This window comes from Mauremys reevesii, linkage group 3, assembly GCF_016161935.1.
Source record: "Mauremys reevesii isolate NIE-2019 linkage group 3, ASM1616193v1, whole genome shotgun sequence".
NCBI lineage: Eukaryota > Metazoa > Chordata > Testudines > Geoemydidae > Mauremys > Mauremys reevesii.
Genome location: NC_052625.1, coordinates 188,065,585 through 188,187,480, shown reverse-complemented (window position 1 = coordinate 188,187,480; position 121,896 = coordinate 188,065,585). Strand labels below are relative to the sequence as shown.

The 121,896-nt window shown below is 44.3% G+C and overlaps 1 protein-coding gene, 1 long non-coding RNA gene and 1 other non-coding gene across 4 annotated transcripts; 2 read left to right on the top strand and 1 right to left on the bottom strand.

The window, feature by feature from the left end:
- Nucleotides 1-10,783: 10,783 nt before the first annotated feature.
- TRNAS-AGA lies at nt 10,784-10,865 on the top strand. Its single transcript has one exon. It is a non-coding gene; the product is annotated as a tRNA-Ser (tRNA).
- A 71-nt stretch (nt 10,866-10,936) lies between these two features.
- Nucleotides 10,937-89,907, top strand: HS1BP3 (HCLS1 binding protein 3). 2 transcript variants are annotated; one of them, XM_039532679.1, is made up of 7 exons: nt 10,937-11,078; nt 19,566-19,731; nt 33,105-33,312; nt 35,293-35,497; nt 65,799-65,956; nt 66,431-66,566; nt 88,329-89,907. In XM_039532679.1, exons 1-7 carry the CDS (start codon nt 11,038-11,040, stop codon nt 88,558-88,560), a joined length of 1,146 nt encoding a protein of 381 aa, XP_039388613.1. In that variant the 5' UTR covers nt 10,937-11,037; the 3' UTR covers nt 88,561-89,907. The 2 variants fall into 2 exon arrangements, with proteins under 2 accessions (XP_039388613.1, XP_039388614.1); XM_039532680.1 differs by lacking the exon at nt 10,937-11,078 and adding an exon at nt 12,420-12,459.
- A 19,621-nt stretch (nt 89,908-109,528) lies between these two features.
- LOC120400742 lies at nt 109,529-113,580 on the bottom strand. The gene is made up of 3 exons (XR_005596034.1): nt 113,452-113,580; nt 109,948-110,101; nt 109,529-109,647 (listed from the first exon to the last, which is right to left on the bottom strand). It is a non-coding gene; the product is annotated as an uncharacterized LOC120400742 (long non-coding RNA).
- Between the last annotated feature and the right edge of the window lie 8,316 nt (nt 113,581-121,896).

The following is a 121,896-nucleotide window of genomic DNA, read 5'->3' as shown; positions in this document are numbered from 1 at the left end:
GTTGCCTGGCCAACAGTATGTAGATGACACAGTTCCCACCTCTCGTGCCTGTGTGACACAAGTGGTGTATTTACTTTGCCCTCCCAGTATCTACCCACCTTACTCACAGGAATAGTCCCACTGGAGTCAATAGGATTACTTGTGTGGGTAAGGTCAGAATCATTTGGCACACAGTTACAAACTGGGAATTGCTAAGGTAATGAGGAGGGAAAACGAATACTCTAAACTGAACATTGGTCTATGCTAAAAAAGCACTTGCTCTCTTTGGAAAAAAACCCTGATCATTAGCTCTTCAAGTTTGCAGTGTGTTGTGAGTTATCGCGGGTCCACTAATGCAAAGATCTAACAAACTAGGTGGGAAATAAAATAATGCATTTAAAGTTCCACACTCCATGAATGTTAGCCAAGTGAAACACGGAGAATAACTGATCTGATCAGTCCGTATATAAAACTCAGCGATTGACTGGAAATTAGTTGCCACTGGAGGTCCCTTCCAGCCCAACATTTCTATGATTTTAATTTGTTAACAAATGCTTTACACTTCTTGGAGAAGGGACGTATACTGCCTCTATTAATGGGTCAGACCCTAACACTGCAGTCCGGATTTAGACTCTCCTGTCTCTGGGTTTCCAGTTTTAATAATAACAACTGAAAGGAATAGTCGGACACCAAAGCCAATTAAAACCCTGCCTGCAGGCCAGATTCAGCCCTGCTGGTTTAGGGAGGTGCAAACTGCAAGTGAATCTGACTCTGTGTCTCCTGGACACTGCAGTAGGCAGTGTTTCCTTAAGAAAAGACCCCTTTACTCTATTCCTGCACAGTAACTCTCCAGCTGGTATGAATTCAATCCAAACCAAAGTATTTTAATGCCATTTGCCAACACAAATGCTGTGGTGTTGACCTAAAACAGGCCTTAGATTTCCAACATTCATCCGTGCAATTAAAATGGTATTCCATCCGTTCCTTTAGAAGCTTATTCTAAAGGTTGGCCTTGAGTCTGAGATGCCCGGTGAGCAAGGGCGTGTGTCCTGGGGGAGAAAACCAGCCTGCGTGGCTGGATGCACATGGGCGAGGTTCAGAGAGGACTTTCAAGATGCAGCAGTGATGTGTGCTACTCCCAGGAGCTCAGTATTTGGCCCAACATGTTGAATACAAAACAAGGTACCTAGGAGAAAGTTTTCCAGTAAATAACGTGAACTTTCGGAAAAGCGGCGCAGCCAAATATTTCACATTCGTAAGGCTCAGTCCAAAAATCTGTTCTGAAAAACTGAGCGGATCAGGCTTTGTTGCCTTCAAATCAGGACAGTTCTACATTAGTGAATAATTCAGCAGGACATCAGGGTTACTTATCAATAGGTTCCCTAGTTCTGAGCAGGGGTGGAAAGGAGGAGACATATCCCACGCTGGGACATTGGTTCAGTACTGATGTAAGTCTCAACTAGAGGGACAGTGTATAACTGTGCTGCCTCAGGGCTGACCGGGAACTCTGAGAGTCATAGAGTTGCCCTCGTTGCTCCAGGAAAGAGGGGGGAACACAGAAGTAATCTATCAACCTAGTATCTGCTACTGATTTCTTCCTCTCGTGACCAGGGCTGGCTGGTGCATGGGCAGAGGCCTGTCTACTCTCCACCCACAGGAGTCACTACCGTTGCTCTCCCCCATGCTTCTCCCCACAGTAAAGGTGTAAGGGACTGTCTTATACAGCCCTTGTACAGGTGCATAAGCTGATTCACTGTTGCATTCTTACAGGGAAGAGCACCTTCTGAACCACCAATTTTTCTCTGGGTCTTTCTTCGAGATCCCCCATCTAAAAGCAGATGAGGGCCAATCCATCTTAATGTGCAGGATGTAGGTAGCCACCATGATTTTGTTTTCTATATACCTACACCTATAACAGCCTAGAAGGCTGCTGTCATGTTGGGAGGGCGGGGGCAGAACAGTCCCAGCCTATTACAGACCCAGGACAAACAATGTGCTGCCTTGTGAAGACTTGTTTTTGTTCTTTCTTCTTTTGTTGTTTCCGTAACCTCAAATAACATTGAGATGTGTAAGTTTGCTTTTTGTGCGGGGAAAGCTTGCCACAACCTGACGAGATCAATGCCCATCGTGTCTGTGATGCCATATACATTTTACTGTCTTTGGTTGATCTCTTTCCCTCTAGAGAGACATGCAAGGACGGATCTATATTTGTCTCTGGGGATGCCACTGTGGGAGACCACAGGATGATGTCGGGTGTGTTGCCATCGGTACGTAGATGATGTGTATTTCTACCTCTCCTTTGACAGTCATGTATAACTGATGGGTAATTCTAGCCCTGGCTGGCAGTCTCTGCGAAATGAGATGATGATTGTGATCTAGTTCAAGTATCCACCCAGCACCACCATAATTAGAGCGCTTCAGAAAAGTAAGGCAAAATATTTCACATTTTTGAAAATTTCACCTTCCCCATATTCAAAATTTTGGATTTTTTCAGATTTCAATTTCAATCAGCTCAAGAATCAGTTAAAAGACAGGGGAGGAGGGGAGGATTCCTCCCAAATGTCATTGAAAATGTTCCTGATTAAAAAAACAACCCCTCAACAAGTGAAAAATGGGGGCGGATTGCAACCCCAATCGGCATTAAATCACTCTCTGATGGGTGGCGCAGCAGAGAAGTCCAGTGTTTAGTGGGCTCGGACTGCATGTGCCTCTCACTCCCAGAGGCGCTCTCCCTAGGAGTGTGCTTGTGTCATAACTATAAAGGGAAGGGAACACCCCTCCTGCATACAATACTATAAAATCCCTCCTGGCCAGAGACACCAAAATCCTTTTACCTGTAAAGGGTTAAGAAGCTCAGATAACCTGGCTGACACCTGACCCAAAGGACCAATAAGGGGACAAGATACTTTCAAATCTTGGTGGGGGGAAGGCTTTTGTTTTTGTGCTCTTTGTTTTGGGGGTTGTTCGCTCTTGGGACTAAGAGGGACCAAACATCAATCCAGGCTCTCCAAATCTTTCTGAACAAGTCTCTCATATTTCAAACTTGTAAGTAACAGCCAGGCAAGGTGTGCTAGTTTTATCTTTGTTGCCTCAACTTGTAAATGTTCCTTTTGCTAGAGGGTTTACCTCTGTTTGCTGTAACTTTGAACCTAAGGCTAGAGCGGGTTCCTCTGGGCTCTTTGAATCTGATTACCCTGTAAAGTTATTTTCCATCCTGATTTTACAGAGATGATTGTTACCTTTCTTTCTTTAATTAAAAGCCTTCTTTTTAAGAACCTGATTGAATGTTCCTTGTTTTAAGATCCAAGGGGGTTGGATCTGGACTCACCAGGAATTGGTGGGGGGGAAAGGAGGGGGAATGGTTAATTTCTCCCTGTTTTAAGATCCAAGAGTTTGGATTGGTGTTCACCAGGAAATTGGTGGAGAAGTCTCTCAAGGCTAGCCAGGGAAGGGTTATAGTACTTGGGAGGGAGATATTCTGAGGGGGAGGTAGACAACGTTTCCCAAATGACTCATAAATAATTTGGGTGGTGGCAGCAAAACCAGATCTAAGCTGGTAGTTAAGCTTAGAGGATATCATGCAGGTCCCCGCATCTGTACCCTAGAGTTCAGAGTGGGGAAGGAACCTTAACAACTTGTGAAGCTTCCATAGCTGCTGACTGTTCTTTCACCTTTCATTGAATTGAGGAATTCACCTTTCACTGCATTAGTTTAAAGAATTAATCACCCCAGACCCATCGAATAGCCTTTTTCTTCACCTTTTATTTTTTCACAAAAAAAGTTCCATCAAACACAGCTGCTGTTGAAAGTAATATAAATAATTTGCTGCATTGTAAAAGCTGGCTTTATTAAACTAGGGCAAACCATGAAATGTGATATCTTCTACTTTGCTGGATACTATGAAATTTGTCCATGATTTACATAGGACCCCAATGCTTAGCAGAGACATGGAGTTTTAATTCCCGAACTATAGCAGGGCAAGTGGCAGGTTTATCTTTCAACAGGGATTACTTAGGGTTTCCCCATGATTGTTCCTGACATGTCACTCATCATATTACAAGCTAATTGTCTGAAGGGGAAAAAAATTCCAGGGTTAGTGGAGAACGTGATATAATTCTCCTCTCTTCTCCCCTGAATAAATCTATCCTACGTTTAGAAGGTGTGTAGGTTAAAAGGCTGCCTTGACAGGCTATCAACAGCCTTACCACATCATATAACAACAGTGAACTTTAAATCTGCCAATTCAGCTACCTTTGAAACTCACAGAGAACCCCAATCCTAATATAAAATCTCCGACAGGTTCACATCTGGGTTCTGTAATTGTCATCTGAAAACAAACAGAGGTATAAATGATAGAGTGACTGGTCATCTCATTGGAATCCTATTACCCCAGCACAGCCTTTTCCAATAATTAAATAATATTGTATTTCTCTCAATATGAGCTAGGCCTAAAAAACGTTTATGTTCAGCTTTAAAATTGTATTTTCATAGCCAATTTATTTTGTTTTTAAATATGCTCCTGTGTTCTTGGTTTTTTCCATTTTATTTACAACACCCTGAGTAGGGCTCTGATTTCTCCACGTCCCACCATGATTATGAGCAGAGCTGTTTGCCAGGGATTTGAAATTTGGCGGACTATTCCCCCTGGGCTTATGAACTCACTGTTGTTCGCCTGTTAGTTTGGGGGAGATTAAAAGCAAACTTGAAAGCTGCCAAGAATCACACCCAGCTGCTGATGAACTCTGGAATTCCAACTGCTGTGAGCACGGTAACTAAGCAGAGCTATTCCCTGCATTGCAGAAGAGAGAGAAATGTAATGCTCGGAATGAGATCACCAGGTCAAAATCGTGCTCTGATGGAGTTTCTCCCCCTGCTGCCCTACACTGTCTGTCTGAGGAACAGAGGAGGATTAAGCAGTGGGGCTGCAGTCGTTTATACTGAACTGAGCAAACAGAACCGGCTGCAAATCACTGAATGTTTTTAAGGGACTTGGAGAGGGTTTTTTTTCCTCTCTTTACACATTTGCGTGGATTCAGTGCTTGCGTATAGCAGCAGGTTGACAGGCCTGGAGATTGCTGGCTGCTAGCAGGAATGGCAATAGCAGTTTCCATACAAGCTTCCCCCTTATGTACCTCAACTATCTATTGAGGCAGGGATAGTCACCACAGTCTATTTGGCCCTTGCTCCTCTGTGCTGGGTGCCACCAATGTGCTAATTATGATGGTTGGTGGCTTTTGTAATGCAGACACTGGCTCACCAAGCAGGCATCTGATGGTGCCAGCTTCTGGTCTTGCTGGATTAGGACTGTAAAGCTTATAATTTACTGCCACTCCTTGGAGCCATCTGATACCCCCCACCCCCAAGCTCTGTCACAATTTGAAAAACTTTTAAAGTGTCCTTAGACAACCTGAATCTTGAGTTCAAGTAGAAAGGGAAAGACTAAGTGGGGTCCTAGCCTGTTTGTGCCATTCTGGGAGGCAGAAGGCGTGTTATCCAGGATTCCTCCATTGACTTCCTTCTCTTTGTGGTGACCTTTGCTGTGCCTCAGGGTGGATGTTACTCTGCCGCTTGTGAACCCAGCTTCAAGTGCTGCTTGGAGAGTGGTGATGGTGAGGACGGCGATTATGTTAACTGCGCCTTTAGATCTGGGTGCTGATATTTCTGCAACGTTCCCACTCTGGGAGCTAGTGAGAGAGGAAGATCCCTCCCCACCAAACACCCCGGTCCACCTTCTTGCTTGTGAGGAGAGAGGGTGAGAGAACTTGGCTGGGTTGCGTTACATTTAAATGATTTTAGGTTAGCTGCTCAGGGATAGATTGTAAATGTCAAGCAAGCACATAGTTCACTCTGCAGGCCAAACACAGCCGAATTGCTGTGTGATTTCTGCAGTGCGGAAAAACCAGAATCAGTCTTTGAATGTTAACTAAGGATGAGACTGAAGTCAGTGGAATTACTTCCGTGAGTAAATGCTCACTGACATGAGGGAGGGTTGCTCAACCTACTCCGAAAAGGTTAGCTGCAAGGATGGCATTGAAATATCTTCAGTTCCTTCTGGAGTATGTGTCCCTCATATAGGCTGTATTTGGGTGCTCTCTAGTGGACAGTAAAAGTAATCAAGTGGAAAGCTTTGTTAATGTCCATTTTCTCTAAGCCAACTGATCCACTATCTTAGCTGCCAACTCTTGCCAAATGCTTTTGTTGCTCTGCGCATACTTCTAACACTTCCTGTAACAGTTGCCAGTGGAGAATGCAGCTTCTCGAAGCTGAAGTTAATAAAAACTCATCTACGCTCCACAATGACACAGGAGAGGCTGGTTGGCCTTGCAACCATCTCAATAGCTGGTGATTGGCATAAGGAAAGGCAGTACTGCAGTGTGAGTTAAGAAATGTAATTATTTTGTTGTTTTTTTTAAAGAAGCTCTCAGGCCAAACCTATGGCCTACCCTGTAAATAAACCAATGTGAAATGTTAAATCTCTGGAGTGGGATTGATTTATCCCAGAACCCCTCAATGTCAGGGGGAGAAACACTGAGCCCTGATGTGACAAAAGAGATGTGTTGTCACACTGCTTATTGGGAAGTCTAGTGTATGAATGTATTGTGGTTTAGTTTAATAGGTGGGTGTAAGGAAAAACAAGCAGGAAAGCAAAAGAATGGCTTGAGGTTAGCCATATCTCAGCAAACACTTGAGGGTCATTAAGAGACAACGCCAGGACAGGAAAAGTCCTGGGAATGCAGAACAACAAAAGGACTACAGTACAGTAACTCCTTGCTTAAAGTTGTAGTTATGTTCCTGAAAAATGTGACTTTAAGTGAAACGATGTTAAGCGAATCCAATTTCCCTATAAGAATTAATGTAAACAGAGGGGGTTAGGTTCCAGGGAAATTTTTTTCACCAAACAAAAAACTATACACAGTATAAGTTTTAAACAAACAATTTAATACTGTTCACAGCTGTGATGATTGTGAAGCTTGGTTGAGGTGATGAAGTTAGAGGGTGGAAGAGGGTGGGATATTTCCCAGGGAATGCCTTGCTGCTAAATGATGAACTAGCACTCGGCTGAGCCCTCAAAGGTTAACACATTGTTGTTAATGTAGCCTCTCACACAAGGCAGCACAAACACGAGGGAGGGGAGACAGCATAGCAGACAGAGACAGACACACACCTTGTGTGTGTGGGAGAGAGAGAGATGCGCACTGCCTCTTTAAGTAAGCTGAGCCACTCTTAACTGCATTGTCTTTTTAAGTGGATCAGGAAGTTGAGACAGCAGCTGCTGCCCCAAGCTCTCTCTGTCTCTCTCCATCCGTGTCCCCACCCTGCTCTATATGGAGAAGGGGTAAGCAGGGTGTAGGAGCAGGGAGAGGGGGACACTCTGACATTAGCTTCTCCCTCCCGCCCCCTCCTGCAGGAGGCTCGGGGAGCAGCTCCAAGGCAGAGGGCAGGAGCAGCACATGGCAGTGCGGGGAGGGACAGCTGAACTGCCTGGCAATTGATAGCCTGCGGGCAGCTGCTGCACAGTGAACTTAGGGGAGTGGGGAGCTGATGGGGGGGCTTCTGGTCCACCCTGGTTACAAGCCTCCACAAGCTAGCTCCAATGGGCTGCTCTTCCTGCAAGCAGTGGACAAAGCAGGTGGCTGCCAAACGACTTAGAAGAGAGCATTGCACAACTTTAAACGAGCATGTTCCCTATTGATCAGCAACGTAACAACGAAACAACGTTAACTAGGACGACTTTAAGTGAGGAGTTACTGTAGTTTCAAAAGGGACACTGTCTCTCTCAATGCGGGTAGTTGTTTAGGGGAACCAGACTAAGATGGGAACCAGACTTCATATACACCTGCTGGGGTATATGAAGACGTGAGGCCTGTTTAGGTTACTACCAGGAAGACTGTAGGTAATATGTAATGCTGTTGTGCAAAAAAAAAAAAAAAAAAAAAAGGCAAATATCATTCTGGAATGTTTGTAAGCAAGACATGAGAAGTAATTCTTCCACTCTTCTCAGCACTGATAAGGCCTCAGATGGAGTACTGTGACCAGTTCTGAGCACTGCACTTTGGGAAAGATGTGGAGAAACTGGAGAATGTCCGAAGGAGAGCAACAAAAATGATCATAGGTCTGGAAAACATGATCTATGAGGAAAGATTGAAAAAAATGGGTTTTGTTTAATCTGGAGAAGAGAAGACTGAGGGGGGACAGGATAACATTATTCAGATATGTAAAAGGGTGCTATAAACAGGAGGATACTATGGGGTGCTGGAACAATTTTTATAGTGGGGGCACTGAAAGCGATTGAACCAAACTATAAACCTTATATATAATGGAAACCACTTCAAGCCAGGCGGTGTGGCAGCACCCATACCTCCAGCACCAATGGGATGACACTGTTTTCTTTAACAACTGTGGCTAGGACAAGAAGAAATTAGCTTAAATTGTGGCAAGGGAGATTTAGGTTAGACATGAGGAAAAACGTCTTAGCTATAAAGGTAGTAAAGCACTAGAACAAATTACCTGGAATCTCTATCACTGGATGTTTTTAAGAACCAGTTAGTCAAACACCTGTCAGGGATGGTCTTGATAATATGTAATGTTACCTCAGTGCAGGAGACTGGACTAGATGACCTATCAAGGTCCCTTCCAGTCCTACATTTCTAAAGCCATGTGTGTGGTCTTGTTTTACAATTCTTGTTTCTCTAGATGCTTTGCACTGATAAACAAACAATACCTGGTTTAAGAAGACGGTTTGGTTATTATATGCACCACTGGTCACAGACTCCCGAAGTGAAGAATCACAGTCGGACCTGCTGGGTAAGAACAGTTCATACCACAGGGTATTGTAACCCAGGGTCCAGTTCAGGAGTGGGTGAAGCACAGAATTCCACCTCAGAGAGGTAAAGGCAAGAAGCCAAGAGGGGGTGCACCCACAAAGGTGCAACTAGCCCTGTACCCATGATGCTAATCTGCATATTTGTATAGAATCATAAACCTCAATTTAAAAAACCAGAAGCTGCGGTTGGATTTAGTGCTGGTGAAAGGTATCAGATTGACAGGCAGTGGGAGGGAACAATGTCACTTGCAGGACAGCAGCCTGCTAACCTTTCCACACACATTGCTCTACCAGTATGTCTCCAACCTGACTGGTAGGGACTCAGCCTCTTGGGGCAGCAGGGAGATTTCAAGGCAGATCAACACTAAAAATGCTGCATTGGTGCAGCTGCATGGATGCAGACGTGCTGCTGTAGGCTTAAATGAAGTTGCTCCTATGCTGACAGGAAAGCTTCTACCATCAAGGTGGTTAATCCACCTCCCGGAGAGCTGGTAGCTATGCTGACAGGAGAAGATCTCCCGTCAACATAGCATTATCTACACAGGACGTTAGGTCAGTATAACTATATTGTTCACGCGTGTGGATTTTTCACACCCCTGAGCAGGAGAGAGGTTTGGGGTGAGGTGGGGAATAGGGGGTGGACGGGGAGCTTGGGGTGTGCAGGGCTGCCATGATGGGGAGAGGTGCCTCTCCCCTGGCCCCAGACCTGGAGCTGCTGCGGTGGGGAAAGATGCTCTTCCTCAGCCCCAGGGCTGCTGCGGGGAGAGAGGGTTGGGGGGAGTCCTCTCTCCCTACCGCAGCCCCGGGGCAGCTGCACCCTAAACACCTCATCTTCAGCCCCACCTCAGAGCCCATACCCCCAGATGGAGCCCTCACCCCTCCGCACCCCAACCCTCTGCTCCAGTCCTGAGCCTCCTTCTGCACCCTCATCCCTGGCCCCACCCCAAGACCACACCCCCAGCTCGAGCCCTCACCCCCTAACTACAACCCTCTGCCTCAGCCCTGAGCCTCCTCCCTCATGCTGAACCCCTCATCCCTGGCCCCTCCCCAAGCCCGCAAACCCAGTTGGAGTCCTCACCCCCCAACTCCAACCCTCTGCCCAATCCTGAGCCCCCTCCCACACTCCGAACCCCTTGGCCCACCCTCGCCACACATCACCTCCATACTGGTGCACATAACAAAATTAATTCTGCAGATGGATGGAAAAAAATAGAGGAAACATTGCCTGGGAACAGGGGCGGCTCTAACTTTTTTGCCACTCCAAGCACAGCAGTCAGGCAGCCTTTGGCGGCTTGCCTGCGGGAGGTCCCCAGTCCCGCGGCTTCGGCTTATCCGCCACCGAATTGCTCCCGAATCCGTGGGACCAGTGGACCTCCTGCAGGTGCACCGCTGAAGGCTGCTTGACTGCTGCCCTTGCAGGGACCAGCAGGGCGCCCCCTCCCCCGTGGCTTGCAAAATCAGGCCTCAAGTTTTAATAACATATTTTTGGGTTTATTTCATTTCTACAGAAGAACAAAGACTCACGGGACAGTTTGTATTCGCATGAGTTCAGCTACTAGTGGTGCCAAACAAAAGTGCATCTAGGTCAGGATCAAAGTGCTCCTTTTGTGCTGAATTGCAAATAGTTTCAACAGGGCTGAATCACCTGTGCTGGCAATATTCTGCAGCTCATCAGAGGGCAAAGGTGGGGGCATGAAGCCTTCAGTGACAAATCTATTGAGAACAATTCTGACACATTTTAGTTAGTGGATTCTTTTATTAAAGGTAATGACACTGGGTGGCACTATTACTAAGTTTTGTAAAGGCATGCGAGGCAACTAGTTAAAGTACACAGTGAACAGATGAGCAGCCTAGTTCAGCTTGTGACATGGGAATACTGACAGTTATCCCATTGTCTGGTGAATACTTCCAATATACCAAGAACAAACACAAGGGAGAGGAATTTGTAGAGTAATCCTTTGAAAAGCACAAAGCTAAGCTGTAGTCGTGGCCGAGTGGTTAAGGCGATGGACTAGAAATCCATTGGGGTCTCCCCGCGCAGGTTCGAATCCTGCCGACTACGCGTTTCTTTTGGCTCGTTTTCCCGCCTGTAATTTCAGCGAACGCCCCCGTGGGGCAGAGCAGCCGGAAAACAGGCCGGGGGAGCGGGGCCAGCCCAGCACGGAGTCTCTGCGCCGCCGCTGGCTCCTAGCAGGGGAGCGGTCTCGGGGCTCTGCCCGGGCCGGGGCGGCAGGATGCAGCAGGGCGCGGCGCCGGCCGTGCTGGTCACCAGCAGGTGAGGGGCCCGCGGGGCGGGGCACTGTCCCCGGGTCTGCAGCGCCTCGGGGCAGCGGCCGCTTCCTCTGCCGGGGCGCCTCGCTCCTGCGGCCGCAGCCCCCGCTGGGACACGGCCCCGGGGGGCTGCGGCCTGCGCGGGATCTGCCCCGGCTCCCACCCTGCCGGGGCTGCAGCGCCCCATGCTGGAGCCTCCCCCAGGGCACCCTCGGCAGGGCGCCCCGCCGGAGCCCTGCCAGGAGCCGCCTCTGTGCCGCCGCGCTGGGGCCTCGGCCGGGCCTGGCTGCCGGGCGCCTCCGGGCTTCGCGGGGAGCCGCGGGCGCCCTGCCGTGCGGGTGCGGGTGCGGGTGCGGGTGCGGGGGGGGGGGTTAGGCAGCACTAGCAGGAATCGGCTGGAGCCCTTTCCACAGCCGCCAAGGGGGCACTGGGGAGGTGGGGGATGAGCTGAAGGAGATCTGACCGCCAATAGGGCTGAATTACCTTCCTCCCCCTGGACATCTGCCAGGCCAGCTCCCTGCTCTTGAGCCTTCCCCTTTCCCAGAGAGAAGGGAGGTTGTTAGGCCCTTTGCTGGGATCCAAAGTTACGGGACAAACTCTTGAGCATCAGAGGTTTCCGCGCTGACACTTGGGTTTTGGGCTCTGCAAGTGGGAAACCCAGAACTGTGGCAACAATCCATCATTTTCTGTGCAGCAGGAGGGACTCCCTTTTCATTAGCCTGCCTCTGAATAGCTGTACAGCCAGGCGCAATTTTCTGCAAAAGCCTGTTATGATGCTGGATGGCAATGCCAGCACTGCCTTCTTAGTCAGTGTAAATTAAGCCATTTTAATTTCTGTCCTGCTAGAAATTCTGGATGTGAGATTACAAGTGAAAAATGTGTGGTTTCTCTGCAAGTGTTTGAGGTTCTCTGCGGCTATAGAGTAGTGTATAAATTCATCAACATTATTTATTTATAAGCATGGAGCTGGGAAGGGCACAGGCTGCTTTATGGTCGTCTTTGTGGCCGTAGGTAATGCACCTAAAACCATTCTACAAATGTGTGATTAGACAAATAATATTCTGAAAGTGAACATTGCCCACTCTTCAGTAAGAGCCTAATCCTGCCAGGTGCTGAGGGCATTTGGCTGCTTCTCAGTCAAGAGGATAATGATAATAATAATAATATAAATCTAATTTCTTGTTATAAGAAAAGTTTAGAATTTGTAGAATGCAGCAAAAATTGCTGAGTTCCTAAAATTGTGGGATTGGCATGTTTGTTTGCATGCTTGTTGGAGAATGAGTATGTTTCAAGGTACGAGTATGTACAAAGTACAGTAGAAATACCATCTTTTTGTTCTGCGTTTGGACAGCACCTCCCACAGTGTGATCCTGATCCATGAGCAGGTATCCTTGTTGCAACCATACAAATAATAAATAAATCTTGAAAATTATGTATAGGAAAAAATCTGCATGTGCTTTTGATAGTACTCATTATCAGATGTGCATAGAGTAGCCTTCATCTTTATTTCTGTTTATATTCTGCTGTAAGCTTGGTGATATTTAACTAGGCTGCATGCCTAGCAGCTTGAGCACTGGTCTGGGGGGAGGCCAGAGTTGTGTCAGTATGGAGAATATTATATGTGGTTATATCATATCCTACAAAGTCTGGGCAGGATAAAGTGGACGATATAGTGGCGCATATAGACCCCTGACAAGTCTGTGTGGGGGACCAAGGTCTGGTGGTAGGCAACTGCATCCCTTGTTCCATAACAAATGATGCCCCTGTTTACTACTCTGAGTAGTCCCACTGATGTCAATGGAATGACTCATGGTGACGTTTAAGCATTTCTTTAATGTTGCAGGTTCAGGGCCTTGGGATTGTAAACTCTTCTGGGCAGGGATCGTCTCTTACTCAGTGTAATCATAGAAGGCCGAGCATGGTGGGGCTTCTGGGGGCTACCAAAATTCAATTAATAACAATACTGATAGATCCAAAATGTCCTAGGGGCATTCATTTTGAACGTAGGCAATTCAAAAACTCTAAAAGTCGCTTCAGATAATGCATCTTCCTGAATTTCCCTGCCACTTCTTGTGGTTTTAGGACTACAATTTCCTAATTAAAAATAAATAAATAAATAAAATTCTCTCTCCTGTTACTGTGGGAGAGGTTTGCCCAAATAACAGGGAAACTGCACGTGGGAAACAATGACGATGAAACTGACCACACACAAAGTGCTGTCAAAGGCACAAAGTCAACAAACTGCAAACAAAAATATCATTTCCCTCTCTAAACTCTTTCAGTTATAGTAATCTTGGTTGTTAAAAAGCCCAAAAATCAGTGTGATTATTTTTTTTGGGTGGATAGCCCTTTAAGAACTCTGATTCAGTAACTCTTGTAGTTAAACTAGTGTTTTGAACCCAATACATTTGAAGTCAGTTGCTATCTTCATATACAAGAGTGTTGACAAGCTGCTAGATTTCATTCTAGACAAAAGAGTTGTTCCATGGACCGAGGAAGCTGGAATAATAGTGAATGGTTTGTCAGTACATTTTCCTTTTCTTATTGTTGGGGGTGGGGAGAGGGAGAACAGATTGCTTTATGAATCTGCAATATAGAGATGTGTGTAAGGATTTGCTACCAGAAACAGAACTTAGTCAAAACTACCAGCCTGCTGAAGTGTTGACTAATTCTTACTGCCGCAATCTGAGTGAGTAAGCATTTGGGGAGTGTTGTCTCTAACGTAAATCTATATTTAAAACAAAACAGATTTTACTGTCAGATGTCCCTTACTCAGCATTGTTGGCTGCCAGTGCTGGAGAAGACACTCCAAATAACAGCCGTAATTTATATGTGAGTGAAGCAATCTTTTGTGCAAACATATAAGCAGTATGGGCAAAATTCTGTTTTCTTACATCAGGACAACCCTGGTAAAGTCAATGAACCAGTGTAACTGAGAACAGAATTTGGCTTGATTTTAAAATGAGTCTCTACCAGTGTTCAGAGAAAGAAAAGGGAATTTGGACAAGACAGAATTCCACATAAAGCATATAACATTAGTTACCTAGGGTGAAATCCTGGCCTCAATGAAGTCAGTGAGGCTAGGATCATGTTCCTTTTCAACACAATCTGCAAAGAAGGGTGGGTGAGAAATTGGGCTAGTGTGCTTGTTTGTTTTTTTATGATTTATAAAGAAACCTCAGGTTTTTTTGTTTAAAAAAAATCAACTTGGTTTTTACATTAGAAATTATGTCTTGTCTTCTCGGTATCAGTATCTAAAGATACAGTATCTAACTCATCAGTATCTAAAGAACTAGTTCTATTATGACATCACATAAAAGCGCACAGGGAAACCTGACATGTTGAGAGGGGGAGGGATTTATGGTTAGATTATTTAAAACTATTTGCTTTCTGTTTTTTTTAAGCACATTTAAAACTGAAATACCTAAGTACTGTACACAACCTTACATTAAGAACATTTTGACACTAAAATATTGTTAAGTTTTTATATTAAACGTTCTTAATTTATTTTGGCAAACTGAGATAAAGCTGCTCATCGTCTCATTAACATAGCTTTCTTTTGCCTATGACATGATCCCTTGTTCATTAACTTTTAGGACAGTGGGTAATCTTTCACTGTACACTCTTATCTGAAATATCATTACTGCTGCCATCTGGGTCTTTGCCTACGTAGCATTTACTTGGTAAAATACTTCTCTGTATAATACCTATGCTTTTCTTTTGTTTTTTAAAGTTACATTGGAAAACTAATCATGCTATTTCTAGCATCAACTTTGGATGCTTACACTCATGGTATTGCTGGTTTCTGTACAGCACTTTGGCATAATTGAAAAGTGTTATCAAAATGATTTTCAAATGTAGGGCCAGATCCTCAGCTGATCTAAATTGGTATATCTCTATTGCAGTCAAAGAAGCTACAGCAATTTACACCAGCTGAGGATGTGCTCCATGTATTTTTTTTTATGCATTGTGCATACACTTAGTGATACAGCACGTACACATCTAGCCATTCTTTTTCTCCCTTCTGAATTACAGTGACTTACTTAGGGCTTGTTTAGATTTGAAAAACTACAGTAGCAGAGCTTAAGCACTTCAGTGTAGACACTCACTACAGCAGTGGTCCTCACACTTTTTCCATTGTGCCCCCTGATACCTATAACGGGTGCTTGTACGCCCCCATTCCCCCGAGCTGCAGCTGAGAGCAGGGCTAGAGCCATGGCCGGGAGCAGGGCCGGAGCTTGGGGCAGAGTGGGGCTGAGTGGTTCTCCCTCCCTGGCCTTTGTGGAGGCTGGCCCTGGCCCCGCCATCCTCCCCCCTCTCTCCCACCCAATGTTTCTCTGCACCCCGCTAGGGAGGTGCATGCCCCACAGTTTGGGGACCACTGCACTACAGTGATGGGAGGGATTCTCCCATTGGCATAGTTAATCCACTTCCCCAAGAGGCAGCAGCTAGGTCAACAGAAGAATTCTTCCATCGACCTAGCACTGTCTACACTAGGGGTTAGGTTGGCTTAACTGTGTCGCTGGGGCTGTGTGGATTTTTCACACTTCTGAGCAACGTAGCTGGGTTGACTTAACATTTGAGTGTAACCTGGCCTTAGAATTATTGCAAGTTGACCTACAAGTAGTTACAGCTTTTCTGGGGCTATCCAAACAGCCGGAACATAGCACCCTGGTGTATACTCTGGAATTTGTAATGTTAAGGAAAATACAGTACAGTACTGTACTGCACTATTTAGTGTACTACTTTTCCCCCCAAACCTCCCTCCATTAATCCTTAACCATACTCCACAACAAAACAATAAAGAAGGATCTCAAGAGCTCTAGCATATTCACATTAGAGAAAGGAAGCTCATTGGCTAGGGCACTTATCTGGGCTCAGGACATCCAAATTCAATTCCCTTCTCTGCCACAGACTTCATGTGTGACCTGGGCAAGTCACTTTGTCTCTCTGTGCCTCCCTAAGGATAAAATGGGGAGAATACCTCCTAGGGGTGTTGGGAGGGTATAGACTGAGAGGCACGCAGATACTACGTTAATGGGGCCATATAAGTACCTAAAGTAAATAACTGTCTGTTACTTAATCTGTCTAAAATATCTTACACTTGCCTTTCATCCTTATGGCTAGGAGATCAAAGTACACATTGGTATTGACCTACCACTGAAAGGTAGACACATCTGAGGTAGCAACTGTTTAACTAAGCACGGCAACAATGTACAATGATTAGAACAGGAAGAGGAACGATACTCTTATTGGAAAGTGAATTGGAACGTCTTTTATGTCAGGTGCATGCCTGGTATCCTCACTGCTCCTATTTGCATTTGAAATGGTGCTGTGGTAACTCAAGATGGTCACTGTGGTTCTATTTGGAAGGCAAGTTTCTTTTACCTGGGAATAAACAACTTATATTAATAATATCTAGCATCAGCCCAGCTGAAGTTTGAATCAGTTTCTGATTAGCTGGTAGTTCTCAATGCTCTTCTTCATCTCAGTTGCCTAGTTCACTTCATGAGCTACTGCACGATTCCAGTGATCTGAAGAAACCTCTGAAGCACGTAAATCGATCAGTGTAATAAGAGGGAGGGAGACACTTGGAAAGAAGCAAAAAGAACTATGAAATGTGACCTGTTTCCAAACACGTGGCCATACTTAAAACAGAGGCCAAGTTTGCAAGTCCCAGACACAGCTGTTGTTTTAAAACCTACCAAGCAATGTGTAATCCAGTTCTTCTGCAGGCCCAAGCTCGATCAAAACACTAACTTGTCAGTAGGTCTGGCTTTCTGATTTGTGGACCCCATGTAAAGACAGGGCCCCAAGCTGTCAGAAAGGGAATGGGCTGGCTGACGAACTGCACAGTTGAGGCTTCATCTTCATTGCTGAAAGGGAGGTGTGTGTGTGTCTGGTCTACACTAGAAAATTAGATCAACTCAGCGTGAAGAATCCATATAACCACATCCAAGCCAACCTAACCCTTGGTGTAGACAGTGCTAGGCTGATGGAAGAATTTTTCTGTTGACCTAATTACTGCCTTTCGGAGAGTGGATTAAATACAGTGAGGGGAAAATCCTTCCCATCACTGGAGTGAGTGTCTACACTGAAGCGGTACCGTGGTGCAGCTGCACAGTTTAAAGTATAGACATAGCCTGTGTGTGTGTTTTACAGTGAGATAGCTATTGTGCAATAGTTATGTCACTGAAAAATCTTAGTGGAGACAAGGCACAAGTTTGACTGCCAGGTAGCTAGGTGAGGTCAGCGCTGTACTCCCCACCCGTGGTTGACCTTCCCTAGTTGCCATGGTAAAACTACAGTGCTTTGCCTCCATAGCTGATGCACGTTAGTTATCCCATGATAACAACACACCTTTTTTTTATCTGTAAAGACAAAACCTTAGAATCTGATTCTCTCTTTGGCTCTCAAGCACATGTTCACATTGTGTCTCAGGCTTTCCCTGCTTTCAAGCAGATGCCTGTTTTTTCTTTCCGTGTTCCTTATTCCCTCCTTACTCAGGCAGAACTCTCCAGGTTAAATCCTGGCCCCTTGAAGTTAGTGGCAAAGCTCCCATCGACTTCAGTGAGGCCAGGATTTAACCTTCAGCTGTTACTGTGGACTTTGCCTGAGGACGGAGTGTTGCATAGGTCTTGTGAATTTTAGCCAGATGCAGCTCTGCTTATACCTCGAGGTGTAAAATCCAGGGCTCCTATTCTCCTGCCCCAGAATATGAGTAACTTTCACTGTAGTTGTAGAATAAATATAAAATTAGAGAATGAAAGTTAGCTCAAGTTGGTTAAAGGAATATGTGTTATAAAGAAAGGCCGTGGAAGTAATGAGTTATAAGGCGAGAAGGAATGAAGTAGGGAGGATGTCTGGTTCAAAGAATCACTGATGAAAAAAGGGGAAATTTCTAAAAAGAAGGGCTCTGACTGATAGGGATCACTGCAGAGGCTTTAAATAAGACAAAGAGAATTTGTTGTAAAAAGAGCCAAAGTGGGCTTTCCCACCCCACATACCAGTGTTATCTAAGAGCTGTTGGTGAGCAAGAAGGAGGGGAAGAAATAGGGAGGGAAGGGCTGAGGGAGAAACACTGTTGTAAATCTTACCTGGATTAAGACTGGAAATAAAAGTGAACTGTCTCAAATTGGTTTTTAGCTGAAGTCAGTAATTGGCAATGACATCGCCTGTTTGTTAAGGGGTATAAAAAGTAAACTCTTAAAAGGTTCATTACTACCACCTGCTTGACCATGTTGGGTCTAAGCACCACTGGGCTTAGCTCTTTTGTAAGTATCTTGATCAAATTCTTATAAATGTTTTGCTACTGTTTGGATGCAGTAAATTGCATATTAATTTTTGCTTATTATTTGGGCTTTTTAGGCATGTTTAGAGCAATTGGCCTTTGGATCCAATAAAGGAATTTATGGTTAAATTAGTGTCATGATAATATCCTGCATAAATAATAAATAATTTCAACAGTAGTCAGTGGAAGTTATGTGTATACCAGAGAGGAGGATCAGGCCTGGAGATCCACTCCTGTAATTCACTATGGCAACAAACAACCTTTGCAGCAATAATAATTTTGGTTGCTTTGGCCCCCGTGGTGTTTGTAAAGAAAAAGTGTTCTAAGATATCTGAGGGTTCAAAGCCGGCAATGACACTTTAGCCAAAGAGGCTGAGGCTGATGGTCCTTTCTCCATCTCATCTGTGAGTGGGGCATGCAGAAGGTGAGCAAATGGCAGGTAGTTCATTTGTGCACATTTAGGCAATGTGGCCATGAAAATCGGTAGACCTGTTTGTAGTGATTTGAATGCTATGAAAAGTGGTTTTGTTTGGTTAATAGGAGTTGCTGTTCCTTGCAAAGGGTGCATACATTTTAAATAAGAAACAGAATAATACAAGGTACAATAGAAGGAATTTCTCAGCAGAACAGAGGATGATTAACCTTTTTACAGATAACCTCAAATAGTATAAAGTAGAAATTTACATTTAATATATATTTAAATGGGACTTCGGTGCTTCTGAAATGGGAGTTAGATGCTGACCTGCATCTTTACGCACCTAAATACCTTTGAAAATATGACCCTTAGGCTAAAATCCTGTGGAGGTTCGCAACCTATTGGAGAAGTTTATTTTGGCTGCAGCAAATTTTAAAGTTTGCGATTAAAAATGAATGCAAAATACTTTTCAGTCTTGATGCTGAATTGTATAGGTTTTGCAGTCTATCTTGTTAAGCTTAGTATAGTCAGTGCTACTTTAAATACTTATATATTACATAAGCAACATTTGTTATTTCTTTCATAGCATAGTTGATGGTGTCATATTTTCACTAAATAGCAATGGTTTAAGGACCAAATTTAATTTTAGCTCCAAAGCCTATTAAAATGGAAGTCTTTTCATTGAATTCAATGGACCTTTGATCAAGTGTTCTTTGAGGCAATCAGTAAAGGTGTTCGTGTCAGTGCTGTCTATATTTGAACCGACTTTTTGTTTTTGTTCGTAGGCAAGTTCAGAATGCTCACACAGGGATAGATTTGTCAGTGCCAAAGTACCAGGAAATCCGTGGGAAGATGATGTCTGGCCACGTGGAATATCACATTGTAGCTGTTACCCGACTGGCTGCATTCAAATCACCAAAACACAAACCTGAAGATGTGGTTCAGTTTATGGTAAGTAGTTAATCAATGCTGTGTTTGATAAAGAAATCTTTTGGTTTTTTTTCCCCTCTGTCAGCGTTCATTATTCTTATACTGTTGTAACACTACATGTTTGATCATATTCATAATCTTTAGTATGACAGTACAGTCTGGGCTGTTACAGAAATAACAAAACTTTGCAATACTTTGCTAGATACGCTGGAGGGTAGGGATAGGATACAGAGGGACCTAGACAAATTAGAGGATTGGGCCAAAAGAAATCTAATGAGGTTCAGCAAGGACAAGTGGAGTCCTGCACTTAAGACGGAAGAATCCCATACACTGCTACAGACTAGGGACCGAATGGGTAGGCAGCAGTTCTGCAGAAAAGGACCTAGGGGTTACAGTGGACGAGAAGCTGAATATGAGTCAACAGTGTGCCCTTGTTATCAAGAAGGCTAATGGCATTTTGGGCTGTATAAGTAGGGGCATTGCCAGCAGATCGAGGGACGTGATCATTCCCCTCTATTTGGCATTGGTGAGGCCTCATCTGGAGTACTGTGTCCAGTTTTGGGCCCCACACTAAAAGAAGGATGTGGAAAAATTGGAAAGAGTCCAGCGGAGGGCAACAAAAATGATTAGGGGGCTGAAGCACATGACTTATGAAGAGAGGCTGAGGGAACTGGGATTGTTTAGTCTGCAGAAGAGAAGAATGAGGGGGGATTTGATAGCTGCTTTCAACTACCTGAAAGGGGGTTCCAAAGAGGATGGATCTAGACTGTTCTCAGTGGTAGCAGATGACAGAACAAGGAGTAATGGTCTCAAGTTGCAGTGGGGAAGGTTTAGGTTGGATATTAGGAAAAACTTTTTCACTAGGAGGGTGGTGAAGCACTGGACTGGGTTATCGAGGGAGGTGGTAGAATCTCCTTCCTTAGAGGTTTTTAAGGTCAGGCTTGATGAAGCCCTGGCTGGGATGATTTAGTTGGGGATTGGTCCTGCTTTGAGCAGAGGGTTGGACTAGATGACCTCCTGAGGTCCCTTCCAACCCTGATATTCTATGATTCTATGATCTATAATTGTGCTTTTCAGCCAAACATTTCAAAGCACTTTACAAAAGTAGATGAATATTATCTCCACATAAGTCATGGAGCACAGAGATTTCCCATCCTATCTTCAACATCTTCTGAGGCTACCTATGCTCCCCAAGCTGTTCTTGCTAAGTAATAATGTGATTTCTCGAATTTAATATGTACTCTACAGTGAGATTGGTCTAATTCCCTGTTTATTGTTAGTCATCCTGGCATTTCACCCTTCCTGGGGAAGTCATAAAGTAAACCTGATTTATAGGAATGGAATTTTATCCTATCAAATATATTTTCCTCAGTTGTCCCTGACTTTGTTGGAAAATAGTTTGAGCATGTGGAAGTAATTTTAAACCTTGAGTTTGTAGTGTGGTAGGGTATATGCTTCACATTGGTTTACTGTTGTTATTTGTATTACCATAGCACCTTGGACTTAGTTGTAGACTAGGACTCCATTGTGCTAGATACTGTACAGACACAGAACAAAAAGATGGTCCCTGCTCCACGGAGCTGACAATCTAAGTATAGGACAGGCAGAGGAGTAAGATGAAACATTATGGGTCAGCATGACAGGCAGTGGTCTCGGCACACCAGCAGTCTAACCATTGTCAAGTTTTTTTGTAGACATCATGGCAAAGAAGAGTTTTGAGAAGGTTTTGAAGAAGGATAATGAGGTGGCTTTGTACATGTTTGTGGGGAGCGCCTCCCAAACATCTGACCAGAGGGAAGGCGGAGAGAGTTGTAGGAGGGGATGGTGGAAAAGGAGTGAGCCAAAGGGCAGGAGAAGGTCACATTGTATATTGTCAGTTTTCTCTTGGCAGAAAATGTTAAGATCCCGTGAGAGGGAGAAGTAGAGGCTGGAGGAGGGAAGGGTTTGAGAAGTGAGTCAAAGGCGTGAACAGCAGCTGGGATTGCAGGTGTGATATTCAGTTGAGTTGGAGAAGTAGAGTTGCATAGTTCAGAAGATGGCAGAACTGAAAGAGACGAATGAATTAGTCATGGAGGAAGTCATCTGGTTTCAGGATTTCTGCCAGAGACGCTCTGCAGCACGAGAGCAGGAGCAGAGGAAAGAGATGTCGGGTTGGCAGGGAAAACCCTTGTGTAACGCTGACAGACCCTGGTTGTCGGCGGGCGGGATCGAACCTGGGATCTCTGGAGCTAAATGCATGAGCCTCTAATTCTATAATGAGATAACTGGCTCTGTGGATATGGGGAAAGCAGTGGATGTGACATATCTGTATTTTAGCAAAGCTTTTGATACGGTCTCCCACAGATTCTCGCCAGCAAGTTAAAAAAGTATGGATTGGATGAATGGACTATAAGGTGGATAGAAAGCTGGCTAGATTGTCGGGCTCAACAGGTAGTGATCAATGGCTCGATGTCTAGTTGGCAGCTGGTATCAAGCAGAGTACCCCAGGAGTTGGTCCTGGGGCTGGTTTTGTTCAACATATTTATTAATGATCTGGATAATGGGATAGATTGCACCCTCAGCAAGTTTGCAGATGACACTAGGCTGAGGGGAGAGGTAGCTATGCTGGAGGGTAGGGATAGGGTCCAGAGTGACCTAGACAAATTGGAGGATTGGGTCAAAAGAAATCTGATGAGGTTCAACAAGGACAAGTGCAGAGTCCTGCACTTAGGACGAAAGAATCCCATGCACTGCTACAGGCTGGGGACCGACTGGCTAAGCAGCAGTTCTGCAGAAAGTGACCTGGGGATTACAGAGGATGAGAAGGTGGATATGACTCAGCAGTGTGCCCTTGTGCCAAGAAGGCTAATGGTATATTGGGCTACATTAGTAGGAGCATTGCCAGTGGATTGAGGGAAGTGATTATTCCCCTCTATTCAGCACTGGTGAGGTCACATCTGGAGTATTGCATCCATCTTTGGGCTCCCCACTACAGAAAGGATATGGACAAATTGGAAAGTCCAACAGAGGGCAACAAAATTGATCAGGGGGCTGGGGCACATGATTTACGAGGAGAGGCTGAAGGAACTGGGCTTGTTTAATCTGCAGAAGAGAAGAGTGAGGGGGGATTTAATAGCAGCCTTCAACTACCTGAAGGAGGGTTCCAAAGAGGATGGAGCTCAGCTGTTCTCAGTGGTAGCAGATGACAGAACAAGGAGCAATGGTTTCAATTTGCAGTGGGGGAGTTCTAGGTTGGATATTAGGAAACACTATTTCATTGGAAGGGTGGTGAAGCACTGGAATGGGTTACCTAGGGAGGTGGCGCAATCTCCATCCTTAGAGGTTTTTAAAGTCTGGCTTGACAAAGCCCTGGCTGGGATGATTTCTTTGGGATTGGGTCTGCTTTGAACAGGGGGTTGGACTACATTGACCTCCTGAGGCCTCTTCCAATCCTAATCTTCTATGATTCTATGATTCTACTGCATGAGCTAAAAGTCATATAGCTGTTAGCTAAGGCTGTAGAGCAAACTCATTAATCGCTCTCTCTAAGTGGTCTTGGTGCCATTAGAGGGGACAGAACACCACACTCAGGAGGTGTGTGGGTTACACTTGCAATGGGAGAGAGAGGCAAAAGACTCAAGGGTGGAAGAGAGTGAAGCATGTAGAGAATCAATAACAATATCAGTGGAAGAGACTAGGGAGGGAGGGCTGAGAGCAAATGAGAAGTCATCAACATTGATAGACTGGAAGGCACAGAAAGGCTGAGTGGCAGGGCGTGAGGGAAAGGGCTGATGGGAGATGTTGAAAGAGATTAGGTGATGGTCAGAGAGGTGGACTTTAGCGAAAGAGAGCAGAGACTGGTAAAGACTATGTTGAGTGAAGAGCCCTTTTTGTGAGTGAGAGAGAGCTGAACAAGAACTACAGGTCAAATTAAGAGGTGTGGGCGAAGAAACATACAGCTAGGGGGTTGGATGGCTCATCAGCATGGGGTTGAAGTCACCAAGGATGAGTGTGGGAGATTGTGAGGAGAGGGTGAGAGCGAGAGCAAGGAATCAAAATCTGAGAAAAAGGCTGACGGGGAGGAGTTGGGCAATGGTAGATGACAGTGACATGGAGTGGGGAGGAACATTGAGAAAGGGGAAGAGGGAAGGTTTGGAAGCAGCAGGAACAGGAGAGGAGAAGCCCTACATTCCCACCACCATCTGATGTAAGGTGGGGCTGTGAGAGAAGAAGAGGCCTCTATAAGAGAGTGCAGCTGCAGTGTCAGATGGAGGGGTGCAGGTCTCTGTGAGAACCAGAAACTGGAGGGAGGGAGATATGAAGAGATAGTGGATGGTTGTGATTTTTTTAGCGATGGAATGGGCACGGGGTGGAGGTGGAGGTGGCAGCAGCATGCATAACAGAGATGTCAGTTTTCCGTCATATCCATGGGAGATCATATTGAATTAAGTTTAAATATCTTTGGGGTCCATTGTAGTAAATGAATGGCTTATGTATTATTGTGGGCCAGGATTGTATGTAACCTCTCAAAGGGAGAGATGTGAGACCTGGGGTTTTATATGGAACAATGTGCCAGACAAGAATGGACTTTTGGAACAAAAATTAAGTGGTTTTCCTGGGGAATATCTAGGGGGAGGTGAATGCAAATTCCCCACCTCCGATTATGCAAAACCCTGGCCTTTTGAAGCTACATCATGGGGAGGAGGCCGTTATCTTCTGATCACAGCTCCATGAGGGCAAGATCAAAGACCCAAGCTATATAAATGAAAGACTGAACTATTCATGGTAGTTCTGGTTCTGAATCTGAGACAGTTATGAACTTATCACCCAGTTGTGGGTTTTGAAGGAATGATATCTACCAGAGCCTGAGGCAGGAGTTGGGGTGACCTCTGATAAGCTTTTTAGCATGTTTGCAGGTTCTTTTATTGTTTTTAATATGTTTTCTCTGTAATGCTTTCACCTTAACAATAAATGTACTTGCTTAGAAAGAACTCTAACTGCAGGAAGTACACTGCTTTGAAGAGAAAGCAAAGCGCAGACACTGGCCTGTTTAGGCAGTCTGGCTTGCTGGGAATATCACATTGTAGGCAGGGAACTGCGCAACCTTGTAAAACCCCTGGTTGGGAGGGAGAGATATGCGGGTCTCTGCTCAAGACAGGAGCAGTCAGCCTGGAGTGGGTCCTTCAGAGGACCACAGAGGGGATTGGTGCAGATGCCGTGAACTGTGACAGTGGGATAACAGCTTTTTATTGACTTGTTCTACAAGATATACTGTGTGCGTATAATCAAAACTAGTTTAACAAGGAAGACCTATTTCACTTACAAATGTGAAATACTCTAGCCCTACCATTTCTTTGATTTGAACAATATAGCTTTACCTATTAACCTGCAGTTTGCATGTGTGTGTGTTTGCATAGCATTTGGTATCAGTACATTTAAAATGCAGTGTTCATATTGAGTATCAGCACGAGCAGTTCACTTCCAAGATGAGTCTTCAAATCAGAGTCTTTGTGAATCTGAAGTTATTTAAACACTTCCATTTGTAAAGCACTGCAGATTGTAGTGTTGGCTGTAGATAAGCATTAACCTTGGGGTCACACTTGCTAAACTAAAGAAAAACTCGGCTGTGTTTCCTTTTAAAGTTCAGAATGTTCTCAGTATATAGAAACAATGGAGTTGCTTTATTTTTAAAACTGAATCATAGCTGCCATTGAGAAGGTAAAGCTTAATTATTGCACACAAACTGCCATTTTCTGGGATGGTGATACACTGGCTTCTCTTATCTCAAATGCGTTTCTACTGCTCACACCTGGTCTTTTCAGAAGTAAGTCCTCCACTGCCCACTCTCTTTTTAGAACGCACCCAGCCATTGACGTTTTGTGTTATGTATCAGCCTAATACTCAGTGTAATTACTTATTAGTTCACAATTTAATTTGCTGATTAAGTTTATTAAATGCTAAAATAACCCTGCCCTTACTGTCTTGTTCTCTTACATACAAAATGCAGCTTTATTAGGTATGCACCACACACACACTAATACAGGGGTTGGCAACCTTTCAGAAGCGGTGGGACCAGTCTTCATTTATTCACTCTAATTTAAGGTTTTGCGTGCCAGTCATACATTTTAATGTTTTTAGATGGTCTCTTTCTATAACTCTATAACTAAACTATTGGTGTATGTAAAGTAAATAAGGTTTTTAAAATATTTAAGAAGCTTAATTTAAAATTAAATTAAAATGCAGAGCCCCCTGGACCGGTGGCCAGGACCTGAACAGTGTGAGTGCCACTGAAAATCAGCTCACGTGCTGCCTTCGGCACGCATGCCCCTGCACTAATCGTTCTCTGTCTCTCTCTCTGTATGTATATTTTATCTGTGCATGCATGCAAATTTTGGCCTAAAATCTCCTTGTGACTTGGTATCCTATCTGTGAATGGGGGATAATATTTCCCCACTTTAGAGGGATGTTATGAAGATAAGTTCATTGTTTGTGGAGCACTCAAATACTAGGTGATAAATGCAGCTGAAAAGCCCCTGGGGTAATAAAACAATTCCACACTCAGTGCAGCAGTTGGTTGGTGTGCAGTAAATAAGACATGGGGCCACATGTTGCTGAAAAGAAATATTGAGCCTCATCCTATTTGCACTTAATGAGGCAGGATGGAAAATATAGCATGTGATCATGTAACTGTATCATAATACTGAGGCACAAGATTGCAGGGACAACCTTAATTACATCTTAACTTCTTATCTTTTGAGTGCTTGATTTTGCAACCTGGGACTGAAATCTCTGTCAAAAGAGATTGTTTGTTTGTTTTCTCTTGTGTCCTTTCAAAGCCTGCAATTGTTTCAATTCAAAGGCCACAATGCCAGGCCTCCATTTCCCTGTAGTATGAAGAAGTGCTTTTTAAAAATGGAAAACACAGTTCAAATGTGCATACTGTAAAATACTATAAAATGAAGAGTAGTGCTCAGAAAGCTGTCGGGCAGTGAGCTAAGGATACACCATGTCTTCTGCACTCTGAAACCCTTGTGAACAAAAAGCACAAGAGCATGAGTTTGGGACAAGGGCTTTGTTGTGGTGTGTGCCTGTCCTCTAGTGCCCTCTGCTGACCTAATGAGGCCCTGCAGGCACTCCCTGCTTCAGGGCCCCTTAACAACTCCACACCCCCAAAGGCGGATGTAAGACAAAATTCCCCTGACTGGGGTACTACTTTATTAAAGCCAAATAACCTTGAAATAAGGTCTGTCCCCGTGGGATCGGGCTGCCCAGCCCTCCTCCTTCTTGGGGCTTGTAGTTTCAGTCCTGGGCTCTCTGGCCAGAAGTCTCTCCCTTTGGGCTCAGGGTTGCACAGCCCCCCTCCTTGTGGCCTGTGGTCTCTGGGAGTTCCTCTGTTTTGGAGAGGTGGTTTCTCTGAGAACAATTCCCTGAAACTGAGCCCTGAAGGCCTTTTATCAGGCCCAAATGCATCTTATTCAATTAACTGCCCACACAGGCTCTTTAAATTAGCTTCTCACAGTAGCGGGGACCGGGGGGCGGTACTTAACTTCACATACATCTTGATGATTTCACTGGGATTCCTCATGTGTATCACTTGTAGGGTTGGAGCCAAAGTTTCAGTCTCCACCTTGAACTTCCGGGCAGTTTTCTGACTCTTCCAGCTATTTCAGCATGTTTTTATTCCTGATAAATGTATTTATGTGTTTCTAGCAACAAAATCCTTCTTCCTAAAGTGCATGCTGTCTTTTCAGAATGAATGTTGTAAATAGGACCCCTGTCATGCAAATATGTTTTTGCTTAGTTTTATTTACGAGTAGTCTCTTTGAAGTTGATTAGCCAGAGTCTTAGATGGTGTGAATTAGTATAATTCTATTTAAGCCAGTTATGCCAGTTTACACCATCTGAGAATCTGGCCAAAGGATACTACTCACATGAGTAAAGTTAAGCACTTGTATAAGTGTTTGCAGAATCGGGGCCTAGAAGAATCATAGGTAATAGGAAAAAATCATTTGAACCACATATTACAGATTAATAGTATTGATTTTTATTTATTTGCTAGAATAAAAAAAGATATTTAATTCTGAGTTTGGTACATGATAGACTGTTCCAGCAGAGGGCACTTAAGCACTGTCTCAGATTATTTTGTATGGTGTAATAACGTGCAGACTTTCAGGTAGAAAATTAATATGCTTGGGATAGAGTATTTAGTACATTCTGTGTGCTGTATTGCACATTATAGTTGGTTGTTGTGGGAAGCCCACAGGGATTTTCAGTGGTTTAATTAGTAACATTGTACAAGGGTGCACATTTGCTTTAAATTCAATAGTGTAATTAAACACAAATTGAGATTTATGAAAAATGTGTACATTTGGTTTGCATAGGAAGATTGACATTGTCTGGAGTGAAAAGAAAAAAGTAATATTTAAGGTTTTTTTTGTCTCATCCCAATGCTCAGTTTTGAATTTGAGTATAATATTGGGGGGGGGGGCAGTTCTGTGAATTAGTTGCTCTTTCATATTAGTTTAATAAATTAACTTGCTACTCATTACAATTAATTCTACATTTGACATATTGTGCACGTCATTGAAGAGCAATATCTGTTCTTGTGGAGAAGAAACAAGGAAACTTCTGTCCCTACTCTGTCTATACTGCAGAACCTATGCCACAGCCCCCAGTGTAGATGCAACATATGCCAACAGAAGGAGGAGTTCTGCCGGTAAAGTGTAACCCTTCTACCAGCGGCCTTAGGCAGCAACAAGGGACAGGTCCTTATTTTAGGGGATTCTCTGCAGTTTCTTAATTTTTGGCTCGAATGTCCACCAAGTGATCACTACCTATAACCATTCTGAGTACCTTTGCTAGGCAAATCTGTACCCGCTTGTAAGCACAGATGTTTAAACAAACAAACTTCATTGCGGGGCAGGGTGTGGGGGAGGGGAGGGGAGGGTGTGGAGGAGAAAAGGGAAAGGCTAGGTTGACTGGGACAAATATTTACAATTTCTCACCTTCCACCACTATTTACCCCAGGGTGCATAAGTCACAGTCACAAACAATTGGACCCTGAATGACTGATGCAGTTTGTTCTGCCTTCCAGCCTCCCACTCTCAGTTCATGGTTCCCCAGCTTCCACACTTACCGTTTGTGATTCCAAGAGTTCAGGAAAATCAGAATCCCTGTTTTGTAGACAGCTCTGGGGCTCTACCAGCCCTCCTGCTTTATTGATTTCAGCACCTAGGACAGGCAGACCTCACCCGAGTCGCTAAGCTGACACAGACCTGTTGCTACAAATTCCTCTGCTCTTGCTTTAGTGCACTCTGTTGCTCTCACTCTGCTGCTAGAAGCTGTGACCTCTGGGTGAAACCAACTGCTGCTTTTCTTTGCCTACCGGGTGCTATGGCTGGGCCCAACTCCAACTTTGCTTTGCCTGCTTCTCAGATGACCAGAACTGCAGCTGGGCTCTGGCCTCTGCTTGCCACTGGTAGGAACCTTTGGTGGGCTCTGCTCACATAAGGCAATGATGGGTCTTAGCACAGCAATTTCAGATACAAGGGTTTCAGTGGTTTTAAGAATCCATCAGAGTCCCTACCACCTAACAAGGTGTTCCCAGCACAGCATGTCCAGCCTTTGTACTTCTATCCCCTGGGTCTGTCTGTCCCTGGCCTCTTACCCAACCCCGGAAAACATTAGTTTAATCAGGGTGATTCCTACCCAGTCATTGTCCAGGCTTCGTGCAGGTGGGGTCCCAACAGGGTAATCTCAAAAATTATGGGCCCCAAGTACAAAACTTGGATCAAATTATACCCCTGTGTCCACAAACGACCTGTTTATATGTAAATGAGATACTGTCTCAGTTGACACCCCTTGCTGTCCAGCAGATGAGGTATTGCCTTACTCAGTCTTCTTTTTCTGTCTGAAGTAAATGTAGAGCAACAACTATAGTTTTACATTAAGATGGTTAAGCCAGATAATGGTGTCTGCAGTAGCAGAGTGTATTGCTGTGATGCCTCCTTTGTATTTGTGGGCATTGAGTTGTTGTATGTTCCATGGTCTGTTCTGTGTGACCACAGTCGCATGCTGGAGAGTCTTTAATTTTCCATTTGTGCAGCAAGTATCTGCCATGGTTTGTGTGGATATGGTTTAGGGTTACCCAAGAGCTTCAAGGGAGACCAAAGCGAAGGATCTTCCACACCGGGTCTTTCACAAGGTGTTTATTTGTGACTTCCTGGGAACTTCATTCGGCTTTCCAGGCTTCATCAGGGTTGAAGTTGCATTGTTGAAGGTTAAATGCATGGGTCCAAAAGGGCTTACGTGACTTCAAGCGGTGGTGAGGGATATTGTTAAGGTCCCAGTGGATGGGAAGATGTTAGTTTTCTATGATCCACTGGAATTCCCAAAGGGTTGCGGCATTGCGGTGAATGGTTGGGGGAGCAATGTGTGACAGCACTGGCACCCATGGTGTTGGGTCGACTTGAGGGTTTCAGTGATGCACTACATTGCAGTGTTCAGTTGGACATCAACAGGTTGAGTATGGCTACTTTTGATCCATACTGGTGCACAGTACAAAGGACCATCGCTGATGTCGATGACATTGATGCTCCTCAGCTTGCGCTTGCCACTTTCTTGACCAGGTTGACCCTTGGTCTTCGTCACTCAGTGAGCTCCCCTTGCTCTTCAGCAGATGGCATCAGAGAGCTCACTCAATTACCTCCCTTCTCTCATAGGCTTCAGGCCACAGAGTTTACAATAGGAACACCACCTCCCCAAGCAGCTGATAGGCGCCCTCCCCTGTTGGTATAGCTGCATCTACTCTGGTAAGCTAGAGGGTGGGGTTTTCTGCATACCCTCTGACTGACATAACTATGCCGGTATAAATTTTAAGTGTAGACCAGGCCTCTCTCTCACACTCACATGATTTTGGAAGGGATTCTGGTATGAAACCCTCTCCTGCACGCTTGTGGCACTTACAGGGTGACCAGACACCAAGTGTGAAAAATTGAGATGGGGTGGGGGGTAATAGGAGCCTATATAAGAAAAAGACCCAAAAATCGGGACATTTGGTCACCCTAGGCACTTAGCTAAGGATTAATGTGTAGTGATTCCAGAATACCAGTGTGGCCATTCCTTCTTCCTTTCACTGCTCTGCTGATGCTATTTATTGAAAGGAGTATCCTTCTATCCTTGGTACCTCTAGTACCTGGGTGCTCTTGTGCATTTAGATCCCATCTGCAGACCTGCCCCTGCAGTGCTCATAGGAAGTGAGTCTAAAATCCTAGTCAATCACTCCTCTGGGTTTCCTGGTGTATTCTGTCAACTCTTCTTGTCTTGTTTAGAGTACATGTTCTTTGGGGTAGGACTAGTAGGGTTTCATTATTCAGCACCAAGCACACTGTGAGCACTATTCAAATAATAAATAATAATATAAAACTTTTTAAACTCACCATCCTGCTGGATGATTGTTCCAAGCTGCAGCATAATATTAACCTGAGGTTGTTATAAGTGTCCTTGGTAAATCTCAGTTTTGGTTCCTTTCTGCTTCTGTGCTTTGGTTCTGCGGACTTTCTTTTATCCTGGTGCCAGTTACAAATGTTTCATCCTCCTTCTTGTACCCTGAGGCATGGAGCCTGATTCTCCTCTCATTTATTCCAATGTAAATTGAGAGTCCGTCCTTTGAAGTCATTGGAGTTACATGGGTGTAGAACTAGTAATAAATTGCAGGAGAATGAGGTGCAAAGGGGTTGGACTGTAGAAGAGGAGCTGGTGAATAATTGCTAGACAAGTACAGCATTACTTTTTTTAGTTACTTCAAACTCTCTAATTGCATCTATTCACATAGATTCATAGATTTTTTTTTTAAGGCCAAAAGGGGCCATTATAACCATCTACCCTGACCTCTTGCATAACCATTCACCCATTCATTCTTGCATCAAGCCCATAATTTCTCTTTGAATTAGAGCATATATTTTAGAAAGAATTCTTGTCTTGAATTAAACACTTCAAGTGATGAAGAATCTATCAGATCACTAGATAAGTTGTTCCAGTCATTAATTACCATCGCTGTAAAAATATATGTTTTATTTCTAGTCCAGCTTCCAAGCATTGGCTCTTGTGATGCCTTTTCTGCTAAACTAAAGAGCCCTCTACCACCTGAGATCTTCTCCCTATGTAGGTACTTAACAGACTCATAGATTTTAAGGCCAAAATAGACCATGGTGATCATCTAGTCTGACCTCCCGTGTAGCACCGGCCATAGAACTTCCCTCAAATAATTCCTAGAGCAGATTTTTTAGAAAAACATCCAGTCTTGATTTAAAAATTGTCAGTGATGGAGAATCCACCACGACCCTTGGTAAATTGTTCCAATGGTCAGTTACTCCTACTGTTAAAAAATTACATCTTATTTCCAGTCAGAATTTGTCTGGCTTCAACTTCCAGTCCTTGGATCATGTTTAAACCTTTCTTTGCTAGATTGAGGAGCCCATTATTAAATATTTGTTCCTCATGTAGATACTTACAGACTGTAATCAAGGGACTCCTTAATCGTCTGTTTTGTTATGCTAAATCGATTGAGCTCTTTGAGTCTGTCACTATAAGACATGTTTTCTATTCCTTTTATTGTTCTTGTGGCTCTTCTTTGAACTCTCTCTAATTTATCAACATCCTTCTTGTATTGTGAGCACCAGAACTGGGCACAGTATTCCAGCAGCAGCGGTCACACCAGTGCCAAATATAGAGGTAAAGTAACCTCTCTGCTCCAACTTGTGATTCCTACTTACGTATTCCAGGATTGCATTAGCCATTTCGTCCATAGCGTCGTACTGGGAGCTCATGTTCACTTGATGACCCCCAAATCTTTTTTCAGAGTCATTGCTTCCCAAGAGAGGTAGTGACAAGTTCTGAGGTTCTGTGCTGGTTATCAGGTACATTAGCAAATGCGGAAGACACTCAGGCACCAACAGCGTAGAGCAGCTACCTACCAAATCTGCCTTAAAGAGAAGCAGCAATCTGGGGATAAGATCCCTGCAGCTTTTTCCATTAGAATGCTAGCCTGGAGAGGTTCCTACTTCCTGACCTCTCTCAGGGCAGGCAGCAAAGAGTCGGTTTGTAGCTGAATATTAGGGGCCTGTGCTTTCAAAGAAGAATATCTCGAGTTCTGATCCTCGATGTGTGCAACTAGCTGATGCCCATGCTGTCTGACTGAATACTGTGCTGGATTTTTATTTCATTACAGTAGGGGATCACAGTGATGCTGTGTGGTGAACTACAAAGATGACAAGCTGACACCAGGCCAGATGGAAAGCTTTTTGGTACTGCATATTTTACACTGAGGCATCCAGGGGAAATGTTTCATGGAGCAGAACTCCCTGCATGTTTGCGGTCTGTTCATAAACTAATCCAACATGCATATTTCATTACAGGTCTCTAAGAAGTACAGTGAGATTGACGAGTTTTACCAAAAGCTGATTGCCCACTACCCACAGGCATCTCTTCCACCATTACCCAGGAAAGCTCTGTTTGTCGGGGAATCTGATATCCGAGAACGAAGAGTGGTGTTCAATGACATCATGAGGCTCATCGCCAAAGATTTGGAACTAGCAACAAGTCCTGAATTACTGGAATTCTTAGGTAACTAAAATAATTATATTACGCGCACACAATACACACATACACACACAAACCTGTTAAAACGATATTAAGTCAAGCACTCAAAAGTTAGAAAATACTAGAATTAAGGTCTCCTGTGCAACCTTAATTCAGTCCCCCTTGTGCATATGCATTATGGTACAATCTTTAATGACATGATCACATGCTATTTTTTCCTTGCCTCATTGCACAGGATGGGCCTGCTCTGGAGATGAATGAGGGCTGTGTATCGAAGGAAGCTATTGTGTATAGATCTTGCTTTATTTGTTGCTGACGTTGGAAGATGTGTAGTGGAAGAAGCAGGGGACTGCAGGAAAAGAAAGGATGGTCTCATGATTCAGGCAGTTGAATGCTGTCCTGGAGAATTGGATTTTGCGCCTGCCCCTGCTGCAGGGTTCCTGTGTGATCGGGACAAGCCACTTAAAGCAGTCTTTTCACAAGTGGTCACTAATTGTGTGCTCCTCATTTTCTGGATGCCTGACTTGAGATACTGAGGTCTGATTTGCAGAAATGGAGAGCACTCACAGCTGCAACTGAAGTCAATGGGAGCTGTGCCATGAACATATAAAATGCTGTATAATGCTCTGAAAAACCGAGCCCTAGGCATCTCAGATTGGGCATCCAATATTAGTGAATGCTTTTGACTCTGATCTCTCTGTGCCTCAGTTCCCCATCTGTAAACGGAGGATAATACACCCACTTTCCTCGCAGAGGAGTTGTGAAAATCAATTAATTAATGTTTGTGAAGCACATGGATTCTACAGCAATAAATGCCATAGGAAAGCCCATGAGGAAATTAATAATTCTGTCTTCATGGTAGGATTTGAATAGTGTGCAATAAATAAGGTCTGGGAACACACACTGAACAATGAGGAGAAAAGACAATATTGAATAGCTGCTCACTAAATGAATGAAGCAGAGGGTCTTGTGGAAAAAATAGGATGTGACCAAATAATTAAAGCCTGTATCATAATGCATACTCATAAGGGGTTGCACAGGTAATCTTAATTCTGGCATTTGACATTGCAACCTTAATAATCTTATAACACAGTATTTTTGTGTGTAATTTTCTAGGTTTTTAAAAAAGCAAACTGGAAAAAATTAATTCCATCATGTGGCATCAGATTGACACCCAGCTGGATTATCGGAAGAGTTGGAACCTTTACATCCACTGCACAGACATTTTCCACTTGAGCTAACAGAGTAACTGATAGCAGTAGTAGGCCCTCTGGACCAGCACTAGAGGGGGATGCAACACTTTGGCAGAGGCGTTCACAGATATTTTCTGGCAGCAGAGGAATGATGAGACTTGGGAAGTTTGGGCTGTGTATGTCAGCGTCTCTGCGTATCTGTGTTTTCTCATTGGTACATCTTGAAGTAAATTAATTACCATATTATATATAACAAATTCCCACAGAGTTTTAAAACTGCATCTGAGTAGCCTATTGTGAAAATGCAATAAATAAAATAATTAATAAATAAAATCCACCATTATACTGTTTCTCCCACGTGCTCCCAGAGATGTCTTGCATACCCCCAGGGGTATGTGTACCACAGTTTGGGAACCTCTGTTCTAGTGGGCACAGTCTCTTCTACCCATTTTAGATTTTTGAATTGAAGAATTGGACCACATACTTATCTCAACTTCATTTTTCATGCAGTCCAGGATTGTACTTTTAGTTTTCACTCTCTGATGGGGTTTGACCTGAGAGCAGCCCAGATATGTTAAGTCAGTATCAAATATTTCAGATCTAGAGGTGCATAATGGCATGTGAGTGGATAGAGGGAACTAACTCTGCCGTCCAGATGGCTGGATATAGTTGACAATAGCTGATTGTAAAGCTAGGAACATATTCTCCAAGCCTAACTATTGGGAACAAGTGGAAGAAATTGACAAAGAAAAGTATGGCTGTGAGTTTAAATTGGCATGCTCAATTCTTAATGCATTGTTGTTTTTCGCAGGGACAAAATCTACTAGTGTCATTGACTTGAAAGGTAAAAATGTTCCTGAGGAGGAGGAGGAAGATGAAGAAAATGAAGAGTTAGATTTCTTCAAAGAGGAGAGGACATCCGACATAATCCCTCGGTTTGGGTTAGTAAAAGATCAAGATGCCAAAAAAGAGGAGGAAGAGGAGGAAGAAGATGTAGATCCTCTTGGCATAATCAGGTATGACTATTTTCTCTGTTTATGCCATTTTACGTAGCGTATATGGGCCAGGTTTCACTTACACTATTGAAGTGGGAGTTGCAACAGTATAAACCCAGTGTGGAAGCATTTTTATTATGGTGTCCACGTGTGGGCTTTTCCGTTCTTCTTCCTGACTCCGAAGAGCTCATATGCACCTGAGCATAAGCAACAGTATCTGGAGACTCTGAATAATTAAATCAAGACCTGCTTAGGTAAACAAACTTAGATACCTACTTATCTTGTAATTCTAAGACAATTATTTTCTTTATTTAAATCTGAAATCCCTCACTAATTCCCAAAACCACTTCTAAATTGCAACAGAAACCCTGCGGCTAAATTGGCTTACCTCTGTCGCCAGGATTGTCAGCAGTGCCCAACTTGAGATAATTTAAAGGATCTTGATATTCAGAAAATGCTAAGCACCCTCCTCTGAAAATCATGCTCTTTTAAGGCCTGGTCTACACTAGGAGTTTATGTCGAATTTTAACCGTGCACCCGTCCACACCAGGAAGCTAATTAGTTTGACCTAGAGGGCTCTTTAGTTCGAATTCTGTACTCCTCCCCAACGAGGGGAGTAGCGCTAAATTTGACATGGCTATGTCGAATTAGGCTAGGTGTGGACGGAAATCGGCCTTAGTAGCTCCGGGAGCTATCCCACAGTGCACCACTCTGTTGACGCTCTGGACAGCAGTCCGAGCTTGGATGTTCTGACCAGCCACACAGGAAATGCCCAGGGAAAATTTGACACGCTCCGGCACCTTGTGGATGTTCTGCAGGACTGCAGGCAGGAGGACAGAGCCCCCCTGCACTGTATCTGCAACCGCCCTCCCCTGCCACAAAGTCCTAAACCCCCCTCACCCAAAGTAACAAGAAGGAGGGGCGACAGGGGCCGTGAAAACTGTCACTGCACCCCTGCAGAGTGCACAAATACAAGAAGTCTCTCATTCCCTAAATGTTGAGAAGTCCTTCCCTTCCTGGCTCACCGAAGCCCCAATCCCAGTTTCATCCCCTAACCGTGTAGTTGATTATTAAAAGTAGTTTGCTGTTAATTACTATTTCTGTCAAGTTTTTCTACAGAAGACTGTCTGTGGGTGGGGGGAAGGGGGTTGTTAATTGCATAGGACAGTCACCTTTACCAGGGTACAGACACGGGGGCAGGATCAACAGCAGGTCACACACACAGTGCAGTCAGTAGGCACCCTGGTCGGTCTGGGAGGTGTTTTCCATGTTCTGTGTGGGTGGGGGGTACGTGACTTTGTGGCATGGGAGGGCGGTTACAGAACGTATGTAGCGGTCCTTGTCCTGGACCACAGAGCCACGCAGCAGGGGAATCTGTTACCGTCCTCCCCCGCCACAAGGTCACGTAGCCCCTGCACACAGAGTCCCGAAAAGGAGGGATGGCAGGCTCCGTTGAAACAACCAGTCCGGCACTGCAGACCGCTCTAGGAGCAGGAGCCTATCATTCCTCGAGTGTAGAAGCGGTGTTAACATCACTGCACACCCTACCCACCACAGTCTGCGTCCCTGTTTCAACCCTTTAACGCGAATTCATTAATAAAGAAAACGTTGTTAATTAACAAAGTTCCATTAACTTTATTTTTAAACGTGTGTTGGAAGGGGGGAAACGTGGTGAACGGGGTATGTAACCGCAGAAGAAAGTCAACAGTAACTGAAGCAGGGGCAGGTTCAGCTTCTCTGTAAAGAAACTGAACAGTCACAGGTTACCCTGCTCGCTGAGGAACCTCGCTTTCAAAGCCTCCCGGATGCACAGCGCTTCCCGCTGGGCTCTTCTAATTGCACGGCTGTCTGGCTGAGCGTAATCAGCAGCCAGGCGATTTGCCTCAACCTCCCATCCCGCCATAAAGGTCTCCCCCTTGCTCTCACAGAGATTGTGGAGCACACAGCAAGCTGCAATAACAATGGGGATATTGGTTTCGCTGAGATCCGAGCGAGTCAGTAAGCTCCTCCATCTCCCCTTGAGACGTCCGAAAGCACGTTGAATGATGACAGTTACCCAAGACCACCCTCGACACATATTTTTTCCCCCAGCATGCATTGTGGGGAAATCCCAAAATTCAAATGGGCAGCGGGGACTGCGGGAACTGTGGGATAGCTTCCCACAGTGCACCGCTTCCAATGTCGACGCTAGCCCCGTTAGTGTGGACTCACAGAGTCGAATTAGTGTCCTTAGAGTGGACACACAAATTCGACTTTGTAAGGTCGATTCCACAAATTCGAATTAAGTTAAATCGAACTAATCTGGTAGTGTAGACATACCCTAAGGTGCATCAAGTCAGACACCAGTTACTTCTGAAAATCTTGGCTTAGGACTGCAATACTGCTCTGAACTGGTTCCTCCCTAGGATGGCGACATGGTATGGATCGTTCCTTTTACTTCTCGCACTTAAATCTGAAAGTGATTTAACCTAAGGTCTCCCACGCTGCAGTCGGGCCAAGCAGAAATGTTTAATTCTGGAAGCATGTTTTAGAGCTCATTGCCACTATTAGAACAAGTTGCAATTACTAACTTTCAGACATTGTTCTTTTTACTTAATGTATTTCATTTCTTGCTTGTCATTAAAATATTTTAACTGTTACCCGGTTCTTTGCCAAGTATCCAAATTATTTCTTGTTTTTTCTTAAAGATGGATTTTTAAAAAATGGTTAAATTACTGTTTACAGTGAGACTCTAGGTATAGCAATACTTCCCACAAAATGATCCTCGGCTGGTGAACTTACAAAAGAAGCTGTCCTTTTTTGGATAGGAAAATGATCTTTTGAGTTAGAAAATGTATTGTTGGATTTCCCACTTATACCAAAGATAAGCTGCAAAGAATTCACAGTGCCAAAACAAACAAAAAGTTTGCTTTTCTGTTCTGCGGTGGTTTGACATGCATCTAAATGTCTGAATCTTTGGATCTCTTTAGTGTATTGAGAGATGACCAGATCTGGCACTTAATCCCCATTTAGCTTCCTGTTCAACACTTCCTAACAAAGTAACATTCTTGCTGAAATCAGTGGAGTTTTGTCTAAGTAAGAGCAAATAAGGCACTTAAAAATATGTACTCAGCTACAGTGGGAATCTCTGTATTGTTGATGAATTTTTTTAAAAATCAAATGCTTTGAACAGTAAACTCAAGTTTGACAGGTGGCTGTTCTGGCATCCAGCTAATCTTGTTCTTTTTCTTTTAAAATGTTGTGCACAAAGCACCAATATTAAGGGTGTTACAAAAGCCAGAAATTTAAAGTTGAAAAGATCCGCCTGAATCTGATCTTATGCTGCTGCTGCAGTGGTGTAAGTCCACCAGCTTCAGAGGAAGTAACTCCCATTTGACACCAAGGAAATGGAGATCAGAACCAGGCCTCATGTCTTGAGCAGCTCCTTTTGTGCCTGCACTACTGATCTTGTGCTATAGATCTTTCTTTATTATTTATTTGTATTACTGTGGTACTTAGAAACCCAGGACCCCATTGTGCGTAGCGCTGTACAAAAACATAAATGTTGAACCCTGGCTTCAGGCACTCTGCCATAATTAAATTTCACAGTAACATCTCAAGTAAAATGGCCTGGTTTTTACCACTATAAAATATATAAATACCAGCCAGTTACTCCCCTCCCCCACAGAAATGACATCTGTACATGTTGATAGCCTGTAGATACACCTTTTACAATCTCCCACTGTTCTGGGGCTCCTGTGAATGAACTATGTAAGGTCCAGAAAGAAAACCCAGTTCCTGAGATGAAGGCAGATCTTTAGCCTTAACTCTGGAGTTTTCTGCCCTTTGTCGGTTGTAATGTTTTATCTGCACATGTGAATGTAAAGGCCCAGTTGGCTCTGGAGCAGTTATGATCTATAGTGTAAATGTACAAGTTACTTTTTCAGAGGTGGATTTTGCAAACTTCCTAGATAACAGTGGCTTCTTCATATATTAGGGGAAATTATCAAAGAATCATAGAACTGGAAGGGACCTTGAAAACTGTTATCATGTCCCCTCTCAGTCTTCTCTTCTCCATACTAAACAAACACAGTTTTTTCAATCTTCACTCATAGGTCATGTTTTCTAGATCTTTAATCATTTTTGTTCCTCTTCTCTGGACTTTCTCCAATGTGTCCACATCTTTCCTGAAATGTGGCGCCCAGAACTGGACACAATACTCCAGTTGAGGCCTAATCAGCGCGGAGTAGAGTGGAAGAATTACGTCTCATGTCTTGCTTACAACACTCCTGCTAATACATCCCAGAATGATGTTTGCTTTTTTTGCAACAGTGTTACATTGTTGACTCATATTTAGCTTGTGATCCACTATGACCCCCCCAGATCCCTTTTTGCAGTATTCCTTCCTAGGCAGTCATTTCCCATTTTGTATGTGTGCAACTGATTGTTTCTTCATAAGAGGAGTACTTTGCATTTATTCTTATTGAATTTCATCCTATTTACTTCAGACCATTACTCCTGTTTGTCCAGATCATTTTGAATTTTAATCCTATCCTCCAAAGCACTTGCAACCCCTCCCAGCTTGGTATCGTCCACAGACTTTATAAGTGTACTCTCTATGCCATTATCTAAATCATTGAGGAAGATATTGAACAGAACCGGACCCAGAACTGATCTCTGCGGGACCCCACTCATTATGCCCTTTCAGCATGACTGTGAACCACTGTTAACTACTCTCTGGGAACAATTTTCTAACCAGTTATGCACCCACTTTATGGTAGCTCCATCTAGGTTGCATTTCCCTAGTTTGTTTATGAGAAAGTCATACAAGACAGTATCAAAAGCCTTACTAAAGTCAAGATATACCACATCTACTGCTTCCCCCCTATCTGCAAGGCTTGTTACCCTGTCAAAGAAAGCTGTCAGGTTGGTTTGACATGATATGTTCTTGACAAAACCATGCTGAGTGTTATTTATCACCTTATTATCTTCTAGATGTTTGCAAATTGATTGCTTAATTATTTGCTCGATTATCTTTCTGGGTAAAGAAGTTAAGCTGACTGGTCTGTAATTCCCCAGATTGTCCTTATTTCCCTTTTTATAGATGGACACTATATTTGCCCTTTTCCAGTTTTCTGGAATGTCTCCCATCTTCCATGACTTTTCAAAGATAATTGCTAATCACATCTTGTTTTTTATTTATTGTATAGAACAGAGGCTTGAGTACCATAAACTCTGTCAATATACCTGCCACGAAGGAGCAGAAAAAGCCTAGGTTACAAGCAAGCAGCTCAAACCATCTTAAAAGTGTTAAACTGTGTCTAGACCTCAGAAACACTCCCCCTTGCATTCTCCCCCCTCTCCGTCGCCCCGTGAATTCAGTTGTATTTGGTCCTATGTTAGCAGTTTGTTATGGGTCTTTGGTAGGGTGACCATATTTTCCCAAAGGGAAAATCGGACACCCCCAGGCTGGCCTAAGCCCTCCCTGAGGTCACCCAGCCCCAATGCTCTTGGCTTGGCTCGAGCCATCCCGCTGCCTCCATGTGAACCGCCCCCCATTTGACCCCCCCTACTTACCCACCTGCGACTCCCCAACCTGGTCCGAGCACCCAACTGCTTGCCTGCGACCCCCCTGTGATCCTCTCCGCCCCCCCTGGGGCTGGTTTGACCCCCCCCCACCCTTCTCCCCTGTGTATGAGGCTGGTCCTCCAAGCCCCTCCACCACATGCAGGGCTGGTGGTCCGAGCCCCGCCCGCCACCTGCCTGCAGGGCTGGTGGTCCGAGCCACTCCTCCCCGCCCCGCCCCCCCGCATTGCCTGCCTGCGCATGGGGCTGCCTGAGGACCCCTTGTCCCCCTGCCTGTGGGGCAGGCTGGCCAGCCCGATCCGCTCTTCCTAGCCCTCCCTCCAGTGCAGGGCTGGCATTGTCATGATCCCCCGTTCCTCCACTCCCCACTAGGGGTCCCACGTGTGAGGTGAAACGCTGCTCACAGCCTGCTCCCACTGCCCCCTCTGCCCGGGGGAGCAGGGAGCAGAGCAGGTGCATGGAGGAGGGAGGGCACGCCCGGCCCTGGCTTCTCCCCCATGCAAGGTGGGAGCTGATGGCAGCACAGCAGGTGCAGCAGCAGGAACAGGGGGAGTAGTGGAGTCTGGGCTGCTCTTGGCCGTGCTGTCACTGCCCATCCCTGGCACTGCCTCTGGAGAAGGCGGCAAGTGAGATTCCGTCATGGGTGTGAGCTGGCGAGAGCAAAGGGGGGCGTCAGGGCCGCTTGCTACCCCCCGCTGCTGGCTCCATGCTGCGATCCCAGCAAATACAGGACAATTGGCCCATATTTAACAAAAAGTCAGGCTATCTGGAAGAATGCTTAAATACGAGACTGTCCCATTAAAAACAGGACATCTGGTCACCCTCGTCTTTGGGCCGTGGATAGCAATGTGTATGATTTCTCCTCTGAATCCAGTTGAACTCTCCCACATTAGCAATGACCCTGCTGCTCTGTCCCATTCTCTTCTGCCAGGGCACTATCATTAGGAACTGGGGCCCAGGCAGCAAGGAAAGGGGAAGGCCCATGTTACAAGGTGGTTGTTTAAATGTACTTTGGACAAGAAAAACAAGCAAAGGAGAACGCCGTTCAAATGCTGTATTTTCCTAGCGTGCAGTTGTAGGGCAGCCTGTACATCCAGGCACACAGCTGTGAAGCCTTTAGAGTTCTAAACAGGCAGATCTTTATTTGCTGTCAGTTGTTGAGTCACCAGTGAAGGTCGCAAACCATGCTTGGACATCACTGCTGCCAAGTGACACAAATATTTGTGCTGTTTCCAATCCAGTTGCTGTCGGAACTGCAACTTACAAATCCCATTAAACAACCCTTCCGTTCCTCCTGTCCATTCCGTCCTCTTGTGAAACATTTTAGGGCAACAACCTGAAGAGATTTTCAAATTGGAGACAGTGGCTTGGTGCCATAGCTCTTTTTTTTTTTTAAACTGTGGCGTGTGTATTGCTGATCCGGAGAGGGGCTGAGCCACTCCCCTTTAAGCCAGCTTCCTTTGGCTTTATTTGGAGCCTCAGTTCTCAGCCTCATGAGATCAGTTCTAAAAAATCTTTGATTAAATGTTTTTTTGGATAGGCTCCCCTGCTGTTTTTAAACGTCGGGCATAGCATTTCTGATCCCTTTCAAACCTAGTAGATAGGAGGAGCATGGGAGAGGTGCTCTCATTCCTCTAGGAATTTTATTGCTGTAGTTTATCTGTATGTCTGTTGATACAGATTGAGCTGTATTTTAACTGTGTTCATTTCTTGGATATCCCCTTGATTCAGATCCCATCATGGGCTTCCCCTTTCCGTCTGCATCAAAACTGAGGACCTTAAAGGCTTTGCACAGCCTGACTCCCACCTGTTTCATCACCTTCTGTTCCTTGTTTGTCTTTCTTTGCTACATAACTTTTTGTCCCCATTATGGACTCCTCCCACTGTTTGTTTCCCTGTCGCCTCCTGGGCCTGGATCCCACTCCCTGACGCTGGCTGTCATTCTTGTACATTGTCCCTGCTTTAATACACTTTGTCCTAGAGACCGATAAACCCTCTGGGGAAGGATAGTGTAGATATTATAGAAGTATCTAAGTTGGAGTTTGTTGCAATAGGTATCTCTGCTTTTGAAAAGATTGCCATGAGATCTTCAGTGGAGCCTATTCCTTGTTTTTAATATTTGAAACAATAAAAATTGCCACACAGTTTCTGTGTGTATAAGGGTTGGGGGTGGGAAGATTATTTAAAAACAAACAAGCAAATCCTGCTTTAGAGCAAAATAGAGTTGAGCTAATAAGCCACATGCTAAACCCCATGGCGCCCTCACTCCACTTCTGGCACTGCTTCGTCACTCAATAATTGCTGCAAGAGTCAGAAAGGGATTTTTCCTGTCCAAGCAGAGCATGATGTAATTGGTGTGGAGTGCTATACAGGGGGACTGGATGGCTCAGGGAGTGGGTCATGGGTTATAGATAGGGCCCTACCAAATTTACGTCTCTGAACAATGCATCATAGACTGTGAAATCTGGTTTCCCCCATGAAAGCGGGTCTTTTGTGTGCTTTTACTCTGTACTCTACAGATTTCACAGGGGAGAGCAGTGTTTCTCAAATAAGGGGTGCTGACCCAAAAGGTGGGCGTGGGGTCACAAGGTTATTTTGGGGGGGGAGGTTGGTATTACCATCCTTACTTCTGTGCTGTCTTCAGAGCTGGGGGACTGGAGAGTGGCAGCTGCTGACTGAGGGCCCAGCTCTACAGGCTGCAGTGCAGAAGTAAAGGTGGCAATCCCATACCCTGCCATCCTTACTTCTGTGCTGCTCAGGGCCTTAGCGGGACCCGCCCGCCGGCAGTAATTTGGCGGAGGGGCCCCCCGCGCTGGGGGCCTTTCGGCGCGGGTCCCGGAAGGGAAGGGTCCCCCGCCACCGAATTACCGCTGAAGACCAAGCTGAACTTGGCGGCGGGTCCCGCTCCATCTTCGGCGGTAATTCACCAGCAGGGGTCGTCCGCCCGAGCGAAGGACCTGCGGAGAAGGGAGCAGAAGAAGCTTCTGCACCCGGCCCCGCAAGAGTTTTCCGGGCCCCCCGGAGCGAGTGAAGGACCCCGCTCCGGGGGCCCCGAAAAACTCTGGTGGGGGCCCCTTTGGGGCCCGGAGCCTGGGGCAAATTGCCCCTCTTCCCCCCCCTCTGGGCGGCCCTGGTGCTGCTGCTGGCGGTGGCTCTGCCTTCAGAGCTGGCAGTGCCGCCGCCAGCAGCAGCGCAGAAGTAAGGGTAGCAGTACCGGAACCCCGCCTACAATAACCTTGCGACCCTCCCCCCCCAACTCCTTTTTGGGTCAGGACCTCTACAATTACAACACCGTGACATTTCAGATTTAAATAGCTGAAATCACGACATTAACAATTTAAAAAATCCTATGACTGTGAAATTGACCAGAGGGGACCCTGAATTTGGTACGGCCCTAGTTATAGAACCTTTCCTCTGTGGGTCCTCTCAATCAGAAGAACCAACCATCACCTATAACTCATGCTCCCTGTAATGGTTTCTTCCTCAGTATAAATATGCTCCCTGAAGGTCACAGCTCACGTCTGGTTAGGCACTTGGATTTGAATTTGGGAGTTCCTGACTCCCACTCCCATGTTCCATCCACTGCTGCTCATTCAGGATATCAAATGTGGCAGCCAAATGCAAAAAGAAAAATAGTGAATAGGCATTCTGAATTGGATGCCAGAGTTCTCAAATTGGCATTGAGGTGCTAACCATGTAGCAAAATGTCTGCTTTAGGATAATTTAGGAACCTAAAATTGGTCTCTGTGTATTCCTTTTTTTTCTTTTCAGATATAATTAATGGCTTTCCTATTCCTGGGACAAATTTCAGTTTTTCCTCTGTCAGTGAGGTACCAATATCGGAGCAAGCTTTTAGTGAGGGCACATTCTGCTGCTGCATGTGCATCTCTTGATCTATTGTTAAATTTCTGTTTATAAAAAATCCTCTGGTCATTATTTCCCAGGCTCTGGGGAGAATTGCTGTTGTAGTCTTAAGCAGTTGCCATATTTTAGCACAGCGGTATGTGCATTTCATAGATGGATAGAGTTATTCCAAATTTATGTATATAATTAAAGTTTGTAAAGCACTTCAAGATCCTTTGGGAAGGAATTTAAGTAAATTATTTTAGTATGCTTCATTTTCCTTCTGATTAGACCCCAGAATATATTTGGTAGTGCTTATAAATAGGTTATATAAACACCAAAATTACTTTCTCATCCCAGAGGATTACAAAGAGCTATGCAAGTTTAAACGGCACTCTGTATAGTGTGATCTCTTCATCCAGAATAAAAATGCAGCTACTTCTGGGGTAAAACTCAGTGATTGTTTACTACTTTATAGCACCACCACACTGCAGCCTAGAAAAATTAGTGGAGAATACCTTATCCAAGGGAAATGCTGGGAGAATTGTAGGTAGATGTAATAGAAGTATCTAAGTTGGAATTTGCTGCAGTAGGTACCTCTGCTTTTGAAAAAATTGCCATGAGATCTTCAGTGGATCCTATTCCTTGTTTGTAATATTTTAATATATAAAACAATAAAATTTGCCACCCACTTTGTGTATAAAAGAATGGCAGAGAACCAAATACTACCAGTTAATAAAACTGCAATAATATTGCTACTAGTTTGAACAGACTGTTAAATAATTTCTATAATCCTTTTGGCAAACCTCTCTGTTGTTTTCCCTCATTCTATGGTTCTTTCTTCTTATTTAACAATAATATAGAGAGTCACCTGTAGCCATGTAGAACAAAACATAACATGAAAGTCAAGCAGAAGCTACAGAAAACAGCCTTGCAAGCATAGAGAACAAGTCTTAGGCTAAGTGATGTAAATATGTAGAAAGCAGCAGATTCCTTAAAAACTGTGCAGGGTAATTTCACAGCTAAACAAAATCCAAAGTCCCTTTATACTCCAGCTTTGTTATGAGAGCCAAGCATGATGTAATTGGGCAGCTTTTAGACATGCTTTGTCTCATGGGCTTTAGCATAATGGGTTGACTCAAGCCCTCAATTAGAATTAAAAAAAAAAAAAGCATTATCTCATTGATTAGCCTGATGTCTGTACTGAGCCACAGGAAATGTTTAATCAATAGATCTAGGGAACTGCTTTGTAGCTGAGACAAATTGCTAATAGGGGATGAATTTCAATTACCTGTTTTCTATTTCATGAGTTTAAATGAATCATTTGCTTTGAAAGAAGCCTGTTTGTGGGAGTGAATGTTCCTTCAGTTTAAATACCTGTGGCAGATCTTGCATCCCCATCCATCTGAATCAGTGGTCCCCAACCTTTTTGACTGGCGGGTGCCAGCCGAAGGACCACTGCGGTGGCGACGCCTCTGGATGATGCCGCTTGCCGTCGACAAGCGACGTCATCGAGAGGCGGTGCCGCCGAAATTCGGGAATAACGCCTCTCGATGACATCACTTGGCGGCAAGCGTCGTCATTGAGAGGCGTCCCTGCCGAAATGCCGCTGAAATTCCGCAGCATTTCGGTGGGTGCTCTCCCGGGGGCCAGGACGCGGCCGCATTAAGATGGCGCCCATGGGCACCGCGTTGGGGACCACTGATCTGAACAATTAAGTGCCCAACCCAACAGACTGAACCTTGGTTCTATGGTCTCCATTGGTTGGTTCTATGTGATGCTGTTGCAAAAAAAAGCAAACATGATTCTGGGATGCATGAACAGGTGTGTTGTGAGCAAGACACGAGAAGTCATTCTTCTGCTGTACTCTGCGCTGGCTCGGTGTCAACTGGCGTATTGTGTCCAGTTCTAGGCACCGCATTTCAAGAAAGATGGAGAAATTGGAGAGGGTCCAGAGAAGAGCAACAAGAATGATTAAAGGTCTTGAGAACATGACCTATGCAGGAAGGCTGAAAGAACTGGGTTTGTTTAGTCTGGAAAAGAGAAGACTGAGAGGGGACATGATAGCAGTTTTCAGGTATCTAAAAGGGTGTCATAAGGAGGAGGGAGAAAACTTGTTCACCTTAGCCTCTAAGGATAGAACAAGAAGCAATGGGCTTAAACTGCAGCAAGGGAGGTTTAGGTTGGACATTAGGAAAAAGTTCTTAACTGTCACGGTGGTTAAACACTGGAATAAATTGCCTAGGGAGGATGTGGAATCTCCATCTCTGGAGATATTTAAGAGTAGGTTAGATAAATGTCTATCCAGGAGGGTCTAGATAGTATTTGGTCCTGCCATGAGGGCAGGGGACTGGACTCTGACCTCTCGAGGTCCCTTCCAGTCCTAGAATCTATTAATCCTGTCCCAACATACCTGCTACAAAGATATTTACCCTATTTTTAAGGACCAAAGAATTGGCCATTGCAAAATGATTTTTGGGAGCAAACCATAAAACATGTCCAGAAGTGCCATTAATTGTCTGGTATAACTATACAGTTATTAGCTGGTGCAAGTTAAAGCAGTCTAGGATCAGATTCTCCTGTGGTAATTGGATTGATCTGTAGTCTGGTAACACACTATGGAATTTTTCACATCTAGACTGCCAGCTCAAGGAGGAAGAATGGCCTTGTAAAAGTACAGAATTTAAAGTACAGATCTGGGAATTGGCAAATGTAGGTTCTGCTCCTGGATCTGGCACAAGGTGATCTTGGGTAAGTCATTTAACAGCTGTATGCCTTGGTTTCCCAATGGGAAAACAGAGGTTAATACTTACTTTGTAGGTGGGTTTGTGAGCTGAATTCAGCTCTGCCAAAAGCTTTGAGATCCTGTAATGGAAGGCACTCTAGAAATGCAAAATCAACTCCAGGCTGTTATTAACGATGATGAAGGGCACTGAAGTTCATGGGAATCTTTCCATTAACTTCAGTGGGTTTTTGGAACAACCTCCAAATGCTTTTTCATGTTGAGCGGAATATCTACAACGAACGGCCAGCCTCTGTCCAGATCCTAGTAGACAGGAGTGACTGTCATTGAAAACTCCTGCAGCCATGACTAACCCCCCCGTAGCAGTCTCAGGAGAGAGGACAAGGACTGATCATGTGTGAAGCAAGTTCAGGGTTGAGGAAGCTTGCCTAGCAGCAGGCTGTGCTAGATGCCCTCCTGTGACAGGACGGGACTCACCACTGCGGCGCCTCCTGCTGGCTGTCCTGGAGATCAGCTGTGTACCCCAGTGTGCCCTCTTCTGGTGATGTCTCACCACCATTGCTTCTGCTCCAGAGACCCACGTCACTCCCAGGACTGCAGCGTCCTGTTCAGGACATAGCCCTCCGGCTGTGCCACACTCTGTGCTCCCTCCCCGTTTCAGGGGACAGTATCGCAGGCCCTCAGTCCAGCCACTTCCTCAGTGGCAAGTGGGAGTTCGGACCCAGGCCTGCCCACTACTCCAGGTCCTGGCCCAGGGACCCTGCAGATGGCCGTTACTTGCAGAGCCCCCTCCAACTGCTCAGTAGATTTCCCTGGGCCACTTCCCCACAGCTGCAGCACTCACTTTGCCCTTGCCTCAGGGCCTCAGCCTGCAAATGTCTGCAGCCCACCAGGAGCTGCCTTTAGCTCTCTGGGTCTCTGCCTGCAGCACTGCTCTGTCCAGGGTGCTTGCTGCCTTCAGCCTGTAAGGGAGCTAGTCCACCTCCCTCCTCAAGCTCCAGGGAGTGTAGTTCTCTGTTCTGCAGCCCTTTTTATATGGGCCTGCCCGGCCCTGATTGGCTGCTCCTCACAGCTCCTCTCGGATTGGCTGCCTCCTGTGCAGCCTCCCAAGGGCTCTATTAACCCCTTAGAGCCCAGTGTGCGGCAGGCGCCCCATCACACTTTCCAATAGTTCAAGATGTTTCGTGGGCACTAAAAGGAAAAATAAGTACATAAATGAAAAAGTCCCCAGGTGGAATTTTAAGGCTTTTATTCTAACATTTGATTAACTATAGCTGGGAATATAAGTAGGACTTAAGATAAGAAGCAGTGGACCAAGTGCACAGATTGAAATCATTTGCTAAAATCCCTCACATAAATAACTAAATTCTTGAAACAACAGTCCATTTATTTGAATCTGTACTAGGTTTGCTATCTCCAGTGCTGCTTTCCCTCGCAACTCTGCTGTTAGCCAAACATGGTAGCTAAACTGGTTGGAGCAGCCAAGTAGAGAGATGATTTCCAAACCGATTCTGTGCTCTCCTTTGTTGAAACTGCAAATATTTTTGTCTGGAATAATGTTTACTTAGAAGAGTCTTGAAAGCTTCCTTGAACACACAGCACTGCCTCTTGACCTCACAAGATTATCTCAATCCATTTGCTAAAGAGGTCTTGTTTTTCAATTCTGTGACAGGTTTGCTGCTTGGCTATACTTTTTACATGAGCCAGACCTGAGTGTAAAGAGCTTGTCATAGAAGTTCTTGTTCGAGTACCACTTGAAAATGAGGTTTAAGCTCCTAAATCAGTTAGGCATTGTAATGCTGAGCACAAGTAAGGCCTAGATACCTTTTAAGAATCTAGGCCTTGAGATCTAAATCCAGCTTCCACTGAGTCTTTCCATTTATTTCAAGGGCAATTAGATTTGACCCTCTATTGTTATTATTTATTACTTGTATTCCAGTAATACTTAGAGGCCCCCACTGTGCTAGGCTCTGTACAAATATTATAAACAAGCAGTCCCTTCCCAAAAGAGTTTATGAATTAAGTAGAGAGGAAAGGTGGTCCAGTGTGTGCTGGGGGCACTAACCTGGGACTCTGGAGAACTGATTTTAGAGCTGGATGGAGAAAGATATTTCCATTTCATGGAGGATTTTGCTATTTTATATTTACAAAAAAAAATTACATTCTCTGCAAAAGGGGATGGATGTGGGGTCCCTGACTTGCGGGCAATCTGCTCCAGAGCTGCAGACCCGGCCAGCCTGGGCTCCTCAGTCTGGGCTGCTGAGAAGCCAGGCAAGCAAGCTAGCAGGAAACCAGCCAGCTTCCCATAAGAACCTTGGCTGGTTTCTAGAGAAACTTGGTCTAAATCGAACCATCTCTGTTGAATGTTTTGATTTCAGTAGGCCATTCCACTGAAAAACTGCATAGTTAGTATTTTTCCAACCAGTTCTAACTGGTTTCAATTCTCTGCTCTGTCACAAACTTCCTTTGTGACCGTGGGCAAGTCACTGAGCCCCTCTGTACCTCAGTTCTTGTCATGGGGTGTGCACCCCACACAAGCCTAAAGGAGTTAAGGTGGTTAGGTGGGCCAATTAATTGCCTAGGCTGCACCTGGAGGAGGAGCCACGGGGCAAGGACTAATTACAGATGAGGCTTATCTGGACAGGAAGAGGAGGAGCCTGTATAAAGCCCAGCGGCTGAGGGCAGATGGGAGCTGCAGAGAGTGAGGCTGTGGTCACTTTCAGGGTTAGAGAGAAGGCAAAGTAGGAAATAGCCCAGTGATACAGCAGTGAGGTTCAGGACTGTGCAGACCTTGGCTGCTTGTTGTAGGGTCTCTGGGCTGGAACCTAGTGTAAAGAGTGGGCCTGGGTTCCCCTGCCAGGCACTGCTGAAGTGGCACCATTAAGAGGGGGGGTGAATGAGAAAGCTGCCTAGGTCAGTGGGCCCCAAGACACTTTGGTATCCCAGAAAGGAACGACTACAGTGATTTGGCCAGAGAGCCAAGCCACAGAGCAGGTGAAGCCGAGCCCTGAGAGAATGAGACACAGGGAGAGTGACAGAGTCCAACTGCAAGAAGGGGCATCGGCCTGGCAGAGCTAATCCCAAGACATGACCAGAAGGAGGTGCTACAGCTGTGAGGAGGGCACCCTCTGACCGTTCCCCATGTGTAAAATGGGAACAGTACGTTCCTACCTCCCAGGGATGCTCTGAGGATAAATACTTCAAAGGCTGAGGCACTCAGATGCTATGATAATGGGGTCAGATGAGGAGGTAAGATAGATAGAAGTGGTAATCATTTACATTTATGCAGGGAAGTTTGAATTTTGATCAGAAACACTTCAGCTTACGGATCTGGATATGGAAATTTTGTTGATTTTTAGCAGAAGTTCATATAATTTACCCTGAATTAATGACATGGCAAGAATAACCACTAAAGCAAAAACTAAATGGTGTATTTGTTTTTTACATCTTTGCTCTTTTTGTCATCAGTATTTATTCCAGATAAGGTTGGTTCATTACATCAGGGTAGAATAATCATGTACTTTCTTTACTGCACAGTGCCTTTTGTCCAAAGGATTGCCAGGCATTTTATGAACATTAGTTACTCACAGCGGTGCTATAAATTAACAGTAGACAAACATTATTGGGCCAGATTCTCCACTGATGTAAATTTGCATTGGCTGTACTGGCTGGGCACCAAGTTACACCAGCTGAGGACCTGGCCCATTATCTCAGTTTTGCAGGTGAGTAAACTGAGGCACTGAAAGGTCAAACTACTTGCCCAAGTTCACACACTGAGTCAGCAACAAGGAGCTCTTCCTGAGCGGGCCCACACACAGCCACAGGCCTCTTTCCACCTCACTCCCCAATGGAGAGATTGCTTGGGATTCAAATGCTTATGGTTTGTATCTGTGGGTCCATGAAAACCTATTTGTGCTCCTTGTCACACACACGTGCTCCCTGTTGCATCTACTCCCTTCCCCACCCCCACCAAATCCTTATCCCCAAATGAAGGAAAGGGGGAGGGGAGAGCCTGCAGTGAGAGACCGTAGCACACCATCAGTTAGCTATGTGGGAGCAAGGGGAAAATCCCGTAATAAATCATATAGCTGTATCAGACGCATGTTGTATAAAATAATGATTCTCTGGGCATATGGAACCATAGAGGCCTTGCTGATCTGATCTGTCTCCAGTCTCTGCAAAGTGCTGCTGGAATAGTAAGTGTTACTGCACATTATCTGATCCTGCAGAGGTTATTGTCGATAGAAAATGTGTTTAGAAATTGTGTTTTAGGAACTGTGCCATGAAAAACAGGCATAGCATAAAGTACAACCTACAGCTGTTCCTTTCTGATGTGTTAAACAAAACTCTGTGTGGGCTCTGTTGGAGCTAAGATGGAAATTTTTTGCTTTTCCCTTCCCAGAGTGTGACTTCTTCCTATCCAGATTTATTATTTGATTATACAGTAGGAATTGATCTATAGAGAGGACAATAAATCTATTCTGACTTTGAGAGGTTAATTACGAACTATAGTGTGGATATTCATTTTTCTTTTTGAAAGCAGTGATGATTACTATATATGCCCTTTTTAACCGTGGTTTTGATCTTTTCACATTAAACTGAGACTCCTGTCTGGGACTTGATGGCTCTCAGCCATCAGGAAAGGGATGCGGAGCCCAGTATGGTAACATTGTGTGTTTCAAGCTAGCCCAGGCCCAGTGACAGATATTCATTACAAAGCACCGTAGCAGGTTACACACTTAGCAGAAGAGAGGCCAAGGGGTGGCTGAAGCAGACTTACTCCTAAAGTGGTCCATTCTGGTTAGCACTGAGAAGGCTGGTGGAGCAGTATGGGAAGTTTGTACTGTCTGTGCCAATGAGGTATCTGTTCAATGAATGAATAAGACAGTCTCTGGGTCTGTCCTTTGAGTGTTTTACAACCATGCTAACTTAACTTTAAAAATACTAGTCCAGCTGGAGCACACAGCACACCTGGGAGGTAGATCATGCTATTGTTATTGTAGAGGTGAGTAACAGTCACCAAGATAGTGACCTGTCCAAGATCTCACAGGAGTCCGTGGTGGAGCTGGGAGTCTGATGCCTAGACAGACATTTTGAGACTATTGTGTTATGCTCTGTCAAGGGGGTTGAAGGTTGGGTTCAGACTTCAAATGCACTTAGGCCTGAGTTCAACAAAACACTTAACTCTAAGCATGTGCTTAAGTGCTTTGCTGAACAGGAATGAAGTTAAATACATATTCAAAGGCCTTAATGCTGGTGAAGACCGGGCCCTCTTGTACATGTCATTCACTTTGTAATAAAAGTTGCTGTTTGCAGCACTCTGTCATCAGTACTAACCTGTCTGTGGAGGCAATGATGGTGCCTCACTCATTACCTGGAGAAAATGTGGGCGCAGTGGCCAAGTAGAGAGAGGAAGCAAGGTGGTTAGTCTAGAAACAGCAGTCCTGGCTGGAGAATGCAGTACTGCCATAACCCATTACATTGTGGAGCACTGACATTTGGGTCTCATTCTTAGGGCTTGTCTACACAGGGTATTCATGGGGAAATTAGTGTGAAATAGCTAGGATGTGAATTTAAAGCACAGTGGATATTCCAACTAAGTCTCCATGTGGACACTCATTCCACACTTAGTGCCTTTGTGCAGTTTAGGTTGAATTATTTAAAGGCCTGATCTTGCCAGGTGCAGAGGGCAATCAGAATTTCACCAAATTAGGGTCCTATGACTCTATCTAGCAGCCAATTATCCAACGATTGTGATTCCATATACAAACCTCATGTGCCCATGTCCTGAAATTATTTACATGCAAAATGCAAAGGTTTGTGGGTTGAGAAGTCAGAACACTTAGTGTCGGGGTCATGAATATATGAATGTAATTCTAAAAGCAATGAGTCAGTGAGTTGTGTTGACTATTTCAATCCTTTCCTATGCCAAGAGAGGAAAATGATAAGCTGTCCTCCCTGCATGGGCAGAGTTAAGGAGGGTGGATGCCTGGCTTGAGAAGTGTCGACTTATCTCTGTATTTCCTCAGTTTTGAACATGTGAGGGAGACTTTTTCCCCTCTGACATGAATTGGTGCATCTATACATGCAATCTTAATTAAATCTTGTGTGTGAGAAATAGAATTTTATTCTTGCATTGGTTTCATTCATGACATTAGGGGCCCACATACAAATTATTTCTAGGATCCATTGCACGGATATTAATGTTTTTAAGTCCTCACTTTTGAAAAGCTATTAAATACACATTAGAAAACAGCTTGTTCAGATGATCTCTTGGCTGGCAGGGAGCCAGTAGTTGGTGACCAACCACCAGCGTGTGCTGTTCTCTCTACATTCATGCCATCACTTAGCTCCTACAGTGTTCCGGTGTGTCTTGCTTTATTTTGTTTCCTGCAGAGCCATTACTGGGTTTTGGCAATTGGTTCATTTTATCTAGTGGCACAGCAGGCAAAACAACAAAGAAGAAAACTGACCCATCTGAAGAGTATGTAGTTGAGGCGAGGGCAGGGAAGACCAGTCTAAGCCAGGTGCTTCCTGGGGCCATATCATTAACTACTCAAGGTATTATACCTTTTAAATGATGTAATTTTGTCTACATATGCTACCTAGCTGTTGCTGGAATTTGCCCACTGCCTTAGTAACCAGCATATGTTTTGCTTATAACAATGTACTGAGATGCGGTGTAACCGGGGAAGTTTTAGACTGGAGCATCCCTTGTACTTTGCCAGAGGTCTCTTAGGATGGGGGTGGGACTGTGTATATACCAGGCCCAGAGGAGTGAATATCTTGAGACCAGACATGCCAAACCCACAAAAAACCTGCAGAAATTGGACTTGGTTTTGGCTTAATTGGCTTGTGAGTGGCTTGTTGGATAGTTTTTGGCTTGTAGCTTGTTTGGCTTGTAGCTTGTTGCTTGTTGCTTCTTTTTTTTTTGATCGGCTCCCGACAAGCAGGGGAAATGGGGGGCAAGAGGGGGAGAGAGTCAGGGGTGCACAGTGGGCCCACCACAGTCCCAGACTGCACGCCGGGGGGGATCTAGTCAGATAGAGTGTTGGGGTTCTTAGGAATTGGCTTGTTTTGGCCTTGTTTTGAAATGGGATTAGCTTGATTTTTGGCTTATTGTGAAAGTCGGGGTGCTTATTTACCACATGAAACTGGGCAACTGTGCTTGAGACATGATTTTCCAAGGAACTTCGAAAGTGAGGGTTGGGGCAGGGGGAGTAGAAGGAAACAGGCTTCTCTGTTCACTTTGTACACACAAAATCAGAGCGCTGCCCATGCACCTGGTTCTCATGTCTGCTCAGCATTTGGATGCAGTAGTGATGGAGCACGCTTCACAGCGAATTCAGTTGAGGCAGCAGCGCAGTGGGAATCTTGTCTCTTATGCCAATGAACACAGCGAGTAATGGAGTCGCTGACTGGCATGTGCAGCAGGATCCACTGTGGACTGCCAGGAGATGAAGTGCACTGGATGATTAGGCAGCATGAAATTAAACCCCCGCAAAGCAGTTTCTAAATGATTAAGCGCTGCTCTTCCGTAAGAATAGCCTCCTGTATTTAGGGCTTGATGTTCAGAGGTGTTGGATTCCTGCAGCTCCTATTGCTTTCACTTAGAATTGTAGGTATTTAGCACATCTGAAAATCAGGCCCTGGGTTAATTTCACATTAAAATAAATTCCTTGATTGAGTGGTTCTGAAAAATTATTCAAATATGACTCTAAACTAGAAACAACTGTTATCAGTTTTTCACTATTTCATTGTTCAAGGAACGGGTCACTAACACCAGAAATGATTGCTGTTTGCATTCATCATAACTAATTTTTAGAAGCTATAGTAATCCTACTCACTGATATTCAAGGTTTCATTAAATTTGATACCGTAAATGCACACATGTGGAGACCTCTGAATTTCAGATTTTCCCAACCACTATCACATTTTCCAGCAGTGATATGTGACGTACAAAGTGAAATCTAAAGAGGTGCCAGGCAGAGCCAAGTCAGAGAGAGATTGCCCTATGTTTAGATTTAATATATTACTATAAGCTGTTTATTTGTGGAACCTTGCTCTCTCTTTTTGTGTCTGCTGCTCTGACCCTCTCCGGTACACAGTGAATACACATTTATTAGGTAAGGCCTTTTACATTCTCTCCATATCAACCTAATTGACATAGATCAAAAAGCTGCTCAGGACATTTAAAAGAGGAGGACATAAAGTGTGAGGTTGGTTGGATTTCATTATGTTAGTCACTCCTATTTCCTTGTATATTATTTTTTTTTTCGTGGTTAGCTATGTATACAGCATGTGCACAGCGCTTTGCAGATGTGAGATGCAGTCCTTGCTCAAGCGTTTACTGTGTAAAGGCCCACACCTCGGACAGTTATTGATGGATGTTAATTAATGGATCTGTGTTTGGGATTAAAACATTTGTGAATAACTCCTGTGTAGAGTTGGGCCTACAGCTGGCTGAGACTTTTTTTTTTTTTGATGAAACAGGTTTTCATCAGAAAATGCCAGCTCATTGAAAATGAAACTTTTTGCAGGAAAGAGTCTGTTCTGTTGAAGCTTTCCTCTGGAAGGTTTCTCAGATCCAGGGTGGAATTTTTGGTCAGAGAGAGAGACAGAGACCCCAGAAAACCAATAGCTAAGTGTTAGGGCACTCACCTGGGATATGGGGAATCCAAGGTCAGGTCTCTACTCTGCCTTATTCAGAGGAGGGACTTGAACCAGCTGCAGAGGAGCACTAAGAAGGCTACACCTGAGTGGCTTTGGCCACAACAGCACCCCTGCTGCCCAGAGAAGGTGGACCGAGAGCTTCTGTTCTCCCTGCCTCATAAGGCAAGAACAAAGGTTTGGACATATTCAGTATACTATGTCAGACTTTATGTCAGTTACCTTTATCAACCAAATTTGTAATCTAATTAAAAAACAATATCATGTTTGTCTGACAAGACTTATTTTCCATAAAACCATGCTGATTGGTATTAACCATCCTTTTAATTCTTTACTGATTGCATCCCTTATCAGCCTTTCCATGATTTTATCCAGGATTGATATCAAACTAACCAGTGTAAAGGTAGCCATGTTGTACCATTTAACCTTGTTACATATTGGCACAATATTAGTTTTTTAAAAAATGATTCCTCTGGAACTTACCCAGAATTCAAAACATTGTTAAAATATCAACATCAGTGGTTCAGAAGGCTTCTTGGCCAATTCTTTTAAAACTCCTGGATACAGTTTATCCAGCCCTACAGATTTGAAAAAATGTAACTGTAGCAGCTGCTGTTTTAATATCAATCCTAGTTACAGTTGCAATAGAAAGTATTTCATTATCACTATATGCTGTGAATGTGTCATCCTAATATATTTTGAAATTTGTATCTTGTTAGCCTTAACCTTTAAAACCTTGTTTTAGCCTATTCCAAATGTCTGGACTGGTCTAGGACATCCAAAAAGATGAGAAAATATTTCATACCTGGCCATTTTCTTTCTTTGAGATCTCGTATACCAGTCCAGGTTCCTTCCCAGTGTAAATTAGTGCCTGTGTAGATTAAAATCACAGTTTTCATGGAACTATTCATATTTATGGTTAAAGATATTGGTTATTGTATATCAACAAAAATAGTTTCACTACAGTCTCTTGGAAGTCTGCTTTCAAATGACATAGGAGTGTAGCATCATTAAAAGCTAAGGGCCAGATTTTCTGAAGAGCTCAGTATCCAATCATCAGGGAGCTACAACCCATCCTGGACAACGATCCCTCACTTTCACAGGCCTTGGGTGGCAGGCCAGTCCTCGCCCACAGACAACCTGCCAACCTGAAGCATATTCTCACCAGTAACTGCACACTGCACCATAGTAACTCTAACTCAGGAACCAATCCATGCAACAAACCTCGATGACAACTCTGCCCACATATCTACACCAGCGACTCCATCACAGGCAGGGCCACCCGGGGGGGGGGGGCAAGAGGGGCAATTTGCCCCAGGCCCTGGGCCCCACAAGGGCCCCCACGAGAGTTTTTCGGGGCCCCTGGAGCAGGGTCCTTCACTTGCTCCGGGGGACCTGGAAAACTCTTGCGGGGCCAGGCTCAGGAGCTTCTTACGCTCCCGGTCTTCGCCGGCGGGGGGGTCCTTCTGCTCCGGGGCGGAAGGACCCCCCACTGGCGAGTTACCACCAAAGGGGGACCCACCGTCGAAGTTCAGCTCGGTCTTTGGCGGTAATTCGGCGTCGGGGGGCCCCTTCCGTTCAAGGACCCGCCGCCGAAGTGCCCCGAAGACCCGCGGTGGGGGCCCCCCGTCGCCGAATTACTGCTGAAGACCGGGCTGCACTTCGGCAGCGGGTCCCGCTTTGGCGGTAATTCGGCGGCGGGGGGCCCGCTGCGGGTCTTTGGGGCACTTCGGCGGCGGTCCCGGAACGGAAGGGCCCCTTGCCGCCGAAGACCCCAGGCCCCCGGCATCCTCTGGGCGGCCCTGATCACAGGACCTAACCAGATCAGCCACACCATCACCGGTTCATTCACCTGCACGTCCACCAATGTAATATACGCCATCATATGCCAGCAATGCCCCTCTGCTATGTACATCGGCCAAACTGGACAGTCTCTACGGAAAAGGATAAATGGACACAAATCAGATATTAGGAATGGCAATATACAAAAACCTGTAGGAGAACACTTCAGTCTCCCTGGACACACAATAGCAGATTTAAAGGTAGCCATCCTGCAGCAAAATAACTTCAGGACCAGACTTCAAAGAGAAACTGCTGAGCTTCAGTTCATCTGCAAATTTGACACCATCAGCTCAGGATTAAACAAAGACTGTGAATGGCTAGCCAACTACAAAAGCAGTTTCTCCTCCCATGGTTTTCACACCTCAACTACTAGAAGAGAGCCTCATCCTCCCTGACTGAACTAACCTCGTTATCTCTAGCCTGCTTCTTGCTTGCATATATAAACCTGCCCCTGGAAATTTCCACTACATGCATCCAACGAAGTGGGTATTCACCCACGAAAGCTCATACTCCAATACCTCTGTTAGTCTACAAGGTGCCACAGGACTCTGCTGCTTTTACAGTATCCAGTAGTTTCCATTCAGAACAATAGAAACTCCTGGGTGCTGAGTGTTTCAAAAAACCTGGCCATGTATTTAGGTTCCCAAATGGGAGCTGAACTCTTGTAAAACTTGCCCTTAATGATTTGTCCCCAGCTGTTGGTTGGTTGGAACTATATAATCCAAGAGCAGCCTGGTCCGCAGATCTCAGAGAAGGAAATTTTCCCTACTTGATAATTTTCTCACTTAAAATTGTTTTCAAAATGAGGGAACTTTTTTCTACCTTTTTTATAACGTCTTCTCTTGCTTTTTGAGACCCTGAAAGCATTTCAATCACTATTAACTGATTTTTCTGCCCTGGCGTCTGCAGGAAAAGGCTGACGACTCTTTGAGGTGAACTTGCCCTACAGTAAGCGCTTGTCAGCATTGCTTAGTGCTGAGCAGTCACTCTGGGTGAGCTGGCTGGCTTAGATTTCCCATTCGGCACCCCTCCTCCCAGGCAGATGAGAATGACCCTTTTGTCTTGTCTGTTATCATACAGCTTCGGAAAGTGAACACTTGGAATAGAGAGAGAGCAGCAGCAGACATTTTGTTTTCTGTGTGAACCAATGTGCCAGAGGCTCTTTGTTTTATAGCAGTGGTTTAAGCTGAAGAAGTGTTAGTGTAGTACCACTTCAGCTGTTCAAGCCTGTTTTCTAAATGGAGATTGAGATGCAGGTTTATATTAATTAGCTTTTTCCTTCAAATTATGAATTCGAGCGCTAGTCCTTACTTGTTAATGTGATTCTTTCATATATTACTGGAACTTTTTGTTTCCTGCCTGTATTTTGGGAAAAATCATCACCCAGATTTTCAAACCGTGTTAACAATCCGGGCCTGTTTGTTCACTAATTTGCATTTGTGTGTGCAGTCTCAGTAATTGTGGTCACAAATATACATGCATGCAGGTCTGAAAATCTGGTCCTATGGGTTAGGAGTGGCCCTGATACAGCTCTTGAAGTCACTTGTGTGAGTTCCCAAGGAGCTACACCATGATTCTGTTGTGAGCTCCTTAGGTCTCAGGCCTGTTATCTTTCTAAGGGCTGAGACCAGGAATTTAGGCTGTAATTCACTATGATCATCTCAACAAGTCTGTCTTCATTTCAGCACCTGCTGTCTTGTTTTCTCAGGGGCAATGACAGGCTTAACCAGTGACCAGACAGCCAGCTTTCTAAAACTGTGTTGGGCCCAGGATATCGGTGACACCAGACCCTGCCAGAACAACAGATGCAAAACCTGCAGTCACATCTCCCTGCACAAGACATAAGAACATAAGAACGGCCGTACCGGGTCAGACCAAAGGTCCATCTAGCCCAGTATCTGTCTACTGACAGTGGCCAATGCCAGGTGCCCCAGAGGGAGTGAACCTAACAGGCAATGATCAAGTGACCTCTCTCCTGCCATCCATCTCCATCCTCTGACGAACAGAGGCTAGGGACACCATTCTACCCATCCTTTCAGGATCCAAGAGTCCTACTGGATGTACCTCATCCAGTGCACTAAATGCCCCAGTAACAATTGTGTGAGTGAACAAGACGATCACTATGCTATCGCATGAGCTCACACAAAAAATTGATACAAGATGAAAAAACCACTGCATCACCTGTGGGTGAACACTTTTCACAAAGTGCTCACTCTTTATCTGACCTATCAGTCCCTATCCTCAAAGGAAACCTGCACAACACCTTCTAAAGATGAGCCTTGCAGCCTAAATTCATAATGTTGCGAGACACTAAAAATCATTGGCTGAATAGACACACTGGATTTGTGGCTTAAGACAGCAATCTGTAACCCACTAACTCCCTCCCTCTCTCCCCCCAGTTCCCTCCTCCTTTGACTGAAGAGGTGTTAATGGGCCACTTCTGTTCCACCTTGTATTAGCTGTGACCCTCTGAGCACATTTCCCAGACCTGAAAAAGAGTTTTGTGTAAGCGCGAAAGGTTGAGGCTACAGCTACACTAGAGCACTTACCGCACTGATAGTGCTGTCTACACTGTCACTTAGGTTGATGTATCTTATGTCACTCCGGAGTGTGGGTTATTCACACCCCTGAGTTATACCGAAGTAACCTGTAGACATAAGTTATACCAAAGTAACCTGTAGACAAAAGTCTGTCTCTCCCAACAGAAATTGCTCCAATAAAAGATAATACCTCACCCACCTTGTCTCTATAAACTGCAGATGGAAATAATAGTGCCCATAAAAATGGATTTAGAATTTGGCCCTTAATGCTTACACAGATGAGTTTTATGTACAGGGTTTTATACAACAAAAAGTTTTTAATATTGTTGAGTCTTTTTTGAAGCTCATAATCTTCAAAATGCCTTCGCCTGATCTCTGAGAATGTTCAGTGGCCTAATTAGTATTACACTTATGGAACAAAATAGGGGTGAAATCGGTAAGGTCAGAACTTTAATAAGAGTATGTAGAAATTATTCTGAAAACCTATTAAATTGAACATCAAATATCTTAGCTTTAGGGATTTTTTTGGGACCACCTTATAGCAGAGGTAACATTTTGTGTTCAATCCCATAGAATGTTCCCATGAAACTATATCATGCTTCAGCGCTCCAGGACTCTTTCCAAATGAGTGTCAGTTTTCTAAGGACCAGTGAGTGGCATGGCTGATACCAGCTCTATTAGCATTGAAACCTGTAAGCAACTGAAAGAGGTGCAGAGAGCCAAAGTGCAAGTATTTGCTCAGCCTTTGTGCAGAGAGGTCATCACATAGCATGAAGAAATACAGTGCTCAGCATTTCCGCCTGAACTGAGAGCACTGCTGTGTAGGGAGAAGTGGATGTGTGATAGGACAGGGCCGAGCATAGGGGCGTAAGTGCTTCCCAAGAAATGTAAACGATATGGGTAAGAGCCATTTTTAGAAGTGTCCATTAATCCTACCGCCAATCAGATGCAGTATTCAAATAACCTTCAGGTACCAGATACCAAGGTGATGAGTGTAAATGTAGATAGATGAGCTGCGTGAAGGAGAAATTAATAACTGAGGCAACCCTGGGGTCCAGACATAGAAATGCTTCTGAAGGTTCCCAAGGATGGAAGAGCCAGCCCAAAAGTGTGGGGGGGGAGGGGGGAGAGAGCCAAGTGGCCCATCTCTTCCACCCAAGGCCCTGCCCATGGCCAAGCTGCAAGCTTGGGGCGGGGGGAGTCGAGAGCAGCCCCTGGCCCGTGTCCTCACCCTACAGGCCCCCTGCCCAGGGCAAGTGGAGGTTCCACAGAGCAGCTTCCCACTGCTGCCTGCGCGGCTCTTACCATGGATGGGCTGTGGCTGGGACCAGGTAAGAGCCACGGGGAGCTGTGGATCCTCCTGCTCTGGCAGGGGGAGGGAGCAGAGACATTGCCTGGCTGGGGGAGGGCTCAGAGGGACGAGGAAGGGTGGAGCACCTGCCAAACCAGGCCCGTCCACTTTCAAAAAGTGGGAGGGCCATGGCCTCCTGGGCCCTCCTATTCCGGTGCCCCGAAGGTTCCCATGGCACATTGCTCTCCCAGCCAGCTGCTTCGTTCCTCATGACACATGCTGGGTACAATGCTGCTTTTAACCACTCTCTGTTCGCCTCAGCTGACCTCACTTGTTGGGTTATGAGTGACAGAGCCATCTTACTGGCAACTCCTTGTTCTGCACTCTTGTAAGACTGAGCCCTGGATTTGTAGTGGTGCATCATTTATACACTCATGTTTTCCCCCTCAAAATAATCTTATTGCTATTGCAGTGGGTGGCATGAAACCGGCCAGCTAAATACAGAACTGTGGGAATCTTTTCTGGTTTAGATTCTGCTCTCAAGAAATCCACGTTGCTGGTAAACATGAATCGCTTGGCAGTACAATTCTGGTGTCCTTAGAAGGGTAGTAAGGGGAAGCAGATCCATCATGAAGAAATAGCCTTTTCTTGTTCATCCTGGTAATGTTTAGAAAATGTGGCAAGTCACTTTCTGTGCTCTCAGTCCCGGGCCTTGCAACGGTCCAGTGATGTATTCTGGCAAGACTAAAAATGACCAAGTGTAACTGGGATAGTTTCGATTGCTAGACTAAACAGAGGATTATCAACAAGTCTTTGCAGTTCAGTTCATTTTCTTTAATACACTATTCAGTGTGACAGTGTTATTCTGGCTCTACTCCCTTCCCCTGCAATTTCCCGCCACTACAATGCTCTTAAATGCCGTTACTCTCAGAGCCAGATCATGAAGCCCTTCCTCATCTGCTGACTTTCAAAGGGACAGCTTGTGTAAGTACCTGCTTTCCATTGGGAGTAAGGGGTTCGCAATCTCAGCCTTGGAATGTTACAGCTGGGATTTCCTAAGGAGCTGAAGGGAGTTAGGTGCCCAAATCCCAATGATATTTTGGCATCTAAATCCCTTAGGTTCTGTTGAGAATTCCAGCCTGCATGTTTAGAGGTTGTAAGGTGCTAAGACCCATCAACTTCCATTGACTTTATCTGAGGGAGTTCAAACGGCTCTCCGTTGCCACTGACTTTAGTGCACTTGATGCCTTGCAGGAGTTGCTTTCACCAGCTTCCAAGTCAAACTTTTTTTAAAGAAAAGCAGCAATAAACTATTCCTCCCATGCCAGTGACGGCTTGGGCACAAATACGGAGTGAATGGAACTCTGCTGATTTACACCAGCTGAGGATCTGGCCCAGAAAAGGTGTGTACCATCTAATTTGTTCAGGAGGAAATAATCATTTTCTGGAAGCTTCCTAATGATCCTCTTATCCCTTGGAGCCAGGGGCTCTCTTCAGATCAGAAGTAAGACACATTGATGGGGCAGTGTTTGGAAGCGCTGTGCAGTACCTGTTTTGAGGCTACAAAAATCTTCACTCTCCGCAGCTGTTAAGCCAGTACTTAATAACTGAGCACTAAAATCTACTTTTAAAATAGGAAAATCCCAGCACAAATGCACAAGTGCAAAAAGATGCAAAAAGAAAACATAACATCCAACTGGCTAAGGAAATGTCTCTCTGTAGCAACACACCTGATTTTTCATCTTCATTCCTGCTGTAATATTTGAAGATAACTTATATGGAGATTTAAGGTATATTTTACTTTTGTGCCATGTAAGCAATTGCAGGATAGAGAAGAGCTGCCTCCAGAAATCTGCCTCGGGATTTTTTAATGTTAGAATTTAAAATGTGCATCTCTCCAGTGTTTGCCTTCTTAAAATCATAACGGAACAAGTTGCTTGGCAATAACAGCTGAAATGGGACTAGGTAATTGAATGAGGTGGATGGATGAATGGTTGCATCTAGTCAAAGGGAAAAACTGAGGCTGAGGGGCATGAAAGAAAGGATTACGGAAACCATGCTGCAGAACTATGCAGCTTTTACTATACAGACTATCAGCTTGGATCAGGCAGAGAGGTGACTGGATAGAAATTTACACATGAACTCCACTATCTACTCACCTATGTCCTAAGGGTGACCATGCTGTTAGAAGGCTTGCGTATTTGGAGAAAAACGGGCTCTTTGTAACTTGCAAAAGAGAAGTTAACAGATCTGGCCGTCAATCTTAGGTACCTATATGACCCCCAGCTCTGTAGTATCTGAGCACCTCAGTCTTTAATGTATTTATCTTCAACACTGCTGTGAGGTAGGAAAGTGCTATTATCTCCATTTTGCAGATGGGGAGCTGACGCATAGAGAGATTAAGTGTCTTGCTCATGGTCACACAGGAAGTTTGAGGCTGAACAGGGTATTGAGTCCAGGTCTTTAGCTAACACCCTAAGCACAGGAAGCCCCCTGCCCCAAACCACTGTAGCAGCTGAGCACCAAAACACAAACTGAATTTGTTGCCATTTTGAATTGTTTAGCAAGCTGTTTAGCAATTGCTTCCTTGTCATTTCCCGTCAGTGCGGTACATTTCCAAAACATTCAGTGATTAAGCATTACATATTGATCTTGTGTAGTCATTTAAAGTGCATCTTATGCTGTTGCTAAGAGACAAAGCAACAACAGGAACATGCTATTCACCAGGGCTTATGTTCTGTTGATAATAAACTCTTATGAAAAGTAACCAGACTCTGCTTACCCTTTGTGTGTGGCTGTAATCCGGTGAGTATTTTACTGGCCTGTTTAACATGACTGGAATGCACTTGTAATCTCTTTGACTTTATTGCCTTGTTTTTTTGATGGCAATAGCATTTTAAATGCTGCTAATTGGTTTTACTATAGACTGAAACCTGACCTTGTACTGGGTAAAGAAGAAGAGCAGATCTTCTAGTGCAAAAAGTGCCTGTTGGGGGTGCAGCACTGGTACCTTGCGAGGACGTGACTGTTACACTTGTAGGTCCAAATATCAGGAGATTCTGTGCAAATTGCTAGATACCCTAATGAATAGGCATTCCCTTGTTTTGAATTAAATTCTCTCATCCAAAGATTTCCTCTTAGCCTCCCGTTTTCTCTGGTTCCCCACATGCCGACTTCTCTCTTGAATTTCCCCCTTTGTTACCTCAGGCTGCACTGCTGTACTATGTGGTACCTAACTGTGAAGGCCACCTTAAGCTCCAGCTAATACAGAGCATGGCTGCCCATCTTCTGAGTGGGTCAGTGGGTTGTGAGCATGTCACAGTTGTGCTTCTCGCTCTGTCGTGGATGTCTCTAAATGTTTGAGTGAGATTGCTACAGAGACTAAAAGGATGTGGGCTCATGGGCCTGCCTCTCCCTCAGCTAAAGGTGGTGCAGATCCTGGAGAATCCCCCAATGTGGTATGCCCGCTGATGGGGGGTGAGTTTGCAGTGATAAAGTATCTGCTACCTTCTCATCACCCATGAGGTGAAGTGGCCTTCACACAGTGGCCAAATGGGTCCACGCCATTCTGTGGCTATCAAGCCATTCCCTTCCTCTCCCCTCTATTTCAATGGTGCTGAACTGTATTCAGGAGTCTACCATTCTTATTCCCAGATGAATGAAAAGTCCTGAAAAGGAGGAGAAAATTGCAACTAAATGTGATAATATTGTAGTTTTTAACATACATTTTGCTTCCATTTCTGGCTGAATTCCTTGATAACATAATTCTTATGTTCTTGTAACATAAGAAATATCAGCTGAATTTCTTCTTGTTTCTTGTACTTTTAGATCTAAAAAACCTAAGAAGCCCGCACCTCCTGCAGCCAAGGAAGACAAGCCCAAGTTAACCATTTTCGATGAGGAAGTAGATCCTGAGGAAGGATTATTTGGCCCAGTAAAAGATTTTTCATATTCCAGTTCCAAGAAGAACACGTCAGCCAAAGAGAGTAAATATGTTCCATTTTCCATTATGTACAGTTAGGTTGTGGTCCCTAAAGCTTCTATAAAGCTCTTGTATTTAAAATGGAATGGTGCAGCGCATGAAACTTGGGTTTTGACGCAAGAATGTTGGGCCAGACCTTCAGCTGTAAATTAGCTAGAAGTGGAAATAAACATGGCTTGCAGTTGCAATAGCCATACACTGTTGGACTTTAGATTCTCAGTTGTTATGGATCTGTAGTTGTTGTCTAGCTTATGTTGATGGGTGAGTAGAGCCAGTAGCTCCTACTAGTGCAGTGTATCAAGAATGTATTTCCTAGCGCTTTGTGGATTTTTACTTCGGATGTGGAAGACTTTTTTTGTAAAAATTAATTTTCTGTAGGACGTTTCCTTTCAGCCGCACAACTTGATTCCCCTGCTAACAGTCATGGTGGTGGTGTAGTTGAAGCTTGACTAAACCTTTCTGATGATTCAATCTTTAGGTCTGAAATTATTTGAGGATCCAGACCTCGGTGGGACTGTTAAACTAGGCGACTCTCTACTGCTGCCAACGGCCTGTGAGAACAAGGACTATGCGCTAAGTACCAGCCTCAAAGAGGACACAGAGGAGCTATTGAGGTATTCCTCTAAAATGGGTCCTGTGGTAATGATGTCCACTAGGCATTCTTGAGCAGGAAGCAACTTAGATCCCAAGGCCACAAACTCCAGGGCAAAGCTTAAAAAACATTCTGTGCTGAAAGTGGATTGACATTCGTACTAACCAAGACAAGGGCAGACATTTGTTTAAAAGTTTGAAAATCAAACACAAAACATCTTTACTAAAGCTTAACAATAATGGGCACTGACAAACGGTAGCACCTTTACTTTTTCAAGGTGCTTTACAAATAATCCTCAGGAGGGTAGCTGGGTAGGTCAGCTCTCCATTTTCCAAATGTGGAAGTGAAGGCAGAGGAGTATCTTGTCCAAGGGCAAAGATGAACTCTGTTTCAGAACTGAGATTAGAATTTAGGTGCTCAATGCTCAGACACTGTGCTCAAGCCACTGGACTCGGCTGCCTTTTTATTTAAACAGTGTCTCTTATGACATGTATTTATATTTTGATCAGAACGATGCAAGATCTGGATTATCAGGAGGCTCTGAGGTAGGAGGAAGCATTCATGAACATGCCTTCCCTCTATCTAAAGTACTTAATGTGGCCCCAGGTACCACAGTATCTGGGTGGCTCTCAATTTAATGTATTTATCCTTGCAATACTCCTGTTGAGGCAGTTTTGCTGCTCTGTTCATTCCCACATTATAAGTAGGGAATTAAGGCTCAGGGAAAATAAGCTCCCACGGGAAGTGTATGGCAGTGCAAGGAGTTGAATGTGGGTCTCCTGAGTCCCAGGCTGGCCCCCTAACTGCGGGATCACCTATTTGCTCATGCTATCAGTTGCTATCCAGCTTTTTAGTATCCTACTTTAATAACCAGTCCTGAGTAGAGACAAAATATTCTGATGTGTGGTCTTAATCCCTTGGAGCTGGTAGTTTTGCAGCCTCTATTGTTTATACAAAATGCCTTAGTACTAACATATCACGGCAGAAATACCTGGCTTAGTTTGCACAGAGGTTAAGTTAGGTTATATGCCATCTCCTCTTACACTTTGGGGGCACATCTGATATTTACAAGACATAATGTGGCAAGACATAACTCGATTTACTGAGGCGGCATGTTGGGAGTGAACACACACATTCACAGCTTTTCATGTCTGCTTTATCCTGTGCTAATAATCTAGGCATAAAACGCTTGACCCAAATTGTTCATATAACTAGAACAAAAATGCCTTATTTAGTGCAATTCCCCCATTAGCCATGAAAGCAATGGAAAGAGCCTGACCATTTGTCGTATTAATGCATTTCAAATTATGCAGGCTTCCCTGCTTAGTCACAGTGAAAGAGGCCCCTGAACCCACTGTTTGACTGGTAGATCAGGCCATTACATAGATTTGGTGTTGAAGAAGATAGCAACAGTGGATCAATTGCCAGAGCTGGTGATAATGAAAAAAGAGGTAGAAGATACTAATTCTTTAAGTTATGACTGATTTTTTTCCCCTGAATTGTCACAGTGCCAGTATCAATGCCTTCAGTAGCTGGCAATGCCAACATTCAGTTGAAAACGAGTAGGTGAAGCCCAGCAGAAAATCAAGTGTGTGCCCAACTGGAAAATGGCACGGGAATCATTTTTGCTCTAGAGACAAATCTTATCCCTGCTAGGATGTAGAAAGATAGTGCCCTATGGACATAGCGGAGAGCAGGTAAACTGAACTGAGAGAAATAGCAGGAGTAAGGAAGAGCTATTGGAGGACGAGAAATAATGAAGGATGGAAATTAGCAGAGGACCTAAAAAACATAGAACATGGGGAGAAAGAAATGTTGGAGTCTGATTATGGACATGATGGGAAGCAAAATAGAACACGGATGATGTGAGGTGCCAGATGAGCTCCTGCTGGCTTAACCTAGTGGAATTCTTCTTTTCACCCCACTGAGAATATATCTGTGAAGCCAGAAGACTTGCAGCTTAGCTTTCACAAGTAGTCACTGATTCTGGGTACCTCAGTTTTTGATGCTGAACTAGTGATACTTGTGGCCTGATTTCCAGAAGCACAGATTATCTGCAGCTCCCATTGCATTCCACTGCATCTCATGGCACTTCTGAAAATCCAGCCCCAAGTTGTCTCAAGTTGGGTGCCCAAAACTGGGGCCCCTAACAGCAGTGGGATTTTTGTTGTTGTTGTTGACAAAGTTTGTGTTAGTGTTCAAGGAACTGATATCTGTGTAAGATCTAATGAAGGGTCAAATACTGAATTATTTAAACAGCAAAGTCCAGAGACCGCTCAGTGCACAAGTGATTTTAAACTTAATCCCCATCCCATCCCATAAGTTCCAGAATTCCAGATACATCAACAAGCATTGCGTCCCAGCTACTGTGAGCCTTGCTGGAGCTGGCATAATGGGGTAGGGACAGAGGAGGCCAGACAGGGATCTTAATATCTCTCTCTCCAAATCCATGTGGGACATAAAATATTTTTTAAAGGGACCTTCCTGAGCCTTCCCCCAAATCATTGTGCCCCAGCGGGGATAGGGGAGTCTCTGTGACATCACAACCCAGAGCATCACTTTGGAAAAAGAAACTCCACGGGATGGGATATGAAATAGTGGGACGTATGGTGGAGAAAGAAAGGGGAGGAGAGGTTAAAAACCACGAGGTGAACAGCTCTTTTATCCTTGTTGATTAGTGCATGCAGCACACAAAATACACTTAATACTGATCTGCAAGTCACCTTTGAAAAAGACATAGTTGTCTCAGCATATTATATATACGTGAAGCCCTTTTGAAAACCCATTTTACAGAGCTTAAATGCAGGGCCTAAAACCATCTACAAGTGCCCCTTGAAATGAAAAATGGAGCAGAGGAAGCCTGAAATCAAGTCAGCACCATAACCTAAGTGAAGTCCTGAAGTCAAGATCCTTGCAAATAGCTGCCTTAGATCAAACAGATGCATTTAATGTTGGATAGTATGATTAAGGGATATACTGTACTAAGCACAAGCATAAGTGAAGTATGACTGTATTCTAAAACCTGTGAATACAAACAAAATGTCCTGATTTCCCCCCTGTAGTAGTAACCACTAACTGAGATTATGTGGAGGACAGCTCACACATGCATGTCCAGTGGTGGAGTACACAAGACCTTGCCAGTACATGTCCACTTAGCTGAGATTAGATTTTAGCCCTAAATTGACTTGTTGTTGTACAGTCTTGGGGTGTGTTCTCTTGTGAACACCAAGGGATTTATCCACATAACTTTCCCATGAATCAAGAGAACAGCAGATCCCTTGTTTTATGCTTTATTACATTAGGTGAGTAAACCCAATCCCCTCTGTATATGTATGTAGCTAAATGGACTCCACTGGGAACCCCCCTTTGAGGTTTCTACTACCTCCAGATGCTGTTCCACAAGGATTGTGTGTCATAGTCAGATTATTGTTAATATGGAAAATGATTATGATTTAAAGAGATTAATAGCTCCCATCCCACTGGGGGCTTTGGTCCCAGAGGGCAGCTGCTGCTTTCTCCTGCTGTGTAGCAGTAGCTCCTAGTAAAAGTAGATTGGCTCCTCCTCCTCCTTCCACTCACTTTCACAGGCCTCTAACATAGGGGTGGGAAAACTTTTTGGCCCAATGGCCACATCTGGGAATAGAAATTGTATGGCGAGCCATGAATGCTCACAAAACCGGAGTTGGGTGCAGGAGGAGGTGAGGGCTCTCTGGTTGGGGGTTCGGGCTCTAGGGTGGGGCCAGAAATGAGGAGTTCAGAGTGCAGGAGGGGGCTCCAGGCTTGGAGTGGGGTGCAGGGAGGGGATGAAGGCTCTGGCTGGGGGTGCAGGCTCTGGGGTGGGGGTGTTTGAGGAGTAGAAGGGTGCTCTGGGCTGGGATCAAGGGTTTGGAGGATGTAAGGGGGATCAGGGCAGGGAGCTGGGGCATGGGGAGAGGCTCAGGGGTGCAGGCTCCGGCGGCACTTACCTCAAGTGGCTCCTGGAAGCAGCGGCCATGTCCCTCCTCTGGCTCTTATGTGGATCTGGGGCCAGGTGGCTCTGCACACTGCCCCATCTGCAGGTGCTGCCCCTGCAGCTCCCATTGGCCTGAGATCCCAGCCAATAGGAGCTGCGGGGGCGGCGCTTGGGGTGGGGGCAGCATGCAGAGCGGAGCCCCCTGGCTGAGCCGGAGCAGGGCCATGCCGCTGCTTCTGGGAGCCACATGGAGTGGCCCCTGAACCTGCTCCCCGGCCTGAGCACCGGAGCGGGGCAAGCTCCAGACCCCACTCCCCTGATTGAAATAATTTTCCACACACAACAAGGCTTTTGCTTTGTCACAAAATCCCCCTGTCCACTCCAACACAGCTCCTCCCTAGCATACATATTTGTTGCTCTTATTAAAGGAACTCCTCTGAGGTGAGCTTTCCTGGAATCAGCAAGTGTGTGTGGTGGTGATGGGGAACCTTGATGAGATACCTTCCCCTGGGTTCTGGCACTGTGGCTTCATTCACGCTTTCCTGCCTTCCGGGGCTTCCAAGTGCACTGGAGGCCTGAAATCTCATCATCCCAGGGTCCTGCAGGGCAACACACTCTCGGTAGCCCCAGAATGTATAGGAGGCTATGAAATGGCAAATGAAATTCAGTGTTGATAAATGCAAAGTAATGCACATTGGAAAACATAATCCCAACTATACATATACAATGGTGGGATCTAAATTAGCTGTTACTACTCAGAGAGATCTTGGAGTCATTGTGGATAGTTGTCTGAAAACATCCACTCAATGTACCGCGGCAGTCAAAAAAGCTAACTGAATGTTAGGAATCATTAAGAAAGGGATAGATAATAAGACAGAAAATATCATATTGCCTCTACATTAGGGCTGTCAATTAATCACAGTTAACTCACATGATTAACTCAAAAAAATTAATCACGATTAATCGCACTGTTAAACAATAGAATATCAATTGAAATGTATTGAATATTTTTGGATGTTTTTCTACATTTTCAAATATATTAATTTCTATTACAGCACAATACAAAGTGTACAGTGCTCACTTTATTGTTTTTATTACAAATATTTGCACTGTAAAAATGAGAAACAAAACAAATAGTATTTTTCAGTTCACCTCATACAAGTACTGTAGTGCAATCTCTTTATCAGGAAAGTGCAATTTACAAATGTAGATTTTGTTTTTGTTACATAACTGCTCTCAAAAACAAAACAGTGTAAAACTTTAGTCTACAAGTCCACTCAGTCCTATTTCTTGTTCAGCCAATCGCTAAGACAAACAAGTTTGTTTACATTTACAGGAGATGTTGCTGCCTGCTTCTTATTTACAATGTCACCAGAAAGTGAGAACAGGCATTTGCATGGCACTTTTGTAGCCGGCACTGCAAGGTATTTATGTGCCAGATATGCTAACCATTCGTATGCCCCTTCATGCTTCAGCCACCATTCCAGAGGATATGCTTCCATGCTGATGATGCTCATTAAAAAATAATGTGTTAATTAAATTTGTGACTGAACTCCTTTGGGGAGAACTGTATGTCTTCGGCTCTGTTTTACCTGCATTCTACCATATATTTCATGTTATAGCAGTCTCAGATGATGACCCAGCACATATTCATTTTAAGAACACTTTCACAGATTTGACAAAATGCAAACAAGATACCAATGTGAGATTTCTAAAAATAGCTTCAGCACTCGACCCAAGATTTAAGAATCTGAAGTGCCTTCCAAAATTTGAGGGGGATGAGGTGTGGAGCATGCTTTCAGAAGTCTTAAAAGAGCAACACTCAGATGCGGAAAGTACAGACCCCAAACCACCAAAAAAGAAAATCAATTTTCTGCTGGTGGTATCTGACTCAGATGATGAAAATGAACATGCATCGGTCAGCTCTGCTTTGGATTGTTATTGAGCAGAACCCATCATCAGCATGGACACATGTCCTCTGGAATGGTTATTGAAGATGAAGGGACATATGAATCTTTAGCGCATCTGGCACGTAAATATCTTGCGATGCCAGCTACAACAGTGCCATGCAAACGCCTGTTCTCACTTTCAGGTGACATTGTAAACAAGAAGCAGGCAACATTATCTCCTGCAAATTGTAACCAAGTTTGTTTGTCTGAGCGATTGGCTGAAGTAGGACTGAGTGGACTTGTAGGCTCTAAAGTTTTACATTGTTTTATTTTTCAATACAGTTATTTTTTGTACATAATTCTACATTTGTCAGTTCAACTTTCATGATGAGGTGATTGCACTACAGTACTTGTATGAGGTGAACCGAAAAATACTATTTCTTTTGTTTTTTACTGTGAAAATATTTGTAATAAAAATAAATATAAAGTGAGCACTGTACACTTTGTATTCTGTGTTGTAGTAATTGAAATCAATATCAATCAGAGAAGATTCATTATGATCATGAGAAGATATCATAGAAAGATCAGAAGATCATGACCTCTAGAAGAGAGCAGCCCATAATGATCATCACCAGCCCCCCATGCAGGCCTGGCCCCACTGCCCCCCAGGCGAGAGAAAAAAATCCCCAGCAAAGGCCCCCCTCCCCCAGAGGAAAATTCCTTCTCCCCCCACCCTGAACCAGCCATACCTGAAAAGCCACCCCTCCCAAAAGGCCCCCCATCATCCACTAAAAACTCATATCATATCATACAATTCATGTATCCATTCATTTACCTATGCATATGACCTTATCCTATCAACCCATTAATCTATCCATATTATATCTCCATCCAATCATAATCCTATCTTATCTTATCTTAATTCATTCTTCCCATCCACTGTTTTCCCTCCACTGGCTCCCTATTGTGCCCTCCTGATCTGAATTTCCCCGTCTAATTTCAAGTCTGAATTTTTTGACCCTGAATTTTTCCTATGACTCAATTGTCCTCCGTTTCACTATAGCACTGATATTCCTCTCTTTCCTTCCCTATCTATCTCCTTATATATTTAAAGTCCTCCTTGCAATCATCTCTCCTCTATCCTATTCTCCTCTTATCCTTCTTTTCCTCAAGTCTCCTTTTCTCTCTCTCCTCTTCCCCTCCTTCTTTCATCCCATTCTGGCCCTCCTTCTCCTTTTTTCAGTTTTTCCTTCTTTCTCCTTCTCCAAATGAGACCACAACAACACCACCATCCAAATGAACTCTCACCTCATATATATATAACGTCACCTCCTCCCTCCCCTATCCCTACTCTAAATACCCTTTCCCCTTTAACACAGCACATTTTTGCAGCACAGTCATGCCTGCCTACTCACATCTCATCTCCTTCCCCTCCTCTCCTCCTCCTCCTCCTCCTAGTCTCTCCTTACTCCAAACACTTCCAACTGGTAACTAAAGTTCTTATAACTAAGTACCTAACTAAAATCATAAATTCTCATCCTTACACTCTTACTCATCAAATTTCATCCTTACTCCAATATCCAGGTTTACATAAATCTCCGATCCTCATCCTCATATCCTCTCTCCTTGGCAATACATCTCCTCCTCCCGATCCTCGCACCTCTTCCACTTTATCAGCCCTTCTTGGTTCCAAGGTCAGCAAAAAATAAATTGAAATGAAAAAAACCCAAACAACCTCCTGAGGCCCCCCCCTCCTCCCCTCCCAACCCCCCCACCCCAGTCTCCCCCCCTCCCCCTCCTTCCCTAACCTCTCATTTTCCATTTCCATTTTGATCTTTCTTTTCCCAATTTTTCCATTTTTTCTCAGACATTTCTCTTATTCAAATCGCATTATATCAATATAGATTATTATCATCAGAGATATTAAAAAATCACTTGTTTAAAAATCTCTAAACTTCTGTCTTGGTATCTAAGGTTGGTTTGTTTGAGATCTATGTAATAAATCCATGTCCCCATCTCATCCCAGCTGCCCCATCGCTCATCCTCTCTTTTTCTCTCTTTTTTTTTTTTTTTTGCATTTTAAAGCATACTACAAGTTAAACTAACTAGCCCTGTTTACACCGGGTCACTTTCTTGAAACTGTCACTTTTAATCTCTTAAAGATATTCACTCACCCCAATCTCAATCAATCAAGATTATTATTTATTTTATTATATATTAATATCCTAGCAATATCCCTAATAATTTAATATAATATTCTAGGAGATTATTTATCCCCCCGATTTTTTTCGTTTTTGTTGTTCAAGTTTTTTCTCTACTGTCAGATACCCATATGTTTACCCCCATATCTCCATTATATCCCATCCCTCTATCACTATTCCTTAGCCCTCCATCAGGATCATAAAGGCAGGCAAAATATTCAGATATTGTCAGATATTGTAGATTTCCAGATCTATTATCCCCTTCCTCCAATTTTCTTCTTCTTCTTCTTCTTCTTCTCTTTTTTCTTTTTCTTCCTTATATTTAAAACCATTTTAAATTTATTTTCGCTTTCCTCTAGGTCCATCTCCACCCGCTTCGTCCTCGCTCTTTCTCTTTCCCCCCCCTCTCCTCTGACCTCAATAAGGTAGGGTAGGTTGCTTCCTCTCCCCCTCCCTCCACTCCTTTCTTTTTTTTTTTTTTCTCCCTCTTTCCTCCGCTTGCTTCATCCAGCTCGGCTGCTAAACTGCTACCTATCCCCTTCTTTCTCGGATACATGCCTCTGACAACTCCTTTAACTTCAACCTGGAAGTACCCCAGGCGTCATCTGCCTTTATCCTAAATAATGTTAATAGTCCAGTCCAACTCTAACTACTAGTCTTTTTAATTTTTAGTTAGCCCTTTTGAAATCGTACACCTAGTCTCAGATGCACTATTGATTATCCTCCCATTTATTTATTTGAGAATTAATTAGCTCATGATCACTCGAGCCAAGGTTGTCCCCTACAACAATTTCCTCAACAAGGTCCTCGTTACTCACCAAAATCAAATCTAAAATGGCATCCCCCCTCAAATATATTTGAAAATGTAGAAAAACATCCAAAAATATTTAAATAAATGGTATTCCATTATTGTTTAACAATGCAATGAATCATGCAATCAATTGCAATTAATTTTTTAATCGCTTGACAGCCCTAATCTATATAAATCCATGGTACGTCCACATCTTGAATACTGTATGCAGATATGGTCGCCCCATCTCAAAAAAGATATATTGGAATTGGAAAAGGTACAGAAAAGGTCTGCAAAATGATTAGGGTTATGGAACAGCTTCCATATGAGGAGAGAGTAATAAAACTGGGACTTTTCAGCTTGGAAAATTAACAACTAAAGAGGGATATAATAGAGATCTATAAAATCATGACTGGAATGGAGAAAGTGAATAAGGAAGTGTTATTTACTCTTCTCATAATACAAGAACTAGGGGTCACCAAATGAAATTAATAAGCAGAAGGGTTAAAACAAACAAAGGAAGTATTTTTTCACACAACACACAGTCAGCCTGTAGCACTCCTTGCCAGAGGATGTTGTGAAGGTCAAAACTATAACAGGGTTCAAAAAAGAGCTAGATGAGTTCATGGAGGATAGGTCCATCAATGGCTATTAGCCAGGAGGGGCAGGGATGGTGTCTCCAGCCTCTGTTTGCCAGAAGCTAGGAGGGGGTGACAGGGGAGGGATCACCTCATGATTACCTGTTCTGTTCATTCCCTCTGAAGCACCTGTCATTGGCCACTGTCGGAAGATGGGATACTGGGCTAGATGGTCTGACCCAGTATGGCCACTCTTATGAAAATGAATGCAACTGTTGTGGCCAGATCCAGCAATGAGGTATAGTTCCATCATGCCCAGCTGCCACCACCAAAAATGGAAGGTCATCCTTTCCCTTCCAGAATACGCACTGCAAGGGGTAACAGGGTGTAGCATGCCCCATGGCTCGTCCCTCTCCAGCATGAGGGCAGAGGGGAGGAGCCCAGGCTACCGTGGACGATCCTACCCGGTGATACAAGATTGCTGATTTGTAGGTGCAAATGGGTTGGGTGGAATTTACTGAACCCAGATTCTTAGTATTAGGTTTGGGGATGGCCCTAGGTCCAGTTGCTGCTTATAATACCCAGCACCTACAGTTTTCATCTGGCTATCCATAGTTCTGATACTTGGCACCAGGGCTCTTTCTATTTCATATTAAAATTCACAAGATTGTTTTAATGTTTCCTTTTGTTCCTAGTCACTGCTTTAATGTCAGTCTAATAACTCTTCATCTGATTTAGTGCTCCATCTTATGCAAGTAATAGTAGGCTTACACGCCAAGCCATGCTCGATTTGTGTTGCTAAAACTTTCAAGCTATGGTATCTCAGGTTCCATTTGTTTCATGCATCAGCCTAGTGACTCATTCTGCAGATGTGCAAATTCATGCACCAGGCAAAGCGTGGCGCAGTCTTAATGCAATCAACTTCCTACACCATATTAATCTAAATTGTGGCTATCCAGTGTGACGAATAACATTTTTGATGTGGGGGAGGGAACTCACTATGTTTTCCTGAGAACGTTGTGTTGGGACTGTAGCCTGAAGAGCTGCAAGATTGAAATGTTATGTAGACACATCCTACATCAGTGGAAGGGGTTTTTCAATCAATGTAGGTAATCCACCTCTCGGAGCTAGGTTGATGGAAGAATTCTTCCATTGGCCTCGCTGCATCTACAATGGAGGTTAGGTCGACCTAACTAGGTTACACAAGGTGCAAAATTTTTCACTGCCCTGAGGAATGTAGCTAGGTCAATCTAATATTTAGCCATAGACCAGGCTGTAGATGGGGCAAGATGGTCAGTCTGTTCTCATGGAACTTCCAGCACAATTTCCAGCTCAAAAAGATTCCCATTATCTCTGGCTAAAGCATGCAGCCCTTTGTTGCTTATCTGATCCAAGTGGAAACGTTTGTGATTCTTTCACCACTAACATCATTTTGTATTATTTATTAATCATGTTTATTACAGTAGTGTCCAGGGACCAACCAAGAGTGGGTCCCACTGCACTAGGCACTGTACAGATATAGTAGAAGATGGTCTCTGCCCTGAAGAGCTTGCAGTCTAAATAGACAAGACAGACTCCAGGTGGAGGAAAGGGCTTATAAATTAATGGAGATATCCTATCTCCTAGAATTGGAAGGGACCCTGAAGGGTCATTGAGTCCAGCCCCCTGGCTTCACTAGCAGGACTAAGTACTGATTTTGCCCTGGATCCCCAAGTGGCCCCCTCAAGGATTCAACTCACAAGCCTGGGTTTATCAGGCCAATGCTCAAACCACTGAGCTATCCCTCTATAACATATGAACAGACTGGTCAATGTGATGGTGGCATTACCTGTTTCTCTATATAAAATCTTTTTCCCTTTCAGAATCCACATCTCGGCCTTAACTTCACACAGCTGAATTTGTTATAAGCCTTTTATTTTTAATAGGAGATACTTTTTTTATGCCAGGAAAAAAAAAATGCTATTTTCCATTACTACTTAGAATCTGCACTGTAGTTGAATCAGCACATTATTATGACAAGAATTTCAAACGCTACAGTGCTCCTTTTCCAAGAGAAGTCAGACTTTGGGAGAAGAATTCATTAGGTGGATATCTGTGCCCTATAATCTTTTAAACAAATGTTTTCATGTGAGAAGAGCTCTGCTGTTGCTAGGTTTCATTTTTTCCCCAGCTGGAAGTTAAATGTGATAGTTATACATGGTATATTTACTTGCCAAGAAATGTAAGTCCTTGGTTCCACCTTGACCTAAGGCATTTCATGTTGTTGTTAACCGTGTCTTTCATGATCAAGCGACAAAGCATCAGACATCCTGACTTGCACAACAGCACTGAAAGTGGCTTGTGAGACAAAGATCGTACATTATGTACTATGTGCTCTGTAAAAGATCTCTAGCTAACCCATGTCTTTCAAAATCAAGGACTACCAGTTCATAGACCTGTTTGAAACTGAACTGTTCTCCAGTATCAGGTTCTGGGTTTTTTTTTTTAATTATTATTTCTATTAAGCAGCATTTTGAGGCCATATATTGTTTGGTGCTTTAGGACTGTGCAATAAACATTTTAGCTGCTATGACTAAAGCTAACTAAGATTTTAAAGTGCAACTCCAGATTTCTGAAAATCACAATAACCAACCAGGTTAATGGCCAATGGCATGCGTATCCCTGCCTTCTAGGGGACAGAATGTCTGACCTTGACAAATGCTGTTGGTGAAACGGACAAGCTTTCGAACTACAAAGGAGGACCTACATAAGGTAAACAGACGTCCGGTTTTTAAGCCTTCTTCCAGGTGTTCCAACTTTTAGTTAAATACGGGCAAATTGTCCTGTATTTTCTGGGATCGCAGCACAGAGCCAGCAGAGGGGGCCAGCAAGCAGCCATGCTCCCCCCTTCGCTCTCCCCAGCGCACACTGGCACCGGAATCTCCCTCGCTGCCTCCTCCAGCGGCAGCAGTGCTAGGGATGGGCAGTGAGAGTGCGCCCAGGAGCAGCCCGGACTCTGCTGCTCCCCCCCCCATTCCTGTGCTGCTCCTGTCCCACCACCCTCTTGCCTACTGGGCAGCACTCCCACCGTGCCGCCGTCAGCTCCCGCCTTGCACGGATGCAAAGCCAGAGCACAGGGTGCCCCCCCTCCGCCTGGGGCAGCATGCGGACGAGGGGGTCCCCGCTTACCTGTGGTGGGAGGATCCCTGCTCTCCCAGGTGGAGGGGCTCTGCTGGCCCCATGGCAGGGGGAGCAAGCTGTGAGCAGCATTTCACCTCGCAGCTGACCCCCTCACACGTGGAACCTCTAGTGGGGCGCAGAGGAACGTGTGGCGAGGGCAGTGCCAACACCAGCCCTGCACTGGAGGGAGGGCTGCAGAGAGCAGGCCAGCCTGCCCCATGTGCAGGGGGACCTCAGGCAGCCCCATGCGTGCGGTGGGGGGGCTCGGACCACCAGCCCTGCAGGCAGGCAGCAGGGGAGGTTTGGCCCACCAGCCATGCGGCTGTGCATGCAGCGAGGGTAGTGGGGGGGGGGCGGGGAGCTTGGACCAGGTGTGGTGGGGGGGTTGCAGGCTGGCGGTGCAGTGGCTTGGACGGGGGGTTGTTGCAGGCAGGTAGTGGGGTGACTTGAGTCGGCCCCAATCACCAGTGGGGAGGGGGACCTCAGGCTGGCCCCGTGTGGGCGGGAGACAGGGAGGGCTCAGGGAGGCCCAAGCGTGGGAGGACTGAGGGACCTCAAGGAGGGCTTGGGCTAGCCCAGGAGTGTCCCATTTTCCCTTGGGGAAAATATGGTCACCCTTGACCTACAGGATTGAAGGGGAACTCTGTGAGGCCTGGTCTACACTACGCGTTTAAACCGGTTTTAGGAGCGTTAAACCGATTTAACGCCACACCCGTCCACACTAAGATGCCCTTTATATCGATATAAAGGGCTCTTTAAACCGGTTTCTGTACTCCTCCCCAACGAGAGGAGTAGCGCTAATATCGGTATTACCATATCGGATTAGGGTTAGTGTGGCCGCAAATCGATGGTATTGGCCTCCGGGCGGTATCCCACAGTGCACCACTGACCACTCTGGACAGCAATCTGAACTTGGATGCAGTGGCCAGGTAGACAGGAAAAGCCCCACGAACTTTTGAATATCATTTCCTGTTTGCCAGCGTGGAGCTCCAATCAGCACGGGTGGCGATGCAATCCGAAATCAAAATCCAAAAAGAGCTCCAGCATGGACCGTACGGATGTGATCGCTGTATGGGCAGGCAAATCTGTTCTATCAGAGCTCCGTTCCAGAAGACGAAATTCCAAAGCATTTTTTAAAAATCTCCAGACAGAGGCCACAGCAGGGACTCAGCACGCTGCTGCATGACAAACGTAACGGAAAGCCAAAGAATCAAATGGACGCTCATGGAGGGAGGGAGCGGGGACTGAGGACTCAAGCTATCCCACAGTTCCTGCAGTCTCCGAAAAGCATTTGCATTCTTGGCTGAGCTCCAAATGCCTGAAGGGTCAAACACATTGTCCACGGTGGTTCAGGGCATAGCTCGTCAATTTACCCCCCTCACCCACCCCCAGAAGTAAAAGGGGAAAAAATCCTCTCTTGACTCTTTTAAATGTCACCCTATGTTTACTGAATGCTGCTGATAGACGCGATGCTGCAGCAGTCAACGGCAGCATCCTCACCCCCCCTCATGGGTGGCTGATGGTACAATATGGCTGATATCCATCATCATCATCAGCCTTGAGGCAGATGGTGCAGTGCAAAAGGACTGGTATCTGTCCTCATCATCATCAGCCCGTGAGTGCTCCTGGCTGGCCTCCGGTAAGGTTGGCTGGGAGCGCCTGGGTAAAAAACTCCTGATCATTCCCAGTAGATAGTACAGAACGGCTGGTAACCGTCTTCATCATAGCAACAGGGGGCTGAGCTCCATCAGCCCCTGCCTTTCATGTGTAAAGAAAAGATTCTGTTCTGCCTCGACTATCATAGCAGCGGTATGCTGGGCTCCTCTCCCCCACACTGCTTAATGTCCTGTCTGGACTATCATAGCAGCTGGAGGCTGCCTTCCCCTCATTTTATCTCACTAACAAATCACTATTTCTTATTCCTGCATTCTTTATTACTTCATCACACAAATGGGGGGACACTGCAACGGTAGCCCAGGAAGGCTGGGGGAGGAGGGAATCAACAGGTGGGGTTGTTGCAGGGGCACCCCCTGTGAATGGCATCCAGCTCATCATTTCTGCGGGATCTGACACGGAGCAGCTGTGCTCTCTGGTTCTCTGATACACTGGTTCTCTAGTACACTTGCCCCATATTCTAGGCAGGACTGATTCTATTTTTAGATACCATAAAGGAGGGATTGACTCGGGGAGTCATTCCCATTTTTGTCTTTTGCGCCCCCGGCCGATCTCAGCCAGGGGCACCTATGACAGCAGCAGATGGTGCAGCACAAAAGGACTGGTAACCATCATCTCATTGCCAATTTACAATGGCATGGTAGATGGTACAGAACGGTTGATAACCATCTGTGCTATGATGCAAAAGCAAATGAATGCTGCTGTGTAGCGCTGCTGAATCGCCTCTGTCAGCGGCATCTAGTACACATACGGTGACAGTGACAAGAGGCAAAACAGGCTCCATGGTTGCCATGCTATGGCGTCTGCCAGAGCAATCCAGGGAAAAAGGGCGTGAAATGATTGTCTGCCATTGCTTTCCCGGAGGAAGGAATGACTGACGACATTTACCCAGAACCACCCGCGACAATGATTTTTGCCCCATCAGGCACTGGGATCTCAACCCAGAATTCCAAGGGGCGGGGGAGACTGCAGGAACTATGGGATAGCTACGGGATAGCTACCCACAGTGCAACGCTCCAGAAATCGATGCTAGCCTCGGACCGTGGACGCACACCACCGATTTAATGTGCTTAGTGTGGCCGCGTGCACTCGATTTTATGCAATCTGTTTTACTAAACCGGTTTATGTAAAATTGGAATAATCCCGTAGTGTAGACGTACCCTGAAGCTTGACAGCTTGTCTGTTTCACCAGCAGAAGTTGGTCCAATGCATCTCTCATATCCTGGGACCAACCTGGCTACAACAACACTGAAAGCACCTAGTCGAGCCTTTACATTTGTGGTTTGAGGTCCTGGAATCTATACCTGATCTCTCTGTGTGCATTGTGTAAGGCCAGAGCTTTGTCACTCTAGGCTGCTGATTCACTCAGTATTTGTGCAGTGGGGGAGGAAGGGATAGAATTATTACTTATCACATAGTGTACTAGAGAACAAGGAATCTGTCCTGGGGATATGTGGCAGCAGTTTGATCTCTGGTTCAATATCACACAGGAATTTTTCAACGGACTCTAATACAAACATGATTAAGGGCTGACGTGACAAATTCTGGAGAGGATATTAAGGTGAAAACCCAGAGCCAAGTGCTTGGCTTGGGTAGCTGGGCTGGGTGTTTGGAAGGTGCATGGGAGAGGGAGGAGAACCCCACCATCAACATCAGGCACAAAGTGCCTGTGCAACCACTCCATAGAGGCTCCTATCAAAAATAACCCCTGTGGGCTGTCTAGCCTCACCCAGATCCATTCCTCATCCCCTACCTCTCACCTATGCTTTGCCATGCAGCAAGATTATATGGAGCAAGGTGTCACACCATAGAGGGGATCTCCTGCCCCTCCCTCCCTATTCATCCTTCCTCTTGCACAGCAGAACCCCGCCTGAGCCATGAAGGCAGAGGAAAGGGTCTGAATATTCCCCTAATGGGTAAAATTTATCCCTGGAACAACTCTGACTTCAGTGAAATTACATCAAGGATGTGTAGAGCTTTACTGAAGGATGACAGAGGGCGATTGTGTAGCTTGGGGACATGGTTACTGACTAGATGTATCTGAAGGAATTGTTTAGGGTATCCAAAGGATTAAGGTGTGATGAGGTGAAATTAACAAAAAAATAAAATAAAATAGGCCAAGGATCAGGAAATGTTTCCTCACACTCGTAGCCTTTTAGCCTAGGGAATAGTCTTCCAGGTGACAGGCTAGAGGCTCAGTCCCATGAGAGATTTTTAAGATCAGACTTGACAAAGCACCAGAGGGCGCCCTGTATGAAACAGTCCTGCCCTGAGCACTAGGGCACTGATGCTCTTAAACTCATTCTTAACTCTAACAAATGGGATTACTCACATGCTTAAAGTTCAGCACGTGCTAAAGTGCTTGGCTGAATCGTGCCCGAAAAGGTCTGTTCCATCTCTGACTTTTGTAATTGTTCTACCCTGAGTTGAACTGAAAGGGATTTTATTTAAAAAAAAAAAGAGAGAAATAAAATAATAATAATAAAAAAAACACTGCATGTCTCAGTAACCTTGCCTAGCATCACAGATCCTTCTCCTATCCCCTCTGGTATTCAGGGGTATTTACTTCAGATTATAAAATCTGTGGTTTTGAAACAACTTGGCAGAGACTTGTAAGTTGATAGCCAATTGCCTGGACATTTGTTCATACTGTCTGAACTCTGTTAAGCTAAGTATTAACTAGACCATGGCAATGGTGAACACTGATGCCAGCTTAATTAATTTTTCAGTACCATGCCATCTATGTGGCGTCTGGGAATCCCAGTTTATGGCATCAACTGGCTAGCCTAGGAGTGAGAGAGACCAAGGTGAATCTTTGGTCCCTCTGATTCAGTGCAGATGAAAAAGTTGCAAATTTCTTTTTAAATTTTCTTTTCAAAAGCTTTTTATGTTTGTTATTTGAAACTATTTCTGATTTAAAAGAAAAAAAAAGTTTTTTGCATGCTTTAATAATTTGCCTTCTGAGATGCTGGACGGCTGATCATATTTGCTATGTTAATAATTCAAACGATATTTTGCATCTTGAGCACAGGCACAGCTAGGGAGTGGAAAAGGCAGCTGGCTGGACACCTGGCTAGAGCTAATGAAACTGAGGTGAAACTGGCTTCACTAATTTGCCTGGGACAATAGGGGAAAATTTTCAGAAACACTTCAGTGACTTAGAATCTGAAGTCCCATTGTCTTTCAGTGAGGCTTAGGATGCCAAGTGCTGGCCCAGATATTTTAAGGCATTTAGGCGTTGCTGTGCTCAGTGTGGCAATGCCTTACTGATTTAGGAGCCTAAATCCTATTGACCATCAATGGGATTTTGGCTTCCAAGTGCCTAAGTCACTTCTGAAAATGAGATTTAGGCTCCTAAATCAGTTAGGCATTGTGACGCTGAGCACGGTAATGCCTAAATACTTTAAAAAATTGAGCATGTCGCTCTTGAAAATGGAATTTAGGCACCTAAATCACTTAGATGGTTTTGAAAATTTTACCTTAGGACTTTTGATCAAAACAAGGACATCCACTCACCCTATGCCCATGTGTCTCCTGCAGTCAGAGGAAATAGATAGTGGAGGATACACTTCCCAGTTTTAGTACATGCTCCAGAGGATAGTGAAAAACCCCAAGATCACTTTGAGATATTCCTGGAAGTCAAGTCCTTGTCTACCCTGAAGTTAGCAATCAGCTCTGTGTGTATGTGAGCAACACAGCTAGTTAAATACCTTATCCTACTTCTTCCCTCATTATTACAGATGAACAACTCTGTTTTTGTCAATTTGGATGACAGCCCAAACCCTTCTTGTTTGCACACGCAGTATATTAAGGTGTGTTGTTTTGATTTAACACAGGAAAATATAATCCAATGCCTAAGGGAAAATAATTGGCGCAAGCCTTGATGTACCATAGTCTTTCCCTGTCCTTTACATTTTTGTGGGTTGTATATTTCTGGTTCATTTGTTCCATTATAATGTGTGAACACAGGGCCTCTTTTTCCTTATGGCCTAAGAATATTAATGCAGAAAATGTATTATTTAATTGTGGCCGGCTTCAGAATTTAATTCAGTCAAAATGAAAGAGAATTGTCATTGTGCAAAGGGCTACCTCTAGGAATGGGACTCACCCAGGGGCTAGCAGGCAGATTATTACAGAAAACACATGTGGACGTTGAGAAATGGAGTAAGAGGAGACCCATCCTTTGTAAATTTTACAGGAAATTTGCTGACTAATTTTTTAAAAAGTCATATGGGATAAAGTTCTTTTCCATTTTTATAATCTAAGATGAAGATAGTAAAACCCAGGGCATGATAAATATTAGTTGTTGGTTGGTTGGTTCTGTGGTATTGCCCACAATGTGCTAGGTGGTTTTCAGACAGACAAGATGATATAGTTCAGGGGTGGCCAATCTGAGCCTGAGAAGGAGCCAAAATTTACCAATGTACATTGCCAAAGAGCCACAGTAATATGTCAGCAGCCTCCCATCCAGTCCCCAGCGCCTCCCGCCTGCCGGCAGCCCCCAACAATCAGCGCCTACTCCCCCTCCCCCCACAATCAACTGTTTCATATGCGCAGGAGGCTAAGGAGGGGGAGGAGCAAGGGCACGGCAGGCTCAGGGGAAGGAGCAGGGGCCTTGGGGGGAAGGGGTGGAGTGGGGGCAGGGCTTGGGCAGAGCAGGGGGTTGAGCAGTGAGCACCCCACAGCACACTGGAAAGTTAGCATCTGTAGCTCCAGCCTCAGAGTCAGTGCCTAGGTAAGGAGCCTCACATTAATCTCTGAAGCACCGCACGCGGCTCCGGAGCCATAGCTTGGCCACCCCTGATATAGTTCTTGACCTGAAGCTCACAATCTGAGGCAACAATGTTGTCTGCAGACAACAATGTATGTGTTTGACTGAAGGATGGGCAGGCAGACAACGTGGAGGAAAGGGGAGCAGTACTGGTGGGTCACTGGTGGAGTTGAGCAAATTTTTTCAAACTAATAGTTTATTTGACCAGAACTGTAGTTTTGGTTGACCTGAAACTATTCACAAATTGGACATGAATATTTTCAGTCATTCACAAAACAACCAGAAGTGGAGGTGGTGCTGCTTCACTCTTCCCTCCACATATAACCTTTATCTCATTGGTTAGGGCACCCACAGTGGATGTTGGAGACCCATGTTGAGACCCAAAATGAACTTTTTTGACTAATCAAAATGTGTATTAATTTCAGATTTGATTGAACCCAAACCAATTTTTTGGAACCATCACTGTACTAAAAATCATTTGCCCAGCTTTAGCTGCAACTCCTACCGGGACATGGAAGGCAATCAGGGAGGCTGCAAGGCATTGAAAATGTTTTTATGATCTAAAGCAGAGAAAATAAAATTTCCAGAATTATTTCATGGTTAGCAACACCTTCCAAGTTTGTGAAGTCAAATGTAGTTGTGTTATATAGGTTTATCATTTTGTACACTTTTACTCGTCCAGTAAATGTAAGGGGGTTGTCAAAATGTTTGACTTCAAATAAGAGGCCAAGTTCCAAGAACTTTTAAAAGGCTGAAAAACACTTGTTAAATAGAAAAGTCAAGGTGCTACTTAGCCATTGCATGATCCAAATGACGTTAAGTTCAACTAGATTCACTCTACGCCAGTGGTTTTCAACCTGTGGTCCCCAGACCACTGGGGTCCGCAGACTATGTCTAATATTTCCAAAGGGTCTGCATCTCTGTTTGAAATTTTTTAGGGGTCCGCAAATGAAGACAGGTTGAAAACCACTCCTCTGGGCAGTGCAGTCAGAAATTCTATGTTGTATCTTTTAGGAAAGGCAAACTAATACTATTTCTGCTAGTAGTAATAATGATGAGGGAGTTCTTTGTGTACCTGGTATTTTAAAATTCAAATATTTACAGAATTGTAACTGTGATGGATGATGTGATGAGAGAAGCGTCTCAGATTTGTTGACCCTTCTTTTGTTATCGCCTATGTTGAATAATGGCCACAGTGCCTTGAGATTTCCAGAATAAATCTCATTTGCCTTGAGATTTCCAGAATAAACTGCTTCTTTGGTTACGGAACACCTCAGCTTTGCTTTGCATTTAATAGCCTGCAAATGGCTCCTTTATTGCTCTGGTGTGCTTAGTAGAGAGAATTATTAAATCTCTGCTAGGGGGCACCAGTAAATAAATATATAAGGGGTGAAATCTCGGCCCTGTTGAAGTCAGTGGGAATTTTACCATTGGTATCAGTGGAGCCAGGATTTCACCCAGTATACCCCAAAGCCACCAGCTAGCGCAACAGGAGCAGATATGTGATGGGGAAAATATGAACAACAAAGAATAAATAACATTACAGGGGGAGCCAAAATACCTGCTAATTGATCTGAGATAAGGGCCAAATCCAAGGCTCTAGTCCCCACCCAACTAGCCCAGAGTCTGAAAAGGGATACAATTAAAAGGAACTTTGCCCACCCCAGGCAGTAAAGTGGCTGCAGAGCTGCTCCGCCAAACCCAGTCCAGCCGCCGGTGCAACAGCATTAGCGGGAGGACCAGAGAATCCACACAGAAGAGAAGAGTCTGGCTTTGCCCCTTCCCCTATCCCCATCTTCACTTGCTCTGTGCATATTGCTCTTGGGGAGCCATTGCTGCTGCAGAGAGGGGTGCACCCTCTCAGTCTAGCACTACCCAGTGCATGGCAGAACTTCCCCCATCCTGTTGCCAAAGGGGTGGGGGGGGCGCTTTCCAGCTGCAGCTTTCAGAATGATCGAAGATGGGATTTTTCAAAGAGCGCTGACCCTGCTCCCATGTTTTACCATTGACTTCAACGGCAGTAGAGTTAGACCAATGCAGAGTGCTTTATCCCACTCTGAAATCTCACACTAATACCTATGTCTTTCAATCCCGCCAAACAATATAAATGCCCTTAATTGATTTGAATTTTCCCTTGTATGTTTTGATGTTGTTTGAATATTATTTGATTAGAAAGTTGGGAAAAGTTACCCTAAAAAAGCATAGTCCACACAGACCAAAGGAGCCTTCTGTTTCACAGGAGCATGTGTGAACAAGCCATTCTGTGGTTAACTTTATCCAGATCAGCATTAGCAGCTAGACTTGTAGTTCATCTTGTTCATCTGAGAAGCAGAGCTGGGCAGGAAAGTGTTTGCCTGTCCTGTGAAAAATGTTGAGATTTCAAAAATATTTTCCCATTTCAAATTGAGGCCAAAAATCAATCTCAAACTTTTGTGAACAGGAACAAAAAATCAGTTTGGGTCAATGGAAAGCTTTTGTTTCAATTTCAATTTTTTAAACTTTTTCTTTACATTAACTTGCATTTGTAAATAATTTCAAATTTAAAAAAATGGAACTTTTCATTTAGTGTCTCATTTTACCGTTTTCTGTGATAATTTCAAAGTTTCCAGAATTTTCAGAATGGGAAATTGGTTGAAATCAACCCTTTCCCATGAAGTTTCAGTTGCAGTGAATTGGCATTTTCTGAGGAAAAATATTTTTGGTCAAAAATTCCCAATCAGCTGCAATGAGGAGTCATGTGTGCATTTGTGTTTTTATTTGCTTTCCTTAGGGTTGAAGAGGATTCAGAGAGGCTCTGGAGCGTGAGTTCCAAGCCAAAACCCAGGCTGCCACGTAAACCGGCATTGCTTAAGAAGCCATTAATCACCACTAAGAACAATGTTAGTCCAGCCCCTCCAGCAAAGCCGAAAGAAGACAAGATTCAAACCATGGACGAGGTAGACATTCTCCAGTACATTCAGGACAATGAATCTATCAGCAACCAAGACATGAGTCTCTTTTGAAGAGTCTATTTCTTTTTTGTCTTCCAAGGCTGCCTTATCCAAGCGCCATTGACCTCGTATGTGAGGGAGGCAGGAGTTAGCTCGCATCCTTCATTGTCACTACATTTGTCAACTTGTCATGATTAGGAGAGCAGCAAGTCTGATTATTTCACAAGCTCTAAGTGGTAAAGAGTTTGTGTTTCTACACAGTGCAATTATGGTCTAATGTTGCCTTATATTTTCAGGGTTTTTTTTAAGAGGTGTAGAAAATATACAACACTATAGATTCTGTGTACGTCAGTCATGTCAAATTATTGTAACATTAATATAGCATAGCTTTGGGTAACTGATTACTTAGACCAAAAGGGCGAGAGCAAACAGCATAGGCTACAAGCATGAATACAGTCTAGTTGGGGCCCCCTTCACACCATTAGCTGAATAAGAGACCGTATGTTTCAATTAACTGGAAATGTAATGCTTCTTCTCTTGTCCATCCTTGTAGCAACCTGCCCTCCCTTGCTGTCATTTCAGTGAGATGCAGCCAGTTAATACTTCTGTGGATACACTAAAATAAACCTCCTTTGTAGTTCAGAGAGAGATTAAAATCCCATGTTCCTGACCGTTCTTCCCCTATTAGGAACTCATTGAGTCCCAGAGAAAGTTGTCCCTGCCCCCAGTATCGATACAGCCATATAGTGCCGATGTCTTGCCACACACAAATTCCAGCTCAGGGGAGATCTAGCACAATAGTGAAACAGGGCTAGACACTGCAAATCTACATACAGATTTTCCGACTACGGCTAGTCAGCACAGGAACATGGTGCAGAGTTAGCGAATGACTGGAGCTGTATTTCAGGCCATCTGTAGATGCACAGACACTGAAATGTTTAGGAAGTTTGGGTCTTTTTCCTGATCTAAACTTCAAGGCTTGGGCCTACCTATGTAAAGACATGGGAGTGGAATGATGCGAAATGGGGGTCCCTTTGGTATCTGATTAATTTTTCTAGCCAGGCAAGAGCAACTTTGGGGTGATAAAAGACATTTTTAAAAAAAATCTGAATATTTTGGTGAAATTTTAGTGCCTGTGAAAAGTAAGAATTTAACCCAGCACCTCAAGGTCTCCAGCAGTGAAATGCTAGTATATTTAAGCCATGTCACACCCCCCAAATCTGCCTTTTTAATGCATAACATAATAAAAAGCCTATAAAGCACTTTAACATATATTTTTTAATAATTACCATGTTCTCTATTAATAATTTTCTCTTTATTCCAAAAGATAATGTATTAAGTACATTTTTGTTTACGGAAACAAAAAAATCAATATTAGATTTGAACCATGTAAAATAAGATTCACTATAATAAAATGACATGCTAACTGGTAAGTACTGTTGTTCTTTCTTATATCCTGATGAGAGTTGAAAGTTGGGCTCTAATTACCTAATGGTCAATTTTTATTCCCTTATGAGTGCAGTAAAATATGTGTATAAATAAGAAAATATTGAAGCCTGGTTCAGATAAAGCTTGCTGATGGATACAGAAGTCTATCTATAGTTCTTATATGGCTTCCATTAGTTTCTGAGCAAAATATTTAATTAGCTTCCACAAACTTCTTTTTCTCGCCTGCACATTATAGTGATCTCAGCCCAAGAAGCCCTGGAATGCGATTCCTTTGGAGGACATGCTCAGTTGAGACATAATATTGACTTGGTGTGCAACAGAATGTAGTAAGACAAGCGTGGAATGGATTTTATTAACACGATTGAGCTGCTTGTGAATGATTTTGTGACTATACTCGTCTAGGCACGTGTGTGTATAATTCTCAGTTGAATTCTCTGGAAATTTTGTTTAGTGACAATTGTGAATCCTTTCGATTAGTGACTTTTCAGGGTTTGTCTGGTGACTTTTGGCTACGTAGAGTTGGCAACAAACTCAAAAAAAAAAAAAAGCTATCAGTGTTGGCCTACCTCTGCTCCCTCTAAAATTAACAGTTAAGGTCCCTTTGAATTCAGTGGAAGAAGAGTTAAGTCAGTGCAGAGCATTTTTTAAAATGCCACCCTATGGCTTCCTGTAATTATATTATTAGAAGCTACCATGAACGTTACTTGGCTAGGAGGGGTGAATAACTAATCACAGATTTCCCACGAATTTCTTCACTGTTGCAAGAAAAGTCATTGTCTTAGAGCTATTTAGGAATAAATTCCAGTAGAGTAACCTCCTAAATAGAACTTCTGCAATCAAAGAATGTCCTTTTTCAAAGGATGCTCAAGGATTCTGGAGTCAGGTTTTTCAGGAAGACTTGGTGTTCTCCAGCTTTTCACTAATAAAAACAATACACGAGAGTAGCATACCATGCCTCCTGTTAAGAAACACAAGGCTAGCTGATGTGTCTGTTCACTAAAGTGATGATGGACAGGCAATTGTTTAGATGGTAGCATACTCAGTTTAATGAGTAGTGAAACCAAATCTGGACAATACCTGAAACCTACAACCATTTCAACACGTGGTGGTAAAAATCTAGGGCTAGATCATCAGCTAGCATAAATCAGCAAAGCCCCATAGAAATCATTGATGCTATGCTACTTTATGGCCCCTGAAGATCTGCCTCCTACTTTCTTTCTGTGAAAAATGTGTCTAGAAAAATCTAATTTTTAGAATCTCATGTAGATCATTAGCAGCTTTGTCGTTGCCAGTCAATCTGACCTGATCTAAACAGATGGGATGTAACTAGTCTGATAATCTTGGGTCTATGATAATGGGTGAAATCTGATGACAAGATGTAATTGAAAACATATGCCTGCCTGATATATGTAGGCTGTTACAAAAACCTGATTTCCCTTTAAGAACCAAGGTTGGGACCCTGAAATGAATGGGTTGTTAAATGTTTCTATTGCAAGATGTGCTTCATCCTCTTTTAAATGTTTATTAAAATCTTTCACAGAGCTATCTGTGCTCTATATTTACCCAAATAGCACATTTCTTATTGCTACTATCATTTCTGTTCACTCTTAGAGTTTCTTGGGCATTGTCACTAATGATCCCATAGATTATTTTGTTGGTGGTAATTATTAATGCCAATAATTTCACCTCAAAAGAGCTAACAATAACTTCTCATTATGTTAGCAATCACTCCTTGGCCAGGCATGCCAAGGATCCCAGATATACATTGCTGACCTCGAACAAGAAAGTCTCAAGGCTTCTGTGGTTTATTTCCCTATTTATTGTTTTGGGCTCCTGCGCCTTTCTTAGCTTATCTTTTTTCTTTAACCTCTATGTGCTGCGTCTGGCTATAGTTGTAGTTTTCAATAGTTTTTGAACCTGGGACCTTTAACTTTAAAAGTATGAGCCTGTATCACGTGAAATAAGGGAGCAACCTCTTTACCTGGCAGCAGTGACAGGCTTTTATCCTTTTGTGGATCAGCCATTAGAGGGAGACAAAAATAACACTGGTTTCAGAGCAGTAGCCATGTTAGTCTGTATCAGCAAAAACAATGAGGAGTCTTTGTGGCACCTTTAGAGACTAACAAATTTATTTGGGCATAAGCGTTCGTGGGCTAGAACCCACTTCATCAGATGCATGGAGTGAAAAATACAGTAAGCAGAATGTATATTATAGCACATGAAAATATGGGAGTTGCCTTACCAAGTGGGGGGTCATTGCTAACGAACCAATTCAATTAAGGTGGAAGTGGCCTGTTCTCAACAGTTGACAAGAAGGGGTAAATACCAAGGGAGGGGAAATTACTTTTGTAGTGCTAACAAGGCCAATGCAAATAACACTGTGCTAGTGTGGATTACACTGGTTCAATCCTACTCATCCACTCCATAGAGTTAAGTGCCTTCACACTGAGCCCAAATAGCTCTTTATCAGGGAAAAATCCAGAGACAGGAAAGGAAATTCCCATAGAGGCAGACATTTTAGATCCTTTATTAAAACAAAACACAGCCATGCTCACAGGACCATGAGGAAACTTGTCAGTCTTGCAACAGTTCCCCAGGTTCTCATACTGTATATTATTTCATCAGACTATATGATGAGATAAACACAATGATACTGACTCATTTCTTTACAGTGTGGTAATTGCAGGATTGACTTAGCCTTCCAGATATTGACCATGCAACAGCTATGCCTGTCAGGGCTTCACACAGTAATTATACTGAATTAAGTCTATACCATTTGTATTTCACACTGCTCCTTTATCCATTTCTATTTTCTATGCTTTTCCACTTTCGCTTTGACCCGGGAACAGCCTGTCATTTTTATAATGATACCAAATGAAGTGTGTGGATTTGTATTTAACGCTGTGACTTTTGCTCTATTCTATTTCTAGCTAATTACTAGCTTTCTGAAAGAAGTGCATGTTTCATGACTCACCCACCTTCTGAGGTGAGAGACAGTAAAAAAATGAGTGTGTAGTAGAAAAAGTCAATGTTTTCCTCTCTTGGGAAGACCTGTATTTTAATATTACTACTTTGGAATTCTACAGCAGAGAACCCCAAAGGGTCTCAGACATACAAACACTAACAAACTTAGCATTACAACACCCCTATGAAGCAGGTAACTATTTTTATTACTATAATTTGTGTTACAGTAGCACCTGTTAATAATGGGGTCTCATTGCATTAGGCACTCTACAAACACAGAGCTGAGAAAGAAAAAGAACTGAAGAATTTATAATCTAAATCAGGGGTTGGCAACCTCTGGCACACAGCTCGCCAGGGTAAGCATCTGGCGGGCCGGGCCAGTTTGTTTACCTGCCGCGTCAGCAGGTTCGGTGGACCGCAGCGCCCACTGGCCGCGGTTCACCGTCCCAGGCCAATGGGGGCGGCGGGAAGAGGCGCGGGCGAGTGATGTGCTGGCCATGGCTTCCCGCCGCCCCCATTAGCCTGAGATTGGCGGGTAGTGTTCGATGTATTTGGGGTCGATTTATCGCGTCTCATCTGGACACGATAAATCAATCTGCTAATCGACGCCCATACTCCACCTTGGCAGGAGGAGTAAGCGCAGTCGACGGGGGAGCCGCGGCAGTCAACTCGCCGCCGTGAGGACGGCCAGGTAAGTCGAACTAAGATACTTCGACTTCATCTACCCAATAGTGTCGCTGAAGTTGCGTATCTTAGTTCGAACCCCTCCCCCCCAGTGTAGACCAGCCCTAAGAGCTGACAGATTACTACAACTCTGTCACCTTTAAAACCATAGACTGTAACTCATTCGTGTATATGTTTGCCACACTTTAATCTTTAATTCTCTCATTTCTTTTTCCTGGTGTATAAATCTTTAGTTAGTTTATTACAGGATTGGTTCCAAGCGTTTTTGGTGAGAGATCTAAGGTACATTGACCTGGGGTAAGTGACTGGTCTCTTGGGACTGGAAGCAACCTGAATATTTTATGATCTTTGGGGTATAGCAACCAACTATCACTAAGTCCAGCTTGCCTGGGTGGCAAGATAGATTGGAATGTCCAAGGGGGCTGTCTGTGACTCCATGGTAAGATGGTTATAGTCCTTTGGGGGTTCACGCTAGTTACTGTAATGGAGAAATATAATTATAGAAAACACAACCCAGGCCATTTGGGATCTGTGTCCTGCCTCTTGACAGTCTGCCCTGAAGGTGTCGCTCACGGGTGTGAACCACTCCAGACAGCATGACAGGACTCATTCCCTCATACAGAAAGTCAGTGGCTGAGCTGGATGGAGGCTTGGGAAGCGTGAGGCTATCTGTTCGCTAATCTGAATAATGATAACACTCTCGCCCAGCCATTTTTGAGGCAACATATGAGGTTCCCGTTAGGTTGGAGGACTTGGCTACAGACATTCTTATCACATGCATATGGCGAATCTTAAGCATTATCCCAGCTGAGTAATTTTGCCTACAGCTGGCTGTAATGTTGTTTCCTTAAGGCTGCCATGTGGCTGTAATGTGAGAAGGATAAACATTGCTAGTAGCTTCAATGGGTTGTACACAAACTGTTATAGGTTGTGGAGGCATTTGCTGGAACTCTGCCAATACAATAGTGTTGAGCCTGTTCTGTGCATGTGCCTGGAGTCATTTTCAGACACTGACTGTCCAGCCAAAAATATACTGGCAGCAGGTACAGGAGGGATTTCTTTCTTGTCTATCCATTCAGACAAAAGAATGGTGTGTCATTAGCTTGTCATGGATGAAGTGCAATGCTGTCTCTCAGACCGAGGGAAGAGATTGTGTCATCTCCTATATGAAATCCCCTCCAAATATAGCTCCCTCTCTATCTGCTGCTTGCTCATCTTCATAGCAAAAACTTGTTAAAAGGTCTGAGGTCCTCCAAAAGCTTCTTGCAAAATGGGCCTTTGTAAGTCATCCAGGAGCAAAAGGGGAAAAACGTAGAGCTGGGTGGGAAATGGTTTTTCTATCCTGGGACAATTATTGATGATATAAAAATGTTTGAGTCCCCAAAAGGGACAAAAAGTTCAAATCTTGATAATTTAGTGAACCAAAACTCAAAAAATATTTCAGTTTGGGTCGATCTCAGTGTTTCAAGTTTGATTTTGATCTTTTAATTTATTGTATTTTTAAAAAAAAAATAAACATACATTTGGAAATGAAAAGTCATTTCAAATGGAAAAAACAGAACTTTTTTTTTCAAAAATGTTGAAATGGGATTTTTCAACTATTTCAAAACTTTGTTCAGAATGTTTCCAAAATGGGAAATCTGTCACCCTTTCCTGCAAAATGTTGTGGTTTTGATGAATCAAACACATGTTGTAGAAAAATTCCCGACCACCTCTAGAAAAAATGTCATTGTACCCAGCAGTGAGTATTGCCTGAAGCATCCACGGGGGAGATGGATTAGATTGTCTCCTATGGGGGCTTTCCCCAGTAGGGGACTGTATGCTGCACTATTAGACTCTCAGAACCTGATGGTCAGTTACCACAAACATCCCTGTATGCCGCTCTGGCAGCATAAAGGAACCTTCAAAAGCAGCCTCCTAAGGCTGCCCACCCTGCACAGCAGCCTCCCAGCCAGCACACATCTAGCATTAGGGCTCTATGCCAGCTCTGCTCTCAGCCCAGGTGCATAGCTGGAGGGCATCCCTAGGAAAGCAGGGTTAGAGCAGTCCCTGTGCCAGGCCCAGAACAGGGAATGCAAAGATCGCATAAAACCACCTCTACGCCTATCTCTCCATCTCTGCACCACGCTCGAGAACGGAGGAACGACTGAGAATGTGGCCCTCAGAACTAAACTCTCCCTTCGGGGTGGGGTATCTCATTCCATGAAGAAAGAGGGGTTTGCCCCAAAACTCTGAAAACTGCTAAGAAGTGAACATACATTCTCTGGCTGTTGAATATTTACAGCCAAGCATACATTAGCCCAGGGGTCGGCAACCTTTCAGAAGTGGTGTGCCGAGTTTTCATTTATTCACTCTTAATTTAAGGTTCCGCGTGCCAGTAATACATTTTAATGTTTTTAGAAGGTCTCTTTCTATAAGTCTATAATATATAACTCAACTATTGTTGTATGTAAAGTAAATAAGGTTTTAAAAATGTTTAAGAAGCTTCATTTAAAATTAAATTAAAATGCAGAGTCCCCTGGACTGGTGGTCAGGACCTGGGCAGTGTGAGTGCCACTGAAAATCAGCTTGCGTGACGCCTTCGGCACCCGTGCCATAGGTTGCCTACCCCTGCATTAGCTGCAGGGTTAGGTGGGTGAGGAACTTATCATCACAAACACTAGGGATACATTTGATCCTGTGTTTGTTATGGGCATTTTGTTAATTAACCACACATCAATTATAACATTTCTGTGTTAGGATGACACAGGGTATACAAGAAATACCAGGAGAAAGGGTGGTAGGCAGCCACTCAATGGAGGCTGTGCAGTGATTACATGAAAGGGAAAGGAGACAATACAATGTAATAGCCAGTAGGTGTCGCTCTGCAGTTTTTAAAATGCACATTAAGATTAGTGTCATTGGGTCTGCTGATGGTCAACTTCTTAGAAAGGGGCTCTCATTTTTATCGAGAGCTGTTTGTACTAGGTTCAATTTGTCTTGGTCTTTTAAAGAAAAATCATAAGTGTGGGCATTTGAGAAGAACCGTATCTTTAACTCCATTGCTTTACATTCGATTGAGTTAGCAGAGTATTTTGGAAGCCCTGAATGGTGAATTCTTTAATAATGATAACAGGGACTACACCATCTAATGAGTACAGCTGGTGTATGTGATTTACATGGGATGCTCCCTCTTTTATTTACACTATCATAGATGAACATGTCCAAAAATAAAAATGATCGATCCTTTGTGTAAACTCCATAATAGAGACCGCCCTCTATGACTTCATTTCTTAAAATGATAGCTCCTTTTTGCCGAATTTACAATAAATAGCACTCAATGTCACCACCTGCTGGCAGAATAATACCTAGCACTTTTCATCAGTAGATCGCAAAGCACTTTACAAAGGCATTAAGTATCATTATCCCCATTTACAGGTAGGGAATAAATTTGGTCCAGCTCTTCAAAGATATTAAGGCACCTAACACCCATTGAGATGAGTGGGAGTTAGGCCCTGCATACCGTTGAGCCTCTGGGCCTACATCACTCCAATGATAAAATAGCATTGAAACGGATTGTTAAAATCTTTTACAGTCTAGACATTTAACTAGGAAACCATCCCAAGGGCACCACACCTACATAAAATCTTGTATATAAAAATATTTTGCTTTTATATGGTGTCTTCTAGCAGAGGATCTCAAGGGAGTCCACAGACATTAATTGAGCTTTGCAAAACCCTTTTGGTATGCTAAATGTGATTTTACCAGATGGGGAAACTGAGGCACAGGGCGCTCCTTGGGCCACCCATTCTCCACCCCCACTCGTTGAAATAAGTCTAATTTGTTGGATGAACGCCATCGCCTTCTCAGTTTGTTTTGTAAAATAAAAAGTCTTGGGGATTTAAGACAGCAACTCTTAGTTCAGTAGAGAATTGTAGTGAAGTCAGTGAGAGTTGCTGGGTGCTCAATACTTCTGAACAGCTGGGAACTTATTTAGGCATCTAAAATACTGTTTAGGAGCCTAACAAGAGTCACCCATTTTTAAAAAAGTCTTGGCCTATGTACTTAACTGAATCCCACATATTTTAAAAAACATGTGGGCTCTTCTAGTCATGTTCCCCAAGAAGGTAAAAAGCAGCTACTCCAAACACAGGGGGAGCTCTTGGCTCATTGTTTGATTTTTCATGTTGTAAGCAAAAAATCTCAAACTCTGTCTTACCCAACCAGATTCAATAAATACAATGTGCTCTCGGCAACCAGCTCCATAGTACAAAATTCACACTCAGAGTACTCAGAGTCTGGAAATCAGTTAGATGGGTTTGTTCAGACAGAAGCTAGTAGGGAGGCCTGTTTCACTGAATATATCCCTATAGATGTGTATTCCTGGGCGTCTAACACACACATGCCTGTACCGGTGTCAGCTGGATTCGGTACAGTGAGATAAAGAAGGAAAGGGAGATAATATAGGAGGTTCAGCCTCCAGGTTCCATACATCCTCTGCCACCTTTATACTTTGAATTTTATAGCTAGGAAGTGGAAATGGTTGGTGGTGGGAGTGGAGGGGCGGATGCAGAAATGGGGAGGGAGCTGTTCCAGCATAAAAGTTAAATTTGTCAGGCAGAATTGCTACTACCTGCGGGTTGGACTGGGCAAGTGTATTGTGTAAGGTCCATTGCTTCCAGACAGCCACATGTCTAAGTGGGACTTCTTGCCCCAATTCAGCAAGTGCCTCGTCACCTGAGTAATCCTATTTATATCAAGGGGACTGCTCATGTGAGTGAGGATTTGCAGGATGGCAGAATAAACTTGATATGGGAGACAATGGTTTAGGAACCTAAATCTGTGTTTAAGGATTTGGAGCACCTCTTGCTGTTCGCAGCAACATAGTGCTACCAGCTTAGAGTTACAGCGAGAAAATGGCGGTAATGACCATAGCAACGAACAGACGGAGGAGGCTTTGCCACACAGGCTCTATGGGCCCTGCCACCCTGCTTCCCTGAAGACACCAAACCCAGACAACTTCAATGATATTGGGACTCAGAAGGAGAGACTAATTTGCTTGAAGTGCAGCTAATGTGCTGCGGCAACCATCAGCTCACTTGTGTTTGGCTTTTTTTAATGAGTGTAACTACTGCTGCCGGACTTACCCGGCCTGGTTGTAGACTCTCAAATACTAGTGCATTGCAGTGACGGAGGAAGCTTCATCTTGAAGAGCTTTGCAGAGCAGTGACTTGCTGGCTGCTTTTTTAAAGTGGAGACTCATCTACGTGAAAGTCTCTTTATCACTAAATATCATTCTGGTCTGGCCAAGACAAAATGGTCTAGTGATCAGAACATGGGATTGGGAGACGGGACTAAATTCTGTCTTGGGCCAGTCACTTATCACTTTTGTTCCTTAGTGCTCCCAAATGTAAAAGACTGATAATACTTCTCTGTTTCAGAGAGGTGTTGTGAAATACTTGTACTGTTTAGTGCGCTGAGATTCTTAGATGAAATAAGCATGTAAGTGCAAAGTATTATTAGGTTATTAGTAGGGCCCTACCAAATTCACCTCTATGAAAAGCATGTCATGGACTGTGAAATCTGGTCTTTTGTGTCCTTTTACTCTATATACAGATTTCACGGGGGAGACCAGTGTTTCTCAAATTGGGGGTCCTGTCCCAAAGGGAGTTGCGGGGGGGAGGGTGTTGTCACAAGGTTATTGGGGGGGCGGGAGGTTCCACGATATTGCCACCCTTTCTTCTACACTGCCTTCAGAGCTGGGATGCTGGAGAGCAGCAGCTGTTGGCCGGGTGCCCAGCTCTGAAGGCAGCACCCCCCAGCAGACGCACAGTGTAGCCTGATTTGGGGTGGGTTAGTAGGGTCAGTGGAGTTTATCCACTTAATTTAGTTTTATTTGATAGTTAAATTTCTAATTAATTAGTAATATTAATAATAATTAATAGATATTAATAATATGGGTATGGCTTGCCAATATGTGTGATCAGAAGATAAAGTTCGTCTTGCATCAGGCTTCACAGAATTTATACAAGGAGTTTCGGGGTATATGACAGGAACTTACACTGAGAGAGAAATAGTCATCAAGACCTTTTATTAAAATCAATGAAACAATAAGTAAATGTAAAAATGTTAAAAGCAGTTTGAGATTACAAAGTTACAAAATATCACAGTTCTCCAGACAGCTAAAGGTCTCCAGACATTTGTGTAGGTTTTTGTTCTATTATTACCTTTCTGAGTAAGGGTCCTAAAGGTTGCCTTCAGCGTCACGCAGGATGTTGACCTGGGTGTCTAACCTAAATGTCTATCTTGCATTTCAGCTATTGCAAAAATCCATGATCTATAAAGCCTATTACATACTTTTATCAAAAAGACATTTTATACAGACCAACAGATTAATCCTCAGGGCTACAACGGAAGTAAGCATGGCAATGTCATACCATGCGACCCTTGCTTCTGCGCTGCTGCCTTCAGAGCTGGGAGGCTGGAGAGTGGCAGCTGCTGACTGAGGGCCCAGCTCTGCAGGCAGCAGTGCAGAAGTAAGGGTGGCAATACCATACCCTGCCTTTCTTACTTCTGTGCTGCTGCTGGTGGCAGCTCTGCCTTCAGAGCTGGGCTCCTGTCGAGCAGCTGCCACTCTCCAGCTGTCCAGCTCTGAAGCCAGCACCACCGCCAGCAGCAGCACAGAAGTAAGGGTAACAGTACTACAACCCCCGCTACAATAACCTTGCAACCCTCTCCCCCCCCCAATCTCCTTTTTGGGTCAGGACCCCTACGATTACAACAATGTGAAATTTCAGATTTCAATTGCTGAAATCATGAAATTTACGATATTTAAAATCCTATGACCATGAAATTGACCAAAATGGATGGTGAATTTGGTAGGGCCCTAGTTATTAGGGCTTGATTTCTGATCAACATGCATCAGGATGTGGAAACAGCACAATGTGACTGCAGACAAGTTTAGGGAGTCAGTCACAAGGTTTAAGCTAAGAGATGCCCACATTTGAACACGTGAAGGGGAGGGGTGTATCTTCAAGAACGTATTGATATGAGATGCTGAGATGCTATGTGGATGCACTAAGCTGGATGGACCATGATCTTGTGAAGAATGGTGGTGGAACAAGGAGGTGCAGAAAGCAGTAAGAAATAGGAGACAAGTCAGAAAGGTGAGGGAAAATGATCCTTCAGAAGAAGCAGTTGCCGCTGTGACAGATATGGCAATTTCCTGCAATATCCTTGGGAGACATTATTGAACTAAATTTAAGTATCTTTGGGTCCATTGTATTAATGAATGGTTTATGTATAATAGTGGGCGGGGATTATATGTACTCTCTCAAGGGGGGAGATGTGAAGATGTGATACCTGCAGAATATCTAGGGGGAGATGAGTGCAAATTTCCCACCTCCAGTTACACAAAAACCCATCCTTTTGAAGCTACACCCTCAGGAGTGAGCCGCTGTCTGCTGACCACCTGTTACATGAGGCCAAGGCCCAAGCTATATAAAGGAGAGACAGAACTCATGGTTTTTCTGGTTCTGAATCTGAGACAGTAACCCTGTTGTGGGTTTTGAAGGAACGATACCCACCAGAGCCTGAGGTTGGAGTTGGGGTGACCGCTAGTAAGCTTTCTAGCATGGGTGTAGGTTCTTTCATTGTTGTGAATATGTCTCTGTAATGCTTTTACCTTAAAAATAAATGTGCTTGATTAAAAGGAGATGTGTGGTAACTCATAACTGCTGGCAATTACACTGTTTATAGCCTTCAGAGAGAAAGCAAAGCACAGACATGGGCCTTTTAGGCAGTCTGGGGAACTCAATATGTATTCTGGGAAAAAACCCTGGTCAGGAGAGAACAAGACATGAGTCTCTGCCCAAGAGAGATGAGGGCTGAGGAGCCAGGAGCTTAGAATGAGTGCCCTTGAGGGACTATGGAAGGGGACTAAAGATGCAGTTGCCCTGTACTGTGACAGCCACTTACAGGGCTTCCAAGCAAGCACTTAGAAACGTGAGACACCTAGCTTTAGATAAGCTGCATAATGAGTTGAACAACTGCCCTACACTTTGATGTGATTGTGAGGACAAGAAACAAAAGGAAGTAAGACAGATTGAATATGCCATTCATAAAGGACGCAGGGGGCAGATTGCTTGTGTCAGGATACACGGTACGTGGGCAATGGAGTGAATACTATTAGGGTCTGCTTAATGAGGAGAACCCTTTATATGCCACACTACCATTGTGGGAACCAATAATCACAGATGTCGACTGGTGAGAAGCAGACATCACTGCTGAAGAGGGCACCTGGGAAAGCAGCAGGTCTGAATGAAGTCATAGAGGAAATGATCAAGGAGAGAGGTTAATTTACGGGGGGTCATATGAGTCCTGCATGCACTGTGACAGAGAAGGAAGTCCCAAGAGCCTAGAGAAAGTCAACACTGGTACCAATATATAAATAAAATGGTGACCTACACAACTGTTCAAAGCATGAGGGAATTAAGTTGCTGTTCCACTTCATTAAACAGAGAGACTAATAGTCACATTTGTCAAATAGGGGAGCAGTTTGGCTTTGGGATGACAAGATGCTAGAATGCTGGTGGAAAAGAAGCTGGAGGGAAACACTGAGCATGGATGGGCTTTCATTGATTTGGAGAAAGCTTTTGACAAAATACCTAGGCGACTGCCTCTGCTATCATTCTATGGGGGTTCTGGAGGACCTTGTCCAGATGGTGATGGGTTATCTGATGGGTCTATGACAAAAGTGCAGATGCCCTTTCAAGGTGAAAGTTTCAAGGTGAAGGTTGGGCCCCATGAGGGATCAGCGCTTAGTCCATTACTAATCATAATTGTGATGGACTTCATGAATAAGCAAACCCAAATGGAAGATGATAAATAGTTGATCTATTCAGACAATATTGCACTAATGCTGATAGCGAGGAAGCTTTGGTCCAGGTGACTGATGTCTGGAGGCGGGAACTAACAAACTAAGGCCTCAAAATGAATAAAGAAAAGACTTGAAGTCATGTGGGTGACATGTGCGGAACCAAGACAGATGAATATCCACATTGAGAGCTTGTGCCTAAATCAGGTTTCTGCATTTAAGTAGGGACTGGTTAACAAGTGGAGAAATCAACAGAGAACAGTAAGCAAGGCTCCTGAGTGTGGGGGAAAATCAAGTGCAAGATAAGTGGAGTGATTTATGATAAACAGATGCCCAGACTACTTAAGGGACAACTATACTAAATCACGGTAAGACCAGCTCTTCTGTACGGATCAGAGACATGGTCGATCAAAGAGAGGCACTTGAGAAGATTGAAAGCCACTGAAATAAGATGTTTCAGGGCAGTCAGGGGAGATGAACTTGCAGGACCATTTGTGGAATGATGAAATCAGGAGTGAGACCAAGGGCTTCAGACTCAGAGAAGCTACAAGAAAGGAGGCTGAGATGGTGTGGGCATGTGCGAAGGATAGATTAAGGGAATCCTGTTTGAGAATACAATTTATGGGTGGAGAACAAGAGCACGGCCAAGAAAACAGTGGCTAGACTGTATGTGGGGGCATGGAGAGGATCTGGAACTGGCATTGGACCACAAGCCTGGAGAAGATGGTGTGACCCGTGGTGCCTGGGGCAGCCCTCACTGGAAATGCCCAGGTCAGGGCATGCTGCAAAAGGGAGAGCAGCTACTCCCAAAACTGGTGGGTAACACTGAAGTTAAACACCCTGACCAGTCACAACCTGTGCTCCTGATTCCTCACCATGGTTATCAAGAAGCAAAAAAGAAATCACACAGCCCCCACCCCTTATTACATTCCAGTTCTCTGGCTCCCGGTCAGCATCTAGGTCCAGTACAATGAGAAGTTATTTTTAAAAAACTCTGCTCACATGTACAAAATGTTCTTCGGACCCCAAAGGGTCAGCACATTACCAGGTCAGTATAGGTTTGGATCTTCCCCAAAATACCACACTGCAGCGAATCCTTTAGTGTCTACAACTAAAGGTTTATTATAAAGGGAAAAAAAAGAACAAGAAGAGAAAAATTAAATGGTAGAACAGTCACATACATACAAAGACTTCAAAGTCCATATATCAGGTTTCTAGCAGTACTGGTGAGTTTGCTGGCTTCAAAGTCCCCCTGGAATACATCCACAGGTCATTCAGCCCTTTGTTCAGAGCTTCAGTTTGTAGCAAAGTTCCTCCAGAGGTAAGAAGCAGGATTGAAGACAAAATGGAGAAGATGCAGCTGTCTTTTATAGTCTTTTGCCATGTGGCCTGTGCTTCCTTTATTTCAAACACAATCTGCCCAGCACATGGCTTGGAAGCTTTTTCTGTCCATAGGTATGAGCCAGCATGCCTTGCTGAGTCATAAGGTGTATCCTTTGCCTTCTCTCAATGGGTCTATTGTATAGCAGATGGTCCTTAATGAGCCATCAAGCAGGCTAGGCAGTGCCGATGCCAAACTCTCTGGGGATGTCACCCAGAAGCATAGCACAAGTTTGAAATATAGACATACATACATACATATCTATAACTCATAATGCAAAGGAGATATAAACACATAAACAAGATGATCATATCTGGCAAATTATAACATTTTTGCAGATATCTTACATGGCATATCTGGCAACATATTGAGGAGATGGGAACCCCCAAAACTAATGTAGAGTCTCAAATCAATTCTGTTCACATCTTTAAGAACATGGCTGTTTTATTCTGAAACGATGAAGAAAAAGACAAAGCATGTGAAACACTCTACCCTAATAAATATAAGAGGCGAGAAACCTGCATGTTTAAAGGTACCGTGCTTACATCTTCAAGTAGTTGAATTCTCCTTCCCCAGAGAAGACAAATTCTGTTATGAGTGTATGTCTCTTGGATTATAAATATGTTCACTACAAACAGAACTTACCTACACACAGTATATTAGATTTCAATGTAAAGGGACAGTAGATGCATTATATCCATATTTTTATCTGCGTCTAACAAATGCCATTTCTTTACTGTGTAAATGATTATATCCTTTATTAAATGAATGTTTTGTGCAGAGACCGAAGAGGTTGGGAATGTCTCTTGCTGCTTTGCAAATACCCATGAACTGAATACAAAGCACTCCCCCTTCTTCTTTTAATATCAGTGCCTTTGATAAATTCCTTAATAGACAGTCACCCGGTTCCCCCACAGGAGAGATAAGAGTGTGCATATAATGGCGACACGAAGCAAACGATTAAAGAGGCCAAAAGGAAAATAGTCTCAGTGCTGCGGTTTTGACACAGTGGAATTTCCAACAATGAATCTTGACTCTAAGAAATAATGTGTTCTGGCAGCTGGTGACACATGATAAGCAGCTGCTAGCGCCTTCATTTGTGAACCTGCCTTTTGTCCTTCCCAAGTCAAAATATATATAAACACGAACTATTGCATTAAGACTTGGCTATGTTTAAACTTACTGACACCAACTTGCCATTTAAAGAAAATATAATGGAAATAGGACCCTTAAAAGAACCTGAAACCTGCTATTGCTTTTAAAAATATCTCCACAGATATTTTGATTTTACAGGGATTAAGATGTGGTTTATGTGCCTCAAACAATTATTTGGCGTCTCCTTCACTACATGATAGTGGGGGAAATTGTCATTTTACTTAGTTAAAGAATCTGGTAATGAATTAAGAACAAAGGGTCTGATCCTAATCTCGCTCACACAGGGTTTGCACAAGTGTAACTCTTGGGTTACTTGTAGTTCATATTGCCAACATGAGGGAAGTCAGAATCAAACCCAAAGCAATTTTGTGCGGCTAAAGCTTAAGGTGCCTATGATTTGCAGTATTATGAGATTGGAGCTCCAAGGATTGGCTTAGAGGATATTGACCATTGTTCATTTTCTCCTGTGGCCAACTTTCATTTCCTTTAAATATAGCTATGGAGAGGGAAGTGAAATGGCTTTTCACATGTTCCCCTGCCCTTCAGGGTAAAATTGCAAGTTTAGAGGCCAGATTAAAAGATCCAGTAAATTGGCTCAATAAATGGGCATTCCTGCTGATACTGAGAACTTTCAGAATGGCTTGCTGCTTTTGGCCAACTCCGCCATTAATCCTAAACTATCAAACTAAAGACTGCGGGGCTGCATCACCACTGGTAGCACTTTGAAAGAGAAGAAGGGCTGAGAACATGATGAGGCTAGTTTAGCATCTTTCATACAACTGTGTGTTAATCCTGCTGGCTGCAGCGAAGAAGCCATCTTTGCCTTTTTCTACCCTTTCTTCCTCTTCCACGCACAGGAAGACACTTGACATGAAATCATGGCTTTGTTGGGGCAAAACTTCCACTGTTCTCAGTGGAGCCAGGATTTCACTCCAGAAGAGCCATTTCCAAACCCACTCCAGGCCTGATCCCTGAAGTTAGTTGTATGTTGCCACAAGGAATGCTGACAGCAGAATAACAAATCCAGGTCGCAGGAGAGGCCACTAACTGCTTTGTGACAAGGCCTTATAGGCTAGGGACTGTTTTGTTGCAGATTTGAATGTAGCCAGGTCTAGTACCTGAGATTTTGATCTGTAGTTTTGCATTCCTCTCCAGACTACTAAACCCTGGGGTAGGTAGAGCATGCTTCTCAGTTAATTTCTCCAAGGATCTCAGAGCATTTTACCAACATTAATTAATTAATCCTCAAAACAACACAGCAAAGCAGGATGGCCTGTAATGCCATTTGACTGGGCCCTATAGATGCACATTCGAAGCTTAAATGATGCTGTGCTTTAAGGCAGAGGGCAAATTTAAGTTTGAACTTTCAGTAGCTGATCCTTTGCTGGAATAAATCACCTTAACTCCATTGATGTCAATGGAGCTATGCCAATTTACACCAGCTGTGCATGTAAAGTGATGGTTAAGGGCCTCATTTCTGAACTCCTAAGAGCTTGATTTCTTAGCCTTAATGTTGCATTAAAGGTTTCTTTATTAGCTATTGTCTCTAGACTCCCTGTTCTGATTTTGCTTTTGTCACACTGGAAATGCACCATGCCATGGTGACTGAAATATCAGAGACACAAGGTGGGTGAGGTAATAACTTTTATTGGACTTTTTGTTGGTGAGTGAGACAAGCTTTTGAGCTTACACAGAACTCAAATATCAGAGTGAATTTTCTCTCGCTCTACAAATTATTTTTGTTTTAAAAAAAGTATGTTGAAACAAAATCTTGTGACAAAAAGTATCCTCAAGAATAATGGGAAGTATAGATCTATCATTGCAAGTAACAGATGTTGATGTGCAAGTGCACATAGATCTGATTCTCTCTTGGGTTCTTGCTGATGGTCAGAAATTGCTCCTACTGTGTTTCCGTGGTTTGTGACATAGTAGAAATCGCAACGAGAGATTTATATCCACTCTGGGCACATCGGTTATCATATATGTGTCAGATTTCAGGCTCTAAATTTGACTGGTTTCATAATTGTTATAATCTGATGAGAAAAGGTCTCTGGATTCTAAATGACATCCAGTAAAAGGAAACTGGAGTGATTAGTCACGAAACTATAGGGCCTGATTCAATGCAGTCACTCAACACTATCAGAGGGGTAGCCGTGTTAGTCTGGATCTGTAAAAGCAGCAAAGAGTCCTGTGGCACCTTATAGACTAACAGACGTTTGGGGGCATGAGCTTTTGTGGGTGAATACCCACTTCGTCGGATGCCACGAAAGCTCATGCTCCAAAATGTCTGTTAGTCTATAAGGTGCCACAGGACTCTTTGCTACTCAACACTATGTGGGCTAAGACCCTTCGCTAAAGAATTATGTGTATATTAGAGAAGGAAATTTCAGAGCACTTTATAGAAATATCTTTCTCTGTTTCAGTATTTCAACAGGTCTCTTGTCTCTCTTGGCAGGCTCCCATCTTAATAATACTTACCAGTAAGGCTTTATTCACCCCTTAGATGGTGAAAAAAAAATCAGACTCTATATGAAAGTTTTGAACATTTTGTCATTGTGTAAAGAAACAAACACATACTGTGTCTACAATTATTTTCATTTTAGGTTAAGGAAAAGCAACAAGGAAGAACAAAAGTAAGTCTTCTCTTTTACATGCTATGGCAACTCTGAAGATGACAGCTGAACTTTGCAGTTAGGTAAAGAACTTGTTAACGTAAAGGTGTGGTGCAAAGAAAAAGCTGCATCAACTTCATAGCCACATACACACCAGAATCATTTGTAAGTTCTACAATTTCCCTTTACATTGGCTTTGGTTAATTAGTGTTCTGAGCAATGTCGGTATATATGTAAATAGCTAACAGATAAAGTGCCAGTAGGTGGCACTCAAGAATTGTAGCACGTTCCTAAGTTTTGTAGGACCAAATAAACTAGTTGTTGTGCATTGGAAATGGCTTCCTCTCTGCAGCTCTTCACATCAGCTCTTAACAGTAAGCTGATGTTTTAACCACTGTTTAACTTTTCTCAAATTATAGAACTTAACCGTGAAAAATTCTAATTTCTAGTGTTTTTTAACTAGAAAGCAGATTTTTTTTCCAATCTTCAGGGCTGATTCCACAGAAAAAGCCTGTGTAGACTTCTTGACTATATACTTTGCTTAAATTAAGCTAAGGAAGAATAATTTCTGTCATTACAGTGAGATAAGCAAAGTTTTACATTTCTAGTGTGTTATTCTTCTCCCCCCACCCAACCCCTCCACCTCCCCCACACACTTTTGCTCCTATCAACAAGACAGCCTCTGCTATTCAGGTAGATGTCTTCTTTCTTTCTTTCTTTCTTTCTTTCTTTCTTTCTTTCTTTCTTTCTTTCTTTCTTTCTTTCTTTCAAAATCAAAACCCAGGACATTCATGGCAACATTTGCAGGGTCACAACATTCTTATACAAAAGAGAAGAGAACAGACATGACTTGATCACAGTCTATATGTAGTAAAGTGGTCATCAAGTGATCATCAATACTCAGAGAATTATGTGTTGGAGCAATGCTCCACTCCTTCCTTCCTTCGTGTTTAGCTAGTGGCTGTGTCTCCCCACTTTGTTGTGATGTAGTTATATAAAGCAGCAAGTTCCCAGCTTTCACTCCTGTGAGTAGCCTTATTTTTGTTGTACTGAGCAGCACCTTTACAAAATATAGGGAGAAGATTTCTGAGAGTAAAGGGCTCCTTAATCTAGCAGACAAATGCTGGTGGTTCATGGACCATGGTTTACGAACCAGTTACCATTCTAGATTATTGAGACAGAGAATGGCTGAAAGTTCTGCTCAGCTATCTTTCCTTCCAGGGCAGTGTGATTGTCACTACATGAGACCTAGCCACATTTTTTCTACAGATCCCCGGGGGACGTAGTTTTAGAACATGGTTATTGTGTGAGTGCAGACTGTGCCTGTGACTGCCTTGTTTTTCCTACACTTCCCTACACTGACTCAGACCCAAATCGAGATCTCATAAAAAATAGTTCCCAAACAAGAAATTTCCAGGAACTGCCCGTTAGCTCCCATAGGTCAAATAATGACATTACAAGAATATATTTGTAGTCACCATGTTGAAAGGTGACTGGCAAAGCCGCTTGGAAAGGGTCAAACTTTATGTTATTTAGTAACTTGTGGCCTATGGGTAAAAGAGCTGTTTCCCATTACATGACCCATTTCTCATAAATTCTAGCTTGAAGCACTTATTTTCTTGTGTTTCTGTCAGGCTTTTATTTCTGTATGTACAGTTTGGAGTAATGATGACTAACAGGCTAGGCCACCTAGTGTGTCCTCAGTTGGCCTGATTCGGAGTCACACTAGTTTTACACTGGATATCTACATTGACTTAAATGGAGTTGATCCTGATTTACACCAGCATGAGAGCAGAATGAGCTCCTGAGTCGTTAAATTAGCAGAAAGAGCATTGAACGCAGCACTGGGTCTACTTTTTTAATATGGCTCCTTCCATAGCCTTGGCCTCAGTTTTCTCCACCTATACAATGGAGAATGTAACATCTACCTACCGTACAAAGGGGTTATGAGGACTAATTAGCAGATGTTTGTAAAGTGGGGTGGGGTTTTTTTATGTTTATTTTTCTTTTTCCTGAAGTTGAACCATGTAGCTGCTGCTTAGGGCCAAAGTCTGTGTCTCCTAGAACACACAAGAAATAAGTGAGGTTTACTAAGCTCCATGCATGGCTACCTATGCAGTTATACAGAACAAAGAAGGCAAATGTAGGCCCCACCCTCCTCCCATAGAAGTCAATGGCAAAACTCACCTTGACAAAACTTGGAGCAGGATTGGGCCTAAAAAGTCTAACTCCCCACTGTCCACTTCTATAATTTACTCTCTGGTTGCCTTGACGTAGGAACCCTATTTGCCCTCCTTCTACATCCACTACTGCTCCCCACCCCCCACCGCAATCCCCTCTCCAGTTAAGTGAGCACTCACCTGGGAACAAAATCCCTTTTCACTGGACATGCCTTCCAACTTCCCGTGTTTTCTTGGCTCACCAGATTCTTGCCCCATATATCACTGCCATCAGCTAATCTGCCTCCAGAAGAGCTTTCCCTTCCACTCTCCAAACTGTTGCTATCTCAACACCCTGATGGGAAAGGAAATCTTTGTTTGAGGTACAGGATCGGCACTTGGGGATGTGTAATATCCCAGACTACAATGGATGCCAGAATGGATCCCATTCAAAAGTGGCACTGTGCCAACACCCAGTCCAGCAGCAGATGGGCTCGGAGTTCCATTAGGTTCATGTGAGAATGATGCAGTGGGGAATCATCAGCTGACTAGCCAGCCTATTATATTGAAACCAGGACCAACCCCGCCACTGAAATAATCAGCAGGGTCACCCCCTGCCCAGAGAATAAACCCCAGAATTGCAAATCAGCTATGGGCATGTTCAAGATGATGGGACCAGATCTGCAGTTAGGGATGGACTTAGCAAAACACTTAAGCACATGCATAACTTTAAGCCTTTGATTTAATCCCATTGACGTCAATAGGAGCTAACCATGTGACTGAGTGCTTTACTGAAGTAGGACCTTAACTTGCAACTGGGACTTCCTAGTAAAACTTGGGTGCCTGCTAATTGACCCCAAGTGTCTAACTTCCTGCATCTGATACGTCACTGTAAAACTGTGCTGCAGAGTACAAAATTACATTGGCTGTATTCTGGCTTTTCAATGACTTTTTCATGTCAGAGTAACCAGCCATCCCTATTTTAAGGGGCATCCTCTATTTGATGACTAATCCTGCATCAAGGATGTGGTTTGGCCTTTATTTCATCACAGGTCATGCAAAGGGTCAAACACTATAATACAAAGAGAGAAAGCCGCACGAGGAAGCAGCAGAGATGGCTGTGAAGACAATGGAAGAACAATAGCTAGACAGTACAGGGACGCATCTGTGCAAAGGTGAGAGAGACCAGCCAGGAGAGACCGAGAAATGCTGACCGGTGGAGTTTTACTAGTGATTTGTTGTGTAGGAAACTTTCCCAAGATGTATTTCAGGGTATTGCATGTTCCATAGATATATATGGCAGCAGTTCCAATAGCCAAGAGTGGTTAATAAATATAATGCTTTCTCCCTCTTCTTTTCTCTGACCTTCAGATCAGGAACTAGCCCAGCAAAGACAGTGAGAGAGAGGGTAAGAAGAGCATTTTTGGCAACAGCAACCTCTTAATGTGCCACTTTTAATGGTCGTAATAAGTACACATAATCCCAGGAGCTATACACGTCTTTTCACAGGGAGGCTAATTTGCATCTCCCTTGGATCTCTGACCCTAATTATCTTTTTTTTTTTTTTGCTTTATTTATTGTTGGGATGAGCACTAAGGCATTTCCTCTGCCAAAAGAGAGGCTGAATGACTATCACCACTTGATTACTGAACTGGGCCACATTTGAGCACGCCAGTTACCAAGATTCCTGGAAGGCGAGTGCCGAGCAGGAAGTGAAGTGCCGGGGGCACAAAGCTGTGGCTTTGAATGGCTTGAATGTTTTTTTTTTCTGCCATAGTTCTCACAGCATTTTGTAAACTGCAACCGAGAATTGCTAGCTGTTACTTGTGCATGCCTGGATGGAGTCAAAATAGCAAAGGCTGGAGACTGGAGTCATAATAAGGCAGCCTTTATCTGTGAAGTATTTTACAAACATTAAGGGCTTATTCGTGCCAGGTAGGCACATGCCTGGAAACGGGGGGAGGGTGGGAAGCACGCTGGGAAGGAGTCCAATTCTTCCTGGAGTTTCCATAGTGATGTGCTGACAATATATTACCAAGGTCTTCTGGGAAAAGGGTGCATTGGCTTGAAAAGAAGAGGGGAGGCTTGAGAGCCTATTCATTGTTTTCAGAGTTGCTTTGTCCTCCATAACTTAAGAGGGGAGGGCACCAGAAATTGGCAGCCAAACATAGATTAGGCTTGGGCGGGAAATGTTCCTGTAAAACATACCAAGTGTCTGAATATACTGCACAGCAGCCAGTATGTAGAGCTTGGAGAGGGTTGGGATGAAGAGCTTCTTGAGGGTCTGGGTAGATACCCCCATCCTGGTGGAGTGTGATTCTCTCTCCATGGCTGGCTAGCACATGGGGGAGTGCAAAGGCCACACCTACTGTCTGTTGCTTTTGGAGTGGCTTGTATTATGGGGGTGGTGCTAGGAGAGAGCAGTCTGTGTTGTGGGGGCAGGACATTGGGGACTGTGATTGATATTTGGGGCGGGGGGGCATGGCTTCAGTTCTAGAGCATGGCCCAGACACAATCTGTCCCTTCACAATACACCCGTGAGGTAGCACTGAAAAGTTAAGCGACTTGACCAGGATCCCACCGGAAGGCGGCCACAGAGCCAGGGCAAACCCCAGGTCTCCTGACACCCAATCCTGTGCCTTGACCACAAATTCATCCTTCCTGTAATAAGTGTGGTAGTGTCCAAACACAACTGTGAGAAATGTGTCCAGCATGAGTTACCCGGAGGCAGCTGAGTCAGTGTGTGACAAGAAACCACACTCATTGTGACTGGCCTCATGGCTGTACTGTAAATGAGAACTGCTTTCAGTTTCATTAAGGACCAGCCAATCGTTTGCTCATTTACTGATGGTGGGTTTTATTGAGGGGAAGGACAGGGTCCAAAATGTTTGTCATGGAAACAGAGATAAAGGGCAAAGTGTTACAGCACCTTATCATCCAGCTGCCGCGAGGTACAGCTGAGTGCTACTAGCCAGAGAGAAGAGATCTGCAGCAGAGAGGCTAAAAACAGCATGAGATTGTGTTTGTGTGGAGGGCACCTGGGAAGAAAGCCAGGAATTGGGAGGGGTCATTCAAATGGTTGCCAATTAGGACATCCCGACAAGGGTGAATTAGCTCAGCTTTTGGAATATTTAGATTTGATCAACTCAGGATGGACCCTTGCCAAGGGAAATGAGTAACAATTATGGAAAGTCATATGGCTTCCATAAGGGCAGGAAAGGCAAAGATAAATTCTAAGGTTGTTCAGTCCCCCCTGCTGAACGCCCATTGACAGAAGGCTATGGGGTCACCACAGTTACCTTTAGCAACCAAATCTGTGCTCTCAAAGAAAAGAACTAGTGTGGCGCTACCGAAATCAAAGAACCCTTGTGGAATTCTCCCTGGGGGTATTAACATCAATGACTTGCTTCTGGGAATCATTTTATTAATCTGTTTACTCATGACAACCTGACTGGCTAACCTGAACATGAGGCCATCAATTTCCACTCCACTCTCATTCAGCTACGTGTACCAAACCTGAAAGAGCAATTGCTGGAGTGAGTGGCCAAGGAAGCTGCATCCACCCTCCACATCTGAGGATGAGCTTTCCAGGTGAGGCATGTTTGCTGGGGAGGTTGCTCTACTGCCACCTGTGTGGTGACTAGGGCGAGAACGTCAGTTACTGCAGCCCCAAGTGTGCATCTTTTTAAAGCAACAAGCACTTACCAATGGAAAGAGGTTGAGTGCCTCGATAGGCCTTGAGGTTTCAAAGACAGCAGATTTTGAGTGAATCCGCGGCGGCTGAGTGCTTTCACATGCCTTCTAATGTAAAGGCTACCTGTTAGCACAGCTCTCCTCATATAAAGCTGTCTGCCCTCTGCATTCAACTCCCACACTGTTTATCAGCGAATACTCAGGGTGCTTATTTCCTGTGAAGTAAGGTGAACAATTTGATTAACACTTACAAATTGAATTTCAGCTTGTGCAAAACGGACTCTCAATCGGAGCAGAGGGTTAATATAGAGCCTTTTCCTTTTCAAGGTTTTCTTTTTTGGCTAGCTTTACTTTCTTTGCATGTCTGTGGCCTGCATGTTTGAACAGGCAGCAACTGTTTTCAGGCAACTCTGGCACATGCTGTACTGAGCTGGTCTTTGTTTTCTGTGCCCAGGTGTTAACTTATGTATCTTGCATTCATTACAATGCGTAGGGCTCAAAGCTGTGAGTTGAGAGTGCTCAGCTCCAGGCAGGATAGAACACGTTGTGTCTTAAGGGAGAACAGATTAATGCACTTCTACTGTCACAACCAGCACCCACATAAACTGGGGGGGTGGCGGGTGGACACACACACACAAAAAATGTAAGTTTTCTGAAATAATTAGACAGACCGTACATCCTGATATTGGCTTCCCTACCTCTCATAGGGGCCACAGTTGGAGGGGAGGAAGGGATGATGGGGGGAAGAATTGTGATCAATTTGCAAAAATGTAAATGACGAAGCATCATCCCAATCATATTCCCCTGACCTTTCTAACCCACTATACCCCAATCTCATTATCCTGACACCTGCCCAAGTCACTTTCTTTCCTGGTCCCTTGGTCCCAACACCACAGTGGGATTGCTGGGGGCAGTTCTTGTGTAGGTTGGATTTGCAGGAATTTCCTCAGGGGCCTGAGTGTATGGACATTTCTCTGGGCCTCCTGTAGGAAAAGATTCTTCTCAGACCAAGGACTGAAGTTGGAGCTGCAAAGTTACTTTCTTCCCTCTCTTTGAGCCCATACCCCCTTAGTACTGAGCTCCCACAGCATCCACACTTCCATACACCCAACTCTGAAGTCTCTCTCCACTCAAGATCCATTCTCAAGTCTCTTCCACGTTTGCAAGTGCAGGATCCTTCCAGGGTCATCCTGCTGTTTGGTTCTCAAAATGCTTCATTTTGCGCTCTACTATGAAGGCCTCCATGGAGAACGGATGAGCTACAAAAGACCAAAGGCAGGGAGCCACTGGAATACATTAGTTTTTATATGACATGTGTGTATAAGTAAAAGCAGGAAATTCTCATTTTACTTATTCTAGTTCAGGCCTGCACAACTCGTAAAGCGGCGAGGGCCACATTACTCCAAAGAAAACAGCTGAGGGCTGAAACCCCCTACCCCCGTGGAAACACACACCCCCCAGCACCGCCCAGCCCTGCAGAAACAAACCCTCCTTCCCCAGCGCCGCCCCACCAAAACAGCTGTGGGCCAAAAAGGAAGGTTCGGGGTGGGGAGGTGATACTTGATTTTAAATCAACCAGGGGCTCCCAGCTGAAGAGGTGGCTGGGAGCCCTCAGGGGCAAATTAAAGGGCCTGGGGCTCTGGCGGCTGGGGGAACCCGGAGGCTTGCGGGTCTGGGGCAGGGATTTAAAGGGCTCAGAGCTCCTGCCGCTGAGGGGAGCCCGAGCCCTTTAAATCCCAGCCCCAGCCCATCCACTGGGAATCTCTGCGGGCAGCCCAGAGCCCTTTGATTCCTGGCCGCGGCTGGGATTTTAAGGGCTCTGGGCTCCCCGTGGCTGCGGGCAGCCCAGAGCCCTATGAATCCCGGCCGTGGCTGAGATTTAAAGGGCTCTGGGCTCCCCGCCGCTGCGAGCAGTTCAGAGCCCTTTGAATCCTGGCCGCGGCTGGGATTTAAAGGGCTCTGGGCTCCCCGTGCCTGTGGGCAGCCCAGAGCCCTTTGAATCCCGGCCGCAGCCAGAATCCCCCCGCGGGCCGCACAGTGAGCCTCTGCAGGCCGCATGTTGTGCAGGCCTGTTCTAGCTATTAAGATGTCCCTGGAGGTTTGGGTTGGATGCAGGGCTCATAGGCAGATCACAGCAGGCTGAAATGCCCACTCGCAGAAGTTAATGTTGCTCAGAGCATCAATAACAACTTTTGCTAAGTTCTTTGTCACCCACATTAATGGGGTTACATAAGGAAAGATGAGGGCACAGTCAATGGTAATAGCAACAGTGTCATGGGCTGTCACTGCTAAGGAGGGAATGGGGGTACAAACGGGCAAACATTCTTCATGCCGTCTATGCCGTCCTTTGCACCTTCCATCCCTATAGGCAAAAGTATGATCAGATGGAAGCTGCAAATATTCTACATCAAGTTTTCCCCTTTCCCATTTCTTTTAATGGCAGATAAACGTTTTAGGCGATTTCCTCTAGAAATAGAACTGCAATACCAAGGCTGTTTATTAAGCCTCGCTCATTTTCTAGTTACTCTAGGACAAATGAGGAATATACTTTAGGGACCAACTAAACAAACCCACATTTGCAGAGGGATGGGCATGATGATCCATTTGGTCTTTACCATCTGTAAACTCCTGTGATTCATTTGAAATTGAAAGAGCATTTTCATTGCTTTAAAAAATGCAAACAAAATGTTCCCTAAAATGCCATGTGGATGGACGCACTAGCAAAATTCCTACGCTCAATCAGTCAGCAATAATTTTATTCAGGAGCTCTCAGCAAGCAAAAAACATGAAGGTAGAACTTTAAAAAAATGCATAAAGATGTGGCCTTGGCCAAGGGTGCTTTTGAAGACATTTGAACTATGCTGTAGGAAATGAGCCTGCATTAGCAGGGAGATGGACATGGGCTAAAATTTTTAGATGTGCCTAAATCCCATTTTCAAAATAAGCTTGGGTTCTTAGGACTCCTATTGACTCAGTGAGACTTTGGCTTAATGGCAGTTGACACCTAAATATCTTTGAAATCTGGGCCTAAGGATCTATTTCAGTTTTGAAAATGATATTTAGGAGCCTAAGTCTCTTAGATGCTTTTGAAAATTTTATCCTAGATGACTTAATAAGTGTTTTCCATCTTTAATGTTTAAGCTTCTTGTGGAAGTCAAGAGTAATAGGCCATTGGAATAACTTAGGTCTGGATGTAGTGGATTCCCCATCACTTGCAATCTTTAAATCAAGATTAGATGTCTTTCTAAAAGCGCTACTTTAGTTCAAGCACAAATTATTAGGCTTGTTGCAGGAAATACTGGGTGAAATTTAATGATCTTTGTAAAACAGAAGATCAGACTAGATGATCAAAATGGTTCCTTCTGTCAGTAAATTCTATGAACTCCCATTGATTTCCAAGGGCCAAGTTTACCTTATAGTGCATAGATATAATGACTAAAGCAACCAATTTTTCAGTTAAATATTTTCGCGAGGGGGCAGTGAGTGAAGAGTGGACACACAACACATTCTGAGAGCATACACAGTCATCAATGTAATTAATTGTTCTCAGGGAACATGACTCCATTTCAGATAACAGGTAGTTTCATATAACGTAGGTCTGCATAATCCAGGTCTCAGTGTAATACACAAAGGGGTAGCCATTATATTCACTCATATATTCTTTATTGTATTGCCTCACATAGTTAAAGCAGACACATAATATTGGCCATAAATATAGAATCATGAAGGCTTGGGAGATAAGAGATCACACGAGTCCTAACTGTAAAAGGCAAACGCATCACTTGAGTCCAGCTACTGTAACTAACCCACGGCTCTTTCCATTTACCAATCTTGGACAAAGCGACCTTAAATAATCTGTTTGGAGACTCCTGTTTTCAAAAGTCCTGATGTAAATCCAGATTAACACCTCTGAAGCCAGTGGAAATGAGACCTGAATCAGGTCCAAAGAGACTGAGGTGTCTGATATTTTGCCATGTGATGATCTGGTTACCTTCTGAGAGCATACGAAACTCAGGCTCCTGTTTACCTGAGCTATTGAGAACTGATTTGACAGAGTTGACCCACCTGTAAGCATTACTGGGAGATAACCTGCGATGCTAAACTTCCACAGGAAACTCTCCCAAAGGAGGACTAAGAATGTCACATCTTTCTACTATCATTTCATTAGTCCAGGAGCCCACTTGAATTCTTTTGCAACTAATTAGCAGACTGGGCTACTGGCAAGATGCAATGATGTCTGCCAGCTGTTTTTGGAAGAGTGATCAGTGTGGACATTTTTGGTACAAGTGGGTTTTCATTCATAGGATTTATTTGCGGTAGCAGAAGAAGAGTGGTGATAAACTGTCCAGAGAGTTTCTGCCTTATGGTACGGAAAGCCGTCACCCTTTCAATTAGCAATTAAACTAAAATTGCTACAAATGCCAATTTCTGGCTTAAGCTTGATGTGGATGGCTGTATATTGCCCTTGTCTTATACGTTGGTTTCAGAACTAATGCTTTCATCTCACCGAGATTATTTTACTGTAATGCTCAGTTCTGATTTTATGGATGCCCTAGCGTGCTTGGAAATAGCCAGTTTTCCATTCAGTTATTAAAACTCATAAGAGTGCCCTGTAAGCAATATAAACAATGAGAAGATTGGAAAAGGCTCTTGCTAATCAGTAAATTGCTTATGATCATATTGAAACCTTACACCAGCGAACACAGTCAATTGATGCAGCACAAAACCCAATATTCCATATGAAATTTCAGTGTGACACACTTGTTCTTCGTCAAGATATTGTTATGATGTGAGTATGGCAAAATTATGATGTATTTTGTGCAGGATAAGGCAGGTGAGATATCATTGGAAAGCGTATGCTTTACTGAATATGATTATCCTATTTGTATGCATGTATCATTTCTGAATCGGAAGTTAGGAATATTGAGTATGTATCAATTACAAGTGTGTTTGCACTGGGGACCGCCCACCAGACAGAATGCAATCAGTGTAGATGGCTTGCTGTGAGGAAGAGCCATTAAAGAGAACAATAGGTCTCAGAAGATGTTTATCATCCACAGAGAAGTCTTCCTGGGGACACTACAAACAGCCTTTGAGTTATGGCTGCCAGGGTCATGTGATCAGGTCACACCATGATAATGCTAGTATTTTTCCAAAGATGGGGGTTGGGGGGGATCACAATGGAAGATAAAGGAGTCCCACCATATGTAAAACCTCTTTAAGGCAGGGGAGTGATATAATCAGCGTTTGTTCTTCACTGCATCCCCGCCCAAGATGACTGCTGTAAACATCTAAGAAACAAAGACTGACTGAGGAGAGAAGGTCTGAGCCCAGGCTGGAAGGTCGTCTAGCCTGTGAATGAAATATCTGAAGATTTAAGCTGCAGGCAAGTGCAGCTGGCCTTAAAAAATCTCTGCAATCTGCCTAGAACAACATTTAGGGTGAGAAATTACTACTCCTAACCAGTTTCTTTAGCATCTTAAGCTAAGATTGTGTTTTTGTTTTATGTGCTGGGTAATCTGCTTTGATCTGTTTGCTGTCCCTTATAATCTCTTAAAATCTCTCTTTTGTAGTTAATAAACTTGTTTTGTCTAAAACCCAGTGTGTGGAATTCATAACTGGGAAGCAAAAAGCTGTTGCATATCTCTCTCCACATTGAGGGAGGGGGCGAATTTCATGAGCTTACAGCAGGGGTGGGCAAACTTTTTGGCCCGAGGGGCAGATCTGGCAACTGAAATTGTATGGCGGGCCATGAATGCTCACAAAATTGGGGCTGGGGTGCGGGAGGGGGTTAGGGCTCTTCTTGGGGGTGCAGGCTGGGGGGGCAGAAATGAGGAGCTCAGGGTGCATGAGGGGGCTCTGGGTTGGGGTGGGAGGGTGTGAAGGCTCCAGATGGGAGTGTGGGCTCTGGGGTGGGACTAGGGATGAAGGGTTTGGGATGCAGGAGGGTGCTCCGGGCTGGGATCAAGTTTGGAGGGCAGGAGAGGGATCAGGGCTGAGGCAGGGGGTTGGGGTGTGGGGAGAGGCTCAGGGGTGCAGGCTCCAAGTGGTGCTTACCTCAAGCGGCTTCCGGAAGCAGTGGCATGTCCCTTCTCCGGCTCCTATGCAGAGGTGCAGCCAGGCAGCGCTACACGTTGCCCCGTCTGCAGGCACCACCCCTGCAGCTCCCATTTGAGCGCCAGAGGGGGCCATTGGAGTGCGTAGGAGCTGGAGCGGGGCCATGCAGCTGCTTCCAGGAGCCATGTGGAGCAGCTCCCGACCCTGCTCCCTGGCTGGTGTGCTGGAGCGGGGCCATGCTGCTGCTTCCGGGAGCCGCAGAATATTAAGCAATATGACTTAACGTGTCACTCATTAACAGCTGTGTGTGGTTCAGTCACGTACACCAATCAGTTAATCACAATCTCTGGCGGTGGTGGAGTGTGGCTGCCGCTAAGGCAGACTCCCTGCCTACCCCGCCCCCACACCGCTCCTGGAAGTGGCCATTGCAGCCCTGGGGACGGAGGATGGGGGTCTCCCTCTGTGCACTGCTTCTGTCTGCAAGCACTGCCACTACAGTTCCCATTGGCTGGGAGAGCTTGGGGGGGTGGGTGTGCTTGCAGAGAGGGGCAGCGTACAGCACCACGTGCCACATGCCCCCCCCCCCCCGAGTCCGCAGGGATGCGTTGGCCCCTTCCGGGAGTGGTGTGGGGCTGAAGTAGGCAGGGAGCCTGCCTTAGCCTCACTGTGCTCATCACCGACCAGAAGCCTCCCGGAGCCAGCACTCCATATCCCCTCCTGCACCCCAAGTCCCACCCTGAGCCCCCTCCCAGAGCCAGCACCCCAAATCCCCTCCTGCAACCCAACCCCCAGCCCTGAGCCTCCTTCTGGAGCCAGCACCCCATACCCCCTTATGCACCCCAATACCTCTACTGCACCCCAAGCCCCAGCCCTGACCCCCCTCCCAGAGCCAGCAACCTATAACCCCTTCCTGCACCCCAACACTCCGCCCCAGCCTGGCGCCCCCTTCTGCACCCAAACTCCCTCCTAGAGCTTGCACCCCTCACCCCCTCCTGCACCCCAATTCCCTGCCCCAGGCTCAGCCCAGAGCCTCCTCTCACACTGCGAACCCCAGCCCAGAGCCCGCACCCCCTCTCAAACCCCGACCCTCTGCCCCAGCCCGGTGAAAGTGAGTGAGGGTGGGGGAGAATTAGCAAAAGAGAGTGGGGGGATGGAGTGAGCAGGGTGGGGCTTTGGGGATGGGGGCGGGGCCTTGGGGAAGGAGTGGGGTAGATCCTGGGTTGCCCTTAGATTCAAAAAGTGATCTTGGGCGTAAAAAGTTTGGAGCCCACTGACTTACATTGTTACAGTTGTAGTAGAAGAGTCAGTATTCATCTGACTCCTAATAAACGAGTCCAGTACATGTGTCAGGGAAGACAGACGTTCTCTATGAAGTGTATTTCGATGCTGAACATCCAGCCACCACCCACCGAGGCTCAGATTTGAAAATCTGAATTTTGTTTTCTTTTCCTCAACAGAAGACAAGGACATTAAGACTAGGTCAAGGCCGCCACTTGTTATCAAGAAGAGAGATTTATTGGGCCAGATTTACCCACTGGATTCGCAAGAGCTTAGCCAGGGATAAAGCAGGCCCAAATTTGTTTAGTGGCTTATGAGAGGAAATGGAGAGTCTGCTCTTCAAAGTTTTCAGTGGCATTTTTTTGTTTGAGCCAATGCCAAAACCTAGGCCAACGCTCTTCCTGAAGAACAGCATAGAGATGAACGGCTTTAGCGGAAGATGCATCATTCTGAAAACATTTGCTAAACTGCAGTAACAGCTGTCCCTTTAACATAGCTTTGCCTGATGTCACAGGGCCTTGTGATGGGGTGTTTACTTCACACACATCGTGAAAGGTTTAATACGGGCCGGAGAGGCTGATTAACTAGCCTTCATATGACTGAGAGTGGGCCAGGACTCATTAGAAATAAAGCCCAGCTTGCGGGAGAGGAGGGTTTGACTCCATAAAGAGTTGGGTGAGCCCAACTGGGGGAAGAAGACCCAGAGGACAGGGGGTGGGAAGTGCCCTCTCGCTGGGAAAAAACCTGAAATGAAGGCTGAGGGTATGTCTACATTGCAGTTAGACGCCCGTGGCTGGGCTCTGCTAGCTGTCTCTGGCTCGCAGGGCTCAGGCTAAGGGGCTATTTAACTGTGATGTAGATGTTTGGCCACAGGCTTCAGCCTGAGCTCTGGGCCCCTCCCACGTCACAGGGTTCTAGAACCCAGGCTCCAGCCTGAGCCTGACCATCTATACTGCGCTTAACAGCCCCTTAGCCCGAGCCGCTGGCATAGACCAGCTGTGGGTGTCTAATTACAGTGTAGACATAAGGAGCTGGGCACTGTAAAGTGGCCTGGCTGGAGGGCCAGGAAACTTCTATGCCCAGAATAGGCCAAAAGCATGTTGGGGAAACTGAGGCAAAAGT

Bases quoted from the DNA above. Each gene is read 5' to 3' on its own strand.
- HS1BP3 (XM_039532679.1), top strand. From the start codon at position 11,038: ATGCAGCAGGGCGCGGCGCCGGCCGTGCTGGTCACCAGCAG. The intron at 35,498-65,798 runs GTATGACTATTT...TTGTACTTTTAG, and splicing joins GATCCTCTTGGCATAATCAG to ATCTAAAAAACCTAAGAAGC. The intron at 65,957-66,430 runs GTAAATATGTTC...TTCAATCTTTAG, and splicing joins GAACACGTCAGCCAAAGAGA to GTCTGAAATTATTTGAGGAT.